The sequence below is a fragment of the Salarias fasciatus genome, chromosome 5, assembly GCF_902148845.1.
Source record: "Salarias fasciatus chromosome 5, fSalaFa1.1, whole genome shotgun sequence".
Classification (NCBI taxonomy): domain Eukaryota; kingdom Metazoa; phylum Chordata; class Actinopteri; order Blenniiformes; family Blenniidae; genus Salarias; species Salarias fasciatus.
The window spans coordinates 5,944,095-6,088,273 of NC_043749.1; the positions used below are offsets into that span (position 1 = coordinate 5,944,095).

Genomic DNA, 144,179 nt, shown 5'->3' on the forward strand with positions numbered 1-144,179 from the left:
CGATGTTGAAAGTGTCTGTGTTAAACTTTCATTAATTTCATAAAACCCTGATTGAAATAAAATCGTAACATTAGGTGTGTGTGTGTGTGTGTGTGTGTGTGTGTGTGTGTGTGTGTGTGTGTGTGTGTCTAAAAATAATAAAGCCAGTGTGAAAACTCAACCCCCCCCAACTCCCTACCCTTTCCTCACACACACACCTCTCTGATTTGCATTTGTATTACTCACAGCATTTTTTTTTTCATAGTTTTATTTAGAAATATTGAGAAGATTTCAACATACAACAAAATAACATCATGGTCACATTACAACTATGTGACCAATGAACAATCTTTCTTGTCACGCCCTGTGCCCCTCCAGCCGTGTGGGGGCGTCCTGGGGCAGTTTTGGTTTTGTTTCCCCATTTTTGCATGCCCTGTCTCACCTGCTTCTCTGTTCCTCATGTTCTCCTGCCTAGTCTCCCACCTGTTAGTGCACTAATGTGCCTCACCTGTGTCTACCTTATTTAAAGCCTGAATCCCTCACTTGTCCTTGTTGGTTCGTTGTGGATTGTCTGTGTATTCTGTGTCCCTGCCTGCACCACAGCTCAGCTTGCCCTGTGTTCGTTCCTGTAATAAAGAAGCTCGACTCTGCCTGGCTGCCTGCGCGTGGGTCTTTCCATCATGCACCTGTGACATTTCTATTTTCAACATTTCGTTTTGTTTTTTTTAACCAATAAAGAAATCGAACAGTGAAAAAGGATGCATTATTATACAAAGAAAACACATCGATGATTAAGACACTTTGACATTCTGACCAGGGGGAAAAAACAAAACAAAACACTATTATATTGACATTTTTCCTTTACATTCAGGGTTCCAATAAGTCATATTTGGTAAGTGTAAACATAAAATATCCATTTTGACTACAGCTTTTCAAAATTTCGTCCATTCAACTTTGAACAAAAGAGCATGAACAAAACAAGAACTTCGTACATTCTTCAACACAAGTAAATGAACAAATGGAATTCCTTGTGGAGGGTGCGCTCCCAGAGCAGAGGTTCTAAGTGACTGACCCCTGATGCACACTGGATGCGGAACGGACACCGCAGCTAATCCGTAGTCATTAAAATCAATGCTGTGGTTCACACTGGCCGCGGTCCAGCTCCGGTCCGGCTCCGGAGTCCTTGCAGAGCTCCGGTCTCATTCCACAAGGATCCTATTTTTCCGCATGCCGCAGCCCTACCGCGTCAATTCAGACAGAAGCAAGTCGGGTGCCAGAAGGAAACGCGATACGTGTTCCAAAATAAATGACGTCAAAATAAAATCTGTTTCGTGTTTTTGCCTTAATATTCAATTTTTTTTACTTCTTCTGGAAGAATACAAAACAAACAACGTGATGTAGTCATTATACGCATTAGAAGAATCAACGGTTTTGTACTTCGTGACTGCTAGAAAGTCACATGACACCAAAATGGCTCAAAAGAGCTCTGTGACCAGAGCAGCTCTATGTTGCCAGATTGGGCGGATTTCTGCCAAATCAAGCTTCTTTTTTGAACACGTTGATGAAATGATTATGTGTTTATGACGTGTTTGTTATTATAAAAACATGGTTTTAACTTGCATTTTCAACCGAGATGGCGGTTTGGGCTGCTTTCTATTGAGTTAAACGGGCTTCATATTGTTTACGGGGGATGGCGACAGATCTGGCAACCTCCTCCAGCGGACTGCAGAGACACCGCAGGGGGTGTGAATCACAGTACCGCGGTACACTGGACCGGAGACGGACCGCAGCCAGAACGCAACTGGACCGCATTCAGTGTGCATCAGGGGTCAATCTTTTGTGGGCTTATGGTGTCAGAAGTCCCATCAGGGGAAAACCTGCTCGTTAAGGGCATGGCCCACTGAGATGGCTGTATTGCCTCAGCAATCACAAACAAATCATGTCTGTACCTGACGTGTTAAATTGTCAATATAATCGGGAGTAAAACTGGAATGCAGAACTGAACGGAAAACTGTAGCCGAGTATCTTCGGTGGGTGAAAAGGCTACAGTCTGCGGCGCCGTGTCTTGGTCCCCTCGCCGCTCGCTCTGCTGCCAGGGTGACACCTGCTGCATCTCACGCTGATACGGATCTGTGTGAGGCAGGATGACGGTAACCGGAAATCCACGTGATGACAGAGAAACACTCACATTTTTGCAGGATATGGTGTTTGCAACGTCATTTTTTTTCTCCTTCTTTATTTAGCTGTACTCGGCGCGCTTCTTAAGAATAGCCGGTGGGTAATTGTGATCCACAAAGAATCACTTGTTGTTGTAGAAAAGCTGCGTCTTTTGCCATGCTCTTCTGATTCCCTCTTCTTAACTCTGAAATTGGCAAACTTTGCAATGACGGATGTCGGGCTGTGATGGATCCTTTGGCATCGGTCCAAGCGCTCTGTGGGCTTGTTCAATCTTTCCATCAACCTCACGTGGAATATCCAGGGAGTCTCGCAGCATTTTCTCCAAAAAGGAAATAATGTTGGTGCCCTCGGCTTGCTCTGGGATAGCGTAGATTCTGATGTTATCTCTGCGTGCCCGGGTCTCTTGGTCTTTGAGACTCGTCTCCATGTCATGCTGTCGTTGTACTAGCTTTTCCAGTAATGACGATGCTGCCTGCATAGTTGATTCAACTTCGCCGATACAACATTCTGCTTCATCCATGCAATTATTTGTTCAGTGTAGGCTTTGTTGGCTTCCAACGCTGCACCCCCTAGCAACGCCTGCTGCGCAGACCCTATAACACCGGGGAAGTGAGAGCTGTCCTGAAGAAACATAACATCAGGAAAGCTCCCGGCATCTGTGCCATCACCAGTGAGATGCTCAAAGCCAGCGGTGATGGCATGGTGGAGTAGCTAACCCACCTATTCAATGAGGTGTGGGAAATAGAGCAGCTGCCCACTGATTGGACCAGAGGGGTCATCCTGCCCTTCTGGAAATGCAAGGGTGATCGGCTTGTCTGCGGAAACCATAGAGGCATTACCCTGCTCTCCATCCCTGGCAAGGTCTTCACCAGGATCTTGCTTGATCATGCCCTTCCAGCGATCAGAAGCTGCCGCCGTCCCCACCAGGCTGGCTTTATGCCCAATTGCTCCACAATTGACCACATCTCTGTCGTACGTCTGCTGATAGAGAAGACCCTTGAATTCCGTAAAGACTGCCATCTGTACATCGGATTCATTCAAGTGAAGGCCGCCTTTGACACCGTCTGCCACTCCTCACTGTGGAACATCCTCCAAACCCTCGGAGCACCACCCAAGATCATCGCTCTGTTCAAGTTGCTCTACAGCAGGGGTTGGCAATTAGCGGCCCGCGGGCCAAATGTGGCCCGCCCGACCATCCAATCCGGCCCGCGAGAGGATTCCAACACGCGCGCGCACAAACGCACGCACTACCCCGGGCCCTCGAGCAGATGCACGCACCCCTGTTGGAGTGCGATATCTGTCATTGTGATGCAATAGACAATCTTCGAAGGATGTGTTGTTTAGTTGTGGTTTCCAGTTTGTCACTGAAAAATAAAGAGGAGTGGCACCTCGTCTGATGAACATACAGCGCGAGTGAGTGCGCTGCACCGAGCTCACCGTGTGTAAGTTTGAGCATAACGGTGTGTTTCCACCGGACGCGACGCAAATTTTTCGGGCGATGAGATCACATACAAAGTCAATGTAATGACGCGATTGTTGTTCAACCTTGAGCGGCCGGGGCGAGCGTTTCCAGGGAAAAATCCGCATGCCCGTCGACTTGCACTGCCACTCGCTGCCGCCCGCCACCCGCCGCTCCATCACTCGTTGCTCGAGTTGAAATAATTTAACCTTTCAAACGAATTGGTGCCAGGACAGCCTATCAGCATGGAGGTCTTCACGGACGTGCTGACGTAGGGCAGCAGGGCTCCGACCACGCAGAACAGTTGGCATGATGCCAAGGCGAGCGGCGATCTCACTTGTTCACCGCTTCTGGTGGAAACCGGGCGTCAGCCTGAAGTACCGCTGGAACCGGCCGTCCGGGCGCAGCTCCTGCAGAAGATGGTGGAACTCACCGAGCTCAGACCGCCTCCGGAGGGCAGCATGCAGCCTGAAGCCTCAGACGCAGCCGGAGCTCACTTCCGCATGCCAAATACAGAGCAGTGATGGTGGCAGGCAGAGCATCTCAATCTCGATCTTTATTTGTAAAAGTACTACTCATAGTCATAAAAGTGCTGAACAGTAAAAACAGTCATAAAAACAAAAAGAACAAAACAAGCACCATCGATCAGTTTGCGCCCGCGCGCACACACACACATACACACAGACAGCCGGGTGCACACAGGACTGTGGGACAAACATCAGAAAAATCCTGCCCACTGTGTTTCTGCAGGATGTTCTGTGTTGCATATTTGTACCAGCGTGACGCGTCCCGCGAATGAATTCACACAGCAGCGATAAAACTCGTGCATCTAACGCGGCCCGGTGTCATTTGTCGCGCGAATGCAGTTGCGTTAAACGCGTCTGGTGGACCCGCGTCCGTTGTTTCTTATTGTCTCACCTGAAATCTTTCAGTTCTTTCAATATGCAATCCAAGCTAGCTCTGACTGTTTCGTTATCCTCCAAATCCTCGTGGATGGGAGAGCAGCTCTGTTCTTGCAGTATTTCTTCACCAGCAGGCTCTCTATCTGCGTTCTTCCTCTTTCCTTTACCTCTCCTGGTCACCATTTTCCCAAAACTGTCCATTTTTATATTGCACTGACTTATCAGGAGGGTATTTTGTCAATACAGTTGGAGAGCATTAAAGTTATGCAGCCATCTTTGATGCAACCCGAAGGCGCCCCCCCTGCTCACAGCATTTTCATTGTCACTGGAAAGTCTCCCCCATCTTGGGGTGTGACAGATCACCCTCCCTGGTATTTGGTAGTTTTCGGTGTTGACTACAAGTCACCGTTTAAAGCGGTTAACTTGAAATTTCATTGCCATTTACAATTCCGTTTACTGACGAAAATTACCCTTTTCATGTAGTGACATATTGTCACAGAGTTTCAAAAGCAGCAGGTTTGTACCTCACAGTCGCCCACACTTGGAGCTCTGCCCTGTTGGTCAACAGTCAAGTGAAACACACACATACTTTGTTCCTCCCTCGAGGCAGGGAGCTCGGTTGCTCTGGACTGAAGTCAGTCAGTGTTGACTGGAGGTTTGGTCATGTCTGGACTGTTGGGAGTCCGAGTGCTGCTGCTGTGGAGCTGCTTCTGCCTCTGGTCAGGCCTGGCCTCGGGGGCTCTGGTCATCTCCAGGGACGATGAGGAGCCACAGGTAACTTCACACAGTAACTTTCTTGTATTTTGGGAATTAAATGTTTTTTTTTTTTTTCATACGAATTTAATGTAGGCTAATGTAGGCTCTGGTGTTTCCAAAGAATAAATGAAGAAAAAAAATATCACATGACTTGAGTCAGTGGTAAAACAAACTGACATTTTCATTTGTACAGTAGTTTGAATTTGCTTAATATGTCAAAAAAAAAAAAAAAGAGCGGGAAGTGACCATATATGGTCACTTGATACCTAAAGGGTTTAAAACCCACTGACCTTTCTGATGTATCTGACTTCTAACTTCAATATGTGTAAAAGATTTCGCTTTTATGTTTATTTAGATCATGTATTTTATTTTTTTTATCTCTCGATAATGTTTTGGACATTGATCATAATATTGTACTTTTTCAGGATTCAAGAACATCTGCCAGATCACTGCAGGTAACGCCAGGAGCTTTTTTTTGTTGTTGTTATACTGTAAGCATGTTGTTGGTTTGACTCATTGCTGGAACTTAAAAGTAGGCTGCAGTGTTCACTTTGAGGAAGTGAACTGAGGGACTCACGAGATAAAATAAAGTCAGAATTGAAATGTCTAAAGTTGTTCTGTCTGGCATGTTCAGAGTGTAATGTTTTTTCTTTATTGTTGCAGAAAAGAAGCACCAATGAGATGATGGTGAGTGAAGATATTTATATCTGCACGGATCATTTTTAATCAGAAGAACTAAGTTTGATTAAATAAAAAAGCTGGTGCAGTGGTGACTGTTCAAGCTGAAGGATTCAAATACTGGGCCAGATGTTCTCATGTCTACCGTTATTAACCTTTGGACAGGATCTCTGATCTGAATGATCTTTAACCGTTTGGTACATATTAGTGCTTCAGGAGTGACTCTCACTTCTTTGTTTGTGATAAAACATTTTTGTTAATGTCTTTTAGTTCCAAGTAGCCTCTTAATATAGTGGGAAATTAAGTAGATTGTGACAAAATGGTATCATGTAAATTTTATTCCAATATTTCAATTCTAATTCCATGTAAATGTGTGCATATAACAAAAGAAACATGGCAGCATACACACATAGTAAAGCACAAGATATGTTGAGGCAAAAAAAAAAAAATCTAATTTCTTTGCCTAAATGGCAAAATGATTTATTTACAGGTGTCAATGTTCTTAAGTTACATATTCATTGTTGAAGACAGTGTAGTCATGAGTCATTTTCAGCTACTCCCACATTAAACCAGTCAGCCATCATATTGTGTTGCATCAAATAGCATTACTGTCTTATATTATACCTTACTGCATCATATCATTTCATTATGTTTATTATGTGTAGCCTGGCAAAACAATACTGCACAGGACACAGAAATAAATTTTGGGTTCTTTATTCTGGACAACATTAATTGGGGGTGTCTCAATGGATGGAAAAATAAAATAAAATAAATTCCAAAAGGCTCAAAGCTCTTCACACGAGCTGTACTGTTGCTTTCCAGTTCTTTCTAGTACAGTCACAGATTAATCCAAATAAAATTTCTCTATTACAAAAGACTCGGGACTCAAAAGCTTCAGCAACATGTAAAACAAAACTTCACTCCTACATAAAATAACTGTAGTGGCTCCCCCCTCTAACAGAGCACACACACATAGAAATCTTCAATATTTACACATTTTTGTCATGAACTTTACAAGAAAATAATTTCAGAAAACTTTCATACCAACAACGTGGGCTTCCGCAACACGTTATTTGTCCTGGAAACACCGCAGCTCTCGAGATTCTATAACATTGAATGAATACGTTTTTCTCAGTTCACACATCAGCAGCATATACAGTCATCATTCGTTTTCACATGCATATGGCTGTAGAACACAAAAGAAAAATACACAATGATCATTGTTTTACCTTCTGACACCGGAGAAAACTGTCCCGGACAAACGTGCGTGTTGCGTTCAGGAGGGAAAATGAACTTCCTCATTCGCGATGTCACACGGGATGGCTCAAAAACAGAAAGTGCCCTCTGGTGGTGTTTAATGTCAACTGCATGCACACTGCATTTCCACCCGGTTACATATGTTTACTGTGATTTATACTGCAGCAGATGATTTTGATCTGAGTTGAACTGATGTTTCAACTCACTCAGAAGTCTATTTGTTGAGATCATGGCTGTGGTTTGGTTTGTAGACTGATGTTCAGGGACAGATTACTCAAGACAAACATTGCTGTTCTAGTTTGACAAACAAAGTAGTCTGACAAACAAACAAACAAACTGGATTAGTATTAAAAAAAACAGAACAGAAGAAAGAAAAAAGAATATATAGGCCTACATATAGACACCTGGGATCTGTGTCCAGAAGAGCGCAGTGCTCGGAACAGCTGATATCCTGCACAAAACCCTCAAGCCCCCAGGCCTCTGATAGGACCCGAGCTCAAAGGAGATACCGCCCAGGAAGGGCGAGAACACCGTTTTTGTTTTTTTTTAATATATGTATGTCTATTAATAGCTAAAGAACCAGGTCCCAGCTCTCTCTCCGCTGGCAGATATACAGATAAAGGAGTGCTCTGGAAATATTTGACATATTACAGAGGAATAAACGAGGCAGGACAACAGTTGCTCAAAAGGGTCCCGAGTGACACTGCTGGAGGGTGCTGCCCCCCTGTGTCCATTTGGAGAACAACATGTCATTATGCACTTCAATCGATCTCTCATAGTAATCCATCAGAATAAAGCAATATGGGAGAAACAGAAACAAAACGTAATAATCTCAACAAAACACTTGTTTTGTGAGTACCACACTAACCAACCAAAGCCCAGAAAGAAAAAACCTGAGATTGTTAGAAATGATCAATTATCTATTATTAGACTGGATCTGAACCTTGCTGGATAATGTCAGAGTTGCTTTCTGGCTTTCCTTCCATGCTCAGATGTTTTGTCTCCTCCTCAGGTGGAGGTACACAGTGTGATAGTGGACTGCACTGTGACGTCTCGCTTTGCCCACACCGTCATGACCTCCAAGGCCTTAAACAAAGCAAAAGTGTCCCAGGAAATATTTTTTGAAGTGGAGATGCCGAAGACCGCATTCATCACAAACTTCAGCATGTCAGTCAGTCTCCTCTCTGCTGCTTCTGTCACCAATGTGGTGGAGTTCGTCTCTGCATCTTGTCACATTTCACTGTCCTGTAAAGGACGGCAGTGGTGGTTCACTGTAGGATTTAATTGGTTTTCAGCGAAGATTCTGAATTTCAAACTCATAAACATCAATCGAATGACATGATAACTGTTGTTGCCGATTGAAAAATTTGAACACTTTGCATGTGGATCCTTGAATAATGTCATTGATTTGGTTCTTACTCTCTGAATCTCACAGGGAAATTGAAAATCGGTTCTATGTGGGAGAGATTAAGGAGAAAGAAAAAGCAAAGAAACAGTATGAGAAGGCCGTTTCCTCTGGTCAGACAGCTGGACTGGTTAAGTGAGTCAACGAGAATTAAAAAAATATATCATTAATTAAATCCAGTGTTGCTAGAATCAAGATATTCTCTGTTTTCTGATAGAGCCTCTGGAAGAAAAATGGAGAAGTTTTCAGTGTCTGTCAACATTGCAGCAGAAAGTAACGTGACTTTCATTTTGACGTATGAGGAGCTCCTCCAGAGGAAACTGGGCCTCTATGAGATTCTGACTCGAGTTAAACCCAAGTCTCTCATCCAGGAGTTCAAGGTGATTTCACTGAATTCAGCTGTGTGAGAAAAGTGTTAACGCAGCAGTTTGAGCTCCATCACATCTGGAAGTGCTGCATGAACAGCCATGGATCACTAAAATACATAAAGATGTATTTAATAAAAAAATCCACTATCAATCGCTCCTTTCAATGTATGGGAGAGCGTGGTAATTTGTGCCAAGGGGCAAGTAGTGCCACCCCTATTATTTAGAAAACCATAGTAGTTTTTGGTCATGTGACCACATATTTTTGAAGAGGCGTCCATTCTGCTCATCTTGTAAAAAAGGGAGACACATGGCTTGAGAGGTAAGCACATTTAAGTTCAAAAAACATTTTTTTGCCCTCCAAAGTAAAATTTCCACGGTTAAGGTTTTTTGATTGCTGTGTTTGAACAATTATAGAAAACTTTGAAAACATTTCACACATGTTTTATTGCTTTAGTAAGCTACTTCATGAGTCTATACAGTTAACATGATGCTAGCTCAGAACAGCTGGGGGATGCATTTTTTTCAAAATGGTGGGCCTGGGGTAATTTGTGCCAAAGGACCTGAGTTAAGTTGTGCCAGTGGCACAACTTCCCCAAACTTATGATTATTTACTATATATGACTTTATTGTATTTTACTGTTATTGTACATCTTATTCTTCCATTTGATCACGAAAACTATGTGTCATTCTTAATTTCAGATCTAAATCCATCATGTCACGCAGATACAAAAGGAAGACAGACAGGGCTCCAACTTTTCAAAGTTTCTGAAGCAAAGTTATGAGGCCTGTTGATGGAAAGTCCATCTTCATATTTAGAGAGAATGATGAAGGAGTCATCCCTCGAGGTGATGTGCTTAAAAAATTTCCCACACCATAAAAGCATGGCGATAGAGCCAGAAGGGAGCGCAAGTTCATATCCCACTGCAGCATTGACAAGTGGAATGTCCAGCAGGAGGTCCAATCTGTGAAGATATTCAGATGCAGATGCAGTTAGGTGCTCATTTTGGATTTTTGATTTTGTTCTTAGCATGTGTTCATGTGGCACTGGGCCTTGTTGAAGCAAATTGGCCTTTGATTATGTTAAAACTTTAAATAAGCATTAAACAAGTACTTTTGTATTGAATTTGTTTTGTTTTTATCGAGCATTATCGTTTTTACATAAACTTTATTTCAGACATAGTTGGTCCATATGAAAAATACAAAAAACATTACAAAACACTAAATTTTTTATATTAAAATTATCTTTTTTACTTCAGTTATCAGTGGCACAATTTACCCCAGTGTATTCTGACTAATGGCACAATTTACCCCGCACTTGGGGTAAGTTGTGCCACAAAACCACTTTTTTTTCCAAAGCTTTATTTCTCACACAGTTTATTTAAGATCCAAAGTGATTGCTCCCAGGGATGCACAACATCCTAAACTATATGAACATATTTAAGTTGCAGGCATTCCTGTTATCCCCTTGTGTAAAAGGCACTTTAAGTAAAAATTGGCATTACTTACCCCACTCTCCCCTATATTGTGTATACTAACAGTGCAAACCGATATCTACTTATTTTCCTCTAACATGTTTTAACTGCAGTTTTTACTGAAATTCAACTATTCTCTAATGACCTGACCTATTGTTCCAAACCTGGTGTGTTTGCTTGTGTGAAACAGATTGTAACAAACATATATGAGCCTCAGGGCCTCTCCTCTGTTGATGCCCACGCAACCTTCCTGTCCAATGACTTGCTCCCCCTGGTGGAGAAAACCGTCTCAGACAAAAAGGTAAATGATCCTGCAATGAACCATCCTTTACTCCTGTTTTCACACATCTGTCTCACTTGGTTCTCTTCACATCGAGTCCCATGCAATATTGCATTTTTTTTATTTTTTTTATTCCTTTCCAGGCACACATCTCTTTCTCACCAACAAGAGACCAACAAAGAAAGTGTCCGGGTTGTGACGGGACACTGATTGATGGAGATTTTATCATTAAGTATGATGTGAATCGAGAGAAGAACCTCGGGGACATTCAGGTCAGCTGTCAATAATCACTTTAAACACCTCTTTTTAAATATTTCTTCTATCCATTTTCAATTGTGTCTTTTTAAAGTGAGAAAAATAAACATAAGCCAATTCATTTTTATTTAGTCTTCTTTAAAAAAAAAAAGGACTGAGACAATATAATTCATGCCCCTTCACATTTAATCAAATATAGTCTCAAAGGGACAAAACACAATGATGTTCATGTTGAATGAGAACTGTCCGTTATTTAATCTCTAGAGATATCAGAAGTCTGTCAAAAATTCAGTGTCCTTCATGACATTACTAAACCCAGTGCTATTTCTAAAGATCCCCCGAAAATTTTGCAAACAAGCAAAACATTTTTTTTTTTTTTTTTGGGGTGGGGGGTGTACCACTTTTCATGTGCATAATAGTTGCAATATATGAATGTTTGTTCAAATATGATTCATTTTTTAATTCATTGTAATCGCTATATTTCATCATGAATTTTACCCTGATCTGATCCAGTTAATTTTAATTATATTTAAAATATCTTATTTCAAGATTCAGAGAATTATTGTTGAATAAATTTTTGAAAATGTTTTTGAACAAAATGAAGACAACACATTAAATTTTAACATCACAATTCTAATATAGGCCAGTTGACAGGCCATTTGAATTCCAGTCTGGACCAGGTGGACTTTGGATTCTACTCTGGGCTGGCCAGAAACAGAATGTCAATCTACATAATACTTGAAACATACGGAAACACATGGAAATAAAGTCCAAGACGAACGGCAGTCTGCCTTCAACATTAGTCAGGGGAGGTGATCATCTCGAGCTGCAACCTGAAGCCAATGAAATCACTTCAAAAGATGGATGGAAACAGTCTGTTGGGATCAACTTCAGGCCCCAGTCACCCTCCATCGAATAAAGTGGTGTAGAAATTAGGGGAATTGTAATTGAGATTCATTTACATGTTTACAACATGTTGTATGTTTTTGAAATTGTGGTTGTGCAAAAAATAAAAAGTCTGAATGATGAAAAAAGAAGAAGGATTTTGTTTTGTATTCTGCCATTCTTTCTGATTTACTCCAGTTGTTTCTTACATTTTTCAGATTGTGAACGGATACTTTGTGCACTTCTTTGCTCCACCAGTCCTCCCTAGAGTGCCAAAGAATGTGGTGTTTGTCATTGACAGGAGCGGATCAATGAATGGAATGAAGATGCAACAGGTGAGAGATTTACACATGGATGATGACTCAAAGGCTCAAACACAGATTTTCAGTTTCCAGCAGTTTTTGTGAGTGTGTGTGTGTGTGTGTGTGTGTGTGTGTGTGTGTGTGTGTGTGTGTGTGTGTGTGTGTGTGTGTAGACACGAGAGGCAATGCTGGCCATCCTCAAAGACCTGGACGAAGAGGATCACTTTGCTCTCATCCCGTTCGACAGTGTAACTGAAGTCTGGAAGGAATCACTCACCAAAGCAACCAAGCAAAATGTGTCTGATGCCATGGACTATATCAAGACAATAGATGCCAGGGGATGTTAGTAAATTGAAAAACAACAACAACTCAAAAACATGTACTATTATACATCAAATTACAACAAAGATAATTTCATGCGCGTGCGTTTTCTTTTTAGCAACAGGCATGGCTTCTGGAGTAACAAAAGGAATAGACATGCTGAAAAAGGGCCGACAGGAGAACAGACTCCCTGAGAGAAGCACTGATATGATCATTTTACTGACTGATGGGGTGCCAGATGGTGGTAAGTTGATGGAGTGTGTATGCACTGTTTGATACACACAACATTGATTTTGACAACTTAATCTTACATTTGACATTTTGTGCATCTTTGCTCTGAACTTTACCTATGAAGGATCATCTTATGTGCGGTCGAATGTTGGCTCGGCCATGGGAGAAAAGATGTCACTGTACTGTTTGGGATTTGGAAATGATGTGGATTACAACTTTCTGGATGTGATGAGCAAAGAAAACAGAGGAATGGCTCGTAGGATCTATGAAGCTTCAGATGCAACACTGCAGCTCCAGGTGAAGAGTTGAGAGTCTTTATTAGTTTGTCTTTCCAGATCTGATTTGTTCTATAACATATGTTGACACAAGAGTGTACTTTTGTTTCTTCCAGGGCTTCTATGAAGAAGTGGCCAGTCCTCTGCTTTTAGATGTGGACCTGCGCTATCCTGACAATGCAGTTGACTTCCTGACCACCAACAACTTTGCCCAGTTGTTTAATGGCTCAGAGATCGTGGTGGCCGGGCGGCTGACAGACAACAACCTGGATAACTTCTTAGTAGAAGTGCTCGGCCAGGGGGTGAGGCAATAGAACTGGCAGGAATACAGAGACAGAAGAATCTTGAGAAAGTGAATGCTTGCTCACTGCTCTGCTCCTTCTCTTTTGTTTTCCGGCTGTTAGTTTGAAGGAGACTACAAGGTGGAAGGCCAGGCCAGTGCTCTGGACTGGACAGCAATGTACCCGGATGATGAGTACATCTTCGGAGATTTTACCGAGCGTCTGTGGGCATACCTCACTATCCAACAGTTACTGGAGAAGAGGTCTGTCACATTCATGAAAGTCCAGCATCTTTTGGATAAAATCCTCTTTTCTGGTTTTTTTTTTTCTTTCTGGTCTTTATGATGGCAGATTAAAAAAAAAAAAAAAGACCTTCAGGCTTACAGATGAATAAATAAATTGAAATTTTGCAGTACCTCTGGATTGGCAGACCGGGGTGGTGGGTCCCCTTTTTAAAAAGGGGGACCATAGTGTGTGCTCCAACTATAGGGGGATCAGACTCCTGAGTCTCTCCAGGAAAGTTTATTTCAGGGTACTGGAGAGGAGGATTCGACCGATAAAGGAGGAATAATCTGGTTTTCAACACTGGTCATGGAACACTGGACCAGCTCTATACGCAGGGGTCAGCAACTAGATTTGGCATCGAGCCACTTTTTTTTTTGGCACTTCAATCGTGGGCTGGGGGGTGTGGGGTTTTTGTTTTGTTTCGTTTCGTTTATTGAGAGCCCCATTAGCTCCTGACCTAGCTCAGGAGCTATTCTACCTGGGGTCTCTTTCAAATAATTCACATCATTACATCTATACATAAATTTTGAACATGCATACACACACAACGCGCGTCCATTCGCGGAGCGGGGGGGTGGGGTTGGGGAGGCTGAGGCATACATCCGCGGAGCGTGGGGGCGGGGGCCATCCATTCACGGGGTGTGTGTCCGCTCACGGGCGCTGGAGGGGTTCGCGGTGCGTGCGTGCGTTGGAATCCAGTCACCGGCTGGATTGGACGGTTTGGCAGGCTAAATTTGGCCCGCGGGCCGCCATTTGCCGACCCCTGCTCTAAACCCTCCGTTGGGGGCTTGAGACTTCATGACAGTTCACCCGACCAGTCCACATTTGTTGTGTGAATTTGGAGAAGGTGTTCGACCACGTTCATGTGGTATCTTGTGGGGGGTGCTTTGGGAGTTTGGGGCCCCTTGTTCAAGGAATGCTCCGACAATTTTGGACCCATGCCCTTTCCCTATCATTGACAAAATGAGACAAGCTCATAAATACCTTTCTTGTGTCTCTGCGTCCAGTGGCTGGCTCCCAGCTGTTAGCATCATAGTTAGCTTAGCTCAATTGCTGGAGGTCAATAGGAGTCAGAGCCGGACTGACGAAAGTGGACAAAACACTCCTTACAGTGGTCCAGGGAATGGCGTATTAGCACGTGAAGTAAATCCGAATGGTTATAAAACATTCTGAAAGACGTGTTTTGTCTTCAACCCGTTAAAATACCGTTTTGAGACACACAGACCTGCGCATGTGCAGTGTTCCATGGAAGGATATACCGGCGCACAGCAGTAGCAGCCGGAAGGAACAGAAGAATATAAAAGTGCGCCAGATGAGTTTTGTAAACCAGTTCTGGCTGCTACTGCTGTGCGCCGGAATGATTTGTGAGATGGAGGTGGGATGGAGGACTGGGGGATGGAATTACAGATGAAAATGGCGGCCAGCTGAAGACTTCAGTTAAAATGGCAAGTCAGAGGGATGTGCTTGGCACATGTGCTCGGTAGCAAAGGAGAGCTTGAGAGGGAATGAGGCCTGTTTCCTCTCTCAATTGCAACTTTGTAAAGCCAATTCAAAAAGAGTCTCCATGACCTGTGTTGTCCATCACCTCAGACCAGGTGGAAGATGTTGGATTCACCATGCAATGTTTTTGTGTGATGCTGGAGGCTTAAGCATTACAGTCCAGTACCAAGATTAATTTCCAAACCCGGCGTTGGATGAAGCGAAGTGATCATTAGCTTACAGACTGTTAACTTATCCTCAGTTCATCAAAACCAGAAAACAATTACAATTAAATCCACACATCATGAAAGCAAACAGTTCTATGCTTAGCAAAACCTGTCTATGCTAAAGCCCAGATAGTTCCCAAGTTCCATTGTCTTTGGAGGAAGAGTCGCTCGGTGCTGGCCAGCTGCTTGGTGCTAGCCAGGTGGTGCTCTTTGTCTCCTGTTAGCAGGTCCCTGTTAACATGTCTGTTGCTGTGTAGTGGTGGAAGATGAAGGTGTTGAAGGGTTGAAGAACTGTTCCTGCCGTGGTTCTTCTGCGATGTCCTTGTCATGGACTTGAGGAGTGGATCCTGGGTCCGGGTGGCAGTCAGACGCTGGGGCTGACTGGTGCTTGGCTTGGTCGGTGCAGTCTGCCATGTGCTTATGGCTGTAGGCCGGAGATCCTGCTATAGGCTGAAGGAACTGATCGCTTCCCCTGTGGAAGTCTCAAAGAAAAGTTTGTGAGAGTCGAGGCGGTGCTCCTCTGGCCTGTTCTGGTGGTCCTCGGTGGGGGAGTGCCTGGATGCTGGACGCCAGGGTCCTCTCTGGTTAGGCCCTGGTCTTAGGGCCTACCCTTCCTTTGTTAGCTGTTACCAGTGCTGGCTAGCCGGCTGTGGGACCAGGGAAGGTCCCTTCCTGCCTCCTCGGAGATTGAGCAAGAACCCTCCTGGAGAACCTTCCTTGTCGAAGGTCTGGATCCAACTCTTGAAGTGGGGCCGGAGGAACCGCTGGGCTGGGTGGTTTCTGTGAAACCTGACCAGTCACAGTTCATCACCTCCTCTCAGAGGTGGGCTTTGAAGCTTGGCTGGAATTTCAAATGCTGTTTCTAGTGCATTCTGGACTCTCGCAGCGCTGAGCTTTGAAATCGGTTCTGTTCATAACATTTCTGGACAGAATTTCATGGTCCCGGTAGGGGGTACAGTTTTGTAACCACAGGATTTCATTCTTGCTTGATGCAGATTATGTTGTCGCGCAAGCTTCACTTGAACCTGGACTTATAGCATGTACAATGGTGGTCTGCCCTCTCCAGTTTGACGGAGAGACCCTGGCTTGTGTTGGGGAGAAATAAAATGTTTTTTTTTTTTTTTTTTTTTTTTTTTTTTTTATCATATATGGTGTTCTTATTGTTGGTGACTGATTTGAGCTGTGGCGGAGGTCTGTGCTCTCTGAGTGCCAAATTCCAGTTGATCATTATTTTCATTATTTTTCATGCTTCTTTCTGGCCATTTGTAGCAGCCTATTTTAATCTTGGCATTTTAATTTACGAATATCTTTTCTCCATGTCAAATTTTTTTGGCTTCAAATTACCACTCTTGCTTTCTCTTACAGCAAAACTGGTGACTCAAATATGAAAGCCAATGCCACGGCCAAAGCCCTGGAAATGTCCCTGAAGTACAGCTTCGTAACCCCTCTCACCTCCATGGTGGTCACCAAGCCTGAGACTGAGGACGGAAATGCTGACCCTGTCATCGCTGACAAGCTGACCGAAGGTAATTCAGGTTCAAGATTCATGAAATTTTATTGATCCCCAAAGGGGAAATTCAGTTTAGAGCTGTTCTGCCAACACAGCTCATGGCCGTGTACCAGGTGGCGTGCTGCACTTGAAGGCAAGAAACAGCAGAGTTTGGGGTGGTGGAGTGTGCAGTGGGGTAAATCAACAAAAGGAACGAAATTTATAATCATAGTTCAGATGAAACCATCATTAGAGGTTTGAAAAAAAAAAGGCAAAACCCACAACGAACACAGCCTGTGACATGACTGGGTTAGAGGGGTAGGGGAAAGGGGAAGGGGAGGGGTCATACAGCTTATCTGCTCTCAGGTCATGGGGTGCAGTCAACTATACATCAGAAAATACTATTTTATGGCGCACACGTCTTGTTTTGTTCGGTGACCGCAAAGGACTGCGGGGGGAGGGGTGGAGGAGGGGGTTTGGGGGTGGTAAATGGATAGGCTCAATGTGTGTAGTTGTCCAAGAGTTCGTATGTGCAGGTGAGCCGTGGCTCCCTCTTCACCAGAGAGTCACAACTCAGCTGGGAAAATGGGAATCAGTCCAGCCTTCAGGGTCACAGTGTCGAAGTGGGTAAACAGTGAACGGAGCTTCACCATGCTGGAGTCCGCTGGAGGGAATAAAACAAAACCTGAACAGTAATCTTGAGGCTACAGCAGGAGGGGAGTTGAAATCTGATCTTCGCATTCTTTTAGGCGTAGGAGACAAAACACTTTCATGTTCCTTCCATCGGTCTCTCAATCGTTAGCCAGAGGAGAAATTAACCCATTCTCAGACAGAATCTACCTTACAGTTCAGTTCAACAGTCATTCTGAAGAAAATTGTCCATCTTGCAACTGACTTCATTGTTGATGTTAATCTCTCCTTTGAGCCAATTGTTGATCAAGGTCGCCAGCTGTTGGGCGACATGTTTTTTTTTTTTTTTTTTTCTGCAGTCTTCAATTTCCAGGATCCTGGTCAGGTACATAATCCAATCAGCTGCAGATCCATCATCATAAATCGGAATATGTGGACGTCTCCCACATCTTCAAAGGACAGGGGTGCCAGGCACATGGCCTCTCACTTCTCCCACGTGGCCAGCTGCCAGACTCCCGTCCGAGCAGGGACATTCCCCACATCTCTGCTTCTTGTTGAAATAATCTTGTCAATTGCATTGAGAGACTCATTGATTAGTTTCATTTTGAATTTGAAGTTTCGAAGACCATCAGAGCAGAGGTCCAAAGAGAGACGAAGAAAATAGCTGGAAGTGGGGAAAACATGGCTGAGGGAGAGAAAGATAGGAGAGGAGGAAAAGATGCAATCGCGTCCTTCAAGAGCGAGAGCAGAAAGTCAACCTAAAGCAGAAAGAAATAGAAAAGACTTGAAAATGGATTCTACGCTGTCTTGTCAAACATTACTGTAGGAGCCATTTATCATTTCTTTCGTTGACCACCAGGGGGAGCAGTATGGGAAAAGTATAAATGGAGCACACAGGTGATCAGGGTCAGGTGTGTGAGAGGGTGGTAGCATACAGTCTTTTGACAGTGTCGAATCGGCGTGTGAATGGTGTGTGTGTCCGGCCTATGGATGTGGAACTGTAAGTGTGAGCTCTCCGGCTCCAGCTTGACATGTAACCTGTGGAATTATGGACATGGAAAATAAATGGGTTGCTGCGCCCAAACAACGGAAAATAGTTAATTGATTGATTAATACGCCGTGCAGATACGCGTCCGAAACGGTTCTCCCTCTCCGTCCTCAAAGGAACTCAAAGTGTAGCAGCCCTATAGGGAAAGGGCTCACAATTACCACTGTCAACAATGTTTTCTCTCCCATGCAAAACATTTAAGCTCATACAGATAAAGACATCAGAGGCTATTTGTACCAGGTTTTTATTCTCTCTGACTGTTTTTGTGTTTAACAGCCCAGAGACAAATGGCAGAGAGAATGGGTAAGACTGTTTCCAACAATACTGTACTTCAAAAAAAAAAGAAAAGAAAACAATTTTGACCTGACTTAACTTTTTCTGTGAATAGGTTATCGCTACCAGAGTCCTCCATCATATACAAATTATCGATATTCAGCCCCAGTTTTTGGTGAGTATATTTCGGTTTTGATGGAATCATTGCTCATGTATGTTTCATGCCTCTAATCATGACAACAACAACTTTTCATTTTCCAGCAGGACAGCTGTAATGAATTGGATGTTCACATCCTTCACTACATAGATAGTCCTCAGGTATTCTTGGTGGTTCCTCTGATGGGACCATTGGTGGAGAACATGTGGAAGAACTTTTCATCCATTGATTCATTTATATTTGTATCTTTTTCATCAGTGATGTGAAGGGGAATGTTGAGATTGGCAGCAGACTGGAAAAGTAGCAGCAGTAATTAGCCATCGCCGTTGTTCTTGCTCAGTTTCTTCTTTATTAATATTCTTTGTCCCACGTGAATGCATTTTTGACCCCCTGAATGTGGGGTTTTCGGCCCGGCGAAAAATTCGATAAAATTTATACCTCCACAGTGACAGATCAACACCGGCTCAACAGTGCCACCTACAATCAGACCCCTATGGCCCACAGAGTGGGCATATTTTCACGTAGGAACACGAAATTCACACCAGTGTCAGAGCATGAGGGGACAAACAGAAAACTCTCTTGGCCAAAATCTGTGGGACCAACAGGAAGGCGGCCATCTTGGATACAAAATTAGTCGCCATTTCGCTTTTCATTTTTCAAATGAACTGAACTCTTACTTCCTTTCTTCCAAATGAGCCCAAACTCAGCACACTGAATCTACACACATTGACTTTCAATAATCAGCCAGCTTTTTTTGATACGTCGCTCGGTCTCCTCACAGCACGCCGTCGAAAAACGCCTTCATTTCCTGTTATTTCGACAGCCCCTCATGAGCTCAGGCATTGTCCTAGAACACTCAGATTACATTCAGTTATGTCCTCGTGTAATGCATTATAAAGTTTAATACAACTCAACTCTTTAGCGCCCCCTACCATAGACCTAAAACATTAACATTCTTCCACAGTAACCAAACTGTGCAGTAAAATTCTATGCCTGAAGACAAGCAAAAAATTATATTATCATTTTGATGCATTTATGGCCAGCAGGGGTGCAACGACCCCCCCCCCCCCCCCCCCCCCCTCGAAAAATACATAAAAATTTCTTCCAAGCACATACTCTGTCCAACTGTCTTGAAATTTTGATCAATTATACAAAACATGATGCTGATTATATTGATGTATGAATGACTGTGAATGGCTACAGCGCCACCTATGGGAATGTGCAAAGATTACAATGCAATTTTAAAAAAATACTTTTATCAATCTTTTTCACATTTGACAGAAAATTCCTTTGTGGCCTCCTGATCAGAAAAGTCAATCAGCTCTTTCCTGTAGCTTCCATGGTTTTGACTCCAGAGGCTTCTCAATAACCCATTCATTGTCTATGTGGAAATGTCGTTTGGTTCCAATTATTCAAATGAACTGAACTCCTCGGTGTTTGGACCAAATGAGCCCAAACTCAGCATGCTGCATCTCGACACATTGACCTTCAATAATCAGCCAGCTTTTTTTGATCTGGTGCTCAGTCTCCCCATAACAAGCCCTCAAAAATGCCTTCTTTTCCTGCCACACCAGTCCACTCTGGGCAGCCTGAACTGCAACCCCCCCCCCACCCCCACCCCCCCTTTACCCCTATCCTCAATCTCCTGACTTTTGCATACACACTTCAAACTCTGTACGAAATTCTGGCAGAGGACACTGATCAAAAATGTCTATACTATCTTTGACCAATTCCAATTCATTTCCATCAGGGGCGCAACGACCCCAATAAAATATATATATAAAAATTCCCTACATCCATATACTTTGTCCCACTGACTTGACTTTTTGATCACTTATACAATGCATGGTGCTGGTTACATTGATATATGAATGACTGTGATAGATGCTACAGCGCCACCTATGGGAGCACACAGACAGACATGATAGATTATGACTCCAAAAATTCATGTGATTTTGTGCATGATTGACTGACAGCAAATAAAGTCGGTGGTAAAGTTTTGGAGGCCGCAGTGTGTGGTGTTAATGTCAATTTACCGAGCGCGAGACGTTGACGGCAATAGCAGGGAGTGAAGCACTAACCATCGCCGCGCGCGGCTTTAATGTCAGATTGTTGTTCTTCAGAGCAGTAATCTTACATTGCTGTTTAATTTGGATGAATATTCCCACACTCATATTTGACCATGAACTTTGTGACTGAAGGAATGATATCACAGCTGAGTTCTGGTGTTCTGCTGTCATCCACAGTGGATGGAGATCCTCATTTCATGATAGAGCTTCCTGACAGACATGATGCTTTGTGCTTCAACATCAACGACAAACCAGGAACCATTTTTAACCTCGTCAGTGACCCAGAATCAGGTCAGCCCTCAGTCCAGTTTATAATGAAGACTGTATTAAACTTTGACATGTTTTAACTGCACCATGCTGTTCTTTGAAAGACCAGTCAGTCTGTTGGTGATTTGGTCATTTGAATGATTTGTCACTTTTGGACTTCGAAAAAATCAAATATATCATATCTTGCTGATTATCAGCGAGTGACTGGATCCAACTGTTTCTTCAGGCATTGTGGTCCATGGCCAGATTATTGGAGACAAGAAGATTTCCCCTGACGGGACCATGAATACCTATTTTGGGAGTTTTGGCATCATTCACCAGACTCTGGGGGTCAGACTGGAGGTGAACACTCAAGAAATCTCAGTGTTTCAGGACAACAAGCAAGTCAAGCTGCTGTGGTCTGATACAGCTGCTGTCAAAGGACTCAAGTGCGTGATCACATGTTTTCCTCTCAGATAAAAACTTCTTCCCACTGCGAGACATCCGGAAAACAAATGTTCATTCTGCTTTGTACGTTCTCTCTGCTGCAGCATGGATCTTCTTGTGACCAAAGATTGCAGTCTAACAGTCACACTGAAGGATTCGGTTAAGTTTGTCATTCTGCTGCACAAAGTGTGGGCGAAGCACCCCTACCACAGAGACTACCTGGGTTTCTACACTGTGGACAGTCACCTCCTGTCCCCTTCTGTCCATGGGCTGCTGGGTGAGGAACACAATCATTCAGAAGTATATTGGTCTAGCTGTGATTTGCTCTTCATTCAGTAAGGGTTTGAAGATGTTACTAAATAAGTTTGTACACAATCATGAAAGCATTGCTTGAGAGGGTTGTTTTATTATTAGAATCACAGAGATCAAATGTGGTAAAGCTGAATTTCTTTGTCCCTAATTTGGAAAAACATTATTTGTTGTGATAAATAGGATTTTGACCATCTTGTTTTGAAATGAGGCTCTCGATGATTCGTCATTTAGGTCAGTTCTATCATGGGATTGAGTATGAGGTGACGGGGCTGCGTCCAGGAGAACACCCTGATAAACCAGACGCCACCATGTATGTGAAAGGACATGAGCTCAATGTGACCAGGTATGCCTCAAAAATCTGTAACACCTGTAGTGTGTGTCCTAAATGTACAGATTGTTGAATACGGGTCCACAGGGTAATTTAGTCTTGTTGAATTGTGTTTCTCTGTCCACAGAGGCTGGCAGAGGGACTTCAGCAGAGATGTGAAGAATGGAGAACGTGTTCCCTGTTGGTTCATCCACAGTAATGGGACCGGCCTCATCGATGGAGACGCGTCACACTACATAGTCTCCAGCCTTTTTACAACAGATTGAGACCAATTAACATTCACCGTTCGAACCGTCACAGTCAAATTAAAGCGACACTAAGGAACTTTTCAACCTTAATAAAACATTTTAATATCTTTTGTGATGATACATCAACTTAAAACTAGTTGAATGACCCCTCTGTCACAGGCTGAGGGCGTCAGTATTGCTTTCACTTGGACTGAGCAGCTGTGAGAAGGGTGGTAGGAACCCTGTACACTAAAAAACTACAAAAGTGCGGACTGCTTTACGGCATGCGTCACATCATGATATAACATTGTTTAGCCACCATTAGATTCATTACCTCATCGTCATCCATCCTTCACACAGCCACTGGAAACAAATGCAGGTGAGTTCAATCCGACAGCATGCCACCGGGAGCAGCATTTTACAACGCCGCGCGCTAGTCCTCATGGGAACTGTAGTTTTCTTTCAGGCAAAACACTACCGCTTTTGTCCACTGGCGCCGCCAAAATCAACGAAAACTGAAAGTTCCTTAGTGTTGCTTTAATTCAATAAATCTACACATTCACATGTAATCAAACCACAAATACTCTCAATACTGCCATGACATTGCGGGTGAATTTCTGTGTTGTGTCAACAATTGTCAATGTCAAGTTCATACATTGTGTCATTTTTGGATCAAGGATGGCAAATTGGTCTAAACAAGCCTCATATTTCTCTTCATTTAACCCATCCTGTTCATAATAAGTTTAACTTCTCATGCTGGGAGCAGTGGATTACTTCATGAAGATGAGGGTCAAAGGCCTTGCTCAGGGGTCTACAGTGGTAACATATCAGCAGCGGGATGTGATGATCGTTGTGTGATGAATTTCATGTAACGTGAGGGTTTGATGGGTGGAGGTTGGCTCATATACGGAGTAAACAGAAGGACGGAGATGGTCGTAGCCTTGTCTTTACTTGGTTCCACACTATCTGACTCTGCACACTACACCACTTCCTGATCACGTCTGCTTGTCCTCCATCACATCTAAACTGACCAATGAACAACTAGGAATATTTAAACTCTTCAACACATCTGAAACTTAAGGAGGTGCCGTACTTCTGTAAATATCGTAATTTGTAAATATGTAAACATATCAAAGCACCAATATGGAAATAAAAGTACAAATAGTGTAAACAGATTTTAACAAAATGCATAAACTAATTTGAAAACCTGATATTAGTAATAATATCACAGACTGATGGCAGAGCACATAGATTCAGACTTAAACACCTTAGAGCATTGCTGGACCTTCTGCCACCCGTGGTAAACTGGGAGGGATCCCGAGTGCCGGAGAGCTGAGTTACGATTAATCACGGACTCTGTTTGCAGACCAGTGCACTGGTGGGTGACACACGGCTAGCTTGCTGTTCGCTTGCTGGGCTTTACTGTGATGACATAATGACTGAGAAACAGCTACATGGTTACATCCATTGTATCCCAGACAAGACCCACGACTCAGGAAGGCTAATAAAAAGAATGCTGACCTGTTAGAGGACATTTGCCATTTTTCTGATGACCTCAGGAACAATGATGCTCTGTTGGCCAGGCCTATGAAGGTGGCCCATGAGCAACAATCGATGCAGATTGCTTCCCTCTCTGCGGCTTTCCAGGACTCAACACCTTGGGATCCTTCTGACTGTCTCCACCAGTGATTGATGGCTTCAGATCCATTCAAACATCAACACATTGCCCTGAGCATGATTTCTACAAATGGCTTGGAAACAACATGAGATGAGCTTCTTCTCTTGCTCTGCAAGGAGTGGCTGCATCTTTTCCTCCTCTCTTCTCTTTCTCTCCCTCCGTTGGTCAAACAACCGGCTCAGGTGTTTACGCAGCGGCATTGCCCTCTATTGTATGAGAACCTGCACACACAGGTGATTCAGCACCACCAGCAGTGGACAACTCCAAGGACGTGTTCCTGGTCGAATGGGGAATTTGACGCTCGCGGTCATCATAAGGGTTTTTTTATTTTTATTAACCTTTGTTTGTACAGGTGGGCCCCGTTGAGGCCCAGGGTCTCATCTTCAAGAGGGACCTGTCGGTAGCACAAAGTTTCAAATGAACAATGAAAAAATACCTAAAAACAAACAACATAAAACAATTGATCGAAAACATTAGAATGGTGCAGGTCTTAAGAGCAGGACAAGAGGTAGTTAAGAGCATATCTAAACTGCTATAGATCCTCTCACCATCTGTTGTACCAATCATTTATAGTGTCCAAGAGGAATCAAGGTGTACATCTTCAGTTCTTGCTGAAATGTGTTCCAGGTAGAAGGGGCAGAGCAGGAACAGCCCTTTTTGCCCAGTTCAGTACGGATTGAGGGAAAGGTGAGTGTGATGTAATCCAGGGTGCAGAGGCTGTGATGGGACTGTTTCTGTACCATGTATGTGTACAGATGGGAGGGAGGAGTCCAATAATGGATTTATTGATAAAAATGTACCAATGCACGGTTCTCCGTGCAGACAGAGAAGCCCAGTTTACCAGTGTGCAGTGATGTGTGAGACCAGTTACGGTAACACTTTACTTGAAGCACCCGGTATAACACATTGTAAGTAGTTATTGTTGTGGAATTTTTGGTGATACAGAGCCAAAGATGACGAGTCAAGGTGTTGACGCTGCACAAGGAGAGTTTATTCAGGATTGCAGAGGAAACACACACAGATCAGCTGATTGAGAACGAGGCTGCTGCTCCGAAGAGGATTCAACCTAATTCTGGCATGACTTCCGGGGATGCCAGATTATATCTTATGCGAGAATAAGAAGTGGAGACAAACAGGGCGGCCTTGCACATGTCACTGTGTTCCTGAAACTTTGCAACAAAGCATCATTCCATATCAGTTGTAAACAGTCATAAATGATCACAATGCTTTATAACCCACTAAACAGCATAGGGTTAGGGTTAAGGTTAGGGTTAGGGTTAGGTCCTGATGTTATAAAGCACTGTGATCGTTTATGAGTGTGTGTAATTATAGTTATACAATGCTATAATATACTTATAATGTGTTATACAGGGGTGCTTCAAGTAAAGTGTTACGCCAGTTACAAATCTCAATAAACCATGATACACAGCATCCAAGCGATGCAAGGAATGAGCAGAGGCATTCACATACACAACATCACCGTAATCCAGGAGTGGCAAGAACATGGCCGCAACAATGGCATTACATGAAAAACAGGCTCTATTTCTGAAGAAGAATCTTAGCTTCAGTTTCAGCTTCCTCAGTAACAGGTCATCGTGACTTTTAAAAGAAAGACTGTCATCGACTGTCATGCCTAAGTATTAATCGATGGTCACATACTCAATCAGGGTGCCCTCAGCGGAAAAAATACAGGGCAACGAGACAGGCACTTTCTTTTTGTTAGAAAAAAAGCATAGATTTAGTTTTTCCTGCATCTAAAAGTGCGTCTAAAGCTCAATAGTTGACCTGAATAGTGTTAAAAGCAGACTGCAGGTCTGCAAACACCTGAGCAACTGATATTGCATGACAGTAGATGACTGTGTCATTAGCATAAAGATGCACGGAAGCATGAACATTATGGCCCACATCGTTCATATAAATAGTAACGTAATGTCTCTTGAGTTCAACATTAGTGAGTTAAATGTTGCAGTTGCATCTTTGTTCCTGAGGAAGGCATTGTAACTTTAGATAGATGGCTGGAGCCAGGCTGATGTGTGTTACGTTCACGGACATTTGGAAAGAGCTAGAGTTTGAGAGGTTGGCTTGTGTTACGGCCTTAACAGTAGCCCTGTGTTGCTTCATTTATTGTTTGCTGAAGTGCAATAAAAAGCTGTTTGGAACAACCTGAAGAAGTCTGGTGCTTCACTGATTGCAGCATGTTACAGTAATAAAGGGTGGTTTCTAAAACAGAACCTTATGGTACACCACTTACAATGCTTAGGAACTCAGGCTTGTGTGGCACTATGATATAGTGGTTACATGAAAATAGTCTGGCGGGGCGAGCGCGGCGGGGGAAACGCTGGAGGCATGCTCCGCCCAGCTCCGCCAGGAGGCTGCGGCTGAAGGCTGCTGCTTGTCAGGGAGCCCAGGCGCCGCTGCAAGCGCGCTGCTCACCTCAACACTCCGCTTTATGACACAGCGGAGGGAGGGAGAGAGGGAGATCTGCCGGGCTCGAGATGCTTTGATCGTGCAAGCGCGGAGAGACAAGGAGGACTGTTGCTCTTTAGAGATGTAACGGGCCTGACGGCCTTTAATTGACACATTTTTCACAACAGTAGATGCAGGTTGAGAGCAGACGCTCCTCGGCTTGGGAGCACGGGGCAGTCTTGGCTGGTCGGAACCCCGTGAGGAAGACGGCCGGGGGGCAGCTGAGTGGTTCTGGTCAGGCGTCGCGGTGTCCCAGGGGGCAGACCTCCGTCGTTCTGCAGGCCGTTGGCAGGCTGTAAAAACTTTGCAGTCCCAGGGTACATCGGGTCTCTACACTGTCTCTTTTCTACTGTGAAAGAACAATGGAACAAGTTCCCAGTGTTCAGTGTCTCTGCCATTGCTGTGGAAATGTTTCTGAAATGAAAACACAAAAGCAGTGTGCTGTCATGTGAAGTGTCCTGTGAACAGGGGCCAACAAACATGTATACTTGCAGATGTACTCTGCGATGAATCCATTGAATTTTTAACCACGTGTGCCAAAGTAGCTCAGTTGGGAGAGCATTAGACTGAAGATCTAAAGGTCCCTGGTTTGATCCCGGGTTTCGGCAGACGAGAGGATGTTTTAAACCTAATCTGTTGCCAGTTCAGGGTCAAAGGGCAAATCCCACTGAAATGGCAACATGAGGATCGTGCGCATGGTTTACAGCCCATCAGGCCGAACACAGAGAGGCTCTCACCTAAAGGCAACTAAGAGTTGCTGATTAACCTTAAATGCATGCTTATTGAAAAAGGTGTAATTCTGTATATATTGACCATGTAAACACATTTACCATCCTGCATTAGGCTTCAGGGATTTCATTAGCTCCAGTAATGCCTCATTTCTGCTTAGCAGTATGGTATGGCAAAGCATCACCAGGCACAGATCTGTTACCTGTGTCTACTGTAGAGAGTACAGTTAAAATGTAGACAGAGGACGAAAAAATAGCTTCTCCAAATGTGAAAAAAAAAAATCCCTTATCTTTCCCCTGAAGTTCCGAATAGGAAGCTGTGATTGAGAAGTTAACTTCAGCCTTGCTGATTACGCTCCATGTTGGCGCCTCTCAGTTGAACTGATGTTAAACGAATTCACAGTTTGTGGAATCAATTTATCTTCTCTCCACACATAATATCTGTGACATGTGACTGCATGACATATTTCTGACAGTTGTTACACGACTGACCGCTCGTGAACTCACAATGAAGAAACCGTATTCATAAATGAAAATTGGTATTTGTAATTTTTGAAGTTTTAACTTTTAAAATAATTTTCTGAAACATGCTGCTCGGGGCTGAAGACCGCTGACTACAAAGCTAAACATCAGAACCTGGAACCTGGAAGAGAGGCCTTCAGCTCATGTCACAGACTGAGCCATCCGCTTCATATGGTGTCCCTGTGTACAGATTCACTTAATATGATTGTTTTCAGTCGTATTTAAAAAAAAAAACACTCATGCAAACACCTGCAATCTCATTCATCAAACCCGCAACTGTTGTGCCGTATTTATGCATTTAAATTTAGAAAGTCCAGGCAGCCGGACGACAGACGCAGTGTTACACAGAGGGCTGTGGATGTGACCAGAAATAGGGGTCGCATTAACTGAATATTTTACATCACTGACTGAATTTTTAGATGGATGATGGAGAGATCTGGAGACTTTCTGTCATTATGAGTGAGTAGAAAATGAGGGACACTCCAGTGCGCCTTTCTGCTCATTCAGACGCACACGGAAAGAAAACTCTCTATTCTGCGCTCATAAGACATCGTGTGATGGAGCTGTCAGTGTACCTGTAAGACTGCTCTTCCCAGGAGGTATGTTCAGTGACCAAACTGCGAAACTATGTCATTTTAGATTATATTTCATTGTAATCAGAAAAGGAAAATTAAAAGTCACGACCTTCTCCATCAAAATGACAGACAACAAAAAAAAATTACTTTTAGTGTGTTCATTTGCCTCACTCCATGGATTCAACCTTCATTTTTCATTTTTATGCTAAATCTTCCCTTAAGGGGGGGCTTTCACACCATTTTTGCACATGCACTCAGTAGATCACCAGAGACGCCCACTAATAACATGGAGACCAATGCATGTTAAATTTGGGGTCGCGAATCAAGATGGGAGCCACTGTACTACGGCAGTGGTGCATGCAGTAGCAACATTTCCGATGTCTTCAAGGAGCCTGAACAGGACAGGAGGAGACAGTGCTGTTTGGAATGAAAACGGTTTCCAAAATGTTTCACAGAGAACGGAGGTTCAGGGTTTCACGCCTGAGCAGTGCCGCTGAGGAGCCTCTAGCAGAGATTGAAGGATCACAACAGCCGGAGGGGAGCTCCAAGTTTACCGTCACATAATAATGTCACATACTTGCGTCGTTACGCGGCCGTTCAAAACCCTGCCTCCATTCTAACTGTACCCTCTACAGTAGACACAGGCAACAGATTTGTGCCTTGTTAGGCTTTGCCACACTGTACTGCTAAGTAGAAATGAGTCCTTATTGGCTGTCATGAAATCGCTGAAGCCTAATGCAGGATGGTAAATTTCTATTGCATGATCATGATTCTGTCACATTTCAGGAGAACATGATCAATATATCCAACATTAGTACCTATTTCAAGAAGAACACTGCCCGTATGTGTGAGCCTCTCTGCTTGACCTGCGTCAATCTGATGAACTGTAAACCAATGGCAGTACTCTCAATTTCACTTCAGTGGGATTTGCCCTTTGACCCTGAACAGAGCTGAACGCCAGCAATGGATTAGGTTGAAAAGTTACTCGGGGATGCAACGGGGAGGCAGAACTGAACAGAAAACTGTTGTTTTGAATTAAAGAGTGATTGTAGACCAAACAGTTACTCATTTACAGGAGTCTGCCGTCTGAATTCTTATAGTTTTTCCACAACATGCAGCCCATCAACCCATCTTCGGTGGGCTGATTTGTCCGCCATTACTCCGCCAGATGCTTAGCAGCAACAACTGAGCAGTACTGAGGCTGGAGCTTCCAGAAAGTAAGAAAAGACCGGCTTCTAGCACTGCCACAACTCCAGCACAGACCCCACAAGGCAAAAGAAACTTACATTTTACTCGAGCGCTGCTCAAAGAGCGAGGAAGGAGTTCCCCTCTTCTGTGCACGTACATGGGCACAAGCCACAGACACGAGCTTTTCACTAAGCTACAGTTACGCCTAGGGGCCTGCAGGGGTCGGTGTTTCGCATAACGAGCAAACTGCGCTGTGCTCCTTTAAAAGACACTTCTTTTTGCACCTTCTTTACTTGTCTGTACTCGGCGTGCTTCTTAAGGATAGCCGGTGGGTAATCGTGATCCACAAAGAATCGCTTGTTGTTGCAGAAAACCTGCGTCTTTTGCCATGCTCTTCTGATTCCCTCTTCTTTAACTGAAACTGGCAAACTTTGCAACGATGGAGCGGGGCTTTGATGGATCCTTTGGCATCGGTCCAAGCGCTCTGTGGGCTCGTTCAATCTTTACATCAACCTCATGTGGAATTTCCAGGGAGTCTCGCAGCATTTTATCCAAAAAGGAAATAATGTTGGTGCCCTCGGCTTGCTCTGGGATGGCGTATTCTGATGTTGTCTCTGCGTGCCCGGGCGTCTTGGTCTGTGAGCCTCACCTCCATCTCGTTCTGTCGTTGTACGAGCTGCTCCAGTAACGTTGATGCTGCCTGCATAGACGATTCAACTTCGCGCATACGACAGTCCACTTCATCCATGCGATTATTTGTTAAGTGTAGGTTTTGCTGGATATCCGAGAGTTGTTTCTTATTGTCTTACCTGAAATCTTTCAGTTCTTTCAATATGCTATCCAAGCTAGCTCTTACTGTTTCGTTATCCTCCAAATCCTCGTGGACGAGGGAGCAGCTCCGTTCTTGCCGTATTTCTTCACCAGCAGACTCCGTATCCGCCCTCTCCCTCTTTCCTTTACCTCTCCTGGTCTCCATTTTCCCAAAATTGCCCATTTTTATAATGCGCTGACTTATCAGGAGGGTATTTCGTCAATACAGTCAGAGAGCATTAAAGTTATGCAGCCATCTTTGATGCAACCCGGAAGCGCTCCCCCTGCTCACAGCATTTTCATTGTCACTGGAAAGTCTCCCCCATCTTGGGGGGTGAGAGATCAGCCATCCACGCCAATATTTTGTAGTTTTCGGTGTTGACTGCAAGTCACTGTTTACAGCTGTTAGCTTGAAATTTCATGGCCATTTCCAGTTCTGTTTACTGATGAAAATGACTCTTTTCATGTAGTGACATATTGTCACACAGTTTCAAAAGCAGCAGGTTTGTACCTCACAGTCGCCCACACTTGGAGCTCTGTCCAGTTGGTCAACAGTCAAGTGAAACACACACATAATTTGTTCCTCCCTCGAGGCAGGGAGCTCGGTTGCTCTGGACTGAAGTCAGTCAGTGTTGACTGGAGGTTTGGTCATGTCTGGACTGTTGGGAGTCCGAGTGCTGCTGCTGTGGAGCTGCTTCTGCCTCTGGTCAGGCCTGGCCTCGGGGGCTCTGGTCATCTCCAGGGACGATGAGGAGCCACAGGTAACTTCACACAGTAACTTCCTTGTATTTTGGAAATGAAATGTTTTTTTTCATAAGAATTTAATGTAGGCTATCTATTGTAGTGAGTGGCGACTGCTTTCCTTTACAGCTTTCAGTGCATGCACTGAAAATATTTGGAAATGGTGAATTCCAACGCTCTGGTGTTTTGAAAGAATAAATGAAAACACAATTTCTTCTTCTTCAAAAAAAAAATACATATTTCACATGATTTGAGTCAGTGGTAAAACAAACTGACATTTTCATTTGTACAGTAGTTTGAATTTACTTAATGCTTCAATAAAAAATATGAAGTAGGAAGTGACCATATATGGTCACTTGATACCTAAAGGGTTTAAAACCCACTGACGTTTCTGATGTATCTGACTTCTAACTTCAATATGTGTGAAAGATTTTGCTTTCATGTTTATTTAGATCATGTATTCTTTTTTTTTTTGTCTCTTGATAATGTTTTGGACGTTGATCATAATAGTGTACTTTTTCAGGATTCAAGGACATCTGCCAGATCACTGCAGGTAATGCCAGGAGCTTTTTTTTGTTGTTGTTATACTGTAAGCATGTTATTGGTTTGACTCATTGCTGGAACTTAAAAGTCAGCTGCAGTGTTCACTTTGAGGAAGTGAACTGGGGGACTCACGAGATAAAATAAAGTCAGAATTGAAATGTCTAAAGTTGTTCTGTCTGGCATGTTCAGAGTGTAACGTTTTTTCTTTATTGTTGCAGAAAAGAAGCACTAATGAGATGATGGTGAGTGAAGATATTTATATCTGCACGGATCATTTTTAATCAGAAGAACTAAGTTTGATTAAAAAAAAGCTGGTGCAGTGGTGATTGTTCAAGCTGAAGGATTCAAATACTGAGCCAGATGTTCTCATGTCTACCGTCATAAACCTTTGGACAGGATCTCTGATCTGAATGATCTTTAACCGTTTGGTACATATTAGTGCTTCAGGAGTAGCTCTCACTTCTTTGTTTGTGATAAAACATTTTTGTTAATGTATTTTAGTTCCAAGTAGCCTCTTAATATAGTAGGAAATTAAGTAGATTGTAACAAAATGGTGTCATGTAAATTTTATTCCAATATTTCAATTCTAATTCCATGTAACTCTGTGCATATAACAAAAGAAACATGGCAGCATACATACATAGTGAAGCACAAGATATGTTGAGGTAAAAAAACCCAAAACAATCTAATTTCTTTGCCTAAATGGCAAAATGATTTATTTACAGGTGTCAATGTTCTTAAGTTACATATTCATTGTTGAAGACAATGCAGTCATGAGTCATTTTCAGCTACTCCCACATTAAACCAGTCAGCCATCATATTGTGTTGCATCAAATAGCATTACTGTATTATATTGTACTTTATTGCATCATATCATTTCATTATGTTTATTATGTTTACTGTGATTCCTACTGCAGCAGATGATTTTGATCCGAGTTGAACTGATGTTTCGACTCACTCAGAAGTCTATTTGTTGAGATCATGGCAGTGGTTTGGTTTGTAGACTGGTGTTCAGGGACAGATTGCTCAAGACAAACATTGCTGTTCTAGTTTGACAAACAAACAAACAAACTGGAATAGTGTTCAAGGAAAAATCGGAACAGATGAAAGAAAAAAAGAGAAAAAAAATATAGGCCTACATATAGACACATGAGATCTGTGTCCAGAAGAGCACAGTGCTTGGAACAGCTGATATCCTGCACAAAACCCTCAAGCCCCCAGGCCTCTGATAGAGGACCTGAGAGCTCGAAAGAGATACCACCCAGGAAGGGCGAGAACAGTTTTTTTTTTTTTTTTTTTTTAATATATGTATATCTATTCATGGCTAATGAAAAGAGGTGGAAAAAGTACAAAAAAATTGTAATTGAGTAAAAGTATCTTTACTTTGCTTAAATCCTACTCAAAGTAAAAGTAAAAGTACCCATCTGAAAATTTACTTGAGTAAAAGTACAAAAGTACATCATTTAAAATGTAATTTGAGTAAAAGTTACTTACTCACGCGAACGCAGATAGGTCTTCTAAGTTTGGCCAAGGGTTTTTGAGGTTTTCCTTTCCAGAAGTTGCAGCTTCTTCAGACCCTTTCTCCTCCATTATCTCCAAATTGACTGCAACATCCACTGTACTCGAGGCTTAATACTGTCACTGTTTTTTTCATTTGCAATCGCAGAGTGCACGTCGGTTAAAACGCTCTTAAGTTCCCCCAAGACTTAGTCCAAAGAAAGACACTAAGAGGATATGTCCATTTATGGAGCTTTAATGATGCTCAACAAGCAGTGTACAGGTGTATTGTGTGTTTTCTAAAAATAAACAAAAAGACAATAATCATTATCAACTCACCACACTAATCCATATTTCCAGACCATATGTATGTATAGATAATTTCCATAAAGATAAAACAAGGCCTGACACAGCAATAACACACTGACCACTTACAGAGATCAACCTGAACTAGTGGGAATTGCCCTTTAATGTCGACGTTAGCTTCTATCAATCATTATCATTGCTAATCACACATAGCTGCCGGAGAGAGACCTCGCCACAAACAAGAGGGATACAGCAAACAACAGCCACTGCAACAGGGCGACCTACAAACAGTATAGGGATGTGCGCCGCTCAATTTTGGATCTAAATTTCTCCCGAAGCACTGTTCGGACCAGAAAAGTATTCCGGGTGAGTTCTACTTTATTCTATAAACAACACGAAAGCGGACCAATCACAGCCCTCGACGTTCACGTCACCACGCGTCGAAACGACGCGAAGTCACAATTTTCGGGAGGCGCACGTCAAGCCCCGATGTAGCCCGTCGTAGGGCTACGACGTCTACGTCGTAGGAACGACGTAGCGGCGACGGCACTGAGACAACCCACAGCAATGACGTATAGAATTACGTATAGAATAATTCTATACGTCATTGACCCACAGGCTGACGGCTCCGACTTGTTTTTGATGTCGGACTTCTCCGTGTGCCTTTTACTCTCCGACACGGAGCGGTGCTCAGCAGCCGTGAGCAGCGCCAACACTGCCCCTTAGTGGCTGGCGGTGCAAATAATGTCTCCAGTCTTCAGAACATCCACCTGTCCACGTGGAGATCCAGATCATAAATGAGACAAGAGGAAGGGCGCGTGGTTTTTTCATTATCATAATTGTACTCAGTAACGTGAGGAGGCTCAAATGTAGTAAAGTAAAATGCCTGGGTCAAAATGTAATTGAGTAAAAGTAAAAATTACATATTTCAAAAACTACTTAGAAAATTACAAATGACTCATAAAAAGTACTCAATTACAGTAACGTGAGTAAATGTAATTCATGACTTTCCACCCCTGCTTATGAAGCAGGTCCCAGCTCTGTCTCCGCTGGCAGATATACAGACAAAGGAGTGCTCTGGAAATATAGACATATTACAGAGGAAGAAACGATGCAGGACAACAATTGCTCAAAAGGGTCCCGAGTGCTGGAGGGTGCTGCCCCCCTGTGTCCATTTTGAGAACAACATGTCATTGTGCACTTCAACCGGTCTCTCATTGGTAATCCATCAGAATAAAGCAAAATGGGAGAAACAGAAACAAAACGTAATAATCTCAACAAAACACTTGTTTTGTGAGTATCGCACTAACAACCAAAGCCCAGAAAGGAAGAAACTGAGATTGTTAGACGTGTTCAATTATCTTTTATTGGGTCTGAACCTCGTTGGATAATGTCAGAGTTGCTTTATGGCTTTCCTTCCATGCTCAGATGTTTTGTCTCCTCCTCAGGTGGAGGTACACAGTGTGATAGTGGACTGCACTGTGACGTCTCGCTTTGCCCACACCGTCATGACCTCCAAGGCCTTAAACAAAGCAAACGTGTCCCAGGAAATATTTTTTGAAGTGGAGATGCCGAAGACCGCATTCATCACAAACTTCAGCATGTCAGTCAGTCTCCTCTCTGCTGCTTCTGTCACCAATGTGGTGGAGTTCGTCTCTGCATCTTGTCACATTTCACTGTCCTGTAAAGGACGGCAGTGGTGGTTCACTGTAGGATTTAATTGGTTTTCAGCGAAGATTCTGAATTTCAAACTCATAAACATCAATCGAATGACATGATAACTGTTGTTGCCGATTGAAAAATTTGAACACTTTGCATGTGGATCCTTGAATAATGTCATTGATTTGGTTCTTACTCTCTGAATCTCACAGGGAAATTGAAAATCGGTTCTATGTGGGAGAGATTAAGGAGAAAGAAAAAGCAAAGAAACAATATGAGAAGGCCGTTTCCTCTGGTCAGACAGCTGGACTGGTTAAGTGAGTCAACAAGAATAAAAAAAAACACATCATTAAATAAATCTAGTGTTGCTCGAATCAAGATATTCTGTTTTCTTATAGAGCCTCTGGAAGAAAAATGGAGAAGTTTTCAGTGTCCGTCAACATAGCAGCAGAAAGTAACGTGACTTTCATTTTGACGTATGAGGAGCTCCTCCAGAGGAAACTGGGCCTCTATGAGATTCTGACTCGAGTTAAACCCAAGTCTCTCGTCCAGGAGTTCAAGGTGATTTCACTGAGTTCAGCTGTGTGAGAAAAGTGTTAACGCAGCAATTTAAACTCCATCATATTTGGAAGTGCTGCCTGAACAGCCATGGATCACTAAAATACATAAAGATGTATTTGATGTAAAAATCCACTATCAATCGCTCCTTTCAATGTACATTTACCCTTGTGTATACGAACAGTGAAAACCGATATCTACTTATTTTCCTCTAACATATTTTCAACTGCAGTTTTTTCTGAAATTCAACTATTCTCTAATGACCTGACCTGTTGTCCCAAACCTGGTGTGTTTGCTTGTGTGAAACAGATTGTAACAAACATATATGAGCCTCAGGGCCTCTCCTCTGTTGATGCCCACGCAACCTTCCTGTCCAATGACTTGCTCCCCCTGGTGGAGAAAACTGTCTCAGACAAAAAGGTAAATGATCCTGCAGGGTTTTCTTCTGTTTTTCACACATCTGTCTCACTTGGTTCTCTTTACATCGAGTCCCATGCAATATATTCATTTTTTTTTATTCCTTTCCAGGCACACATCTCTTTCTCACCAACAATAGACCAGCAAAGAAAGTGTCCGGGTTGTGACGGGACACTGATTGATGGAGATTTTATCGTTAAGTATGATGTGAATCGAGAGAAGAACCTCGGGGACATTCAGGTCAGCTGTCAACAAGCACTTCAATCACCTTTTTTAAAATATTTATTCTATCCATTCTCAATGGTGCCTTTTTAAAGTGAGAACAATAAACATAAGCCAATTCATTTTTATTTTGTCTTCTTTAAAAAAAAAAAGACGAGACAATATAATTCATGCCCCTTTCACGTTTAATCAAATATACTCTCAAAGGGACAAAACACAATGATGTTCATGTTGAATGAGAACTGTCCGTTGTTTAATCTCCAGAGATATCAGAAGTCTGTCAAAAATTCAGTGTCATTCATGACATTACGAAACTCACTGCTATTTCTCCAGATCCCCCAACATTTTGCAAACAAGCAAAACATTTCTTTTTTTTTTTTTTTTTTTGGGGGGGGGGGTGTACCACTTTTCATGGCATAATAGTTGCAATATATGAATGTTTGTTCAAATTTGATTCATTATTTAATTCATTGCAATCGCTATATTTCATCATGAATTTTACCCTGATTTGATCCAGTTAATTTTAATTATATTTAAAATATCTTATTTCAAGATTCAGAGAATTATTGTTGAATAAATTTTTGAAAATGTTTTTGAACAAAATGAAAATAGCACATTAAATTTTAACATCACAATTCTAATATAGGCCAGTTGACAGGCCATTTGAATTCCAGTCTGGACCAGGTGGACTTTGGATTCTACTCTGGGCTGGCCAGAAACAGAATGTCAGTCTCCATAATACTTGAAACATATGGAAACACATGGAAATAAAGTCCAAGACGAACGGCAGTCTGCCTTCAACATTAGTCAGGGGAGGTGATCATCTCTAGCTGCAACCTGAAGCCAATGAAATCACTTCAAAAGATGGATGGAAACAGTCTGTTGGGATCAACTTCAGGCCCCAGTCACCCTCCATGGAATAAGGTGGTGTAGCAATTAGGGGAATTGTAATTGAGATTCATTTACATGTTTACAACATGTTGTATGTTTTTGAAATTGTGGTTGTGCAAAAAATAAAAAGTCTGAATGATGAAAAAAGAAGAAGGATTTTGTTTTGTATTCTGCCATTCTTTCTGATTTACTCCAGTTGTTTCTTACATTTTTCAGATTGTGAACGGATACTTTGTGCACTTCTTTGCTCCACCAGTCCTCCCAAGAGTGCCAAAGAATGTGGTGTTTGTCATTGACAGGAGCGGATCAATGACTGGAATGAAGATGCAACAGGTGAGAGATTTACACATGGATGATGACTCAAAGGCTCAAACACAGATTTTCAGTTTCCAGCAGTTTTTGTGAATGTGTGTGTGTGTGTGTGTCTGTGTGTGTGTGTGTGTGTGTGTGTGTGTGTGTGTGTGTGTGTGTGTGTGTAGACACAAGAGGCAATGCTGGCCATCCTCAAAGACCTGGACGAAGAGGATCACTTTGCTCTCGTCCCGTTCGACACTGTAACTGAAGTCTGGAAGGAATCACTCACCAAAGCAACCAAGCAAAATGTGTCTGATGCCATGAACTATATCAAGACAATAGATGCCAGGGGATGTTAGTAAATTAAAAGACAACAACAACAACTCAAAAACATGTACTATTACACTGCAAATTACAACAAAGATAATTTCATGTGCGTGCGTTTTCTTTTTAGCAACACGCATGACTTCTGGAGTAACAAAAGGAATAGACATGCTGAAAAAGGCCCGACAGGAGAACAGACTCCCTGAGAGAAGCACTGATATGATCATTTTACTGACTGATGGGATGCCAGATCATGGTAAGTTAATGGAGTGTGTATGCACTGTTTGATACACACAACATTGATTCTGACAACTTAATCTTCCATTTCACATTATGTTCATCTTTGATCTGAACTTTACCAATGAAGGACTATCTTATGTGCGGTCGAATGTTGCCTCGGCCATGGGAGAAAAGATGTCACTGTACTGTTTGGGATTTGGAAATAATGTGGATTACAACTTTCTGGATGTGATGAGCAAAGAAAACAGAGGAATGGCTCGTAGGATCTATGAAGCTTCAGATGCAACACTGCAGCTCCAGGTGAAGAATCAAGAGTCTTTATTGGTTCATCTTTCAGATCTGATTTGTTCTATAACATGTGTTGAAGAGTGTACTTTTGTTTCTTCCAGGGCTTCTATGAAGAAGTAGCCAGTCCTCTGCTTTTAGATGTGGACCTGCGGTATCCTGACAATGCAGTTGACTTCCTGACCACCAACAACTTTGCCCAGTTGTTTAATGGCTCAGAGATCGTGGTGGCCGGGCGGCTGACAGACAACAACCTGGATAACTTCTTAGTAGAAGTGCTCGGCCAGGGGGTGAGGCAATAGAACTGGCAGGAATACAGAGACAGAAGAATCTTGAGAAAGTGAATGCTTGCTCACTGCTCTGCTCTTTCTCTTCTGTTTTCCGGCTGTTAGTTTGAAGGAGACTACAAGGTGGAAGGCCAGGCCAGTGCTCTGGACTGGACAGCAATGTACCCGGATGATGAGTACATCTTCGGAGATTTTACCGAGCGTCTGTGGGCATACCTCACTATCCAACAGTTACTGGAGAAGAGGTCTGTCACATTCATGAAAGCCCAGCATCTTTTGGAAAAAATCCTCTTTTCTGGGTTTTTTTTTCTTTCTGGTCTTTATGATGGCAGATTAAAAAAAAAAAAGACCTTCAGGCTTACAGATGAATAAATAAATTGAAATTTTGCAGTACCTCCGGATTGGCAGACCGGGGTGGTGGTTCCCCTTTTTAAAAAGGGGAACCATCGTGTGTGCTCCAACTATAGGGGGATCAGACTCCTGAGTCTCTCCAGGAAAGTTTATTTCAGGGTACTGGAGAGGAGGATTCGACCGATAAAGGAGGAATAATCTGGTTTTCAACACTGGTCATGGAACACTGGACCAGCTCTATACGCAGGGGTCAGCAACTAGATTTGGCATCGAGCCACTTTTTTTTTTTGGCACTTCAATCGTGGGCTGGGGGGTGTGGGGTTTTTGTTTTGTTTCATTTCGTTTATTGAGAGCCCCATTAGCTCCTGACCTAGCTCAGGAGCTATTCTCCCTGGGGTCTCTTTCAAATAATTCACATCATTACATCTATACATAAATTTTGAACATGCATACACACACAACGCGCGTCCATTCGCGGAGCGGGGGGGGTGGGGTTGGGGAGGCTGAGGCATACATCCGCGGAGCGTGGGGGCGGGGGCCATCCATTCACGGGGTGTGTGTCCGCTCACGGGCGCTGGAGGGGTTCGCGGTGCGTGCGTGCATTGGAATCCAGTCACCGGCTGGATTGGACAGTTTGGCAGGCCAAATTTGGCCCGCGGGCCGCCAGTTGCCGACCCCTGCTCTAAACCCTCCATTGGGGGCTTGAGACTTCATGACAGTTCACCCGACCAGTCCACATTTGTTGTGTGAATTTGGAGAAGGTGTTCGACCACATTCATGTGGTATCTTGTGGGGGGTGCTTTGGGAGTTTGGGGCCCCTTGTTCAAGGAATGCTCCGACAATTTTGGACCCATGCCCTTTCCCTATCATTGACAAAATGAGACAGTCTCACCTTTCTTGTGTCTCTGCGTCCAGTGGCTGGCTCCCAGCTGTTAGCATCATAGTTAGCTTAGCTCAATTGCTGGAGGTCAATAGGAGTCAGAGCCGGACTGACGAAAGTGGACAAAACACTCCTTACAGTGGTCCAGGGAATGGCGTATTAGCACGTGAAGTAAATCCGAATGGTTATAAAACATTCTGAAAGACGTGTTTTATCTTCAACCCGTTAAAATACCGTTTTGAGACACACAGACCTGCGCATGTGCAGTGTTCCACGGAAGGATATACTGGCGCACAGCAGTAGCAGCCGGAAGGAACAGAAGAATATAAAAGTGCGCCAGATGAGTTTTGTAAACCAGTTCTGGCTGCTACTGCTGTGCGCCGGAATGATTTGTGAGATGGAGGTGGGATGGAGGACTGGGGGATGGAATTACAGATGAAAATGGCGGCCAGCTGAAGACTTCAGTTAAAATGGCAAGTCAGAGGGATGTGCTGGGCACATGTGCTCGGTAGCAAAGGAGAGCTTGAGAGGGAATGAGGCCTGTTTCCTCTCTCAAGTGCAACTTTGTAAAGCCAATTCAAAAAGAGTCTCCATGACCTGTGTTGTCCATCACCTCAGACCAGGTGGAAGATGTTGGATTCACCATGCAATGTTTTGGTGTAATGCTGGAGGCTTAAGCATTACAGTCCAGTATCAAGATTAACTTCCAAACCTGGCGTTGGATGAAGCGAAGTGATCATTAGCTTACAGACTGTTAACTTATCCTCATTTCATCAAAACCAGAAAATAATTACAATTAAATCCACACATCATGAATGCAAACAGTTCTATGCTTAGCAAAACCTGTCTATGCTAAAGCCCAGATAGTTCCCAAGTTCCATTGTCTTTGGAGGAAGAGTCGCTCGGTGCTGGCCAGCTGCTTGGTGCTAGCCAGGTGGTGTTCTTTGTCTCCTGTTAGCAGGTCCCTGTTAGCATGTCTGTTGCTGTGCAGTGGTGGAAGATGAAGGTGTTGAAGGGTTGAAGAACCGTTCCTGCCGTGGTTCTTCCGCGATGTCCTTGTCATGGACTTGAGGAGTGGATCCTGGGTCCGGGTGGCAGTCAGACGCTGGGGCTGACTGGTGCTTGGCTTGGTCAGTGCAGTCTGCCATGTGCTTATGGCTGTAGGCCGGAGATCCTGCTATAGGCTGAAGGAACTGATCGCTTCGCCTGTGGAAGTCTCAAAGAAAAGTTTGTGAGAGTCGAGGCGGTGCTCCTCTGGCCTGTTCTGGTGGTCCTCGGTGGGGGAGTGCCTGGATGCTGGACGCCAGGGTCCTCTCTGGTTAGGCCCTGGTCTTAGGGCCTACCCTTCCTTTGTTAGCTGTTACCAGTGCTGGCTAGCCGGCTGTGGGACCAGGGAAGGTCCCTTCCTGCCTCCTCGGAGATTGAGCAAGAACCCTCCTGGAGAACCTTCCTTGTCGAAGGTCTGGATCCAACTCTTGAAGTGGGGCCGGAGGAACTGCTGGGCTGGGTGGTTTCTGTGAAACCTGACCAATCACAGTTCAACACCTCCTCTCAGAGGTGGGCTTTGAAGCTTGGCTGGAATTTCAAATGCTGTTTCTGGTGCATGCTGGACTCTTGCAGGGCTGAGCTTTGAAATCGGTTCTGTTCATAACATTTCTGGACAGAATTTCATGGTCCCGGTAGGGGGTACAGTTTTGTAACCACAGGATTTCATTCTTGCTTGATGCAGATTATGTTGTCGCGCAAGCTTCACTTGAACCTGGACTTATAGCATGTACAATGGTGGTCTGCCCTCTCCAGTTTGACGGAGAGACCCTGGCTTGTGTTGGGGAGAAATAAAATGTTTTTTTTTTTTTTTTTTTTTATCATATATGGTGTTCTTATTGTTGGTGACTGATTTGAGCTGTGGCGGAGGTCTGTGCTCTCTGAGTGCCAAATTCCAGTTGATCATTATTTTCATTATTTTTCATGCTTCTTTCTGGCCATTTGTAGCAGCCTATTTTAATCTTGGCATTTTAATCTACGAATATCTTTTCTCCATGTCAAATTTTTTTGGCTTCAAATTACCACTCTTGCTTTCTCTTACAGCAAAACTGGTGACTCAAATATGAAAGCCAATGCCACGGCCAAAGCCCTGGAAATGTCCCTGAAGTACAGCTTCGTAACCCCTCTCACCTCCATGGTGGTCACCAAGCCTGAGACTGAGGACGGAAATGCTGACCCTGTCATCGCTGACAAGCTGACCGAAGGTAATTCAGGTTCAAGATTCATGAAATTTTATTGATCCCCAAAGGGGAAATTCAGTTTAGAGCTGTTCTGCCAACACAGCTCATGGCCGTGTACCAGGTGGCGTGCTGCACTTGAAGGCAAGAAACAGCAGAGTTTGGGGTGGTGGAGTGTGCAGTGGGGTAAATCAACAAAAGGAACGAAATTTATAATCATAGTTCAGATGAAACCATCATTAGAGGTTTGAAAAAAAAAAGGCAAAACCCACAACGAACACAGCCTGTGACATGACTGGGTTAGAGGGGTAGGGGAAAAGGGGAAGGGGAGGGGTCATACAGCTTATCTGCTCTCAGGTCATGGGGTGCAGTCAACTATACATCAGAAAATACTATTTTATGGCGCACACGTCTTGTTTTGTTCGGTGACCGCAAAGGACTGCGGGGGGAGGGGTGGAGGAGGGGGTTTGGGGGTGGTAAATGGATAGGCTCAATGTGTGTAGTTGTCCAAGAGTTCGTATGTGCAGGTGAGCCGTGGCTCCCTCTTCACCAGAGAGTCACAACTCAGCTGGGAAAATGGGAATCAGTCCAGCCTTCAGGGTCACAGTGTCGAAGTGGGTAAACAGTGAACGGAGCTTCACCATGCTGGAGTCCGCTGGAGGGAATAAAACAAAACCTGAACAGTAACCTTGAGGCTACAGCAGGAGGGGAGTTGAAATCTGATCTTCGCATTCTTTTAGGCGTAGGAGACAAAACACTTTCATGTTCCTTCCATCGGTCTCTCAATCGTTAGCCAGAGGAGAAATTAACCCATTCTCAGACAGAATCTACCTTACAGTTCAGTTCAACAGTCATTCTGAAGAAAATTGTCCATCTTGCAACTGACTTCATTGTTGATGTTAATCTCTCCTTTGAGCCAATTGTTGATCAAGGTCGCCAGCTGTTGGGCGACATTTTTTTTTTTTTTTTTTTTTCTGCAGTCTTTAATTTCCAGGATCCTGGTCAGGTACATAATCCAATCAGCTGCAGATCCATCATCATAAATCGGAATATGTGGACGTCTCCCACATCTTCAAAGGACAGGGGTGCCAGGCACATGGCCTCTCACTTCTCCCACGTAGCCAGCTGCCAGACTCCCGTCCGAGCAGGGACATTCCCCACATCTCTGCTTCTTGTTGAAATAATCTTGTCAATTGCATTGAGAGACTCATTGATTAGTTTCATTTTGAATTTGAAGTTTCGAAGACCATCAGAGCAGAGGTCCAAAGAGAGACGAAGAAAATAGCTGGAAGTGGGGAAAACATGGCTGAGGGAGAGAAAGATAGGAGAGGAGGAAAAGATGCAATCGCGTCCTTCAAGAGCGAGAGCAGAAAGTCAACCTAAAGCAGAAAGAAATAGAAAAGACTTGAAAATGGATTCTACGCTGTCTTGTCAAACATTACTGTAGGAGCCATTTATCATTTCTTTCGTTGACCACCAGGGGGAGCAGTATGGGAAAAGTATAAATGGAGCACACAGGTGATCAGGGTCAGGTGTGTGAGAGGGTGGTAGCATACAGTCTTTTGACAGTGTCGAATCGGCGTGTGAATGGTGTGTGTGTCCGGCCTATGGATGTGGAACTGTAAGTGTGAGCTCTCCGGCTCCAGCTTGACATGTAACCTGTGGAATTATGGACATGGAAAATAAATGGGTTGCTGCGCCCAAACAACGGAAAATAGTTAATTGATTGATTAATACGCCGTGCAGATACGCGTCCGAAACGGTTCTCCCTCTCCGTCCTCAAAGGAACTCAAAGTGTAGCAGCCCTATAGGGAAAGGGCTCACAATTACCACTGTCAACAATGTTTTCTCTCCCATGCAAAACATTTAAGCTCATACAGATAAAGACATCAGAGGCTATTTGTACCAGGTTTTTATTCTCTCTGACTGTTTTTGTGTTTAACAGCCCAGAGACAAATGGCAGAGAGAATGGGTAAGACTGTTTCCAACAATACTGTACTTCAAAAAAAAAAGAAAAGAAAACAATTTTGACCTGACTTAACTTTTTCTGTGAATAGGTTATCGCTACCAGAGTCCTCCATCATATACAAATTATCGATATTCAGCCCCAGTTTTTGGTGAGTATATTTCGGTTTTGATGGAATCATTGCTCATGTATGTTTCATGCCTCTAATCATGACAACAACAACTTTTCATTTTCCAGCAGGACAGCTGTAATGAATTGGATGTTCACATCCTTCACTACATAGATAGTCCTCAGGTATTCTTGGTGGTTCCTCTGATGGGACCATTGGTGGAGAACATGTGGAAGAACTTTTCATCCATTGATTCATTTATATTTGTATCTTTTTCATCAGTGATGTGAAGGGGAATGTTGAGATTGGCAGCAGACTGGAAAAGTAGCAGCAGTAATTAGCCATCGCCGTTGTTCTTGCTCAGTTTCTTCTTTATTAATATTCTTTGTCCCACGTGAATGCATTTTTGACCCCCTGAACATAGCTGAATGTGGGGTTTTCGGCCCGGCGAAAAATTCGATAAAATTTATACCTCCACAGTGACAGATCAACACCGGCTCAACAGTGCCACCTACAATCAGACCCCTATGGCCCACAGAGTGGGCATATTTTCACGTAGGAACACGAAATTCACACCAGTGACAGAGCATGAGGGGACAAACAGAAAACTCTCTTGGCCAAAATCTGTAGGACCAACAGGAAGGCGGCCATCTTGGATACAAAATTAGTCGCCATTTCGCTTTTCATTTTTCAAATGAACTGAACTCTTACTTCCTTTCTTCCAAATGAGCCCAAACTCAGCACACTGAATCTACACACATTGACTTTCAATAATCAGCCAGCTTTTTTTGATACGTCGCTCGGTCTCCTCACAGCACACCGTCGAAAAATGCCTTCATTTCCTGTTATTTCGACAGCCCCTCACGAGCTCAGGCATTGTCCTAGAACACTCAGATTACAGTGAGTTATGTGCCATAACGGTCCTCATGTAATGCATTATAAAGTTTAATACAACTCAACTCTTTAGCGCCCCCTAAAACATTAACATTCTTCCACAGTAACCAAACTGTGCGGTAAAATTCTATGCCTGAAGACAAGCAAAAAATTATATTACCATTTTGATGCATTTATGGCCAGCAGGGGTGCAAAGACCCCCCCCCCCCCGAAAAATACACAAAAATTTCTTCCAAGCACACTCTGTCCAACTGTCTTGAAATTTTGATCAATTATACAAAACATGATGCTGATTATATCGATGTATGAATGACTGTGATAGATGCGACAGCGCCACCTATGGGAATGTGCAAAGATTACAATGCAATTTTAAAAAAATACTTTTATCAATCTTTTTCACATTGGACAGAAAATTCCTTTGTGGCCTCCTGATCAGAAAAGTCAATCAGCTCTTTCCTGTAGCTTCCATGGTTTTGACTCCAGAGGCTTCTTAAAAACCCATTCATTGTCTATGTGGAAATGTCGTTTGGCTTCCAATTATTCAAATGAACTGAACTCCTCGGTGTTTGGACCAAATGAGCACAGTGTGTGGTGTCAATGTCAATTTAGCGAGCGCGAGACGTCGACGGCAATAGCAGGCAGTGAAGCACTAACCATTGCAGCGTGCGGCTTTAATGTCAGATTGTTGTTCTTCAGAGCAGTAATCTTACTTTGCTGTGTAACTCTGGATGAATATTCCCACACTCATATTTGACCATGAACTTTGTGACTGAAGGAATGATATCACAGCTGAGTTCTGGTGTTCTGCTGTCATCCACAGTGGATGGAGATCCTCATTTCATGATAGAGCTTCCTGACAGACATGATGCTTTGTGCTTCAACATCAATGACAAACCAGGAACCATTTTTAACCTCGTCAGTGATCCAGAATCAGGTCAGCCCTCAGTCCAGTTTATAATGAAGACTGTATGAAACTTTGACATGTTTTAACTGCACCATGCTGTCCTTTGAAAGACCAGTCAGTCTTTTGGTGATTTGGTCATTTGAATGATTTGTCACTTTTGGACTTCGAAAAAAAGAAATATATTATATCTTGCTGATTATCAGCGAGTGACTGGATTCAACTGTTTCTTCAGGTATTGTGGTCCATGGCCAGATTATTGGAGACAAGAAGATTTCCCCTGACGGGACCATGAATACCTATTTTGGGAGTTTTGGCATCATTCACCAGACTCTGGGGGTCAGACTAGAGGTGAACACTCAAGAAATCTCAGTGTTTCAGGACAACAAGCAAGTCAAGCTGCTGTGGTCTGATACAGCTGCTGTCAAAGGACTCAAGTGCGTGATCACATGTTTTCCTCTCAGATAAAAACTTCTTCCCACTGCGAGATATCCGGAAAACAAATGTTCATTCTGCTTTGATCGTTCTCGCTGCTGCAGCATGGATCTTCTTGTGACCAAAGATCGCAGTCTAACAGTCACACTGAAGGATTCGGTTAAGTTTGTCATTCTGCTGCACAAAGTGTGGGCGAAGCACCCCTACCACAGAGACTACCTGGGTTTCTACACTGTGGACAGTCACCTCCTGTCCCCTTCTGTCCATGGGCTGCTGGGTGAGGAACACAATCATTCAGAAGTATATTGGTCTAGCTGTGATTTGCTCCTCATTCAATAAGGGTTTGAAGATGTTACTAAATAAGTTTCTGCACAATAATGAAACCATTGCTTGAGAGGGTTGTTTTATGATTAGAATCACAGAGATCAAATGTGGTAAAGCTGAATTTCTTTGTCCCTAATTTGAAAAAACATTATTTGTTGTGATAAATAGGATTTTGACCATCTTGTTTTAAAATGAGGCTCTCGATGATTCGTCATTTAGGTCAGTTCTATCATGGGATTGAGTATGAGGTGACGGGGCTGCGTCCAGGAGAACACCCTGATAAACCAGACGCCACCATGTATGTGAAAGGACGTGAGCTCAATGTGACCAGGTATGCCTCAAAAATCTGTAACACCTGTAGTGTGTGTCCTAAATGTACAGATTGTTGAATACGGGTCCACAGGGTAATTTAGTCTTGTTGAATTGTGTTTCTCTGTCCACAGAGGCTGGCAGAGGGACTTCAGCAGAGATGTGAAGAATGGAGAACGTGTTTCCTGTTGGTTCATCCACAGTAATGGGACTGGCCTCATCGATGGAGACGCGTCAGACTACATAGTCTCCAGCCTTTTCACAACAGATTGAGACCGATTAACATTCACCATTCAAACCGTCACAGTCAAATTAATTCAATAAATCTACACGTTCACATGTAATCACACCACAAATACTCTCAATACTCCCATGATATTGCAGGTGAATTTCTGTGTTGTGTCAACAATTGTCAATGTCAAGTTCAGACATTGTGTCATTTTTGGATCAAGGATCGCAAATTGGTCTAAACAGGCCTCATATTTCTATTCATTTAACCCATCCTGTTCATAATAAGTTTAACTTCTCATGCTGAGAGCAGTGGATTACTTCATGGAGATGAGGGTCAAGGGTCAGTGGTAACATGTCAGCAGTGGGATGTGATGATCGTTGTCTGATGAATTTCATGTAACGTGAGGGTTCGATGGGTGGAGGTATGGCTCATATACGGAGTAAACAGAAGTACGGAGATGGTCGTAGCCTTGTCTTTACTTGGTTCCACACTTTCTGACTCGGCACACTACACCACTTCCTGATCATGTCTGCTTGTCCTCCATCACATCTAAACTGACCAATGAACAACGTCAGAATATTTAAACTGTTCAACACATCTGAAACTTAAGGAGGTGCCGTACTTCTGTAAATATCGTAATGTGTAAATATGTAAACATATCAGAACACAAATACTTCATATTAGTAATAATATCACAGAGTGATGACAGAACACAAAGGCTACGTTCACACTGCAGGGCTTAATGCTCAATTCGGATTTTTTTGTGAAATCCGATTTTTTTGCGAGTTCGTTCACATTTACAATAAAATGCGACTTGTATGTGATCTCCCGTCTGAACGGAATACCACCCAAAAGTGTCCGGCATGCGCAGAAGAGGACATAACGGACATACATGTCAAACAGGCCTGCTTCCAGAGAAGGGATAATTAAAAATATGTCATAAGACTAAGCATGATACATCATTGTAAAGAACTTGATCAGGGGAGTAATATTATGCCAGACCAGAAGTTTGAATTTGCTCCTGCTCAGAGATATTGACCGTTGAACTTTGACTTTGCTGCTTCTTTTAAAGCTTCTATTTTGACAATGAAAAATGCTATAATCATGGGACCAACTGTTACACAAAGCTCTTGAACTCCACTATCCTGTCAGGTTTGACTTGATATTTTCACCAGCAGGGGGCATCACGATATGTGGTAAAAACTAAATTTCACTTATGTATGTCAGTTTCATTTCAAACAATAATCCAAAGAAGTATGTTCCTCATCACTCTAAACCCCTAAATGTGCATATTTTGTATGTTTCACTCTTCTACTTAGGGATATGTGGTATTTTGAAGATAGAACTACAAATTGTAATGGCGGGAATGATGCAAGTCTATGTGATGACGTCACCGATTTTGTAGTTCCTTATGGGGTTTGAATGTAGGGTTACGTTTATGAGCTTATGAACGCCAATAAACCATATGAACAGCTGAACATGTACTACTGGTAAAGTGTAATGCGTGTCTTATGAATTGAGTGTGAAGAAACACATCGATCTGGATTTATTTCTGTGATTTGCCAGCAACTGTGTGACTGCTAATGTTGCTATTCCCGAGAGATCTGGTGTTCTCGCGATACCGACAATCCCGCTCTCCGGATGAATGGTTTTTGTCCACTGACAGTCTACAAGATGATTTTGGCGCAGGGTCCCGGGCAGATGTGGAAGCACGGATGATCTGGTGCATAAACCTGCCGAACAGATGTGCATATGAGAGGCACGCGGCGGGTCATTGTGCATATCGGACCACCCGTCTTGTTTTTCACTACGATTCCCATGGTGCATTGCGGTTCGGTCACGTGAGCAAACAGAGCTTGTAGCTAAGCTAGCCACTGCAAACAGAACTGCGAACATAAAGCTCCGTGCACATTGTCCACTTCTAATCTGTCAGTCACCATTGTCACACAATTTGTCCTCCAGTCTCCCAACCGGGGAGCCCGGCGCGCGGCTGCACAGCCCATCGCACGCGACGAGTGGAGCAGGGGAGCAGCGGAGCAGCTGAACCGGCTGTCCGCGGCTGAGCTGTCGGCAGCCGGTGAGCAGTCGTAGCTACTTCCTGCGCCACATGTCCGTTCCTCCCCGCTCAAACTCGCTTTGTTATGTCACTTAGCTCACTATTGAACACATTTGAACTGAGAATGTAACCACGTAGATTGCCAGTATGTATTTCCACCATACAGAGAGTGGATAATTTTTTTTCTCCCCTTTTATATTTGAATGGATACTTTCGCGATGTTTCCAGCATGTTCCTGTTCAGCAGTGTGGGTGCACACATCTTTAAAGTTACCTTCAGCGTGGACAGGGCAATAAAACAGGCTATTATTTGAGTGTCTGGATAAAAGAAAGAACAGTTTATGCCTCGTTTAATCGCGAGGGGGCGTGGCCAGGCGACTCTCATTGAAATGTATTAGTTTAAAAAGAGTGACGTGGGACACGAAAAAACTGTGCAAGTCGTGCTCCCAGACACGATGCAATAGATTAATTTAAGTGACTCATAGCACGAATTGCCGTGAGACTGGGTTGGATGACCTCAGTGTACAGCCCATTCCCAATCTGGGCTGATACACTTTGAGTTCCTCTGAAGGTGGAGAGGGAGAACCGTTTCGGAGGCGTGTCCACGGCGAATCAATCAACTCCACACCCTTTCCGTTTGGGTGCGGCTACCAATTTATTTTCCTTTGTGCGTAAATCCACTGTTTACCAAGTGCCGAGCTGGAGCCAGAGAGCTCACACATAAGTTCCATACACGCCGGTCAAACACGATCCCACACACCGATCAGACATGGTACACCTGCAGCAAATCTCCTGTGCCCTCCTAATATACCTTCACCCCTCCTGCTCCCCCTGGTGGTTAAATTAAAAAAATGATAAATGGCTCCTACACTCAGGAACAATGATGCTGTGCTGGCCAGGCCTATGAAGGTGGCCCATTAGCAATCGATACAAATTGCTTCCCTCTTTGCGGCTTTTCAGGACACACCACCGTGGGATCCTTCCTCAAACAAGCCTCTCACTTGCCTGCCAATCACAAACTAGCACAACAACCAATGAAATAAAGCATTGTTATCACGTGAGCTTTTTTCATTGGTTGCTGCTATTTTAGCCCGCTCCTTTCCTTTTTGACTGGCAGGTTAGTGAGAGACTTGCAGACATATTTGAGTCCTCCTGGTTATTTGCCCGTATTTTTTTTTTCAACGTGAGAAATACAATGTGTGGCGTGAGTGCGTGAAAGCCTCAGGTGAGGCTTTGGGCTGAGTTGGTAAGCAGCTTACAGTCAACTTGGCCCCTTGAGATACCCTGCGCGAGTTTGCATGGGGCCGACTTGGCTTGGGGCCGAGTTGGCCCATGAAGGCGGTGGGGAAAAGTGACTATCAATCCTTGTAGTCTATTCATCAAGAAACTGTTATCAGGCAAACCTACAGGCCAATGACTGAGTCAACACATGTCCTTTACTCAGAGTACGAGCAGATGAGATAGGGTCCCCGACCCCAAATTTAACCTTTTTATAAATTCATTCATCCCAACCCGCATCAAATTCCTCAACAATGCAGCTTGAGACTGAAGCAACTGTGCAACTTTGATTTTTATAGTGCTTTTTTTATTATGATGTGTGTGTATGTATACGAGGGGGTACCCAAAAGTTTCCGGAATTTGGTCATAAAATACTAATAATAATGAGTTTCGACTTCTGGCCGTCAGATGTGCTACAGGTAAGCCTCTTGCACATCTGTGAAAAAGCTGAGCTCCTAGAGTTACACTGACGCCTGTCAGGCGCTATTTATTGTAACAGAGTGCAGCAAGGGTCTGCGCTTTTTCCAAAATGGTGACATTGACTGGAAAGCCAGAGCAGCGCGCAAACATTAAGTTCTGCTTTTTGCTGGGAAAAAACAGCAGCAGAAACACTCACCTTGTTGCAGCAAGCCTACAAGGATGATGCTCTGGGGAAGACTCAGGTCCATGAGTGGTTCGGGCGGTTTGAGAAGGGCCAGATGTCGGCGCGTCAAGTCCGCTCAGCAGTGAAAACAATGCTGAGCTGCTTTTTCGCTGTCCAGGGTATCGTCCACAGCAATTATGTCCCTCCAGGTCAAACTGTAAATAAAGACTACTACATCAAAGTCCTCAGACGGCTCTGTGAGAATGTGAGGAAGAAACGGCCCGCGTTGTGGCAGAGTGGAGCCGGTTGATCCACCACCACAGAGCGCCAGCGGACACGGCGCTGTGCGTCACGCAGTTTCTGGCGAAGAATGAGATGAATCTCCTCTCCCATCCGCCTATTCGCTAGATGTAGCCTCGAGTGACTTTTCTTGTTCCCCAGGTTGAAGAAACAGCTGAAGGGACAGCAGTTTGCAGATGTAGAGGAGGTGACAGAAAAAAACGCAGACGGCCCAGAACAACCTTCCTTTGGAAAAGGCCACCCAAACTCTATTGTGCTGCACCTTGTTTCGTCCGCACACCACCTGTAGCCTGGTTTACATCAGCCCAATAGGCCTGCGCATAAGCGTTGCGTCCCCCCCCCCCGCTCCTAGCTTGGCCATTTGTAACAACTTTAAGGGGGGGACGTAACATAGTGGGGGCTCGTCCAGGAAATGATATATTTTGCCCGGAGGCTTGTGTGTGGGTGTACTGTTGCGCCGTGGTTCTGGTGGTGTGGTTGCCTTGTTTTTGGTTTTTGCCATGGCGGAGTCGATTGTGCAACTGTTTATTGATACCCCGTCAGTGGAGCTGTTGGATAGATGCCGTGTAGCAGATTTACAGGCCATTGCAGAGCATTTTTCTGTTCAACTGCCTAAGGGCTTGCTGAAGGCTGAGTTGATGCAGCATGTCGAACAAGAGTTGGTGAAGGCTGGTGTACTTGTGGTGGTGCCTGAGGTGGTGTCTTCTGCTCCTTTCCCTGGGGTGGAGGAAATCTCCCCTGGTAGTGGTAGGCTCCCGCAGCCTGACCTGGAGTTGGAGGCTGATGCGCAGGCTACGCCGGAGGTGATGGTTCCCCCGGTCGTGCCTGTTACTCCCGGCTTGTTGGCTGCCTCGGACGTTTTGGTTGCCCCTCCAGCAATCCCTCAGACCATGCCTCGGTTCAGTCCAGCTCGGTTATCCCCTCCTGAGACGTCTGATAAAGCTCGGTTACATCTCCGTATGGCTTCTCTTGAGTTGAAACACCGTGAGAGAGAGCATAGAGAGAGGGCCGAATATGAGCATAAACTACAGCTCAGGAGGCTGGAACTGGAGGCTAAGGTCCAGAAGAGGCGTGTGGAGATGGAGGAGAAGGTAGCCCTGGCTCATGCCAGAGTGTCAGGCAGTCAGACGCCTGAAGTCTCCAGCCCCTCGGCATTCGCCACAGCCGGCCCACCCGACCAGTTTGATGTGACCAAAAATATTTCTCTTGTTCCTCCCTTCAGAGAGTCTGAAGTAGACTCTTACTTTGGAGTGTTTGAGCGTATAGCAGCAGCTCTTAAGTGGCCTGAGGAGATGTGGCCACTGTTGCTACACTGCAAACTCACCGGTAAAGCTCAAGAGGTTGTCTCTGCATTGTCTTTAGAAGACAGTTTAAGGTATGACAAGGTGAAAGCTACAGTGTTGAGAGCCTATGAACTGGTCCCAGAAGCATACAGACAGACATTTCGTCAGCATAAGAAGGCCCCGAGTCAAACCTTTGTTGAATTTGCCCATGAGAAGGAGCAATTATATGAACATTGGTTACAGGCTAGCAAAGCGACAGACTTCGCTTCCCTTCAAGAACTCAACCTCCTTGAAGAGTTCAAAAGTTGTGTCCCGGAGAATTTTGTGGTATACTGTAATGAACAAAAGGTCACTACATTGTCCCAGGCAGCAGTACTGGCTGATGAGTTTGCTTTGACCCACAAAACTGTGTTCACAGCACCTCGTGTGGATGTGAGGTGTGATACACAAGGGTGCATCTAAGGAACACCAGCTTAAAAATGATTCCACTGTTGAAAGGGAACTACAGCGTAGTTTCAGAGAAATTTATTCTCTAAAGATAACAGCCACAAGCAAAGTAAAAGGAAAAAAAAATAAGTCTTTAAAAGGGGAAGAACACAAACAGATATAACAGTCTTTAAGAAAAAAAGAATTAAAAAAAAAGTCTAAAAAAGTAAAACAAGATTGTCCAGTCAGACGGCCTCGGAGGGTCACGTGGGGCTGTTCCTGTTCCGCGATTCGTCCGCTCCCAATCTGCTGCACTTCCGGGTCGGCGTAGCTCCCTGGACGCGGAGCGTGGAGCTGCTGGGGGAGAGGAGGAGAGGAGAGCACCCTCAAATCTTTTCTACAGAGTCGGGGTGAACCACACACGCACGGCGCTCTCAGCGTTCACGTTCCTTGAACTTATCTTTCACCGAGCGTTGACAGAATCTCTCCTCGCGTCCCGTCGCCGGCCGCGCCCCCCCTCGGATTTCTCACGGGCTGCTCCGTCCGATGCAACTCCTCCGTGGCCAGCCTCCGCTCCTTGGCACCGCGGCTGCTGTTTCGGGCGTTCCTCCTTCCGTCCTCCGCGTCCGCGCTCCCGCACACTGCCCCGTGCGTCCTCTATTGTCTCCCCCTCCACACCTGTCCAAACCTCCCTTTAAACTGCGCACAGTGGCTGAATTATCCAATCGGGACTTGTAGGGAAGGGGGGTGTGTCCAGTCAATTATCTCCTGTCCACAGCATGCATCGTTACTCCCGTTCACACCATGCAAAACACATAAAACCCAATAAAAAGGTCTCAAACCACACTTCATAAAAACTACAATAAATAAGCAGAAAATAAAAGCATGCATATAAACCAAACTATTGCATCAGTGGCTGGGATCTCCCTGACATGGAGACACGGAGAGTTGACCCGCCTCCTGTACAGTCTGGTCCGTCCCAAGTCGCTTCTGGCTTAAAAGGGATTGGTACTCGTGAGTGTTTCTACTGTCATAAAGTGGGACATTTAATTCAAGACTGTAGGAAAAGCTTTCAGGCGGAGAAAAGGTCTCCCTCTTCACCCAACAGTAAAAAGCCTGTGGTGCTGGTCAAAACTAAACCTGTTGCTCATGCACTTGAGGTATCTGGTGGGAGTGCTGACTCTCCAGATCCCAGTTATGCGCCATTTATCTTCCCTGGGTCTGTGTCTCTATGTGACAGTTCTGAGGAAGTGCCCATTCGCATTTTGCGTGACACTAGAGCAGCGCAGTCAGTGATTCTCGCTGACGTGTTGCCCTGGTCAGAGGCTTCTTCCTGTGGGTACAGTGTACTTTTACAGGGAATTGAAATGGGACATGTGCCGGTGCCACTACATTCTGTTAAGTTGCGCTCAAAGTTGATTAGTGGCCAGTTTAAAGTTGCGCTGCAGCACTCTCTCCCTGTGAGAGGAGTGTCATTAATCATGGGAAATGATATCGCCGGTGGGTTGGTGTCACCTGTGATTGAAGTCTTTGCTCCTCCCAATAAACCTGCGTGTTTAGACAGTCTGGGAGAAGATTTCCCATCTGCCTTCCCGGCTTGTGTGTTTACCCGTGCCCAGTCACGGAGGTTTGGGGAAGAAGTATGTGGATTAGAGGATACTGTGCTTTGTCCTTTATTCCAATCTGATGAAAATGTGTCACCTTCCAGCCCTGAGAAGAACCAAGATTTGGTTAAGCAGGTGAAATCATTAACTGATGAGTTAGTGCTCCCAGTGACAGGTGAGACACTGAGAAAAGCTCAAAAGCAGGATCCTAGCTTAGCCAGCTGTGTTTCTGCAGTGGTAAGCTCAGAAGAGGCTTCTAGGAGAAAGGTAGCCTATGTGATAGAGGATGGTCTTTTGTTGCGTACCTGGATGCCTAGGAAGGGTACGGATAGAGTTTTGGATTCTGTGAAGCAGGTTGTTGTCCCAAAGCCGTTCCATGCTCAAGTGTTGGCATTAGCCCATGACAGTCCCTGGTCCGGTCATCTAGGTGTCACAAAAACCTATGACCGCATCCTTAAGCACTTCTTTTGGCCAGGGTTAAAGAACGATGTGGCTGCACATTGTAGGACCTGTCATACCTGCCAGATTGTGGGTAAACCTAACCAGGTTGTTTTCTCCAGCTCCTCTCTGCCCAATACCAGTCATGGCAGAGCCGTTTGAACGCGTCATTGTGGACTGTGTGGGTCCACTGCCTCGGACAAAAGCAGGTAATCAGTTTCTGATAACAATTATGTGTGCCGCGACCCGTTTTCCAGAAGCAATTCCAGTACGTAAAATAACCGCTAAAGTTGTCAGTGCTGTCCTCACGAAATTTTTCTCTACATTCGGCCTACCAAAGATAATCCAGACAGATCAGGGTTCAAATTTCCTGTCAAAGTTGTTTTCCCAGGTTCTCAAAACCCTGAGCATCACTCACAAAGTGTCGAGCGCCTATCATCCTCAGAGTCAGGGGGCGTTGGAAAGATGGCACCAGACTCTAAAGTCCACCCTCCGCAAGTACTGCTTGGACACCAGAAAGGACTGGGATGAAGGTATTCCCTTTGTGTTGTTTGGTCTCCGTGAAACTGTGCAGGAATCCCTCAGGTTTAGTCCTGCAGAGTTAGTCTTTGGACATACTGTGCGAGGCCCGTTGAAAGTTTTGAAAGAGGAAATGATCTCCACAGATCCAGCTCCAAGAAGTGTGCTGGATTATGTCAGCAAAGTGAGAGAGCGATTACATCATGCTTGCGCCTTAGCTAAGGAAGCGTTGTCATCTTCCCAGGAAACCATGAAGACTTGTTATGATAAAACAACTGTTCCACAAGCTCTCCAGCCAGGTGATAAAGTTTTGGTGCTGTTGCCAGTCCCTGGTTCTGCCCTGTCTGCCCGCTTCAGTGGTCCATACATGGTAGAGAAAAAACTCAGTGACACGGACTATGTGATACAGACACCGGACCGGAGACGTCAGTCCAGAGTGTGTCATATTAATATGCTTAAACTGTATCACACTAGAGATGGAGAGCCTTCTAGTGGTGATCCTGTTCCCGTGTTGAATGTCACCGCTCAAGGTGATGCTGATGATGATGGCCTTGACCTGCGGACTCAGCCACAGCAGTGCGCTAGGTTAAGTAACTCAGAGGTGTTAAACTCTCTCCGAGAACATTTGACTCACTTAAGCAAAGTGCAGCGGGATGATGTGGTGAAACTGATTGACTCCTATCCCAGTTTGTTTTCAGATGTGCCCACCCGCACTTCAGTTCTGTCCCACGACATAGATGTCCGTGACGCGCCGCCGATTAAGCAGCATGCCTACCGAGTGAACCAGCGAAAACGAAAGATCATGCAGCAGGAGGTTGCGTACCTAGTACAAAATGGTTTAGCCATTCCCAGTACTAGTCCATGGAGCTCCCCCTGTGTGCTGATTCCGAAGCCTGATGGTACCAGCCGGTTGTGCACAGATTATCGCAAGGTAAATGCAGTCACAGTCCCTGACTCTTTTCCTTTGCCCCGCATCAATGACTCTGTAGACACCATAGGAAACGCTGTTTTTGTCACTAAATTGGATTTATTGAAGGGTTACTGGCAGGTTCCACTAACATCTAGAGCTTCTGACATCTCTGCCTTTGTAACTCCTGACAATTTTCTCCAGTACACAGTGATGGCATTCGGCATATGCAATGCTCCAGCAACCTTCCAGCGTCTCGTTAATACAGTTGTAGGTGATGTCCCAAACTGTACCGCCTACATAGACGACCTGGTCATCCATTCTACTACCTGGACAGAACATCTGACATCGCTGAGGGCAGTTTTCCAGCGGTTGGCTGATGCCCAGTTAACCATCAACTTAGCTAAATGCGAGTTTGGAAAGGCCACAGTCACATACCTCGGGAAGGAGGTAGGCCGCGGTCAGGTGAGACCAATAGCAGCAAAGGTCTCTGCCATTGCTGACTTTCCTGCTCCTGCAACCCGTAGACAGTTGCATAGATTCCTAGGTATGGCCGGCTACTACAGAGGATTCTGTCGTAACTTTGCTACTGTTGCAGCTCCCCTCACTGGTCTGTTGAGTCTCTCTGTGCCATTTCACTGGTCTGGTGAGTGTCAAGCTGCATTTGAAGCCATCAAAACACTGCTGTGTAGCTCTCCTGTTCTGTCTGCCCCAGATTTTGAGCGACTGTTCAAGCTGCATGTGGACGCTAGTTCTGTTGGTGCTGGTGCTGTTCTTGTTCAAGAAGATGCCGAAGGAATCATCCTGTCTGTTTCTTTTCCCGCAAGTTCACCCAGGCCCAGACCAGATATTCCACCAGCAGGAGACGCTAGCTTTACTTCTAGCGCTGCAGTATTTTGAGGTGTATCTTGGCTCCAATCCATTTGAGATTGAGGTCTTTACTGATCATAATCCCCTGGTGTTCCTGAACCGCATGTATAACCATAATCAGCGCCTCATGCGCTGGGCATTAATGGTTCAGGGTGTGCCGCTGGCTGTTCGCCACAAGAAAGGTTCTGAGAATGTGGTTGCGGATGCCCTTTCTCGGGTCTACTCGTAGGTAAGCTATTGAACTTTGCTTATTATATTCATATTTACCTTACATATGTTGTCAAGGTAATGTTTGGTTATAGAGATAACCTAGAGGGGTTCTGGATCCTGTATGTATCACAATCCCACGGGATTGCTCTTAAGGGTGGGGGTGTTACGGCTGCTGCCTCTGTGTGTCTTGGGTTTGATCCTGTTTGTCTCCCCCAGGTGTCCAGGCGTGGTGTTTTTCTTTTTTTCCCCCAACTCTTCACCCATGACCTCACCTGTCCTGCCAGCAATCATCCTGGACACCTGTCTCCAATCAACCCATCAGCCGATCAACCAATCAACCTCCAGTCCGGCCCCTATATATATATTGCTTTGCACCCTGTGTGGAGGGTCTGTCTGTCTGTGAGGGAGAGATCACTTGATCATTTGGAGAACATTTTGACACTTTGGCTGAAGTTTGTGACCTTTTGTTTTTGCCCTCCTCAGCCCAAGCTACTGTTTGAGGACTTATTTTGTTAACCCTGCCTGTCCCCACCTAGTGTGTTTTTGTAGACTCCCCCATTTCTCTGTATTTTCTTCTTCCTTGGAGAAGGGCTCCAGGTAAGACACCCCGGGGTCTACATTCAGCACGTAGGTGACTTTCTGTATATACACACTAGGTAAGTGTGGGTGGCTGCCACGATCTTCTTCGCTCCTAGCTTGGCCATTTGTAACAACTTTAAGGGGGGGACGTAACAACAGCATTTTGAATTTTCAAGTTATTTGAAGCTATTAGAGCTTTCAGAAAATGTACAGTGTTGTAATGCAGATGTGGCAGGTGAGGGGCCGGCACACATGTTCAAGTGGGATCCTGGAGTCAGAGCGGACTGCAGGAAGTTAAGGAGTTAGCCAGTTATATAGCCCCTTCATAATGACAAACTCAGTCCACCAAGGTGTGTGGATCACCGCAGCATTGGACTGCTGTGTGTCATGGTGCTGGGCTGTACGAGAAGCAATTTCTCATTGTAAAAAAAAGAGAAACAATTTGTGGTTGTGTTCTGATATCACATCACATGCAGCTGCCGGCAAGGAGTTCTCATAGTCCTGGCGGATACAGCGTGCGTAAAATCATAGTTGCACAGAGTTGACAGAGGCATGTTGTACATTGCACAGAGACGGTGCTCTGTTTTCATTCAATTTGGTCTGAACTTGTTTACATCTTTCATCGTCATGGACTGTGGGTGGATCGATCGAGTTAGAAAAGGTGATTCTGATTAAATTTATTGTAGATTGCCCCACATAACCGCATATGCATGCGTTAAAACAGTGATAAATGCAGGTGAAACATCATTTCTACCTGTGATTTTGAGGAGGAAGGTCCCTAGACTGTACAATGGATATTTACCTGGAAGAAGTTATTTCACACCATCAAAGAACCACACATCTACTGATTGATAATGACAAAGAATAAACGGATATAGCAGAGAATAAAGTTTGTAACCTGGAGATGACAAGAAGGAGGTTGTTGAGTAATTTGCTTGCATGCCACTGCAAAAGTGCTGTAATGCTTATAATGGTTCCTCATTTATAGTTTTGTTGAGTATCTTCTTTTGTCTTGCAGGTGAGATTGTAGCGTCATGAGGCGTTTTTACAGTCAGACGAGATATTGAGAGATCAGTCCGAGAGCACACAAGTCCGAGATTGTTCGAACTAACGCATTCATCTTTGACTATCTGATGTGGCCTTTTTCCTTTTTCTACGACTGTTTTGACTGTTTGTGTCTCGTATGATTTCGGAGTGACTGCGCAGAGATGATGCAAATTTCGTAGTCCTATCAACTATCGGCCACATGTGGCCGATAGTTTTCAGACTGCCTACGTAAAATCCTGAATCATCCACTCCGCTGCAAAATGTGAAACGTTTCAGAATTTGAACATTGTTATGACAGTCTCGGACAGCTTCGGATGGTCGCGTATTGGTTTCCCATCATCTCACAACACATTTAGAATAGACACAATTTGCCTTCTTCATTGCTGTGAATGGGGGAACAGCTGCACGTAAAAGTGTGCACCTCATCGGAGCAAGTTCATCAGCATGAAAGGGGTATTAGTGTGTGTGCAGTGAGATAGCACACACTGTGTGGCCATGCACCCTGCGTGGTCAGGGTTTCCATGGTCTTTATTCCCTCCGCCAAGGAGGTTATGGAATCACGTCGGTTTGTTGGTTGGTTGGTTTGTTGGATGGTTTGTTAGCAAGATTACGGAAAAAGTTAGGGACAGATTGCAATGAAACTTTGTGGAAAGGTGGGTCTTGGGCTAACTTACAATCCATTAAATTTTGGTGATGATCCAGATCACTGTCTGGATCAAAGAATTTTTTAAAGGATTCTTTATCATTGAGCAATAGGGCAGACATAGTTGGGCAGGCCTGCCGACAGGGGCCTGTGCAGCATGCGTGCGCTGCGCCGCATGCATATTGTTATTTATGTGCTTCGATGTGTGCCTCACCGGGCCAGTGTTGATTGTTGCTTGAGCGTTGTAGCACGTAGTGGGGTAAGAAACCTGGGAGTTGTGGGCGTTCAACGGTGTTAGCATTCGGCTAGCGGCGTTAGCATTCGGCGAGCGGCGCTAATGGCGGCCCGAACCCGTTTGTTGCTATTGCACGGTGACTTACAACATTGGCAGCGGCGTGGTGCATGGTGTCGATCTATTTTCAAGTGTTGCGCTTCAGAGATGACAGTTCATATTCACTTTATGAGTACATAAGGGTTTGTTACGTTTGAGAAGACTTGTGGATGCGGGGCTCAAACTGCGCATACCCAGTAGGCGCAAGGCATTCTGGGAAATGTAGTTTTTGATTGATTTCAGTTACAGTTCTTATTATTTAACCACATCTACGTAAAAGCTAGAATTGAGGTGGTTGATGTTCGATTGTAGCTCGTCCAGCTTGTTACAGAGCGAGCGCACATTAGCTAGGATAATGGAGGGGAGCGGCTGCTGTTTCCATGACTCCCCCTTTATTCTGGCTCTTACTCCACTTTTTTTCTTGCCTCTTCTGGTTACCTTGTACTTGCTGTGAGATGAGTGGTGGAGTATTTCCTCAGGAACTGAGTCTGTGATGGTGGCGGGTGGAAGGTTTAGTCCAAACTGCAGCATGAGTAAGGGAAATTAAATCCGTTCGTGGGGACAAAGTCCCGCAGGAGGAGGAGGAGCAGTAAAAGTGGTGCCCAGAGAAGTCGTCGAGTATCCATGATGAGAATGTTCCGGGAAGAAAGTAGAATCCGTGGTCATAGTGTTAGCAGGACACTAGCTAGCGCTAGCAGGTCTGCCGTGGCATTTTTTCCAGGTGTGAAGATCGGAGACCACAGCGATACTGTGTGCTGCCTACTCCAAGACAAGACGTGCGTGGCAGAACAACATTATGCAAAAACACAGTTTAAACGCCATACAAAACACTGCTCTACGAGCCGGCCAGTCAGCCACAGGAGCAGCGACATTCAAATTACAAGACAAATATAGAGCAAAACACGGTTCAATACAGGAGAACAAATTGTTTGCGCTCACAAGTTCTGAACTGCCACACCGGAAAATCAGGGTTTATTCACCTTTGCAGGGGCTTTTTTGATTTACCTCCAGTAGTCACTGTTTGCTTCCAAATAAACGAGTGGCAGCAGCTCCACAGAACTGTCTTCACTCTGCACACCCTGCGCTTAACATTATTTCTATAAATGGTTTGGGAATGAACATGACATTATAACATGATGCACTCTGTAAAATGAATGCTGTGATTCACAGAATTACAGTGTTGGTGATGATAACCCCCCTCTCATCACTCAAATGTATATGATCATTTTTGTGGGACATCTGTGTACGACTGGCAACCTATCCAGGGTCTACCCCGCCTTCACCCACAGCAGCTGGGATCGGCTCCAGCCACCCGCCACCTCGAAAGGGAGAAGCGGTAGAAAATGAATGAATGAATCTGTGTACGTGCAGCTTTGATTTCAGTCCCACACAATGCATTAGAAGCCAGATATTCGGGCCTGTATACTGACGGAAACGTTTCCAACAGTATACAGGCGTTTCCAGGTTGTGCACTCCACGTATGCCTGTGCCGTATACTGTCAGAAATAGACCAATGCGTGTGCAGGAGAGGGAGGGGGTGAGGGGAAGGGGAAGGGGAAGGGGGGGCCGGAGGAATAAACACTTCAGGCACAGCAGGAGTGTGAAAAAGTGATTTTCATCTCACATACCTGTCTGGGTTCATTCAGCACACCCAATGGTTGGCAGGAGACGAAGAATCAACAAAATACCGTGTCATGATTGGTCGAGAGAACTGTTGTCGACCTCTTCATGAACCCACCCCCCACCTATCCCCACCCCCCACCCCCTCTCCTTCAGTCACGTGCAATAATATTTTTTTATATTTCAATATGTACTGTTAATTATGTATCATATCAATTATGGATTACTATTGCAACAAAACATCATCAGTAGGGTAACTAACCTGTCTCACGACAGTCTAAACCAGCTCACGCCCAGCTCACGTTCCCTATTAGTGGGTGAACAATCCCAACACTTGGTGAATTCTGCTTCACAATGATAGGAAGAGCCGACATCGAAGGATCAAGAAGCGTCCTGCATCCTTGTGCTGAGCTATGCTACAACCAATGACATTACTGTATTGAGAGGGAAACAAAATTTGCAGACATGTTGAAAAATAAGCTTTATTGAACAGTATAAACAGATAAAAGCAAGCTGTTCTTTAAAAATCAACACCGATCTTTTTTTTTATTAAAGGGATACTTCAACATTTTGGCAAATTGGCCCATTTAGCGAAATTCCTTAGTCATTTCGAACAGCATACTTACTTTTTTTGTGAGGGCGAGCTGTTGTTTATTCAGAGGTGAGTCGGGGAAGGTTTTCGGGACGGACACAATGGAAGTGGGCGGTATTTTTACTTCCCCTCGTCAAACTCATCAAATACACAATCCAACAACCCCAAAACACTTTGGTGGACACGTTATAATCCGCACATTCACTACGCTGTGGAACACCAACAAATAATATTGTAGCGTTACGACATTGAAGCAAATACTGGGAACTACTTTTTCTTTTGAAATCACTTCGCCCAGACGCCATGTTTAGTAAGTAGTTCCATCTTAGCAATCTTCGCATAAACAACTCAATCTTGTAATTTTGCATTAATATTTCACAGCGTAGTGAATGTGCGGATTATAACGTGTCCACCAAAGTGTTTTGGGGTTGTTTGATTTTTGCAGGATATGGTATTTGGAATGTCATTTTTTTTCTCCTTAAAGGTCTAATACACGATTTTCTCGAAAAGACGAAGCCCCACGTCTGTTACTCACTTTTTGAACAACGCGCATGCGCCAGACCATCCGCCCGGCTCTCCTGCTTCTCCCAGGAAACGCGGAAGTGTACGAGCGCGATCTCCTCTTCTCCGGCGTGCACAGCTCTGTTTACAGTTTCTGTGATCCGCCTCGCTCATAAATAAAGCTTTTTTTCCGAAACAGTTACAGTTTCATTATGTCAGACTCGCCATCGGTAAGTACTAGCTCAGAAGCTCACCGGCTACATAAACACTCTGAATGCGCATGCGCAAAAGGGAGAAGCTGATTGGGCGCAAGCACGTAGAACCGCCTTACGAAAGCAGCTTGTCAGAATGATTGACAAACAGACCCACCAATTATTTAGGTGATCCACCCGGAAATCAAAGTGTTGTATTACACCTTTAAGCACCTTCTTTACTTGTACTCGGCGTGCTTCTTAAGGATAGTCGGTGGGTAATCGTGATCCACAAAGAATCACTTGTTGTTGGAGAAAACCTGCGTCTTTTGCCATGCTCTTCTGATTCCCTCTTCTTTAACTGAAACTGGCAAACTTTGCAACGATGGAGCGGGGCTTTGATGGATCCTTTGGCATCGGTCCAAGCACTCTGTGGGCTCGTTCAATCTTTACATCAACCTCAGGTGGAATTTCCAGGGAATCTCGCAGCATTTTATCCAAAAAGGAAATAATGTTGGTGCCCTCGGCTTGCTCTGGGATAGCATAGATTCTGATGTTATCTCTGCGTGCCCTGGCCTCTTGGTCTGTGAGACTCGTCTCCATGTCATGCTGTCGTTGTACTAGCTGCTCCAGTAATGATGATGCTGCCTGCATAGACGATTCAACTTCGGCAATACAAAATTCTGCTTCATCCATGCGATTATTTATTGAGAGTAGGTTTTGTTGGATATCCGAGAGTTGTTTCTTATTGTCTTGCCTGAAATCTTTCATTTCCTTCAAGATGCTATTCAAGCGAGCTCTTACTGTTTCGTTATCCTCCAAATCCTCGTGGATGGGAGAGCAGCTCCGTTCTTGCCATATTTCTTCACCAGCAGGCTTCGTATCCGCCCTCTCCCTCTTTCCTTTACCTCTCCTGGTCTCCATTTTCCCAAAATTGCCCATTTTTATAATGCGCTGACTTATCAGGAGGGTATTTCGTCAATACAGTCGGAGAGCATTAAAGTTATGCAGCCATCTTTGATGCAACCCGGAAGCGCTCCCCTGCTCACAGCATTTTCATTGTCACTGGAAAGTCTCCCCCATCTTGGGGGGTGAGAGATCAGCCATCCACGCCAATATTTGGTAGTTTTCGGTGTTGACTGCAAGTCACTGTTTACAGCTGTTAACTTGAAATTTCATGGCCATTTCCAGTTCCGTTTACTGACGAAAATTACTCTTTTCATGTAGTGACATATTGTCACGCATTTTCAAAAGCAGCAGGTTTGTACCTCACAGTCGCCCACACTTGGAGCTCTGTCCAGTTGGTCATCAGTCAAGTGAAACACACACATATTTTGTTCCTCCCTCGAGGCAGGGAGCTCGGTTGCTCTGGACTGAAGTCAGTCAGTGTTGACTGGAGGTTTGGTCATGTCTGGACTGTTGGGAGTCCGAGTGCTGCTGCTGTGGAGCTGCTTCTGCCTCTGGTCAGGCCTGGCCTCGGGGGCTCTGGTCATCTCCAGGGACGATGAGGAGCCACAGGTAACTTCACACCATAACCTTCTTGTATTTAGGGTTAGTATTTAGGGTCACTCGATACCTAAAGGGTTTAAAACCCACTGACCTTTCTGATGTATCTGACTTCTCACTTCAATATGTGTGAAAGATTTCGCTTTCATGTTTATTTATTTAGATCATCAATTGTTTTTTATCTCTCGATAATGTTTTGGACGTTGATCATAATATTGTACTTTTTCAGGATTCAAGAAGATCTGCCAGATCACTGCAGGTAATGCCAGGAGCTGTTTTTTGCTGTTGTTATACTGTAAGCATGTTATTGGTTTGACTCATTGTTGGAAATTAAAAGTAGGCTGCAGTGTTCACTTTGAGGAAGTGAACTGAGGGACTCACGAGATAAAATAAAATCAGAATTGAAATGTCTAAAGTTGTTCTGTCTGGAATGTTCAGAGAGTAATGTTTTTTCTTTATTGTTGCAGAAAAGAAGCACTAATGAGATGATGGTGAGTGAAGATATTTATATCTGCACGGATCATTTTTAATCAGAAGAACTAAGTTTGATTAAAAAAAAAGGTGGTGCAGTGGTGATTGCTCAAGCTGAAGGATTCAAATACTGGGCCAGATGTTCTCATGTCTACTGTTATAAACCTTTGGACAGGATCTCTGATCTGAATGATCTTTAACCGTTTGGTACATATTAGTGCTTCAGGAGTAGCTCTCACTTGTTTGTTTGTGATAAAACATTTTTGTTAATGTCTTTTAGTTCCAAGTAGCCTCTTTATATAGTAGGAAATTAAGTAGATTGTAACAAAATGGTATCATGTAAATTTTATTCCAATATTTCAATTCTAATTCCATGTAAATGTGTGCATATAACAAAAGAAACATGGCAGCATACACACACCGTGAAGTACAAGATATGTTGAGGTAAAAAACAAAACAAAAAAACAATCTAATTGCTTTACCTAAATGGCCAAATGATTTATTTACAGGTGTCAATGTTCTTAAGTCACATATCCATTGTTGAAGACAGTGTAGTAATGAGTAATTTTCAGCCACTCTCACATTAAACCAGTCGGCATTTATAATGCATCAAATAGCATTACTGTATTATATTGTACCTTATTGCATCATATCATTTCATGATGTTTATTATGTTTACTGTGATTCCTACTGCAGCAGATGATTTTGATCCGAGTTGAACTGATGTTTCAACTCACTCAGAAGTCTATTTGTTGAGATCATGGCAGTGGTTTGGTTTGTAGACTGGTGTTCAGGGACATATTACTCAAGACAAACACTGCTGTTCTAGTTTGACAAACAAAGTAGTCTGACAAACAAACTAACAAACTGGATTAGTGTTCAAGGAAAAAAAGGAACAGATGAAAGAAAAAAGAAAAAAATATATAGGCCTACATATAGACACATGAGATCTGTGTCCAGAAGAGCACAGTGCTAGGAACAGCTGATATCCTGCACAAAACCCTCAAGCCCCCAGGCCTCTGATAGAGGACCCGAGAGCTCGAAAGAGATACCACCCAGGAAGGGCGAGAACAGTTTTTTTTTTTTTTTTTTTTTTTTTAATATAAATATATATATATTAATGGCTAATGAACCAGGTCCCAGCTCTGTCTCCGCTGGCAGATATATAGATAAAGGAGTGCTCTGGAAATATTAGACATATTTGCAGGACACCAATCGTTCAAAAGGGTCCCGAGTGACACTGCTGGAGGGTGCTGCCCCCCTGTGTCCATTTGGAGAACAACATGTCATTATGCACTTCAGTCTCTCATTAGTAATCCATCAGAATAAAGCAAAATGGGAGAAACAGAAACAAAACATAATAATCTCATCAAAACACTAGTTTTGTAAGTACCACACTAGCCAACCAAAGCCCAGAAAGAAGAAACCTGAGATTGTTAGACGTGTTCAATGATCTTTTATTGGGTCTGAACCTCGTTGGATAATGTCAGAGTTGCTTTATGGCTTTCCTTCCATGCTCAGATGTTTTGTCTCCTCAGGTGGAGGTACACAGTGTGATAGTGGACTGCACTGTGACGTCTCGCTTTGCCCACACCGTCATGACCTCCAAGGCCTTAAACAAAGCAAACGTGCCCCAGGAAATATTTTTTGAAGTGGAGCTGCCGAAGACCGCATTCATCACAAACTTCAGCATGTCAGTCAGTCTCCTCTCTGCTGCTTCTGTCATCGACATGGTGGAGTTCGTCTCTACTTCTTGTCACATTTCACTGTCCTGTAAAGGACGGCAGTGGTGGTTCACTGTAGGATTTACTTGGTTTTCAGCGAAGATTCTGAATTTCAAAGTCAAACATCAATCGAATGACATGATAACTGTTGTTGCCGATTGAAAAATGTCAATTTGGAACACTTTGCATGTGGAACCTTTAATAATGTCATTGATTTTGTTCTTTCTCTCTGAATCTCACAGGGAAATTGAAAATCGGTTCTATGTGGGAGAGATTAAGGAGAAAGAAAAAGCAAAGAAACAGTATGAGAAGGCCGTTTCCTCTGGTCAGACAGCTGGACTGGTTAAGTGAGTCAACAAGAATTAAAAAATATATCATTAAATAAATCCATTGTCGCTAGAATCAAGATGTTCTCTGTTTTCTTATAGAGCCTCTGGAAGAAAAATGGAGAAGTTTTCAGTGTCCGTCAACATAGCAGCAGAAAGTAACGTGACTTTCATTTTGACGTATGAGGAGCTCCTCCAGAGGAAACTGGGCCTCTATGAGGTTCTGACTCGAGTTAAACCCAAGTCTCTCGTCCAGGAGTTCAAGGTGATTTCACTGAGTTCAGCTTGTGAGAAAAGTGTTAACGCAGCAATATAAACTCCATCACATCTGGAAGTGCTGCATGAACAGCCATGGATCACTAAAATACATCAATACATCAATAAAAGATGTATTCGATGTACAAATCCTCATCAAACAAGTCACAGACATCAGAAACCTGATCGGGAACATTTTCTTGTTTTTCTATAAGTGTGATATAGCCTAAATGTGGATTGTGTCTTTTGGCGTCAGATTTCAGCATGAGGAAATTACATAAAAGCTTGTACTTTTTTCAGATTATGCTCCTATCAATATTTGGCCTTTTCTATTTTGACAGTGAAAACCAATATCTAATTATTTTCGTCAAACATGTTTTCAACTGCAGTTTTTCCTGAAATTCAACTATTCTCTAATGACCTGACCTATTGTCCCAAACCTGGTGTGTTTGCTTGTGTGAAACAGATTGTGACAAACATATATGAGCCTCAGGGCCTCTCCTCTGTTGATGCCCACGCAACCTTCCTGTCCAATGACTTGCTCCCCCTGGTGGAGAAAACCGTCTCAGACAAAAAGGTAAACGATCCTGCATGGTTTTCTCCTGTTTTTCACACATCTGTCTCACTTGGTTCTCTTCACATCGAGTCCCATGCAATACTGCATTTTTTTTTTATTCCTTTCCAGGCACACATCTCTTTCTCACCAACAACAGACCAGCAAAGAAAGTGTCCAGGTTGTGACGGGACACTGATTGATGGAGATTTTATCATTAAGTATGATGTGAACCGAGAGAAGAACCTTGGGGACATTCAGGTCAGCTGTTAATAAGCACTTTAAACACCTCTTTTTAAATATTTCTTCTATTCATTTTCAATGGTGCCTTTTTAAACTCAGAAAAATAAATTTAAGCCCAGTCATTTGTTTTCTTCTTAAAAAAAAAAAAAAAGACTCAGACAATATAATTCATGCCCCTTCACATTTAATCAAATTTGGTCTCAAAGGGACAAAACATAATGATGTTCGTGTTGAATGAGAACTGTCCGTTGTTTAATCTCCAGAAATCTTTCAAAGATTCCACCCACATGACTAAATGTATTGCTATTTGTAAGAATACCAAAAACAATTGTGCAAACATATATATATATAGTGCTGGGCAACGATTAAATTTCTTAATCGTGATTAATCGCATAGTTTTTCTGCGATTAATCGCATTTTGCACATAAAACAATAATGAATTCAAAAGTACTCTGTAATGATCATCCTGCCCCCAGTCGGGGACAGGGACCTTATTTTTTTGCAAATAGCATAATTTAACAACTCATCAAATATGATTTATAGTAACTTAAAAACGTAAAATACCAAGTCTTTACCAAGATTGCCACCCCCGACCCACCCCCCTCCCCAGGGCCGGCCCGGGCTTCAGAGGCGCCCTAGGCGAGCCCGAGACGAGCGCCCCTTGGGAGCGTGTTTTTCGAGCGGTCCCGACATTTGTTGAGCGGGGGGGGGGGGGGGGGGCGGGGGCGGGGGCGCTGAGGAGCGATGCCGAACAATACCGATCAGTGCCGGGCAGCGCCGAGGACGAGGAGCGCGGTGCGTCGGACCGCTGCACAGCGGGGCACACGGAACACAGAGCGTCGTGGCGCCCCTTGTACGACCGCGGTGCCCCCCTCGGGACGTGGCGCCCTAGGCGGCCGCCTAGTTCGCCTATGCCTAGAGCCGGCCCTGTCCCTCCCAACACACACACACACACACACACACACACACACACACACACACACACACACAGTCTCGTATTTCTATCCTTGTGGGGACCTTCCATTGACTCCCATTCATGTCTAGCCCCTAACCCTGACCCTTACCCTAACCCTAACCCACACCACAATAAAGCCTAACCCTAAAGAAATGTTTTTGCACTTTTACTTTTTTCAGTAACAACAACATGGTCAAGAAAACACTGTTTCTCCTACTTAGGACCGGAAAAAGGTCCCCACAAGGCACGTCGTCCCACGTTTTGCTATCCTTGTGGGGACATTTGGCCCCAACAAGGATAGAAATACGAGAACACACACACACACACACACACACACACACACACACACACACACACACACACACACACACACACACACCAGCAGGAGCAGAGGAAAAACGAAGTTTGTTAGGAGCACACACGTCCTCAAACTTCATTCTATTTCTGACATTCAGAAAGAGAAGGCAGGATAAATTCAGTCACTCCGAATTGTGCCTCGTTAATACAGATTGTGTGTTGAATGGAAATTGACTTTATTTTGCGTGTTTTCAGCGCTTGAAGAATGCCCAGCGGCCGAAACGATCTGCCGGCAAAAGACGCGATTTAAGTTTCACTTTCGTTTTTGTCATATTTGCGCTCCTTATTTCATTTTGTGCTTTATACCAGCCTTTTCCTCGTGATTTTTCTGATAATTCGGCTGAGTTCATTATGGCAAATAATGAGGAATGGACCGTGTTTCACCGCAGAAAGCGCAGCAGATGTGTGTGCGTTTTTCACGCTCAGCTGGAGCACAATGTGTGTGTGGGGGGGAGGAGGGGGGGCGTGGGGGGGAGGGGGGGCGTTAACGCCTGATGAAAATATTTGTCGGCGTTAAGGAAGCCGTGCGTTAACGCGTTATTAACGTCCAGCCCTAATTAATATGTATATATATATACACACACACACACAGACACACACACACACACACACACACACACATATATACATATATAAGAGCTTATATATATATATATATATATATATATATATATATATATATATATATAAGAGTTTTTTAATCGCAATTAATCACACCCCAATCCTGGAGTTAATCGCGATTAAAATGGCTCATTCGAAGTCGAACATGTTAATGCAAATCAATGCAAATCAAAGAAAAAGAAAAAAACAAAAAAAACAAAAAAAAACAACAAAAAAAAACAACATAACAGCACAGTTCGAAAAAAGGAGTAGGAAGAAGTAAACACTTTTTAGAGATTCCTACCCCTTTTTAACTATTAACAAGTTTTAAAATCATACATCATAGGACATCACTTAATATATGTATACATATACCGTGCAGATATCCCTATAAATACATAATATATACCCACACATACCATATAGTTATCCCCATAAATATATACTATATAACAGAATAATTATAATATACAATGGGGGAAATAAGTATTGAACGCATTAACTGTTTTGTCATTACATTTATTTCCAAAGATGCAATTCATGTGACATTTCTTCCAGACACTGGTATTAACTCAAATAATCCACACATGAAAAGAAATCACAACATTCAAATCCATAAATAGTGATTATGTGGAATTAAGTGCAATAACACAGGAAAAAAGTATTGAACACACCATGGGAAAGCTGTATAGTTTGTCAAGGAAAGGCACCATACCATCTCACACCTGAAAGTAATTAGTCTTTGTACTTCCTATAAGTGCAAACCAACATCAGCTGGGTTAGTGCTAATTGATGGCCCTATAAACAGGTTGTTTTTTCACCAAGTAGTCAAACAAGACACATCTCATGATGGGTAAAAGCAAGGAGCTCTCTCAAGACCTTCGCAGCCTGCTTGTTGCTCAGCATCAGAATGGAACTGGTTACAGACTTATCTCAAAGAATCTGAGTATTCCAGTAAGCACCGTTGGGGCCATTATCCGCAAGTGGAAGAAGCATCACCTTATCATCAACAGGCCGCGCACAGGAGCTCCTCGCAAGATTTCTGACCAGGGAGTCAGAAAGATGGTCAGAAGAGTTCTCAAAGAGCTAAGGACCACCCGGAAAGCACTCCAGCAAGACATGGAGGCAGCAGGTACAAGTGTTACAGAGAAAACGATAGGCAATGCACTCCACCGCCATGGCCTCTATGGACGCTCAGCCCGCAAGACTCCGTTCCTCAAAAAAAGGCATGTTGAAGCTCGTCTAAAGTTTGCTAAACAGCATCTGGATAAGCCTGTGGAATACTGGGAGAATGTTGTCTGGTCAGATGAGACCAAAATTGAACTTTTTGGCTGTCATACTACACACCATGTTTGGAGGAGAAATGGCACTGCACATCACCCAAATAACACTATACCAACAGTGAAGTTTGGTGGTGGAAACATCATGGCATGGGGTTGTTTCTCATCTCGTGGTACTGGCAGACTTCATATAATTGAAGGAGCAATGAATGGAAACATCTATCGGCAAATTCTTGAGATGAACCTCCTGCCATCCACCAGGATGATGAAGATGAGACGGGGCTGGACCTTTCAACAGGACAACGATCCGAAGCACACGGCAAAGTTGACTCTCGAATGGTTTAAAAAAAAGAAAATCAATGTGTTAGAATGGCCCAGTCAATCACCTGACTTAAATCCGATCGAACATTTGTGGAAAGAACTAAAGATAAGGGTTCACCAGAGGGCACCAAAGAATATTCAGGATTTGAAGACAATCTGTGCGGAGGAATGGGCAAAAATCACACCTGAGCAGTGTGGGCGATTAGTTCATACATACAACAAGCGTCTGGAAGCAGTCATTGCAAACAAAGGTTTCTCCACAAAGTATTAAACGAGTCTCAGATAGTGTGTTCAATACTTTTTTCCTGTGTTATTGCACTTAATTCCACATAATCACTATTTATGGATTTGAATGTTGTGATTTCTTTTCATGTGTGGATTATTTGAGTTAATACCAGTGTCTGGAAGAAATGTCACATGAATTGCATCTTTGGAAATAAATGTAATGACAAAACAGTTAATGCGTTCATTACTTATTTCCCCCATTGTAACTACAGTATAACAGCAATATATCAATTTCCACTATATGTATAATACTCAACACTATTTGTTATCATCATCCAGAGTTCCAGACTTCCTCCTCCATATACTTATTAAGAAATATTTTTTTGTACTTTTTTTTAAACAGATTTATGTTGCTACTTTGTTTTATTTCTGGGTCCAGACTGTTCCACAGAGCCACTCCACAGCTTGACATGCACATACTTTTCAGTGTAGTTCGAACTTTTGGTTTTTTATAATTCAGGTCTCCTCTTAGATTATAACCACCCTCCCTTTCCGCAAACATCCCCTGTATATTTTTTGGCAGTAAATTATTTCTTGCTTTGAACATTCTTTGTGCTGTTTTGAATTTGACTAGATCCATGAATTTCAACAAGTGTGATTTTATGAATAGTGGGTTTGTGTGGTCTCTGTATCCTGCATTGTTTATTATCCTTACTGCTCTTTTCTGTATCGTGCATATCGGCTGTAGAGTGGTTCTGTAGCTGTTTCCCCAGACCTCAACACAATAAGACAGATATGGCAAAAAAAGTGTGCAATATAAGGTGTGAAGTGACTTAATGTCCAGGATATGTTTAGTTTTCCACAGTATTGATGTGCATTTTGCCAGTTTTGCTCGTATGTAACTCACATGAGGTTTCCAGCAGATTTTGTTGTCCAGAATCCAGAATCCAAGAAATTTAATTTCACTTACTCTCTCTATTTTGTTATCATCTATTATAAGTTCTACATTACAATCCATTCTGTGTCTCCCAAACAGCATGATCTTTGTTTTACTTAGATTTAATGATAATTTATTTTTATCAAACCATAGTTTTAATTTATTCATTTCTGTTGTGATGGTCTCCAAAATCTGCTGCAAATTCTCACCGGAACAAAAAATATTTGTGTCATCCGCAAACAGAATAAATTTCAATAATTTAGATACACTACATATGTCATTGATATACATTATGAATAATTTTGGTCCTAATACTGACCCCTGCGGTACCCCACATGTAATATTCATCAGTTTTGATTTATGATTCCCTATCTGTACAAACTGTTGCCTGTTTCTTAAGTAACTCGATATCCAACTCAACCCGACTCCTCTAATACCGTAGTTATCTAATTTCTTTATTAATATATTATGGTCAATGGTATCAAATGCTTTCTTTAAATCCACAAATAGTCCTATTGCTACTTTTTTATTGTCCATACAGTCTGTGATTTCTTCTATTAATTCCATTAATGCCAGAGATGTTGATCGGTCCGTTCTAAAACCATACTGACTGTCCGTTATAAGTTTGTGCTTTTCAATAAATTTATCCAGTCTGTCCTTAAATAGTTTTTCCAGTATTTTGGAGAATTGGGGGAGTAATGAAACAGGCCTGTAGTTTGTGAACTGATGTCGATCTCCGGATTTAAACAGTGGTATTACTTTAGCTATTTTCATTTTGTCTGGGAATGTACCTGATTGAAAAGACAAGTTGCAGATGTAGATGATTGGTTTTGCAATTCCTTCAATAACTGACTTTACTGTGGACATGTCTATATCATTCCAATCTTTAGAGATTTTGTTTTTACAGTTTCTTACAGTCTTAAGTCTGCCGATTCCATTCAGAATGTGTGTGTTACATAAATAATTTTACAATTCATCAAATATGATTTACAATAGCTTAAAGGTCTAATACACAATTTTCTCGAAAAGACGAAGCCCCACGTCTGTTACTCACTTTTTGAACAACGCGCATGCGCCAGACCATCCGCCCGGCTCTCCTGCTTCTCCCAGGAAACGCGGAAGTGTACGAGCGCGATCTCCTCTTCTCCGGCGTGCACGGCTCTGTTTACAGTTTCTGCGATCCGCCTCGCTCATAAATAAAGCTTTTTTTCCAAAACAGTTACAGTTTCATTATGTCAGACTCGCCATCGGTAAGTACTAGCTCAGAAGCTCACCGGCTACATAAACACTCTGAATGCGCATGCGCAAAAGGGAGAAGCTGATTGGGCGCAAGCACGTAGAACCGCCTTACGAAACCAGCTCGTCAGAATGATTGACAAACAGACCCACCAATTATTTAGGTGATCCACCCGGAAATCAAAATGTTGTATTACACCTTTAAAATACCAAGTCTTTACCAAGATTGCCCCCAACACAAACACACACACACACACACACACACACACACAAACCACCACCAATATATTGAAACTTATATTTTTCACCTGCTCTGTTATAACAGAGCAGATGAAAAATAGAAGTTTCTTATGAGCGCTCACTTCCTCAAACTTCATCCTATCTCCAAGACAGCATAAATTCAGTCATGCCGAATTTTGCCTCATATTTACCTTTATTAAACCAGATTGTGTGTTGAAGGGAAATGTAATTTATTTTGCGTGGTTTTACCGCCTGAAAAACGCCCAGCTGGCCGAAACGCTGCACCGACAAAACACGCAATTTAAGTTTCACTTTCATTTTCTTCATATTTGCGCTCCTTATTTATAATATATTATTAATTCAGCCGAGTTCAATATGGCAGATAATGAGGAATGGACCGTATTTTACCGCTGAAAGCGCGCATGTGTGTATTTTTGACGCTCAGCTGGAGCGCGGTGTGACTCTTGGGCTCTGGCACTGGACAGATTAGATTAACGGCGACATTTTTGTTGTGGTGGGATAAAGGCCTCAGTATACTCCCCCGTCGCCGCCACGGCGTTCCTACGCCGGCAACCCTACGCCGCTACTGAACATATCTTGCTCCTGCGTCAAGGGAACGCCCTCCTCTGCCAAGCCGCTAGCAGTCACAACAACAATGCGGCTTCCGTAGCTCCGGCTTTACCTAGACATAGATCTATACACATAGATTTCTAGACATAAGTATCTAGACACGCGTGCATTTACCGAACATATATCTGCATATATGACATATCTGGTGACACCGGTCTGTGGTGGAGGAGAGGCTGAGCAGACCGTGATGAAATATTGGTGAAACTAATGAGCTTTTGGACGATTAAAGCCGTTTTCGGAGCGGCTATACACGTAGCCCCGTCTGCTAACAGTGCTAACACTGCTAACACTGCTAACAGTATGGGGATGTGCGCTGCTCAATTTTGGATCTCAATTTCTCCCGAAGCACTGTTCGGATCAGAAAAGCATTTCGGGTGAGTTCTACTTTATTCTATAAACAACGCGAAAGCGGACCAATCACAGCCCTCGACGTTCACGTCACCACGCGTCGAAACGACGCGAAGTCACAATTTTCGGGAGGCGCACGTCAAGCCCCGACGTAGCCCGACGTAGCCCGTCGTAGGGCTACGACGTCTACGTCGTAGGAACGACGTAGCGGCGACGGGGAAGTATACTGAGGCCTTAAGACTCTCGCAATAACGCAGCACGTTATCGCCGTTAACGGCCCAGCTATAATATAGAGGTGTCCCCAACTAAGAATTTCCATAGTCGAATCTGACTCGTCCGATCCTGCCAATAGTCGACTGACAGTCGAATCTATCATCTTGTCTGGCTGCAGAGCATGCCTACACGGGCGTCGGAGCAGCAGAGCAGTGCGCACACGGAGTGTTGGGGCGCCTATGCCTACAGCCGGCCCTGATTGCACTAATATAATAATAATAATTAAAAAAAAAAAAAAAAAAAAAAACAGCGCAGGCAGGTTAAACAACACTTATTTTTTTTCCCTACACACTGAAACACAGACTGGAACAAAGTGTCGTAACTCTAAACATCAAACAAATGAAGTATAGTTCAAATGACCATAACCAAACCCACTTCTAACAAACGGGCATTTATATCTATTGGCTCTGCAGACAAGCTCAGATTTTTTGGCTAAACAATTTCTCATATTATCTGCTCAAATTAAATGAAATAGGCTTAATTGATCTGTGTCGGTCCGTTTCGCAGCGCAACATCCATGCAAAAACAAACACTAAATTAAATAGAATTAGCCTTTTAGATAAATAAAAATAATAATAAAAAAATCACCTAAAATATTACAATTTAACAAAATAAAAGTCAGCAATAAAAATGAGAATTGAGTAACAGAACCGTCTTTTATTAGCCCAATTATCCGGCTACTTACCAGTTTAAGGTGGAAAGCCATGTTGTGAAGTGATATGAAAGGACATAATTTGCATTTGACTTTTTTTGTATCATCTTTGACTTGGTCTGAAGTTCTGTTTTTTTTTTTTCTTCGACATTTTGAGCCTTTTAAAGTTAAGCCAAATCACCACCGAGATGCTGCTCTGTGATGGAGCTCTGCACAAAATCGGATTGTGCCACTCACCATGGTGGTTCATTCACAAACACTAAATGGATAGAATATTGAATAAAACTACAAGTTAAGTAATTTTTTCCACAGTGTATTTGATAGGCTAACATGTATATCAAATAGGCTTTATATCATGTTTATCTGGAAAAAAAACAAGCAATTCTATGTAAAATCAGCCATTCAGCACCCCCATACAGCTGTAATGGAATGGTCCTCGTTTAATAACCACATTTTTTCGATGCTTCGATTGCGTGATTGGCAGTCGAATCAGGCCCCTTCCAACAATCACTGAATCATCAACTATCTGAGGACACCCCTATATATATATATATATATATATATATATATATATATATATATATATATATATATATATATATATATATGGGGGGGGGGGGGGGGGGGGGGTTGCTGAGCAGCGATGCCGAACGATACCGATCTGTGCCGAGGAGCACCGAGGACCGCTGTGCATCAGACCGCTGCAGAGCTGGGCACACGGAACACGGAGCATCGTAGCGCCCCTTGTACGACCGCGGCGCCCCCCCGGGGACGTAGCGCCCTAGGCGGCCGTCTAGTTCGCCTATGCCTAGAGCCGGCCCTGTATATATATATATATATATATATATATATATATATATATATATATATATATATATATGTATACATATATATGAATGAATGAATTTTATTAAAGTGTCATCCACTCAATGTGCCCAGCTCACATGGGCTTATGAGACACTAAACATATACAGCATTGCATAGTGTGCAATAAAATATACAATACATTTTTTCTCTTTTCCCAAGCTTTACAAATAAAGTTGACTGTATGAAAAACTCCCTTTCTAAAACATATTTTCAGTTTATCGGAATCATTTCAGAAAAAGAAATTATTACAAGACAAACTCATTTTTTCAAAAAACAAGCTCCTGAGTTCATCATAGAGAGGACAATGGAACATGAAATGAATCGCATCCTCAGTTTGTTTTAAGTCACAGAGCAGGCACAATCTCTGTTCCTCAGGTTCACCTCTAAACCTGTCTGTTTGTATGGCCTGAGGTAAAGTACCAAAACGTAACTGGATGCAGAGAGATCTTTAGGTTTTGGATAGATTTTGTTTAACATATTTTTCAACGTCATATTTGTTTTTTTTAAGGCAATAAGTTCTTAATTTGGGTTTATTCCATATTTCTGAAAACCATTTTTCTTTATATTCTTTCAAGAATATATGTTTTAACTCTTTAATATTACAACGTAATCTGTTGTGAAGTACATATGACTGATCACAATTGGAAAACAAAGATCTCACTTCGCTGGCCCAAGGAGATACCTTTGATATTTCCCAGTTGAAAATCTTTTTAGTCTTCCGGACACGTTACTGTTGCATCAGCATCCAGAAAACCGGCACCGCGGGGAAATGTCCACCTCCGGAGACTCAGGTAAAGGGAAGCGGGTCCAGCCTCCCTGGAGTCCTCCAGAGGGAACTGCCGGCCCGCAGCTGCGACTGTACAACAGCCTGACCAGGACCAAGGAACCGTTCGTTCCTCAGAGAGGGAACAAGGTGACGTGGTACTGCTGTGGACCGACGGTGTACGACGCCTCGCACATGGGCCACGCCAGGTCCTACATCTCCTTCGACATCCTGCGGCGGATCCTGAGGGATTACTTCAAGTACGACGTCCTGTACTGCATGAACATCACCGACATCGACGACAAGATCATCAAGCGAGCTCGACAGAACTTCCTGCTGGAGGAGTACAAGAAGAAGAAGCTTCCTGCTGAAAACGTCCTGAAGGACGTCCTGACAGCCAGAGAGCCCTTCCAGGCCGTCCTGTCCTCCACCGCCGACCCCGATAAGAAGCAGATGCTGGAGCGTCTGGACGCCGCCGTCTCCGCCGCCCTGCAGCCGCTGCAGGACGCCCTGGAGCGCCGGGCCGCCGCCGCCGAGGTCCAACCTCTGGCTCAGGCCCTGCTGGACCGCTCCGGGGACCTGCTGGCCGACTGGCTGGACCAGCAGCTCGGCAGCAGCGTGACGGAGAACTCCATCTTCTCCACCCTGCCGAGACACTGGGAGGACGAGTTCCACCGGGACATGGACGCTCTCAACGTCCTCCCTCCAGACGTCCTGACCCGGGTCAGTGAATACGTCCCTGAGATCGTCGACTTCGGTTACGGGTACGAGTCCAACGGCTCGGTCTACTTCGACACGTCCCGGTTCGATTCCAGTCCACTGCACTCCTACGCCAAGCTGGTCCCCGAGGCGGTGGGGGACATCAGGGCCCTGCAGGAGGGAGAGGGCGACCTCAGCGTCTCGGCCGACCGGCTGAGCAAGAAGAAGTCGCAGAACGACTTCGCCCTGTGGAAGGCGTCCAAACCCGGAGAGCTGTCCTGGGACTCGCCCTGGGGCAAGGGCCGTCCCGGCTGGCACATCGAGTGCTCGGCCATGGCCGGGTCCATCCTGGGGGAGTCCATGGACATCCACGGCGGCGGATTCGACCTGCGCTTCCCTCACCACGACACCGAGCTGGCCCAGTCCGAGGCCTTCTTCTAGAACGACCACTGGGTGCGCTACTTCCTGCACACGGGTCACCTGACCATCGCCGGCTGCAAGATGTCCAAGTCCCTCAAGAACTTCATCACCATCAAGGACGCCCTGTCCAAGAACACCGCCCGGCAGCTGCGCCTGGCGTTCCTCATGCACTCCTGGAAAGACACGCTGGACTACTCCTCCAACACCATGGAGTCGGCCGTGCAGTACGAGAGGTTCCTCAACGAGTTCTTCCTGAACGTGAAGGACGTCCTGCGAGCGCCGGCCGACGCCTCGGAGCAGTTCGAGAAGTGGGAGGCGGCCGAGGTGGAGCTGAACGACAGCTTCTCTGACAGGAAGCGCTCCGTGCACAAGGCGCTGTGTGATAACCTGGACACCCAGGCGGCGCTGGAGGAGCTGCGGCTGCTGGTGAGCCAGGCGAACGGCTACATGGCGTCCAGGAAGAGCAGCAGGAGGCCGGCCAATCGGCTGCTGTGGGGGGCGTGGCCAACTACCTGACCAGCATGCTCAAGATCTTCGGAGCGATCGAAGGACCAGCTTGTCTTGTGACCAAATGTAGATATAAGCAGGAATCTATTTCTATTGTATTCCCTCTCTTTCGGAAAAGGTTACTGTTTTTCCTTTATTTTGGTTTAATCTGCAGATGAATTCGATTTTTAGATTAATCAAGTTTTAAGATTGCAGAGTGAATCTCTCTCAGAGAACCAATCATCAATCACATCATAGATTAATCAACCCCGTCGTGATCAGACAGGCTATTAGATTGAAAAATTTGAATATAAATTCAAATCTTGGGTGTCCACAGTAGACTTGAGGTTAAAAATAGTGGAGTAGATTACATGTTCAACAAGCAAATTTGTTGACTCATTGATGGATTCCTTATTTTAAACAGGTAAAAAGCAGGAAACAAAACAAACAGGTTGAAACCTTCCCTTTGGTTAAATCCCTGCTTATTTTTCTTAACTTCCTGTTCTTCCTCCCTGTTCATCAAACTCTTCATCTCTTCACTTCACTCCACCTCTCTGTCTTTCTCTCTCTCTGTCTCTCTCTCTGTTCTGTCTCTCTCACCCTGCCTGTCTCTCTCTCTGTTCTGTCTCTCTCACTCTGTCTCTCTGTTCTGTCTCTCTCTCTTCTGTCTCTCTGTTCTGTCTCTCTCTCTGTCTCTCTCTCTTCTGTCTCTCTCTCTCTATCCTGTCTCTCTCTCTCTGTCTATCTCTCACTCTATCGCTCTCTACCTCTGTCTCTCTCTCTGCCTCTCTCTTTCTTTCTCTCTCTCTTTGCCTGCCTCTCTCTCTTCAGCATTTCTATCCTCACACTTCTCTTCAACAACCGGTTTTGTGGCACGAGTGAGGAGTCGCAATCCGTGTTTTACACAGAACCAGCAAATCAAAACCACCATGCATTAAAGTAAACTTTAATTCTCTCGGTGTTCTCAGATCACTCGGTTGTCTGCGTAACCAGCCAGAAATCATCGCTCGGGCCGTAGATTGTGACTCTTCTAAACATTCCAATATCTTGGTCCTGCCGACCACCCTGACCGGTGTGAACTTATCGAATAGTTGCTGAAAACTTTCAACGGGATCAGACCACGCCGTGCTGTTCTACTTCCTGTCTCTTCTTTTCCTATGCTTAACACTTTGGTGTTTACCAAACGTTTAGCACAAACAATAACTGCACACAAAACAGCAACACAAACAGCAACACATGTCCTCTACAAACCTAAACAACCTCCCAGCATCATGACCTTCTTCTTTATTTACCCCCTTTTCTTTTAACGTGAAAGAGAGAGTCAGAGTCGTGAGGTGTGACCTGCAGAATCACACTCACCACGTTTTCAAAAAGTTTCACCAGTAGAAACTTCCACACGCGACGCCACCCACAGTTGCAACAGTGCAGGTCAGCCCGTTAGGGAAATCATCAACCCTTCTGTTACATGCACCAGGCCCGCCCTGGTGAAGAGGCTATATTAAGATACCCCCCAAGCTCTGCGGTGCGTCAATCTCGGATCGGATCCAATCCGAGTGAAAACAAAGTCGCTTCAGGGACTCAGCCCTTCCACGCCAGTGGCCCCCAGGGCCGTCCAGACTCCAAGTCTAGAAACTCTTCCTAAGCTCTCTCAGCCACAGTTCCAAGTTAGAATTAAATTATTATTACAACCCAATTGTTACTAATCATTAGCAATTGATTGATAAGAATCAATCAAAAATTTAGGGACATCTTTGGCTCTTTATGTTTAGAAATTTGCTTTTACAATTCCAATCAACTATGAAATAGTTCTTTTATCTAGTCAAACATCCCCACAGGTAAGGCATTACTTCCTGAGTTAAATATTTAACAGAGGAAACATTTGCACTCACTTCGTTTATGTTGTATTTAGATCCCGGACGAGCCCCCAAACTGTTGTGGAATTTTTGGTGAATCAGAGCCAAAGATGACAAGTCAAGGTGTTGACCCTGCACAAGGAGGATTTATTGAGGATTGCAGAGGAAGCACACACAAATCAGCTGATTGAGAGCAAGGCTGTTGCTCCGGAGAGAATCCAACCCGACTCTGGCAGGACTTCCGGCCATGCCAGGTCATATAGCTAGATCTCACGAGACTAGCAGACGCTGTTTCCAAGTGACTTCAGACAAAACAGAGCGGCCTTCACACTGTGTTCCTGAGAACTTTGAAAACAAAGCATTATTCCACATCAGTCTGTCCTCTGGCATATTTACCAATATGTTCCAAAGACGCAGCATTTCACATTTATGTCTAACATTTGATGGTTTCCAGCCTATATCTCCTCTGAGATCTGTAGTTCCTATGCTGGACCGTCCAACGGACTGTACTCAACATAGTCCTAGGCTTTACTTTTTATTGTCTCATGCTAGCTGTTGCCAAAGCTGTCCATCCCTGGGAGAGGGATCCCTCCATACTGTGGTTCTCCCCAAGATTTCTTCTTTTCCCACTGGGTTTTTGGAGTTTTTTCTTGCCGGATGTGAGGGTCTAAGGCGGTGGTTGCTTCGTTTTGTCTCGCTACTGTGAATTTGACATATTAATATTATACTTATTCACGGTTTTTATTTTTACCAATCAATGTAACATCTTGAAGCCCTCTGAGGCAACTGTTGTTGTGATACTGGGCTATACAAAAATAAATTTAATTGATTGATTGATTGATTGATCTCCACACATAGCAGCTATTGGAGTGCGTTTATGAACTCTCAAAAAAGAGCGAATCGCTCTGTGTTGAACTGTGTCAGAGTTGGTCAGGGTTGGTCTGTTCTTTAAAACCCCAGACCCTGCTGCATAATCTGAGACATAACAAACCCCAGCTCTGTACAGATAGGTAAATGATTTAAAGCCTAGGTCTCTACAGTACTTATATATATATATGTGTGTGTGTGTGTGATATATGTGTATATATACAGTGGTGGGCACAGCTAACCAAAAAGTTAGCTTCGATAACCGTTCTTCCGCTAACTGAAAAGTTAGCTTCGATAACGCTAAACCGATAAACTGCTAAAAGATTTAGCCGAAGCTAACAATAACCGTAAGCAAGCACGTACGTGAGTCATTCAAATATCCCCGGAATCTTGAGTTCCAGGGCTTTCTAACAGTTTTTGAATCGTTTCAATCGGACAAACGGATCGGGAGTTATATGCATTACAAAATCCATGTTTTTTCGAAACAATTTTCAGCATTTTTTTTAACCGCAGAGAAGAGACTTTTCATTACTTTGCACAGTAATGGAAGCACGTACGAGAGGTGTTCAAGTACCCTCGGAAACCAGAGTCGCTAATGTGTAAATTTAGTCCGCTAATGTTTTTCAAAATTAGCTGAACAGCTAATCCGCTAATGAAAACACTAGCTTCGCTAATTAGTGGTTAGCTGATTAGCGGACTGCGCCCACCACTGTATATATATATATATATATATATATATATATATATATATATATATACATACACACACACACATACATACATATATATATATATATATATATATATATATATATATATATACACACACATATATATGTGTGTGTATAAATATATATATGTGTGTGTGTATGTATATATATATATATATATATATATATATATATATATATATATATATATATATATATATATATATATACATACATACATATAAAACTGCTGTAGCTTCTATAAACTATACGACGAAGGCCACCATGCCCGGAGGTCAAGGTCTCTATTGTTATTCGTCCGTTTATTGTTGTTCTCCTCTATTATACTAACGCCCAAATAAACGCCAATTTGACCCCCTAAACATGTATGAAAACTCACTAAATTTGGCATGCACATCATGACCGGCGAAAAATTTTATAAAATCCAAAAACAACCACAATCAGCTCTCTAGCGCCACCTATATCCCAAAAAACGTCTAAAACAGTCGCTACGGCCCACAGGAATGTCGTACAGAGATCAAACCAACCTTCACGCGTTCGTCTCATCAAGATCTACATTTCAAGTGCTGACACTCCTGACCTAAATCCAACAGGAAGTCCGCGATTTCCCTTTCAAAGTAAAATTTTGGTCAAAATCACTCTTGATGAAAAAATGATCTCCTCCGAGACCGTTTGTCATACAGACGTCAGAGTCACGCATCGTGATAGAGGACAAAATTCTCTACAAAAGTTGTGAACAACTTTCTCAGAAGTCTAACGGTGTGGACTTTATTAGCGTTCAAAGTTTGAAGGCTGAAATCCTGCCTTGCTCCTGCGCTCATCCGTTATAATGGGAAAAAAGGACGAAAATTCGCCTTTTTTCAGCACCTCAAACAAGCGTCGACTGTGGCTAAACCGTCACTCCTATCAACAAATTGAGCACACGAAAAGCGTCACCAGGTCCTTCCGAACAATGATGTCACATAAGTGCGAAAAATATCATGATATATGTACGTTTTCACAGGTATGAAAAGGTGTGCGCTCTGCAGTTTTTTTGCTCTCAGTTATAATGGAGCCGGATGGGAAAAAATCTCGCGCTTCCCACAAACTGAGGCCTCTACAGTCGAAACTAAAAGTCTGACTGCTCTGAAAGCCTCACCAACTGAAAGACAACTAATTTTCCTATCAAACATGATATTTTTTGTTCAGTTTTGCAAAACAGGAAAGGAACAAGGAGCAGTTGTTTCCCAAAGAGAAACTTTAATTTTCTCCTCTCTCCACTCTAACTGACATTACCATATATGGCCGTACAGTGCAGTTACACAGCTGACAGCAGCTGTCAATCAAACTCTGATACTCAGTGCCTTCATTCAGTGACTCTCAAAAGCAGATGGGAGAAGCTAACAGCTCCATTTTAGTGAATTACAGATGCTAACAGCTCCCATGTTAGTGGGTGGACGTCTCAGTCACGGGCCGGCAAGGAGGCTCGGTCCAGACCAATGCCGCTTGCGGCTTTAATTTTAATAATAAAGTGAAACCAATTAAATCAGTTCAAAAGATGGATGAAAACAGTCTGTTGGAATCACCTTCTGCCTCCAGGCACTCTGTGTTGAATAAGGTGGTGTGGAAATTAGGTGAACTGCATTTTCAAATCATTTACATGTTTACAACATATTTCAGCTTTTTGAAATTGTGGTTGTACAAAAAAAAAAGTCTGAATGACAAAAAAAAAAAAGATTTTGTTTCATATTCTGCCATTCTTTCTGATTTACTCCAGCTGTTTCTTACATTTTTCAGATTGTGAACGGATACTTTGTGCACTTCTTTGCTCCACCAGTGCTCCCTAGAGTGCCAAAGAATGTGGTGTTTGTCATTGACAGGAGCGGATCAATGAGTGGAACGAAGATGCAACAGGTGAGAGATTTACACACTGATGATGGCTCAAAGGCTCAAACAAACACAGATTTCAGTTTACTTCGTGTGTGTGTGTGTGTGTGTGTGTGTGTGTGTGTGTGTGTGTGTGTGTGTGTGTGTGTGTGTGTGTGTATAGACACGAGAGGCAATGCTGGCCATCCTCAAAGACCTGGACGAAGAGGACCACTTTGCTCTCGTCCCGTTCGACAGTGTAACTGAAGTCTGGAAGGAATCACTCACCAAAGCAACCAAGCAAAATGTGTCTGATGCCATGAACTATATCAGGACAATAGATGCCAGGGGATGTTAGTAAATTAAAAGACAACAGCAACAACTCAAAAACATGTACTATTATACTACAAATTACAACAAAGATAATTTCATGTGTGTGTGTTTTCTTTTTAGCAACAGGCATGACTTCTGGAGTATTAAGAGGAATAGACATGCTGAAAAAAGGCCGACAGGAGAACAGACTCCCTGAGAGAAGCACTGATATGATCATTTTACTGACTGATGGGATGCCAGATGGTGGTAAGTTGATGGAGTGTGTATGCACTGTTTGATACACACAACATTGATTCTGACAACTTAATCTTCCATTTCACATTATGTTCATCTTTGCTCTGAACTTTACCTATGAAGGATCATCTTATGTGCAGTCGAATGTTGGCTCGGCCATGGGAGAAAAGATGTCACTGTACTGTTTGGGATTTGGAAATGATGTGGATTACAACTTTCTGGATGTGATGAGCAGAGAAAACAGAGGAATGGCTCGTAGGATCTATGAAGCTTCAGATGCAACACTGCAGCTCCAGGTGAAGAATCGAGAGTCTTTATTCGTTCATCTTTCCAGATCTGATTTGTTCTATAACATGTGTTGAAGAGTTTACTTTTGTTTCTTCCAGGGTTTCTATGAAGAAGTGGCCAGTCCTCTGCTTTTAGATGTGGACCTGCGCTATCCTGACAATGCAGTTGACTTCTTGACCACCAACAACTTTGTCCAGTTGTTTAACGGCTCAGAGATTGTGGTGGCTGGGCGGCTGACAGACAACAACCTGGATAACTTCTTAGTAGAAGTGCTCGGCCAGGGGGTGAGGCAACGGCATTGGCGGGAATACAGAGACAGAAGAATCCTGAGAAAGTGAATGCTTGCTCACTGCTCTGCTCTTTCTCTTCTGTTTTCCGGCTGTTAGTCTGAAGGAGACTACAAGGTGAAAGGCCAGGCCAGTGCTCTGGACTGGACAGCAATGTACCCCAATGATGAGTACATCTTTGGAGATTTTATTGAGCGTCTGTGGGCATACCTCACCATCCAACAGTCACTGGAGAAGAGGTCTGTGACGTTCATGATAATCCAGCATCTTTTGGATAAAATCCTCTTTTAAGGTTTTTTTCTGGTCTTTATGATGGTAGATTTAAAAAAAAAAAAAAAAAAAACCCTACAGGCTTACAGATGAATCAAAAATCAACAATCTTTATTACCTCCGCCAAGGAGGTTATGTAATCACGTCGGTTTGTTGGTTTGTTGGTTGGTTTGTTAGCAACATTACGGAAAAAGTTATGGACGTATTGCAATGAAACTTTGTGGAAAGGTGGGTCTTGGGTAAAGGTATATGAAATCTGTTTTATTTTTTCCCCAATTCTGTTTTATTTTTTCCCAAATTCCGTTTTTTCCGTTTTAATATTTCTGAATTTGGTATTTTGTTTTTTATGCTCATTTTTACCATAAAAAAAAGGTGTCTGGTAAGTGGAAATGAATAAATGTCCACAATTTAATAGGATATAACAGTCCATTTAATGTTTAAAGTCCTGCAACAAAGAAATACTTTTCAATTAGTCGCATGTGTCTTTGTGAGTCCAGTCCACAGTACGTTGACAGCATTTACAAAAAAGCTTTTCCCCTGAGGCATAGAAGTCCGTGTACTCTTCTGCTCTGTATTTAGCGCTTAGCGTGGCGTTTCGGAACTTTTTTGAATGTGTGAGAGGGGAGGGAGCAGCTCACCTGGACATCGTGTTGTTGCATCACGTCACGTCGCGGCTGCAACGCGCGTTCACATTTGTTTTCAATTGTATTTTGACGCAACATTGTGGAAAGCATTTAGCGGTGTGAATGCAGCTTTAGCATGTTAGCAGCGCTGTGGAAGTGATGTACACGTTGCAGCAGCTCGGGCGGTCCCCCCGGCATGTTTGCTTTGCACTATAAGGTTCCATTTTCTCCCGAAAACTGAATTTCAGGCCAGATTAGAACGAATTCCGCAACATTCCGCGTTTTATTCTAATTCCATTTTTATTGGTAATTTCTGCGATTCCGTTAACACGGATTTCATATGGCTCTAGTCTTGGGCTCACTTAGAATCCAATAAATTTTGGTGATGATACAGATCACTGTCTGGATCCATGAATTTTCAAAAGGATTCTTTATCATTGAGAGATAGGGCAGTCTTTGACATAGTTGGGCAGGCCCGCCGACAAGGGGGGACAAACGGGTCTGTTGTCCCGGGCCCAGAGTTGGGGGGGGCCCAGAATTACTGTATTTTACGCACTATAAGGCGCACGTAAAAGCCTGTAATTTTCTCAAAATCCAACAGAGCGCCTTATAATTCGATGTGCCTTTTTTGTGGGAATTACGGTAATCACCCTGATCATATGCGCAAACAACCCCTGTTTGCTAAGCTGCTAAGCTAGCTAGTTTAAACAGAATGGAGCACGGCACGCGGCTGCACAGCCAGCCGACGTGGGGAGCAGTTGGACGCTGGGCGGCAGCCTGCCCGCTGCGACTCCGAGAATGGCCGGCAGCCCACCCGCCGGGACGCCGGGAGCAGCTGGCCAGCTGCGGCTGAGCTGTCGGCGGGACACTTCACTCAGGAGACCGCAGCTGGCTGAACCCCGGTGACCAAGCGAGTTAGACCAGTCGTGGCCGCTCTGAGCTGCACATCCGTGAAGAGGAGCGATCCTCAGTCAAACTCGCTTTGATATGACACTTTACTCACACATTTCAACCGAGAATATAACCACCTAGACTGCCAATATGTATTTCTCTCATACTATTCTATACATCCTATGCGCCTTAAAATGTGGTGCGCCCCATGTATGAATTTTTTTTTAATAAAAACCATTCATTGACTGTGCGCCTATTAATCCAGTGAGCCTTTTAGTGTCGAAAATACGGTAAAGGTGGGGGGGCCCATCCAGCACCCTGCTCACGGCTCCCGACGCAGCATGCAGGCACCGTGCTGCTCCGCACCACTCCGCGCCCCCCCCCCCTGGTCCAACACCGTATGCAGGCACCGTGCTGCACCTCTCCGCGCGCCGCACGCCACAGCGCTCCGCTCCGATCAGTCGGGACTGGGCCCAACTAACAGTAAGGCCCAATCCCATTTCTCTTTCTCGCCCTCCCCCTTGGCCCTACCACTTAGCCCTACCCCTATGAAACGCAGTGCTAAGGGGTAGGGCAGAAAGTAAACCCCTCTAAATTGGGACACCCCTCCGACAATCGCGTACGTCATCAGTAGTCGCCGCTGCCGATGACATAGGCAGATGCAACAATTGTTTGCCGAAGAAGAATGTTTTTCTTACATTTTAAAACTTTATTAATTGACAAAATACTGACATTTATGTACTTCTTTCGTTGTGGACGCCGCCATCTTGCCGATCTTAGAAGGTTCTCTGGGAAATCTGTCATCCCGTGGTGGCCGGTGGCGAGGGGGGCTTGTTTTGTTTGCCTGGACCGTGGCTGGCGGCTGGGGTTAGTTCACTTCCGCATTGGCGGCGGCACTCGTTTCCCACCCGCACATTCCAGGCGAGCAGTGTTGAAGAAACCAGTTTATTGAAAACTAGAATTTAGCACTCAGAGAGCGCAGACCTCCGCCACAGTTCAAATCAGTCACCAACAACCATAAGAACACCATATATGATCACACAACATTGTGTTTGGGGGTGTGATCGGAGCGGAGCGCTGCAGCGTGTGGTGCCTCTGTCTGTCGCCCTGTCACCCTCTCTCCCTGTGTGTGTGTGTGTGTGTGTGTGTGTGTGTGTGTGTGCGTGTGTGTGTGTGTGTTAATCTGAAAAGGAAAACCGAAAAGCAACATAATTTATGTTATTTTACTTCATTTTAATTTGAAAATTGACCGGATTCTCTCGTATTTTCCGTTCCTGACTTCCTGTGAGGTGCGATCTGCTCTGTCCAGCTTTACAACTGGCAGTGCACGGTGCTCGCGGAGAAAATAGAGAGGAGCGGAGTGGCCGTGGTCCACGGCGCGAGGTGCTACGCACGGTCCCCCGCGTCTCCTGTATGAACTGTCAAATAGGTTAACAGGGTCCCCGATCTGACAGTCGGTGCGCGGCGCTTCCCACTTCCGCGTCCAAAGCCGCGCATCCTGTGTGAACCAGGCGTTTGTCGCCCCCTGTCGGCGGGCCTGCCCAACCATGTGAAAGACTCCCTATCTCTCAATGATAAAGAATCCTTTAAAAAATTCCTGGATCCAGACAGTGATCTGGATCATCACCAAAATTGAATCAATTCTAAGTTAGCCCAAGACCCACCTTTCCACAAAGTTTCATTGCAATCCGTCAGTTACTTTTTCCGGGATCTTGCTAACAAACCAACCAACAAACCAACAAACCGACATGATTCCATAACCTCCTGGCGGAGGTAATAATAATTGGCTATCTGTTGTCTTTGGAGTGCGCCTGGAATGCGCAGGTGTAGAAATGATCGCTCCCGCCAATGCAGAAGTGAATTAACTCCGCCCGCCAGTCATGGTCTAGGCTGACAGAACAAGCGCCCCTTGCCCCACTGGATCATACCCCTCCGTTTGAAGTGTGCCTCTCGAGAATCTCCTTTTGAAGGGGTGACTGGCCCTCCTTCTTGGCCCTACCCCTACGTCATAATGACAATTGAGACACTCCTACCCCTCCACGTGAACGCGCAAAACGAGGGGAAGGGCCAAGGGGGAGTGCTAATGGGTGAAATGGGATTCAGCCTAAGTTGTCCCGGGCCCAGGCAAAGCTGTCAGTGGGCCTGTAGTTGGGCATAACTCAACAATAAATGACAAGGGGGCTTAGCAAAAAATTACAGTCTAAGTTCTTCAATGACTCTAAGAGATATCAGCAGCTGATCCAGATCACGGAAGTATTCCGGATACCAGGATCCAGAACAGACAAAAATAGGGGAATTCCGGAGTGTCAGTCACTGTGAGGCAACACATTGAGATATGAACATGCAACAGACAGCTTTCTCCCATACATTGTTTGTGTTGGGGAGAAATAAAATGGTGTTTTATTATATATGGTGTTCTTATTGTTGTTGGTGACTGATTTGAGCTGTGGCGGTCTGCGCTCTCTGAGTGCCAAATTCTAGTTGTCATTGTGTAGAGTGCAACAAAATTTTGATCAGCAGCTCTTGCAAAACACATAACATACAGTAAAAAGACAACTAGAGACAGTGACTAGTGCACAGTGAAATTAAATCTTCAAGGTGACTGGCTTAGATATGTTGCAAATATAGATCTCTGTGAGTGTGTCTAGGGGTGGGGGGGAGGATGGGGTGATGGACTTCACAGCTCTGGGGAAAAAGCTGTGCTTCAGTCTGTTTGTATGGACTCTGATGCTCCTGTACCTCTTTTCCCAGAGGGAAGGGGTACAAACAGTCCATGGCCTGGGTGGGTGGGGTCTGCAGTTATACGACCAGCCCTCCTTCGAACTCGGCTGTCGTGTATTGAGTCCAGAGGATTCCCCACAATCCCTTGTGCTGTTTTCACCACCCTGGCCAACACCTTCTTGTCCTGTGCTGTTTCCGTACTACATTGTTGCACTCAGACAGAGGATGCTCTCAACTGTGGCTCTATAGAAGTTTGTCAGAAGCTGAGGGGAGAGTCCAATCCTTTTCAGCTTCCAGAGGAAGGAGAGCCTTTAGTGGTCCTTCTTCAGCAGGTGAGATGTGTGTGTGGACCAAGTGAGGTCAGATCAGTGGCGATTGCTCTAAGACTGCAAGGGAAGCTCAACTTCCCCTAAAATGTAAAAAAAAAATAAGTGGTCCAATATTTACTGTTGTGTGAACATTTTGATTTTGACTAAATATGCACTACAGCACGTTCGTCTTTTGTTCAGAATCAGCTACTTATCTCAGGTAATTGACTCAACTTTTTTCTCACTCCTCCTCGCAGCGGCATGGCACTTTAAACAGCTTTAAACAGTTGCTGGACGTCCATGCGGAAGCGAGAGTGGGTTGTTCCACTGCAGTGAAACTGGATGCTCATTGGATAAAATGCTGGGCTGGTCCTGCCCATTGGACTACCGGGCTTCAATGGGGGTCTATGGGGCAGTGGGCTGGCCTGGATGCTGAGCTTCTGCGTGCTGATTGATCTGTCTGAAGCTTGATTAACAGCGAAATGAACAAATCAGTGATCTTGAAGTAAAAAAAAAAAAATGCACCAAAGCGCTTCTGAAGTTTTTCATTCTGTTGTTCTGAGTTCATTTGAAGGCTTCACTGATCCTCGGAGACTTTGTGTTTGTGAAAAATGACTAACATTGTGTTTGGAGAGTCATTTAGGTCACTCTGTGCTTTCTGTCCTCGACCAGCAGCTGTGGAGCTTCTCCCCCGTCTCTCACTCTCACACTGGCGCTCACACAGCTCTCTAGCCTTGCGCAGCAGCTCCAGCTGCTCGCCAGCTGCACACAACGGCAGACAGTGTGAATGTTGTGGACCGGATTTTGGCAAAGTCATTTGATAGTCTTCCTTAGGAAGAGAAAATTGGTGCTAAACTGCAGGACAGATCAACTCCTAAGACTGAGCTGTGGTGAAAGGTGAAAGGTGGTGAAAAGTAACAGGTCTTTTCAGCTGTCCTGGTCTGACCAGGTGAGCTGCTGACTGGAAGAGCTGTCACCAATAAAATGTCCTGCTGGCCACGCCTTTGGATGAAACCATCTCGGGGATGTGTTGTCTGGTCAAAGTGGACTTTGGGGATCTGTCTAACTTTGACAGGGTGTACAAAAGGCATGAAAGCTAATAGAAGTTACATACAAAAAACAGACACGTATGCTGAAAATGAACTTCCCCTCTTTGGAAGACCAGCAGCCGCCACTGGGTCAGATGTAATGTGGATGCCCAGGAACTTGATGTTGTCCACCCGCTCCACCTCCTCCCCATGAATGTAGAGAGGGTTCCATCCTCCTGGATCTCCTAAAGTCCACAATGACCTCCTTGGTCATGCTGGTGTTCAGGATGAGGCTGTTGTGTGCACACCATCCGGTCATGTGCTGGATCTCCTCTCTGTAGTGAGTCTCATCATTGTCCGATATGAGACCCACTACGGTGGTGTCATCTGCAAACTTCACAACCATGTTTGTGGGATGAACAGTGTAACAGTCATGAGTTAACAGTGTGAAAAGGCCTGGGCTGAGCACACACCTGTGCAGTGTGCCTGTGCTCAGGAACAGCGTGGACGATGTCTGGTCCCTAATTCTCACCACTTGAGGCCTGTGGGTGAGAAAGTCTTTGATCCAGAGGCACAAAGAGGCTGACAGACCGAGGTTGTGGAGCTTCAGTGTCAGCTTCTCCGTGATTACAGTATTAAAAGCCGAACTGAAGTCCACAAATAGCATCCTAACATAGATGTTGGGACGCTCCAGATGAGTCAGGGCCGTGTGCAGTGCTAATGAGACTGCATTCTCTGTTGACTGGTTCTTCCTGTAGGCAAATTGATATCTGTCCAGAGTAGCAGGGCTGATGTCCTTGATGTAATTTAAGACAATCCTCTGAAAGCACTTCATAATTACCAGGGTCAGAGCAACAGGGCAGTAATCATTGAGGGAGGTGACAGCAGCTTTTTTTAGGCACAGGCACAGTGATGGAGGATTTAAGGCATACAGGTTAAAAATGTCCACAAAAACACCAGCCAGCTGATGTGCAAACAGCTTCAGGACCTGACACCTTATCTGGTCCTACAGCCTTGTTGGTGTTGGTCCTCCTTAGAGTGGTGCTCACTTGAGTTTGCTGCCGGATGATGGGCTGAGGCTGGTCCTCAGATTGTGGAAGGTGAACAGTCGCTGTGCTGCCAGGTGTGTCGAAGCGTGCAAAAAAACTGTTCAAGGTGTCTGGCAGAGTGGGCTTGTGGCTGGTCTGCTGGTTGCTGTTATTGTATTATATTAATGGTTCTGATGCCTCTCCACATTTCCCGTGGGTTGTTGTCAGTAAAGTGCCCCTCAGTACGCTCAGGGCCGGCGATTAGGCTGGGCATCCAGGGCACTTGCCCAGGGCGCCGAGCAATAGGGGGGCGCTTGATGAGGCCGTGAGGCGCACGGCCCAGGATGCGCTGCTGTGACAGCCGTTTGAGCAGCGCACTGCTTGGTTCACTTGCTTGCGTCCATCGACAACTATTGGTGACTGTCGCCCCCCCCTGCTCAACAACTGTCACGGCTAGATGCCCTTCTTCAGTTCTGCTGTAGTGCAGAAGAAGCCTCCTCATTCCATACCTGAACTGTTTTGGTGGTTGGTTTGGTCCTGCAGATCAGAAGTTTATATGGTGGAAACAGTTAAACAAAGATGTGATCTGACATGCCCAGGTGAGGAACTGCTACAGCCTTGTACGTTCCTGGGATCTTTCAGTAAACTTGATCCAATATGTTATTTTGTTTGGTGGGAAAGTGTGCAAACTTGTGGAATTTTGGAAGCACTGCCTTTAGTTCCACATGATTGAAGTCTCCAGCCACAATCACAGCTGCCTCGGGGTTGGTGTTCATCTGTGTGCTAATCAGACAGTAGAGCTCCTCTAGCGCTAGCCTGCGGTGGGATGTAAACAGCGATGATCAGGATGAAGCAGAACTCTCTCACAGTTTTGAATGGTCTGCATTTCACAGCCAGGTATTCCAGATTGGGTTTGCAGTGCGTTCCGATGATGTATGCGGCTGCACACCAGGAGTAGTGGATGTAGACAGCGAGCCCTCCCTCTGTGCATTTAGCAGAGACTGCAGTCCTGTCTGCTCTGAACAGAGAGCATCCCACTAGCGCTGGGTGTGTTGTTATCCAGCCAGGTTTCAATGATGATCGCCATACAACTGTCCCTCCTCTGCGAGATGATCCTCAGCTGCATCTCTTCCATTTTGTTAGTGAGCCATCGCACATTGGCGAGAAAGAGACTGGGAAGAGCTGGCCGGTGCAGGTTAGCATGCAGCCCAGCACACACGCCGCTCTTCTTAACCCGCATTTGTTGACAGTGTCTCCCCCATCTCCTTGGCCACAAAGAAGGCATGGTGAGAGCCGTAGTGGTCTGCTGAGTCTCCGGTGGTATGGAATATGGATCATGGATTGCTTAAAGTTGGCAGTTTCTGCCAATGTTCAATAATTCAGCCCTATCTTATTGAATTCGGGCTTCCAGTAAGTGGAGCAAAAGCAAAACAAACAAAAGCCGAGAGCCCTGAGCCGCCATCTTGTGAATAATTGGAATTGGAATTTTACAGTACCTCTGGATTGGCAGACCAGGGTGGTGGTTCCCCTTTTTAAAAGGTGCTCCAACTATAGGGGGATCAGACTCCTCCGCTTCCTCAGGAAAGTCTATTTCAGGGTATTGGAGAGGAGAATTCGACCAATAGGATCCAGGTGGAACAATCTATTTTTCGTCATGGAACACTGGACCAACTCTGGTCTGCATCACTGTTAGTAAGTTGGACTTGTTCCTGGTGCATACTGGACTCTGACAGGGCTGAGCTTTGACACCGGTTCTGTTCATAATTTTTATGAACAGAATTTCTTGGTGCGGCCAGGTGATGGAGTGGGTCTAGTTTTGAAACCACAGGATTTCATCCTTACTTGATGTGGATTATGTTGTCCCGCTGGCCTCACTTGAACCTGGATCTATAGCGTGTACAATGTTGGTCTGTCCTCTCCAGTTCGGCGGAGAGACCCAAGTGGAGGAGTTTAATTATCTCAGGTTTTTGTTCGGGGGGGCGGTGAAAGGTGAAGCTCTTGATTTACCGGTCAGTCTTCACTCCTAACCTCATCTATGGTCATGAGTTTTGGGTCATGACCAAAAAGAAAATATCCTCCCTGGGGAGGTGTTCAAGCATGTCCCATCAGGAGGAGGCCGCAGGGAAGACTTCGGATACATTGGAGAGACTGTGTCTCTTGGCAGGCCAGGGAACGCTTCGGGATCCTCCTGAAAGACTTGGAGAACGTGTACTGGGGACAGGGAAGTCTGGGCATCCCTGCTGAGACTGCTGGCCCCGCGACCCAGTCCCGGATATGCGGCAGAAACTGAATGGATGGATAGACGGTTGTGTTTATGGCTGGATGTCGATGTTTGTAGTTCTGTGGCAGAGACAGCAGATTGACCTAATTTATAAATGTACTCAGAAAAGCTTGATTAAAAATAAGATTGTTGTTACGTGCCGAGGGCACGATCGGCTGTTGTCAGTGCCGGGTCAGGCGGTTGCGAAAGGAGAGGCAGCGGAGCTGGGTGATGGTGCTCAAAAAGGTAGAGGTTTATTTACAAAGAAAATAATGGTGAGGTATCCAACAAAGGAAAAAGGACCAAAGAAAACAATGAGCAAAGTAACAAACAAGCTGGCTCAGGACGTGACGGTGCAGGAGGCCAGGAGCCACTGGACCCCTCTCTCTACAGGCAGCAGCTTCTTATGCTGCCGGTGATTAGCTGATTGGCTCCACCTGGCATGGCTGTTTCCAACAAGGGAGGTGAGGTGCAGAGCAGGAGAGCACTCAGAACCAAGACGGCTCCAGGGCCGTAACACCCCCCCCCCACTTAAAATCATCACCAACACCTCCCAAAAATAAAATAAAAATGTCCATCAGCACCACCGGTTGACCGCCTTGTTTCCTTCTTGTGATGCATAAGGTCTTTAGCCAATAACGTGGGACATGGGCAGCCATGGCTGCGGCTGTCCGATGGGCTTGATGATCAGGACAGCATGAACGACCGGTCCAGGGCAGAAGGAAGGAACCACCGACGGATACGGACCACCAGGAACCACCACTGGGACGGGACACCTGGACACAGGGAGAAGAGGAGGCGCAGCGAGCAGGGGGGCCAGGATCAGAGGAGCAAACACCCCCTGAGCGGAAGCAGTTACCTCAACACCGATGGGACGTGCCCATCGATGTGCCGAAATATCACGCAGCGGGGCTGTACCAGGCGCAGCACCCGACGCACCAATCCTCTGCTTGGTCCAGTGGTTGTCCAGGTTCATGGCGGCTTTTCCATCAAATCGCTTCTTCTTAGCTTGGGAAGAAGACAGCGCCTTCCGAGCTAATACGGTGCCCTACTGCCGCTGTTTCCTACGCTTTGAAACAAAGTCCGGTGCACCACCTCCAGACAGACTCGGAGACAAAAATCGGCCCTTTAACTCCTTCAGGGGGCCACGAGTTAGAGGTGGGGGAACACCAGGAACACCCTCTGGTTTCTCAGCTCTGGGCTTCACTTTGACACCATTTTCCACAAGGCCAGAAGGGGGCCCACAATCCCCGGGGAAAACGGGACCACAGACAGGGTCACCCAAGTCAACAACACTCTCCTGAGTCACTTTCTTAGCCTGTGCTCGAGACAGGACACTCACGGAGGAAACATCAGGATGTTGACTAGCCAGATCATCATGTGGACCCACGATTGGCTGGGAGCCCACCTCAGGAGAAGGATAGACCTTCCCATCAGCAATGTCATTTCCTAAAATGACATCCACTCCATCAATCGGAAACCGGTCCCTTACAGCCACCGGAAACACTCCACTCACCAGGTCAGACTCAAAATGGATGTTATGCAGAGGGACTGGCACGTAGTCCAACCCAATACCTCTCACGACAGTGCTCACTTTACAATCGGTCTTATGGCCAAGAGGCAGGACACCAGAGAGAATGAATGACTGCGAACCACCTGTGTCACGCAGGACTCTGACTGGAAGCTTGGATTCTCCTGGGACTGAAACGAATGCTTCAAAGATGAATGGCTTGAAGCACTCATCAGGAGAAGTGGCAGGCAGAGGAGACACAGCAGTGGAACCAGCTGGGCAAGTTTTAACCAGAGCAACACCTTTGGGTTTTGGCTCGGTCGACCTGCATCGACGGAGCACATCACAATCTGAAATCAGGTGACCAGTCTTATGACAGTAGAAGCATTGCTTCGGCCTACTTGATTTCGGACTGGTGGATAACTCTGGCTGCACAGGCTCTTCGTCTTGATTGGTGGTTGGCATACGATCACGTCTGAAGACAGATTTGTGAGTAAGGGCAAACTCATCTGCTGAAATGGCAGCCTGCTGGAGCGTACATACTTTCTGCTCATTTAGATAGATGAGTATACGCTCAGGAAGACAGTTCTTGAAATCTTCGAGCAGGACTAACTCACGCAGAGCATCAAAGCTTGTAGTTTTGGTAGCAGAGCACCACCTGTCGAACAACAAGGACTTTTCTCGGGCAAAATCCACAAAACTCTGGGCAAAGGATTTCTTGAGGCCTCTGAATCTCTGCCTGTAAGCTTCCGGGACAAGTTCGTACGCCCTGAGAATAGCGCCTTTTAAGATGTCGTAATTAAGACTGTCCGAGACTGACAGGGATGCACAAGCTTCCAAAGCTTTACCAGCCAGTTTGCACTGTAGCAAAATTGCCCAAACATCCGGTGGCCAGTGCAGCGCGCACGCAATACGCTCGAAGGCCCCGAAGTAAGACTCCACTTCGGCTTCTCCAAATGCAGGGACCAACTGAATATTTTTGGAAACATCGAACGTATCGCGGGACGCAGTAATTGGCTGCTCTGCGCCTCTAACCCGTGCCGCTTGTAGCTCCAGCTGACGTATTTTGAGAGCAGATTCAGCTTCCACTTTCTTGATCTCCACCTCTCTAGCAGTGGCAGCTTCAGCTTCCACTTTCTTGATCTCCACCTCTCTAGCGGTGGCAGCATCCAACTCCAGCCTCTTAAGTTCCAGCTCGCGCCTGAGCTGAAACTCCCGCTCTCTCTCCTTCTCCTCTCTCTTGAGTCGAGCAACTCGGACTCCCACCTCCACCCGGGAAATTCCGGTATGCGGGGAGGAAGAAGAACTGGAGCTCGCAGACGATCGGGCTCCGGGCTTCTCCTCAGCGTCACCCGCTAACTTAGGCTGGGAATCGTCGCGCGCCACGGCCCCCTCCGCAACCACGCCAAGAAGCACCGAGGACGCCCCTGCATCTCCCGGTACCGTCACCGCCTCGTCATACTCAGGCAAAACAAGTACACCCTTGCCAACTAGATCGGACAGCACAGCATCCCTCACCTCATTCACCCGCAGGGCCGAGGGTATCACAATGCCATAATGTCGAGCAATGTCCAGCAAATCACATTTCCGGCAATCATAGAAAACTTCAAAGGTGGGGTTAGCCACAAACGCCTGCAAGTCAAACACCATGACTCACCCCCTAACAGATCACGTCAAGGCCTGAACAAAACCACAGCTGACTGTCATCCACAGTCAGCTCATTAGCACCTGACTCCAATCAAGCCACACACAGCCCACACTCCCAATGGAGAAAGCTAAGGAGTGCAGACAACGACCGACCCGCACACACACGTCACACACAAAAACCCGCCATACACATGAGCCCGCTTGGGGGAGGGGAAGAAAAAAACCAACAAAGCAGTGCACAAAACAAAGCAACACCCAGAATCCTAGCCACCCAAAACTCACCTATTCTGTCTTCTGGGGTTTACCAGGCTCGAGTTTTCACCCCACCCGGGATACACCCCAAAAACAACAAACTAAAAAAACAAACAGGTGCCGATGGAATGGCTGTGTGACAGCCAAGCTGAACACCTCTAGTCTCGTCTGGGTACGCAATGTTTAACAAAAAGTGCAAACTGCAAAAGGAACACCCAACTCACCCAAAAATGCACAGTTCCAAACACACCAGCTCGTGCGACCCACAGCAACAACCATGGATTCCCGGACGAGCCCCCAAATGTTACGTGCCGAGGGCACGATCGGCTGTTGTCAGTGCCGGGTCAGGCGGTTGCGAAAGGAGAGGCAGCGGAGCTGGGTGATGGTGCTCAAAAAGGTAGAGGTTTATTTACAAAGAAAATAATGGTGAGGTATCCAACAAAGGAAAAAGGACCAAAGAAAACAATGAGCAAAGTAACAAACAAGCTGGCTCAGGACGTGACGGTGCAGGAGGCCAGGAGCCACTGGACCCCTCTCTCTACAGGCAGCAGCTTCTTATGCTGCCGGTGATTAGCTGATTGGCTCCACCTGGCATGGCTGTTTCCAACAAGGGAGGTGAGGTGCAGAGCAGGAGAGCACTCAGAACCAAGACGGCTCCAGGGCCGTAACAATTGTCTTATTCACTTTTTTTCATTCTTCCACATCTATTTATTGATCTTTACTTCCAATATTTTTCATTGTTCTTTCTGGCCATTTGTAGCAGCCTATTTTAATCTTGACATTTTAATTTACAGATATCTTGTGGTTTTGTACATGTAAACATTTCTTGGCTTCAAATTGCCTCTTCTGTTTTCTCTTACAGCAAAACTGGTGAATCAGATGTGAAAGCCAATGCCACGGCCAAAGCCCTGGAAATGTCCCTGGATTACCACTTCGTAACCCCTCTCACTTCCATGGTGGTCACCAAGCCTGAGACTGAGAACAAAACGGGAGAGCCTTTAATTGCTAACAAGCTGACTGAAGGTAATTCAGGTTCAAGATTCATGAAACTTTATTGATCCCCAAAGGGGAAATTCAATTTACAGCTGTTCTGCCAACACAGCTCATGGCTGCGCACCAGGTGGCGTGCTGCACTTGAAGGCAAGAAACAGCAGAGTTTGGGGTGGGGGAGTATTCAATGGGGTAAATCAACAAAAGGAACAAAATTTCTAATTGTTGTTCAGATGAAAGCATCATTAGAGGTTTGAACCAAAAAAAGCAAAACCCACAATGAACTCCACCTGTGACATGACTGGGTTAGAGGGGTAGGGAAAAGGGGAAAGGGAGGGGTCATACAGCTTATCTGCTCTCAGATCATGGGGTGCAGTCAACTATACATTGGAAACTACTGTTTTATGGCGAATACGTCTTGTTTTGTTTGATGACTGCAAAGGAGTACAGGGGAGGGGTGGAGAAGGGAGGTTAAGTGGATAGGATCAATGTGTGTAGTAGTTGAAGAGTTCATGTGTGCAGGTGAGCCGTGGCTCCCTCTCATGACCATAGGTGAGGATGTGGACGTAGATTGACCGGTAAATCGAGAGCTTCGCCTTTCGGCTCAGCTCCTTCTTCACCACGACGGACTGATACAATGACCGCATCACTCCAGCCGCTGCACTGATCTGCCTGTCAATCTCCTGCTCCATCCATCCCCCACTCGTGAACAAGACCCCAAGATACTGAAACTGCTTCACTTTGACCAGAGTCTCTCCACCGACCTGGAGGGGGCAAGCCACCTTCTTCCAGTTGAGGACCATGGCCTCGGATTTTTCGGTGCTGATCCTCATCCCTGTTGCTTCACACTCGGCTGCGAACCTCCCCAGTGCATGCTGTAGGTCCAGGTTCAATGGAGCCAACAGGACGACATCATCTGCGAAAAGCAGAGATGAAATCCTGTGGTCCCCAAACCGGACCCCCTCTAGCCCCTGGCTGCACCTAAAAAACAGTCATTCTGAACAAAATTGTCCATCTTGCAACTGACTTCGTTGTTGATGTTAATCTCTCCTTTGAGCCAATTGTTGATCAAGGTTGCAGCTGTTGGGCAATGTTATTGGCTGCTTTCTTCAAATTCCAGCTGCATGGCCAGGTACATAATCCGATCAGCAGCAGACCCTTCATCATACATCAGACATCAGACATCTCCCACATCTTCAAAGAACAGGGGTGCCAGGCACATGGCCTCCCACTTTTCCCATGCATCGGCCACGTAGCCAGCTGCCAGACTCCCATCTGGGCAGGGACATTCCCCCACATCTCTGCTCATTGTTGAAATAATCTTGTCAATTGCATTGAGAGACCCGTTGATCAGTTTCATTTTGAATTTGAAGTTTCGAAGACCAAGCAAAGCAGAGGTCCAAAGAGAGATGAAGGACAAAGCTGCAAGTGGGGAAAACATGATGGAGGGAGAGAAAGATAGGAGAGGAGGAAAACATGCAACCGCCTCCTTTAAGAGCGAGAGCAGAAAGTCAATCTAAAGCAGAAAGAAATGGAGAAGACTAAAATGTATTCTATGCTGTCTTGTCAAACATTGCCACTGTCAACAATCATTCAGAACAATTAAGCAAAATATTTTAGCTCATACAGACAAAGACATCTCAGGCTATTTGTAACTGGTTTTGTTGTCTCTGACTGTTTTTGTTTTTCAACAGCCCAGAGACAAATGGCAGAGAAAATGGGTAAGACTGTCTTCAACAATACTGTACAAAAATAAAAAAACAACAATTTTCACCTGACTTTAACTTTTTTCTTTGAATCCTCCATCAGATTCAAAGTATCTCTATTCAGATCCCATTTTTGGTGAGTATATTTTGGTGTTGATGGAATCATTGCTCAGGTATGTTTAATTCCTCTAATCATTATAATTACAACCTTTCATTTTCCAGCAGGACAGCTGTAATGAATTGAATGTTTACATCCCTCACTACATAGATAGTCCACAGGTATTCTTGGTGGTTCCTCTGATGGGACCTTTGGTGGAGAACATGTGGAAGAACTTTTCATCTATTGATTCATTTATCTTTATATCTTTTTCATCAGTGATGTGAAGGGGAACGTGTGATTGGCTGCAGACGGGAAAAGTGGCAGCAGTAATGTCAGATTGTTGTTCTTCAGAGCAGTCATGTTACTTTGCTGTGTAACCCTGGATGAATATTCCCACACTCATATTTGACCATGAACTTTGTGACTGAAGGAATGATATCACAGCTGAGTTCTGGTGTTCTGCTGTCATCCATAGTGGATGGAGATCCTCATTTCATGATAGAGCTTCCTGACAGACATGATGCTTTGTGCTTCAACATCAACGACAAACCAGGAACCATTTTTAACCTCGTCAGTGACCCAGAATCAGGTAAGCCCTCAGTCCAGTTTATAATGAAGACTGTATTAAACTTTGACATTTTTAAAGGAGGGGTATCATGCAAAATCCACTTTTTTGAGTTTTGTATAATGCCATAGTGTCATTTCCCCATAAAGAAGACGCATGGAGTTGTTTCCTGAACCATTCACGCATTTGAGCAATCCCTGAATTTCCCCCAGGCAGCCATGTTGAGCGTTGAAACGCTCGTTGCTGCACAGCTCCGCCCATAATGCACAGCTCTGCCCCATCTCTGACTAGTCTGCACAGCTCCTCCTGCACAGCTCGTGCTCCCCCATACCTCTACACTGCAAATAGCTGAGATGGACGCTCTGAGGGGGGCATGTCGCTAAGCTGAGGAGATTCCTAAAGAGACCGGGACCCATTTCCAGTCGTTTGAGGCAGCCTGATGCAGAGGCAAATTTGATTTAAGTTTTTTTTGACACATGCAGCTTTCACCATCCAACTTTGGGCAAAGCTGCTGCTGTGTTTTTTACTAAAGGGCTAAAAAACATGTAATACCCCTCCTTTAAACTGCAACATGTTGTTCTTTGACAGACCAGTCAGTCTGTTGGTGATTTGGTCATTTGAATGATTTGTCACTTTTCGACTTCGAAAAAACCAAATATATCTTGCTGATTATCAGCGAGTGACTGGATCCAACTGTTTCTTCAGGTATTGTGGTCCATGGCCAGATTATTGGAGACAAGAAGATTTCCCCTGACGGGACCATGAATACCTATTTTGGGAGTTTTGGCATCATTCACCAGACTCTGGGTGTCAGACTGGAGGTGAACACTCAAGAAATGTCAGTGTTTCAGGACAACAAGCAAGTCAAGCTGCTGTGGTCTGATACAGCTGCTGTCAAAGGACTCAAGTGAGTGATCACATGTTTTCCTCTCAGATAAAAACTTCCTCCTACTGTAAGATATCCAGAAAAGAAATGTTCATTCTGCTTTGTACGTTCTCTCTGCTGCAGCATGGATCTTCTTGTGACCAAAGATCGCAGTCTAACAGTCACACTGAAGGATTCGGTTAAGTTTGTCATTGTGCTGCACAAAGTGTGGGCGAAGCACCCCTACCACAGAGACTACTTGGGCTTCTACACTGTAGACAGTCACCTCCTGTCCCCTTCTGTCCATGGGCTGCTGGGTGAGGAACACAATCATTCAGAAGTATATTGGTCTAGTTGTGATTTGCTCTTCATTCAATAAGGGTTTGAAGATGTTACTCAATATGTTTGTACACAATCATGAAACCATTGCTTGAGAGGGTTGTTTTATTATTAGAATCACAGAGATCAAATGTGGTAAAGCTGAATTTCTTTGTCCCTAATTTGGAAAAATATTATTTGTTGTGATAAATAGGATTTTGATCATCTTGTTTTAAAATGAGGCTCTCGATGATTCGTCATTTAGGTCAGTTCTATCATGGGATTGAGTATGAGGTGACGGGGTTGCGTCCAGGAGAACACCCTGATAAACCAGACGCCACCATGTATGTGAAAGGACGTGAGCTCAATGTGACCAGGTATGCCTCAAAAATCTGTAACACCTGTAGTGTGTGTCCTAAATGTACAGATTGTTGAATACGGGTCCACAGGGTTAATAAGTCTTGTTGAATTGTGTTTCTCTGTCCACAGAGGCTGGCAGAGGGACTTCAGCAGAGACGTGAAGAATGGAGAACGTGTTCCCTGTTGGTTCATCCACAGTAATGGGACCGGCCTCATCGATGGAGACGCGTCAGACTACATAGTCTCCAGCCTTTTCACAACAGATTGATACCAATTAACATTCACCGTTCAAACCGTCACAATCAAATTAATTCAATAAATCTACACGTTCACATGTAATCAAACCACATATAATCACAATACTCTCATGACATTATGTGTCTGAAAGAAATCAAGGATGACTTTGTGTTTGAAATGATCTTTGACCCTCGGGGCGTCATGACTCACGACCCTGTAACCATCAACAATACGCCCATAGAACAAGTGTCTTCATATAAATACTTGGGCTTGATGGTGTCCAACAACCTGAGCTGGAGTGAACATGTTGACTATCTGTGCAGCAGACTAGCTCAAAGACTGCACTTCCTTAGAAGGCTTCGTCTGTTTGGGGTGCGTGCAGAGATCAGGGCGATATTCTACAGTGCAGTTTTTGCGAGCGTTGTAAGATATGGCATGGCAGTGTGGTACGGCTCCCTGACCGTCCAAAGTAAGACCAAGTTACACAGAATTGTAGCAACAGCACTAAAGCTAGTGGAGAACTCAGACTCCCAACCGCTTCAGCTTCTGTATGAGGAGGTTGTGGTCAGGCAAGCCTCCAAAATCTTAGCTGACCCTTCTCACATCCTGTTTTCGGAGTACGACCTGCTGCCCTCAGGGAGGCGCTACAGAGCTAGCAGATGTAAATACAACCGCTTTAAGCTCTCTTTCGTGCCTACCTCCATTACTCTGCTCAACAAACAAATCAGCTCAGCCCAGTCTTCCTCCACTCCTTGTCTAGGGTAGTGGAGAGGCCTCTCAGCTGTGGATCCACTACCCTGACCCCCAACCCTCCCTGTATGGAGAGGGTTCTGGGTCCTGTACATCTCCCCCTGGGTTGCTCCCAGTTTTCGGAGCAGGAGGGAGGCCTTCAGATGTGGATCCCCTGCCCAGCCTCGCCCACTCTTTCTCTTCCCGCAGCTCCCCCGTCCATAATTATTTGCACGCATACACATTTGCACTTTGTACAAGTCTGCACTTTTTCTTACCTTTCATCTATTTTAATTGTATTGTTTTTATTGTATATATCATGTCTCTTCTGTAATGTTGCGTTGTTGTTTTGTGTCACTAAATGTGTGTTTGCAGCTTTGCACTACCATGCCCAAGGCAAATTTCCCCATGTGGGATAATAAAGTTTAATTCATTCATTCATTCATTCATTCATTCATTCATTCATTCATTCATCATTCGTTTTGTCAACAATTTCGAATGTCAAGTTCAAGCATTGTGTCATTTTTGGATCAAGGATGGGAAATACCTTTGAACTTCCGAACAGAATCTTGCTTCTCCAACTGCAAGGTCCCGATTAGTGACTCCAAGCTGTATAGTCTTCTTTGACATCCAACTTTGCAGAGTTTGAAGATATTGCTCCTCTCTACTGTGTGTAGAAAGTAGTTCATACTTTAAAACACACAGTTGACTTTAATAATGTCAAATTGTTCCTTTTCAAATTGTTGTTTGATGAAATTAAATCCTGGTTAATGTGACAGCTTGATATACTTATATCTGACAATCAATCTGTTTGAAAGCAGCACATTCCTAAGAAAAAAGTCTGATGTTCTAAAATTTAGGTCTCCAGATTAGAATGATTCCTGTATAACAAGATACACAAATAAAGGTTACACTGAGTCTAACTACATTCTTCTGGTTTTACAATGACTCGAATTTCTTTGACTACAAAATACAAAATGTAGTTGATATATAGTCGTCAGTTCTCACAACCTCATTCCTGTCCCAGCCTGTGTAGAGAAAATATATGCACCCACGCAGTATAAGTAAATAATGAAAACAACACTAGACAGACAAGTTATTTCATGCCTTCCTTCAGTCCCCAGAACACACCAGTTTACAGGAAACCAAGCACAGTGACTCACATACTATAAAAAAGACGTTGTAGAGGCGGAGGGTCCCTCCTCCTGGGCAGTGATGTGTGGGCGGAGCATCATTTATGGGAAGACTTTACCCCCACATGCCTCAAATTCCCTCCACACTTGTTTTCAACCATGCCAGGGGAAGTACTGTCCCAGTTCCAAGCCATGGCTGCAGTGTGGAGAGTCCTGCTGCTGCTGTGGGTTTGCATCTGGCTCCCAGCTCAGGCCCGGAATGCGGTGGAAATCTCCAGGACAGAGGACTGGACACAGGTATCCTCAACAAACTAGATGTGTAGGATTTGCATGTGTTTTGTTGTCGATGCTTTGTCATGAAAGTTTGTACTTACAGTTGTTAATGATTGAATCTTCCCCACCAGCAACCCTCAGGTGCACAGACCAATATCAGGAACCTCCGATGTTTTTTTTTCCCCTTTTCTGTTTAAGGGTAGGGTTGAAAGGAAAAAGTGAAAAAAAAGATGGCATGCAGTGAGAGTGGTCACAGTCATTTTCAAAAGAAGGAAAAACTGTGCACAATTAAATGCTTTCAAAACGTCAAACAATCATAATATGGTTGCCATTTTAAGGTAAATTTTGCACTTTGCAGCATGATCTGGCACATCTTGGACTAAAAACAAACAAAATGCAACATATACAGTCAGATAGTAATAATGATAATATTGTGATTTCCTGTCTCCCACCATCGTGTCTCTGAAATCAGCGGTTTAATAAAAATATCCTCGTAGTTTTGTGGGTTCCAGCCACAGTGTAGTGAACTGATATGATGTATGGCCAAAATTAACCAAAGTCGAGCATTTTTTTTGTGCTACATCAACACAGTGTGAAGTGGAAAGAAAATGATACTTTTTTTTTCAATTTACTTTTATTACAAATCAAAAAGAAACTGAAAAAAATGTGCCATGCAGAACTACTCAACCCACTTTAATCCTTCTAAATGAAATCCAGTGTAACCGAGAGCCTGTTGTTAAGCAAAGGCCTCAGACATTCTCTGTGAGATACGGTGGTGGCAGCACCATGCTGGAGCGATGCTGTTCTTCAGGAGCGACAGGGAGGCTGCTCAGAGTCGATGGAGTCAGACGTCTGCGAGACTGGGGGCGGAAGTTCACCCTCCAGCAGGACAGTGACTCTCAGCGTACAGCCGCCGTTAGAACAGTCAAGAAAAAAGTGTGTAAAAGTGTGTTCCCGAAATCCCTCCTGAACCGTGTTTGCTTTTGTTTGGGTGCAACATCCTGCTGAAAGACGCATCTCTCAACAGGAAATGCTGTTTCCCCCAAAGAGTGTAAACAGTCAGCAACAGCGCTTAGGCATGCTGAACAAGACACAGTGACGTCCGGATTGTCATGCTCAGAGCATCACAATGCCTCTGCTGCCTTGATTCTTCCCACAGTGCATTATAATGCCGGGTACTGAATGCGTATCCTTACGTCGCTGATATGACCACTAAAACTTGCTGCAGCAAATTGAGCTTCAGACACTGCTAGTGCAAATTCAATGACAATCATTCAAGCAAGGGTTAACTTGTTTCCTGATTTTTTTTTTTCTCTGGTTTGTCCTTTCACAGTTGTAAATCTTTTCCCACGCCTACATGAGACCTTTCTTTGAAACACACCTGTTTTCCCAGATGGGCTGCTTGTTTAATATTCTTGTAAAACCGGCTTTAAAATATAATTAATGAAACAGATAAATGGCAGCTTTACTGGAGATGAATAATCCATGAATCATGTATAATTTGTGAGATGTTAGAGGTGATGATAGATGGTTGTTTTTGCTGTTGTTGTCTTAATAACCTTTCAGTCATTCTATACGGAGGTCGGGAAAACTGGAGATGGACAACACACCCGATCAATGCAGGTAAATAACTTCCAGCCATCACTTAAGAAAAGAGGAACAACACATTTGCTGAATATTATTTCCTTGCTGTGTTTATAAGCAACTCATTCTGTTTTCTGTCTTTTGCAGAAAAGAAGCACAAAGTCTGCCGATGTAAGGAACTATACTTATTTAACTGCAAAGTTTTCGAATCAACTCTGTTAACTGTAAAATCTACAAAATATACATATCAAAAAAGCAAATACAAGTAAGACCAAAATAACTGGTAGCCTTTACCCCTCAGTGGGGGTATTATCAGTTCATTCATTTCTCATATCATTGCTTCCAGATGGCGCTCGTTCGTATTCTCTCTGGTGATCATTGGCACATGTTGTTTTTTACTTTCTCTCTCTCTCTCTCTCTCTCTGTTTGGAGAAAACAAACACACACTGGGAGCAATTCATTCATCTGTGTTTGATTCTCAAAGCATTTTGCCAGGATGAGAAACAGGAAAGAATTCAGCTCAAAGTCATTGCTAAATAGTGACCCCTGCTATGGGACAGAAATCATGAGGAGCATTTCTCATGATGTCCGATCCTGAGTTCACTTACAACGGGATGCTTTGTTCTCTCATTTGCTGTGAAACAGCCCTGATGTTTTAGTATTTGTGTGATACAAAGCTTCTTATTCTGCAAAATGTCTGTTCCTCAAAGGGTGGAACAAAATCATGCAGTGCAAATCGGGGAAATCAGTTACAATTATCGGGAAATAAATTATTTTATTCAGAGCAGAATTATATAAGATATCTGACATGGAAAGTAAAATGTTTTAAAATTTTGTCAATAATAGAAGCTCATTTTCATACAAAATAGCTGGAGGAGTATTGGTCAACCAAACAGGATAGGTTGCAAGCGATTAATAAGATGTGCGTAAGTTTTAGCAATGTGCTAAACATTTCTTTTTCATAAGTTTCATTAAAAAACACCCAACAACAACCAACCAACCAGAAATGTTCCTGCACAAGGCTGAAGGTCAGCACTAGATGCTTTTATCTTCAGGGCCTTGAAGCAGCACTGCACAAATAACAGATAGGATGCTGGACTGGAAACCACTGCATGGGCTCCGGCTTAATATCATCACAACCATATCGATTGATGTTTTCCAAATCAATTTGATCGGATCTACGATTTGTTCCGAGACACAATTCAGTTTTGGTTCAGTCAAATAAGTCTGTTTAAATACCCACATCTTAGAAATAAACAAACTCTCTGGCAGCTAAAACTATAAATACAGTAAGGAAACCTCTGATCAGGTGTGTTAATATAGAAAAAACAACTAGTTACATTAATGACTTCAGTTACATTGCATTCATTGTGAAATGTTCTCAAAGCAATACACTAAATGCAAAAAAAGAATTAGAGAAATAACAAGGAAACAAGGAAAACAAGGAAATTGTTCCACTCCATCGTTTGGGTTGCTGAAGCGTTGCTCACCTTCCATGCTGTCGTCAGGTGGAGGTGTACAGCGTTAAACTCGGCTGCATCGTCACGTCTCGCTTCGCCCACACCATCATGACCTCCAAGGCTCGGAACAAAGCGAACTCCTCCCAGGAAGTCTTCTTCGAAATGGACCTGCCCAAGACCGCCTTTATCACCAACTTCACCATGTCAGTCAAAACTCTGCGCGCTCCCCCAGTGTGTATCGCCTGTGTGTGTTTGACAAATACTCCTGTGTTTCACAGGGAAATCGACGGTCGGAGCTATGTGGGAGAAGTGAAGGAGAAAGAAAAGGCTAAGAAACAGTATGACAAGGCTGTTTCCTCAGGGCAGACTGCTGGACTTGTCAAGTACGTCTGACTAAAGCTTTTGTCGATGTGTTCGTGTGAATTTTAGCACATGAAATAATTTATTGGCATCAACACTGTGAAGTGCTGAAGCTGTGAAAGTGAAATCTGTTTACCATTTACTATTGATTATAGGGCTTCTGGAAGAAAGATGGAGAAGTTTTCAGTTTCCATCAACATTGCTGCCCAGAGCAGTGTGACCTTCATTCTGATCTACGAGGAACTTCTGCAGCGGAAACTGGGGAAATATGAAATCCTGTCCCGACTTAAAAGCGAACAACCGGTTGAGGAGTTTCAGGTTGATCACACACTTTTCTGTAGCTTCATCAGGACTGCGTGGACACATCAGTGAGGGGTTTAAGTCACAGTAATTTGTGTTTATGTGTGTGTGGACACAGATTCAGGCAGACATCTATGAACCACAAGGTATTTCGTTTGTGGAAGCCACAGCAACCTTTCTGACCAACGACCTGCTGCCTTTGGTCCAGAAAACTGTCACAGACACGACGGTGAGGCTTTTCTAAAAGGTTTTCACTGTTTAACTTTCATGTGCCAAGTACCTGTACAGGTGTTCAGTAAATTTAAATTATCTCTTTTTTTTTTCTCACAGGCGCGTATTTATTTCTCTCCGACGGCAGAGCAGCAAAAATGCCTAGGATGTGAAGGCTCAGTCATCAACGGAGACTTCATCATCACGTACGATGTGAAAAGAGACAAGAGACTTGGCGAGATTCAGGTCAGTAAACACGATTACAAGCAACACATGAAAAGCAGTTTAAATAATTACATCGTTAAACTAATATAGTCACAGTTGACAATAACAATTTACTGAGTAACTATACAGAACCACACAGAGTTCATGCAGTTAGTGAAGTTTCATTGCTTGCAGTAGCAGAGTATCCCTTCTCTCTGCTCCGAGAAGTAGCCTCAGTTTTTGTTTACAGGACGAGGAATCCTTCATAACTCAGGAAACAACCCGCTGCTGCAACATCAACATTATAAACACAAGTAGCAGAAATCCACAGCTTTAAATCAACATGATCAGAGCTGATTATAAGGCGTTTGGGCCGTTTGCATGTCAGCGTGTTTTGTTGCTACTTCTACTTGTCATAAATTTCTTGTAAAGGTATTGCGCCTATGATCTCCCAGAAAACTAGTAATTATCAAGTACTGATAATCAGTCGCTTTCCAAACATTGAACATGACAGAATTCACCTTTAATCTCGTTTTCTTTTTTCCCTTCAGGCTGTGAATGGATACTTTGTGCATTTCTTTTACCCCCCTGACCTTCCCAGAGTCCCAAAGAACGTTGTGTTTGTGATTGACGTCAGCGGGTCGATGGGGGGAACAAAGATTAAACAGGTGAACAACTGCCACGCTTGGCCTTAACACACCGAGCGCATCGCTGTGCACGCTTCATCATTCGTGAAATCGTGAATCTTCTCAGACCCGGGAAGCGATGATCGCCATTCTGAATGACCTCCATGAAGAAGACCACTTCGCTATCATCCTGTTTGATGATAAAATAACCACCTGGAAGAAATTCCTCACCAAAGCAAAAAAGAAAAATGTCAATGAGGCGATAGGCTACGTCAAGAAAATAAGAGAAGATGGAGGTATGAGGACATCATTAACATTTGTTCTATTTAATCTGTTCCCTGTTTGGCTTTGTAGAGATTACAATGTTACTATATCATTTGTTATCAATTTTTATTTTAGTGTTTTCTTGAAAGTGTGACATACCATTTTAAGCATGTTAAAATCCAGTAAGGAAAAAAAAACGAAATATTAAAAGTCAAATGTAATTCATGGACAAAAAAAGCTTAGAGTAAAATGAGTTACGTGGAAGAATTGGTCCCACTCAGCTGTTTGTTGGTTGAATTAACTTCAGATAGTATGTGCTTGATCTACAGTGACGCTGCCAGAAAGTAAAAAAAAAAAAAAAAAAGTCATCAGCGCAAGAAAAGTGTATTTTTCTTCAGCACATTGAACGTCATTGTGTGTGTGTTTTTTATTATTATTATTATTATTATTATTATTATTATTATTATTATTATTATTATTGCTTTTCAGCCACCAATATCAATGCTGCAGTACTGTCGGCAGTGAAAATGCTGCAGACAGAGAGAAAAGGTGAAAAGGTTCCTGAAAGGAGTGCAGACATGATCATCTTACTGACCGACGGGATGCCGAACAGCGGTGAGCTGTGATCAAACACTGAATATCAATGGAAGACCTTTTTCCACCAAGTTGCCAGGAATAAGGAGAGATTGAGCGTTGATTTAATTTGTATGTAATTATCATAACCTGCAGTAAGAAACTGCGCAGTGCTCAATGTATTGTTCTGCAGGTGTGTCCAGCCCTACAAAGATCCAGGAGAACGTGCGCTCTGCTATCGGGGGAAACATGTCTCTGTTCAGCCTGGGCTTCGGGAACAATGTGGCTTACTCCTTCCTGGATGTGATGAGCAGGCAGAACAAGGGTCTGGCGCGCAGAATCTTTGAGGCCTCAGATGCAGTCCTGCAGCTCCAGGTGGGGGGGAGAGATCGTCTGCTTGTACTTTCAAAATCGTTTTACAAACAGTGATCACACATTCTGTTCTCTTCTCTTCGCCAGGGTTTTTATGAGGAAGTGTCGAGCCCTCTGCTGCTGGAGGTGGACCTGCGTTATTCTGACAACAAAGTGGGAAACTTGACTAAAAACCACCACAGTCAGCTGTTCAATGGCTCAGAGATTGTGGTGGCCGGTCAGCTGAACAGCAACGACATGGACAACTTTTTGGTCGAAGTGTTTGCCCAAGGGGTAAGAAATAAATCATTTTTTCATTTATAACTTGAACTAAACTGATCGAGCCACGGCGATTAATACAAACTGTAAGATGTCTCAGCACCCCACTGTGAGCTGAGACAGTTTGAGATTATAAAAACAGTACAGCACATTTTCATCAGATTAAAAACAAGAAACATGTTCAATGATCACATAAGATAGCCACACCCTGATCACTGTGGTGCCTGAATCTAATCACACTCATTGATTATGTGGTGGAAAAGTCTGTGAACCATGATAGTGAGCAGGGGCCTCTTTGGTGAAAAATATGACATTTGATGAATTCAACTGATTTAACCACATTACCACTCGCTTTCTGAAGTGTGAAACTTAAACTATGAATACGACAAAGCATGAACTGCAGTGAGGATGATGAAGACCACGGCTCTCTTTCAGTTCTCCGTCTCAGAGAAGGCAACACGCTACCATTTCTCTAATTTTAGCTGGGACAGCCGACGGCCTTATTTTTAATAAATCATGCGAAGAAAAAAAAATCAGAAGAATAGATGGACAAAATACTGTAGGAGCATGTAATGCCACCAACCCTCCAGAAACCTCCAGAAATCACTTCTTATCGCATTGCTTAATACAGACAGAAAGCATGTTAACCAAGTTTGTCTTAGGTTTCTTGATAAAATTCTTTTCATCAAAATATGATTTACCACATTTAGTAAACCTGCCAACAAGTATAGAGCATCATTTACTCTCCCACCTTTCTCCAGCCTCAAGAAGACTTCGTGGTGCAGGGAGAGGCCAGCGTGCCGGACTGGCCCACCATGTACCCACATCTGGAGTATGTATTCGGCGACTTCACTGAGCGTTTGTGGGCGTACCTCACCATCCAGCAGCTTCTGGAAAACAGGTAGCTTCATCTCAAAAGGTTGCTCAGATCATTTTGTGGAACTGATTTCATACTCTCTCAGTACAAAACGTCGAAAGAAACCTTTTCTCCGTTTTCCAGTGACTTCAGCTCCCAGCAGGAAAAAGACACAGCGACCGCCAAGGCCCTGAATATGTCTCTGCAGTACGGCTTCGTCACGCCTCTCACCTCCATGATCGTCACGAAACCTGAAACTGAGGACGGAGGCAGCTCTTTGATTGCAGATAAACTGACTGAGGGTAGCTGACTGCTAATCTTCTCTTTGTAATAATTTAATGAAAAGGTTATCACGCATTTATTTTCAGCACTGAACTTGTTAAACCGGGCTTGTCTTCATGTTGAAACAGATCCCCGAGTTTTAGCAGCCGGTTTAGTTAACAGGTAACGTTGGCAACGTCAATCTAAGTGTGTTTTCGTCTTGTTTTCCTGTTTTTCAGATCAGCGGCAGAAAGCCGAAAGACAGCAAGGTTTGTCCAAATTCAATCAAAATTTGGTCTTATGACACAGAAGACAGATATTGTTTGGATAAAACACCCTGATAGAATTTAGTTTATGTTTCCATGACTTTCCCAGCTTCTCCTCCCAGCTAAAATGGTTGATCAGAGACATTTCAGCTTTCAGCATGTCTGATTGACAGTAGGAGTCATGTTAAATTAATCAAAGTATTTTTTTTTCCAGATCATTTTGAAGCAATGATAACTTACCCTCTTCTGACATATTTTCTGTTTTACAGGCCACGTACGGACATCCCAAAGAGTCCCTTCGTTACAATCAAATCCGATTGGTAGCTCAGGTACTCAAGCCTCAAGGCGTCGTTCCAGCTCCGGTTCCCGTTCAGACGGTAAACCAGACATTATTTATGAATTGAAAGAAGCGCACTATTAAAACACGAAAATCCGATGTAATTAACACTGACCCACTACAGTAAAATCCTCAACTGACTCAAGTACGTCAGTCATTCTTAATATTTTGTTTCTGAAAGGAATGAGTACGTGAAGACTTCAGTTTGGGTCAGGCCTGTAAGTGGGGAATTGACATGTTATCCCTGTGAGCGTGTTGAATTGGACGCATTATTTAAAAAAAAAAGCTGTGGAGTTTGCATGTTCCTCCTGTGCACAGGTTTCCTCCAGGCACTGTGGTTCCTCCTGCTGTTCAGAAAAATGTGTATGAGCTTAGCTGGTAATTGACTTGAATGAAAATTTTCTGGGGCTGTCGAATGATTAAAATTATTAATCAGATTAATCACAGTTTACAAATTAATTAATCATGATTAATCACAAATAATTACAATTTCCAAATATGTGTGAAATATACCCTTTTTTTCCTGTATTGCATTAACAAAAAAAAAAACGACAGGACGTGATTATATATATTTAACACGTGATGTGTTTTTATTTAAGGCTCCAAATAAACTAAATATTCAAAAAACTACAACATGCACACCACAACATAATGTCTGTGTGTGTAATGTATTTGTTCGTGCTTCGCGCGTCACCGCACCGCTTCGCGTGCTGCACGCCGCGCCGCTTGTCATGATGTGCATGAGTTAAACTGCGTTAAAAATTTTAATGAGATTGATTACATAAATTAATTAACGCCATTAACGCGTTATTTTTGACAGCCCTAAAATTTTCATTTTGAAAAGCCAAAACAACATTTATCACAATATTTCAACAACAGACCTTTCTTCTATCTATTCATCCGTTTTCGATACTTTAGTCATTGAGGACTCAGTTTAATGAATTTTTCATGATGAATTGAAGTTACTTGAGCCATGAAGGATCTCGTTGTTTCTGTATATTGTTTTGATTTATATTGTTTTGATTGTCCTCTGGCTCACCCTGCAGTGGACGGAGATCCTCACTTCCTCATCGAGCTCCCTGATAGAGACGACGCTCTGTGCTTCAACATCAATGACGAGCCGGGAACCGTTTTTAACCTGGTCAGAGACCCAGAATCAGGTCGGCCGAGCTTCTTTCACTCTGCTGCTCTCAAATGAAAGCACAAGTTTGTTTTTCTATCGTAATGATCTGAATCTTTAATCATCTTTATTATTTTTAGGCTTTTTGGTTAACGGACAAATTATAGGCAAGAAGAAAGTTGTTCCGGGGGGAAACGTCAACACCTACTTTGGCCGTTTTGTTATCGTCCATCAGAAGCTCGGAGTGAGGCTGGAGGCGAGCACTCGGCACATCTCTGTCTCCCACGGCGGCCAGCAGATTGAGCTGCTGTGGTCCGATACGGGACACTTCAAAAAACCCAAGTGAGTGGCAGCTCTTCCGGAATACTGTTTTTCAGTAATTCTCTCACTGAAAATGCTTTTCGAATTATTTCAACCTAATTCACACCAACACACAGGACTCCTGTGTATTGCAAATCAGTGGTGTTTTCCCATCAGATGCTGATCTGTCTGCCACCGTCTCTCTTCCAGTATGGACCTCAGATTAACTAATAACTGCAGCCTGACGGTGACACTGAAGCACTCGGTTAGATTTATGGTCATCAAACACACAAAGGTTTGGAAGAAGCGACATGACCAACAGGACTACCTGGGCTTCTACACCCTGGACAGCCACCACCTGTCTGCCGCGGTCCACGGCCTGCTAGGTTCACTACAACTCTTCACAACACCACTGCATCACTATTTTATGCTCCAAGACTCCTCATGTGTGAATCTTTTTGACTTCAGGTCAGTTCTACCATGGGGTCGAGTTTGAAGTGGAACGCCGTGAGAACTTGGACGCCATCATGTACGTGAAGGGACAGACACTCAACGTAACCAGGTGTGTTTCTTCTTCAAATTTGGTTTTGGAATGAATTCTTTCTGCCTATATGTACGATTCTATTGTGGATATGTTCCACAGACACTGGCAGAAAGATTTCAGCAGAGATGTGAAGAACGGGGAGAGTACGCCCTGCTGGTTCGTCAGCAACGATGGCGCGGGCCTCATCGACGGAACAGCCTCAGACTACATTGTATCAGACATTAATAAAGCTGAATGAATCTCAGGGAGGCAAACTCACAAGTAATGTTGCTCTAACAGAGGAAACAGTGGCGTGGATCAAAGTGCATGAGCTTTATAAGACCCAGACAGAAAGTAGGGTGTGTTCTCAATCAGCTGATCACAGAAAATGTACAGAGGGATGGATCACCGTGATTGACTGTCACAGAGTTATATCATTCTACATCTATTTCACATTAACTGCTCTCATTTTTCATAATCAAACTATTTTAAAGAAACACTTTGAAGGTGGTTTAACAGAGGTCAATCCGTCCCAGCAGCGTGTTTGAATATCATGGAAATGAACACAATGAGACACGTTTTAGTGGATTTAGGGTTGTGTTCACAGTAAAGATTAAGGGCCAATCCCAATTCTACCCCTAAAGGCCCGTCCATGCTTCACATGTCCGCGTGGGTGCGCGTTGCGCGTTGGTCCGCGTGACGTAAAAATCGTCATGAATTCCTGTCCGCTAGGGTCCGCGCGGACCGATCCGCGGACGTCCGCGCAGCAGCCAGAAATTGAGACCGCGTTGCGCATTGCGCGCAGGTCGCGGAAGAGTGCGCCTGCGCCAGAGCGCCATAGCAAACAAAACATGAGTGTAAAAGTGAAAGTAGACGGAGCTCCAGCCTGATGGCTCCACTTAAAGACACCGAAAGAGTGAAAAACTCGTGGAAAGAGAGAGAGACTGTCTGGAGGGAGGAGAAGGTCTGCAGACAGAAGTGAAAAAGTAACTAATCCCTCCGGCGCCGCCCCCGCGATTCAGAAACAGAAAAAAAAAGGCTAAAGAAACTTTAATACTTAAAGATAATGTACTGACAATGTATATGCTTAATTTTCTCTAAATAATCCGTAATAAAGGAGCAGATAAACAGTCTGTAGAGCCGGAAAAGCTTGTCGAGGCTGCGAGAATCACCGCACCTGCATGAGACGCGCACAGCTGAGCTCAAAATGTAGCATGGTAGAAAGCGCGTCCGCATCGGTGGTGCGCGGACCTTCCAAAGCGGACGCGGAAACGCGTACATGTGAAGCATGGACGGGCCTTTACCCCTACCCCTTACCCCTACCCCTATGATATGCGCGTTCACGAGGCTTAAGGGCTATCCCAATTCTCCTTTTTGAATAGGGGTAGGGGTAAGGGGAAGGGCTATTTCACCCCTTTCAGCGAAGTCTGCATCGATGCTCCCTATTCTCAATAGGGGTAGGCGGAGTTTCACATTGGCCAGAAAAAAAACAACATGGCGCCCACCACGGAGTCGCACAAATGTAAGATTGCTTTCTGTATACTATTTAAAAAGCTATAAAAAAGTGTATTTGCTTCACTGAATTTATAGATAAACTAGCGTGACAGTGTCCCAGTCATGGATTAACGTTTTAGCGCTGTGCAGCACTGTTTCCAATCGTGAATTTGTAACTTCTTTAGAGCAGTAATCACTGAATTAACGTCATCCTTTATCATGTTTTTAACGTAATATGTTAGATACAGGGACCCCCGATGAAACCCGACTGCTGATTCAGTTTAGAGCCGGGTTCCTCAATTAGCGGACCGCGGTCCACGACCGGACCGCGGTCCACGACCGGACCGCGGTCCACGACCGGACCGCGGTCCACGACCGGACCGCGGCACACCTCGTTGCGGCCCCAGGGCAAATGTATGGAAAAAAAAAAAAAGAAAAAAAATCTTTCTTTAAGGGCGCTGAAGTCCCGACCCATGCTTGTATATAAAAAGCAAATGTGGACCATCAAGATTTGTATTTGAGGACCCCTGGTTTAGAGGTTAAAAAGGAAGAAAAGTTTTTGAAATCAAAATACAGCGCCAAAACACATTGGGAGTAAATTATATTATTTGTCTAAGCTATAATATGTCAGTAATAAAACGTGTTTATATAAATATATCTGTATTACTTTAGGAAATTCATAAAAGACAATGGCTTGGAAGGGGAAGTTACAGCCCAGCAAGCTTCAAAAAAGTGGGAGAACCTCAAAAAGAAATATAAGGTAAATAATAATACCATTATTAAAAAATAAAAGTAATTTCTAATGTAATTTCTATCATTTCTAATATCCATAATTTTTTGTTGTTATAGGAGTGCGGCGGGGCTTAAAGGGCCAAGGGGTATCCCAATTCATAGTGCTGCAAAGATAGCCCTAGCCCTCAGCCCTATTCTAAAAGGGGTAGGAGAGTGATAGGGGTAGGGCTAAGGGCTAAGGGGTAGGGGTAGGGGTAAGGGGTAGAATTGGGATTGGCCCTAAACCGTTTTAGATGATCACATGATACGACAAAACGTCCCACGATGACGTATTAGCAGCTGAAAAACCAGGCAGAGTGGAGGACTGAACAGACATTCTTCAGATTAGAAGATAAGGGCGCTGCAGCCACTCTCAGTAGTTCTCACACTCAAAAGTTATTCACATACTGATATCTTTATCATGATTTTCTGAATATACTTTCAACACATCACATATGTTTACACAATCATCTTCAATAAACACGTCCTCATCAAAACATGGCCTGATGTGACTTTATGGAAACTCTCTTTCATGTAAGTGCATTTTTCTGCCTGTTTCATCTTGTCATCCCAGGAACGACACTGATATAACAGAAAGTAATGACAGCTCTGAAGTGTTGAGTATGTGCCACGGTCTCATCACTGCAGCAGCACATCCAACAGCAGAGCTCAGGACTGACTCATCTAAAGGCTGTAAAAAATATCAACCATGCTCTGCCTCAACAGTCCCTCCCTGCTCCCCTGTCAAAAGGAGGAAGTGAAGACTGGTCTGTTTCCACCAGACTGGAGACAAACACATTTTAGTTCAGCGGCTACAGAACATCTCAGTTTCATCTTAAGTGTTAAGAAGTTCAAACTTTTAGGTTTTTCTTTGTCGTGGTGCAGAGTAAGGTGGAAACGTATCTATCTTGGCAGCATCACTGATACCTCGTAGTCTTGTCTGCTATGCATGAGATTTATTTATTTATTTATTTTAAATGTTTTCTTTGAAAAGTTTAAAATTTGGTCTCCATCATTTTGTCCAGCCAAATCTGTTGGGTTTTCCCAGCTGAGACTGAGAGCTGCTCCTTCAGTCCATCCTAAAACCAGCCTCTCTTCATCCTCACTCCAGTCTGTTCTCCGTCCTCTTCATTCCCAGGCCCTTCATGAAGCCACTGTCTTTATAGTCCTTTCATCTTGATCTCCTCCTTTTATCACTTGGGTCAGTCAGCAGGATGTCCTCTGGGGTCCTCTTCACTCCAGGTAGCCGTCTCCATATGGTCCTCTTTACAGTTACATCAAAGCCAGTTCTCAACAAAAGACCATGAGATAGCATGACCTTATCATTCATGAACCTCCTCTCTGCTAAGCAAGGTGTCACATTCACCAAGTCTGCTCAAACTGAAATGTGTGTTTTAATCTTTGATTCAAATAATCTTCTAACAAGGCAAAAAAGCTTTCAGTTCACTAATTAACTTTAAAAAAACACTTGAATTATAAATTAAAAGTATTCAAAATTAATCAGCAAGTGTATCTTTGAGAATTCAAAATCACGTTATGGGTTTATAGCGCTTCTTTTTAAAGTTTCAGCAGTTTAAAGCCTTTTCACACATTCACCCATTTTCCCAAAAGCAACAGTGACCTCTGCTGTGAAACAAAGCTCAGGATCAGAGGCTCCACCAACCGACACACGTGCTCATAGAAGGCAGATGGATGGATGGATGAATGGATGGATCCATTAATCGATCTTGTGGTTCACTGTTTAAAAGAAGAAAAAGCAGTTGTCTGACCTGTGCTAGCCACAGCCATCCTACAGGTAAAACAGCGTGTTTTTTTTAGTTTATTTCTTGTGTGTAGGGTCGCAGGCTTTCCAGTGCGGACTTGTAGGGTCTTTATTTTCTATAATGAGCTCATTGAAACCCGCCAAAGAGAAGAAAGACTGAAATTAGCTGTTAGCATTAGCATGAGTCCACAGAATGAAACCACAGCTTTCTGCTTTCTGCGTCACGTGTTCAGTCAACTTCACGTTTTTATAAACCTTCATTTTTCCCAATTCTAGTTAATGCTAAATCATATTTTACATTAGTTATCAAAACATACATATTATTTCATAACTAATCCAACGCAATATATACAGATTGGATATCAAAAAAAGAGAAAATAGCCAAAAAGTAAATAATTAATAAGCCCAGAAAATAAGATATCAGTGTTATATTATTTTTTCAGAGCATATGTGAGACATGATATTATGTAGAGTGTTAATTTTTGTGGAGACACGACCATTTATGAGATGTATATTGCTTTATGTTTTTCTTATTATCATTCCAATATACTTAACTATATTAAAATTTACATTTCTTTTCTGTGTATGTTTACATATGCAGACAGTGTTCGCATGTTTATTGTTTTTTTTTTTTAATATCTTCTTCATGTATTTATTCTAATATATTGATTCTAAGTACAAGTTCATGTGGGTTCCTGGACAAGATGCTGAACCCAAAAGTGCTCCCTTGCATGGCAGCTGTTCCATTTGTGTGTGAACGGGTGGATTTTAACACTATAAAGCTGTATAGTCAGTGGAAAAGTTATTTTGTCATTATTGAAAAAGAAAGCATGGTGTTTTAACCAGACTGTGATGATTGTGCTGCACTGAAAGTCTTCTTGTTTGGGCAGTTTTCACAACATGAAAATGCAGCAGCATGATCAACAAAAGAAATGTACTCAACAGAAAGACCATCACTGAAATCAGACTGTAATTGCGCAGTAACACGTTTACCTTGAAGAAAATGGTACGAATGATAATAATCAGCTCGCCAAAGAATTAATTTTCTTGTGTTCAGTTGATATTGTGCTGCTATTTAGATCTGAACAGGAATTATTCACTTTTTTTAAGATGTGTGCCTCAAGCATCTGACCGGTGCTCTGCAGAATTACAGCTCAGAGAAGGTCTGCTAACAAAGGGGGAAGCATGTAAACCTTGTAGGCAATATGAAGGCATTCATGTTAAAGTTTGAATCTTCACAGATTCCTCAAACATTTCAGTTTCAACACATTTTTCTCCACTATATGAGTGTAAGGAGGTAAGTGCAATATGGTATTTTGTTGTTGTTGATGAATCTGTAGCCTCACTGACTGCTAAGACCAGATAGCAATCGTGGAGGATCCACAGGTAAAAAGTGGAGCAGAGTTTCAACCATTTGTATTAACACTTGATCTAATTCAGGGTTGCGTGGGGCTGAAGCTGATCCCTGCTGCTACGGGCGACGGCGGCACGCTGCCTGGATGGGTCAGCAGTCCATCAAAGGGTAAAGGCCAAAAGACAGACATCCACACTCTGACATTCACACCAGTGGGCTTTTATAGAGTGACCAGGGAACTCATCCATGTCTTCAACTGCGGGTGGAAGCCAGAACACCAAGAGAAAAAACCTGAACATACAGAGTATCCAATGATCCACACAGAAATGGAGCCGAGTCCTGCTTTTGAATGTCAGGAAATTTAGTTGTTTTATCTGATTTTAACAGAATAACTGGCTCCGTGTAAACCCATGCTGTGATTGACGGGATCTTTCTTTGTACTCCCTGCAGTCTTTTCTTTTTCCCCTTCTTGTGGATCCTCACTTATCCTTGCATTCATGGGTAGTTACGAGAATTCGCTGCCCCTCCACAGTCAGCTGAAAATGTATTTTGTGTCGACGTATAGGTGAATGTGAGAACTCCTCGTACTGTAACAACTCCGGCGGCTCCTATTGCACCGCCGTGGTGTGCTGTGCGCACCGGGGCAGGCGGGTTGACCCCAGTCATGTCGGAAGTTCAGGAGTTGAGAGGGATTTTCTGGAGGGGATCTTTGCAGAAGTGTTTGCCTGTGTGTCTCGCTCTCTTTGTATGTGTGCGTTTGTGTAAGCTCTGCTGATTAGCACCAGATGTGCTCGGCTCAGGGTGTTGGTGAAAGCTTCACAGGGCCCCACTCCTGCTCCGTTCGGCCCTTGTTGCACAAAATGCTGGAATACTTCTTCACACATGGCTGATATTAATATCTTCGCCGTTCATCCCCCAGATCCCTGTGAGGTTGGAAACATCAGGTCAGTCTGTGTCGAGGGAGGACGTGTTGATGTAAGTCTGCCACGGCTCCACTAGAGGGCGAGAGAGTGCTGTGAAACATCTGTACAGTCTCCACACAGTCTGGAGGGCTCACAGGAGCTGACAGCAGTTTAAAAAAATAGCATTGTGCATATAAATATTGTGTTTCTCTGTTTTACTGATGCATGGAAACAGCAGACATGCACTTTATATTTATCCTGATATGTTTACCGGCCAAATCAATTCAAGTTTGGATTTGGATTAAAGGAGTATTTCAAATATTTATGAATTGTCGGATGGCATGTTTGCTTAATCCATTAACCGCAGAATATATAAATATCAAAGCTCAAGCTGACATTCATTCATCCATCTTGTTTTACCCCGTTCGGGGTCGCGGGCCGCTGGAGCCGATTCCAGCGAGCCATGGGCGAAGTGAAGTTCATCTGAGAAAACATCTGAAGGTGCTTAATGGCCGGTGCTGCGTGAGCGTAATCTGGAGGAAAACTTGACACTTAAGGATTGTTGCTGGATTGTTTATTTCTGATTTTTTTGTTTTTTTTGTTTTGTTTTTTTTTTTTAAGTTGAAAGGAGGCGGTTGAATGTCAACAGGCTGAGGTTCTGCAACTTGTGGATTCTCAGCCTCTCTGTAGTGAATCCAAGTAGCTTTCACAAGATCACACCAAGATTTGAACAGTTTTATTCAATTTATTTTGCAACGCAGGCAATCTGTTAGGTTCAGGAGACACGTGTAACATGTAAATACAAATATTCATTCATAGTTTTTTTCAATGAAATCACACCTAGCTGCAGCTTTCTGTTTTTTTGAAGCTCATTAATATAATTTCTGACGGCAGCTCTCTTCATCAGATCAGTTAAGTGGATCTGTAGTAAATAGAACATTTAAATGTGATCAGATTAATTTCTTTTCACTGCTAATTATGATGCTTTTCTTGAACAAGTTTAAGTTAAAAATCGAGAAATACTGAAATAGGAGAAAAAAAGTAATTGACATTTATTCCATAAATGTAACATAAAATACAAATTTTGTTAATATGGCAAAACCGTCTGTGGAAATTTAAGAGCTGTTTTTTTCAGTTAGGAGATTAATTATCCTGAACATACACATTTTACTTGGCAGAAATTAGGATAAAAATGTCTTTTGGCTGTAAAGGTTTCAGACTCCTGTGATACATGTTTACATATTGTCTTCAAATACTCTCAAAGTTAATATTGCATTTAGACGTGCTTTCTCTTGATCCAGAATTTTGTTTAACCAAATAGCGGAATAGTTTTCTTTCTTTCTCACAAAAGATTCTCCGGATAATTTATGTAAAAAAAAAAGTTTGTCACAAGTCATGGTTTAATGTCATTTGCTTGGATTTTGTAGCTCTCCCTCCTCAGGTCTTTGCCCCCCCTGTTGCCCACCCATGTCTCTCTCTCTCTCTCCCTACCTTTTGTCCCTGGGTGAATATTTCACATTGCTGCTGCCGCTGGTGCATGATGCGGGGGACTAAGCGCTCATTGTGCGCACGCGGTGTGGGTGCTGTGGTATGCTGCGTCTCGGCGCGCGGTGTGTCGTGACAGGGCGTGTGGCTGCTGACGCCAGCCGGCCGCCCGCCCGTCTGTCTGTCTGTCGGTCTGGTCACACCTGACCAGCGATGACATGCATGCACCCACACACACACACACACACACACATACACACACACAAACTGAGATGCAATTATGATTTTAAAAGGTGAATTTCAGTTAGTTGATTCACTGTTTCTGTATTCATTGTGCGCATGATGCCACCTTTTGTACTTATTCTTTTGTCAATTAAATCTAAATTTAAAATAAATCCACAGGCTTTCTGGCAAATCTTCATAGCGATGTGATTTTAGTTGTTGAATATGTGTCAAGTGTGTTTAAGATAAGTAGTTTTTAACACCTCGAATTCATTGTTGAGGCTTGTGGTCTGAAAACGTGCCGTTGCAGGTCTGCTCTGAAATGCAGCGGTAGGCCGGGCGGTATTGCCGAGCACCTCGGTGTAATCCTCGGTATTTAGTATGTTCTCTGTGGCTGCCGAGGTGAAAAGTTGAACCTGGTGTTGACCTTCCCTTGAGTGAGGGCTTAGCTCTGAAGTCAGGCGCAGGCCAAAGGCACAGGGAGGATATTCTCAAGTTCCTCTTTCCCTCCCTCGCTCGAGCTGCTCCTCTCCGCCGCCACCCTCCCCTCGCACACGGAAACAATTAGCATCTTTGATAAGATGCTGTACATATTTCCAGCATTTTATCTCGCCCGGCTTTGTTTGTTTGTTTTTCCGTCATGACGAAAGTCTTGTGTCCCCTTGTCACAGCGCCGTTAATCACAATTACATCTCATCTAGGTGCAAAGAGAATCGGAGAAGCAAGGAGGAGGAGAGAGACTGAGAGGGGCCTAATGTTTATCACTGTCGGGAGTTGAATTCCAGATGTTGAGATAATGAACAAAATAAGCAAACAATTATACATAAATAGACAAAGTCAGTGGAGAAAAAGCTCAGGCAGACCGACAGACGACAGGAGTGATGTTTGAAACTGGAAAAGTTTTGATTTGTGCTCCCATGAGGCTGGTTTAAGATTCCCGCGTTGTCAACCAAAAACAGTGTCAGATTGTAGTATCACTGATTTGCTTAAAATACTGAGGAGTCCCTAGAATCAAAATGAAAACAGACCTCAGTATTTCACAGTTTCACATTCATCCCCTCATCAGTCGCTGCTGGCTTCTGTTGTTATTCACTTTCTCAAAACAATCAAGTCCGATGCTGAAATCCTGACCTCAGTCCCTCCATGTTGTCTTTCTTATTGCAAACCGGGTGAAGTTAATCAAAAAGTGAGGTTTATATAAAATAGAAATAAATCTGACTTGTAAATGAACAGTTTTATGTAAGCAGAATTTAAATGAATCAAAACTCTTAATTAATAATGACACTTGATTCACAGTGAAGAAGTGTGTGATCACACCCAAACACTTTCACCTCCATCCAGACTTATCTTCCCATTCATCTGCTTGTGATTGGAGTTACGCAGAACTGGACCGGATCACAGCGGCACTCTGGGGGAGAGATGGCTGTTTAGCGTCGTTCCTCTTCCTGCGCTGCATTTATTCGCTCGACGGGCGAGTTTTAACCTGAGTGAGAGATTCACAGAGATTATCAGGTATCATATGGTATGCCTCGGACCCGCTGATCCACACTTCATTTTGCTAAAGCAACATGACCCAGAATTCAAAACCAAAACTAAGTCTGACATTCTTCCAGTCCAGCTGAGCGGGAGAATACATGGCCTAAAGATAGGAGTCTGACGGTAGATGTTGAGTTGTGCCGCGCTCCGTTCTCCATCTGTTTTAGTTTTGAAGTGGTTGTGATAACCTCAGCCTGACCCCTGATAGGTCTAATCTCTCCTTTATCTTTTCTCACTGGTCAGCTGACCGAGCGGCGTTTTGCGATTGGCCGGTGCGCCGCCGAGGAGGTGGAATTTGTTTAGCATTGTGTTGGGGCAACAGTTCTACAGTGAGAAGTTTAGTCTACTGTCTGAAGCATAGCAAAGCTTCAAAACAAAGAAACTGAAGGAATGTTTACCATGAGAATTCAAGAGTCGCGCATGCTGGCTTTCTCAGGCAGAAGTCAGTCTAATAATCTCCGTGCAGGTTTTTTCTCATTGTGCACAAACTTGACTGCATTTTAAATGAATTTGCTGCATTTTTTATGTGAACATCTGTAACACATTCATTTTGATCACGTGTCTTTAATGTAGGAAAAAAAAAACATCTCGGCCTGCCTCCAGTGTATCGTCTTGTCAGAGTCAGAAAGTTTCATTCTCTTGTTTGCGTTATCTCAGGACGGAGAAATCCTGTAAAATGAAATACCTGTTGTGGCCGTTGCTGCCGGAGACACGCAGAGCGGCTGTCCGGTGCAGTAGCTGCTCCAGGCGGTCTGTTTGGAGGGTTTTGGGGCCAGATTAGATCAGAGGACCACTCTGTTTGTTTGTTTTGATTTGGGAGGGGTCAGGGTCCTGAGGGATGCCTCCCTCCCTCCCTCAACTACCACTCTGCTATGCCTCCCCAGGATTCCCCCTCAGGACACAGTCATCCGGAGCCCCCGTGCCCTCTCCGTCACCCCGCTCCTAACCCATGTTAGCCAAGGCATCCTGGGAACAAAAAAGAAAAGCAAGGGAAGACTCCGGCGTGTCTTTGGCTTCTGACGCACCAAATCACAAACAGACCTGCTCGTCCCTCGGTGTGGATCTCGCCACCCAGGCAGCCCCGTGACCAGATCGGGAAGAGGTTCATCCCAGCGAGATGACCTCTCTTTGATCTGCTGGGGGATCTGAGGTGTCCGCTCACACTCAGTGCACCTTCCAGTTTGGTGAAAGTAGCGATTGGTGGAGGCCGAGACTGCCGGCCGCTCAGTGTTCGTGCTGACTTTGTGACATGGCTCCAAATGATTTTCTTTATCTCAGCCGGAAAAGAATTATATCAGTGCTTGGCGTGCTCGCCACATGATTTCTTTTGGGTCCCATGACTGGCGTCTGGACTCTTTTCTCAGTCCACCTTCACTCACATCCCTCCGCTGACGTTAACCCCCCCCCCCCCCTCGCCTGTCTGTCCCAGCTCGATAATAAGCAACAGCCAAGGGCAAACACCTTCCCATGAACACACCAACACACGCATGAACTAACACCCCACCCCCGCACACACACACACACGCACAGACACACACCTCTACTGACCTCTTCTTCATCTCCCACAAGGCCTTGGGGTTAGGCAGCCTGGCACCAGACAGTTATTCCGGCCCTCAGGCGGCTTCACAACGGGTCAGAGACAGAAACGGCGTGAGAGCAGCTGATTTCTTACTGATTTAAAGATGTCTTATGGAATCAGATGGAGGGGAAGGACTGTCGTTTTGGATAGTATTCCATGATTCGCGTTGTTTGGAGCGCTCACATCCGAATGTCTTCAGAAATATATAAACACAAAATGAAAATGAAAGTCTTCAGAAACTAATTTGCTTCTTTGACTAATTATTACCTTTGTAGATTGGCTCCCGTTCTTCAAACCCATCACTTTAAAACAGAAAATATGTTTTTCAGCCATAAATTAATTTTTTGTTTTTAATATATTTCATTTAATTTTAATCCCATGAAACGCGGAATAAAAGCTTGTGGGGATGCTGTGATTGGATTAAAAGTCGTCTTTGTAAACATTGTGACCCATGTCTTTGACACGCCTCCTTTCTGCTCTTGAAGAAAGTCTCTTCATAGCAGCAACACCAAGAGATGAAGGTCCTTTTTTTTTTCTTTTTTTTTAAAGGGGGACATGGGATGGGGCGGCAGACTTTGGAGTCTTTGTTAGGCGTGTGGGCCTGTGTTTTTGTGTTGGTTTTGTTCTTCTAAATCCTTCTTGGTTTGTGTTTGTCTGCGAGCTCTGCTTTAAGCGATTAGGGCCCAGGGTTTAAACAGCTTGGTTTGAATGAAGACATAATTTCAGGCCTTTATTGTCGCTTTGAATATTCTTCCCTTTATGTCAATAAATGACACTGGTTTGAATATTAGCCATATTGAAGGCTTGTTCTTTAAAGAGATCACAGCTCCGGGTGTTGTCGGACTTTCTCCCGTCACACTGGACGTGCGGCAGGGCGGCTCTTCACGGCATGGCAGCATATTGTATTGGACAAGCGATGTCAGTACACCATGCCACCAGAGATGAGCCATATCACAAAAGGCATCGCTCGAAATCTGAGTTGTGCCATTAGACAGAGAGAAAGGCAGTATCTTGAGAGAGAGAAAAAGGGGAGACACAGAACGGATTGTTCCACAACAGACTGACGGACCTTTTAGCCTTATCTTCCTGAGCTACTCTTACAGAAAACCAAGGAGAAAAGGGGAAAGAATGCCCTGCTCTTTCTCTCCCTCCCAATCCCCATTCTCTCATTTCTCCTGTCTGCTTCTCCCTTCCTTCTTCATTTCTTCTTCCTCTTTTGTCCATCAGTCTTTTTCCAGGCGTTTCTTAAAAATCCTCTTAACCCCTGAACTCCCTCTATTGTCCCGACTCCTCCATATCTTACCGTGATGTTTTAATATCTTGTTTCTCTCCTCATCCACAACTATCTTATCCCTCCTCTGCTCCTTGGAGCGCTGTTAGAGCTCATTGCTCCCGCTGATTGTTAAAAGGTAGATTTTTTTTTTTTCTTCTTTTTTTTTAAACCATCTTAAGCCTTCAGCATTTGGCTGCTAGCGTTACGCTACATCCCTCGCCTCCATCTCTGGCTCAAACCACATACGCGGCAGCTTTTTTGTGAGGGATGTCGTACTTGCGCAGGCCCAGTTACATTTGCAAGAGCGTCTCATTTGCATTTGTTTACATGTGCCACTCTTTGCACGTTTGGAATCTGCAGCGTGTCGCTGTGTTTTGGTGCAGCCTCTTGCCCGTATCCCGACGTACACAGACGCACACACACACACACAAGCACGCAACAGTATTTGGTTGTGATGACACTGTGAGTTGTCCCTCTCCCTCCTCTCTGACAGAATGAAACGGATGGATAATTAGATATCAAAGGAAGGCAGGCTGGGTGTGGCGAGGCGCGCGGGCCCCTACGATGGTAAAGCACTTATTAATGAGATAGGCCTTATCTGCTCTCCTCCCAGGAATTCTGCCTTTGATCGGCCCCGACTCCGGACTTAATACATTTTTGATTGATAGGCCAAGATGACAGGGAAAGGCGGTGTGCATGGATGGGGTGGGTGGGTGGGTGCAGGGGAGTGTGTGAATGTGCATGTAAAAAAAGAGGAGGAGCAACCTCCAGATGCAACTGTAACGACGCCGCTCGCATGATTAAATAACTCATGGCTGTAATGTTTTAACCTCCGCGATGGGGTACATTAAGATGAGCACACGCAACTTAGGAATGTTTACATGATGAATGAACCCCGGTTTCACAGACGTGCGTGTACTATATGAACGCACGCACGGAGCTCCACATTCCTCAGCCCACACAGACATAAATCCACCAAGACAACCCAAACAGACAGGCCTATTCTGTCACCTTAACCCCAACTATAACTCACACACCGGGGCACCAGAAAATCTTTTTCCTAAGACAGAGCAAGCGAGGGGAAGGCCTGAGGAGGGAGGCTGAGATAAGGCCCTATCCCCATCTGGGGATGAGTTATAGCCCACCCAGGAGGATGTGGCTAACGACGACCCACCCGGACATGCTGCTCGGCTCGCTGGGATTGGTGGCGCTGGTGCGCTCCCCGTTAGTGAGGCGGCGGGCATCGACAGAGATAACGGCCCCACTCTCAATAACACCTTGACCAGAGGGAGGGGAGGCAGATACACACACACACACACACACACACACACACACACACACACACACACATCATATGCCTCCCTCCCTCCCTCTGCCCAACCAGAGGTGACTGAGCGTAACCATTACAGCGCTGTGTCACCTTGTTATGAGTCTCTGTCAGTGTGAGGCGCCGGGTAAATTAAAGAAGCCATAACCGCTGCTTCGTCACCTGCTCGTCACCCTCCGTTTATTACCGCGCCGGCAGGACGAGGGGATAAACCCCTCCCCTCCCCCCCCCACCGGGAGGACAGATCGATCAGTGTGACAGGCACATTTCAGCTCCTCAAATCAATCACGCTAACAAAGGCAGGTGAAAGAAGAGGTGTTCGCAGAGGGCCACAGCTGTGTTTCTGGATGAGTCAGGAGAAAAGGCCCAAACAAATCCGTTCACTGTCCTGAGCCAAAGACTCCATTAAACTTTATCTAACTCCCAGTGGCGGGGCTCAGTGTGCGCAGCGCCCTTCTCTCGTAAGTTAGATCATTAGCATGCCAATTATTCAGATCGGCATTGAGGTGTTGGTTTTAGGCTGCACGTTTGTTTCCAGGTTCAGTCTGTTTGGATAATTCTCTATGGGACGGTGCCGTGTCAGTGGTCAAAGAACAACCACAGGCAGGTTTTAAAACCCCCACATCAAAGTTTTTTTATTCAGTAGACGGCCGGGCTTTAATGCCGAGCGCAGCATGAGAGAGTGACTCCATGAGAACCGCGATGAAACGGAAGGCAACGCCGAACAGAAATGGGGTGGGAAGCGAGACAGCGCAAGGAGGAGGTTAGATGATAAGAGTGGGAAGAACTGATAGAGCGGAAAAAAAAAATGTGTAGAGAAAGAAAATGATTAAAAACAGCAATCACCCGTTGGAGACTGATAAACCAACCAGTCGTTAATTGGAAGCGTGCAACTCGTGGGGATACGGTTGGATTAGATTCACTTCTTCCCTTTGCTCGGTTTTACTTTGGCCCGGTCTCTTTCTTCCCTCCTCTCCTCTGTCGACTCAAATATGGGAGACGCATTACATTACATTATCTGCATTTAAAGTGATCCCAATAAATGTGGCATTGATTTACATTCACATTTACGAACCGAAGATAAATAGTCAAAAAAAAAAAAAAAAAAACAGAGTGCTCCTTCTGCTGCTGTCCATCTGAACCAAAACTTGTGGAGAAAGAATGTCATTTGTTATGGAATGAAGTGAAAAAGGAAGAAAGTCAGAGATGGAGAGACAAGAAGCAGCAAGGTAGTTTCTATTTTTTGAGTGATTTTGGTTTTTGGGGCATATTCGTAAGAGATGGGAGATGGGTGGTGGTCCATAAACAAAGGGCTGACAGCCCACCCATCACCCCGGCAGGTCTGGCTTGTGCTGCCTAGATAAAGCAGGGCTGCTGCCTCCTGTATCAACATCATCCATCATCCATCTTCGCCTGCCCGCCCGCCCTCTCAATCGCCCTCACACCAGCCACTTTCACTCCCTACACCTGCCCCGCTGCCAGCTGTACGCCGCCGCTGCCCCACGCACCCACCCACCCGCCCCGCTGGGCCCTTTTAAAACTTTCACCGTGTTGTTTTCTGTTGAACTTCTCCGGTTCATTTTTTTGAAACTTTGCTCTAAATTGATGGTTTAAATGTAGCTTTCAGTCCAAGCTGTAGTGCGGTTTGCCATTTGTCTCCGTTTCTGACATGATTTGGGTGGTGGGAGGGTTCGGAGGGTGGGATTGGTGAGCTGTAGTGGCCTTTAGCGAATTATGCATCTTCAAACTCAACTCTGGAAGGACGAGCATTAATCATTGACATGTCCACCATCCTCCACTCCTTTATCTATTGCTGTTCATTTTTTGTCTTCGTGCAAATTCAGAGGACACTGACAAGTAAAATGAAGGGCATTGTTTGCTTTTTTTTGAAGAACGCTAACGCTTAATGTATTTTCCCCGTCAAATCAGACAAAGCAGAGGGTTGACTGAGCTCTGGCAAAACCGGCGTTCTCCAAAACTGGCCTGACAAAATATTAAACCACAATTTAGGAAATTTTAGCCCCCCATGAAATGACCCTTCAGGCCACCATTGTTCCCTCATCAATTTGGGTTTTTGTATGAACATCTCCTTCCTTTCTTTGTTGCTCACGGGGAATGGAAATTATGCAAATGGAGATGGGCACCCTGAAGGAAAAATGTTGACATCTCCCATCCACGCTGCCCCCTAAACACACACACATCCTGCACACACCATTCAGGGAGCCTTCCTTTTGGCCCAGTTTGGTGGGTCTGTCTCTTTTGGCTGTCTCTCAAGCGCACGTTAACAATTGCGGCCATGCCGCCGCTGCCTCGTCTTTTCTTCCATCCGTCCGTGGCCGTTTGAGTCCGGCTGGACAGGTGGTGCGACACGAAGACAGAACGCTGTCAGCAGTTCCAGCAAACAATACTGGGTCATCTAACTTTGGAAGAAAGGGAACAGAATAAGTTTTAAGTGGTTTTTATGTTTGAAGAATGGCACGCTTTGATTAGCGGCCCTATCGGCCCCACCTCTCCACATGTTCAGACTCAAAACGGAGCAGCAGCGTGTGATGAATGACGTTTTCCTTCGCTTTTCAAGACGTGGACAGTTTAGTGAGGGTTCAGAAAAGTTTCCGGATGCTTTTTAAACACTTCTTTGGCCTTTCATTCAGTTTTCCGCATCAGAGGGGAATTGGGAGATAGAGTGGAGACCGAGCGGAGCCTCGCAGGCCACGGAAACGGCTCCAATACAGGATGTATTAAAATGAATAAAAGCCAAGAAATGGGAAAGCGGACTATCACTGGTGCAGCATAATGAGCTAAGAGCAGATATCACTGTCTCCATGTGCCGAGGGGGCAGAAAGCTGCATGTTCTCACACTAGAAGAACAAACGAGAGTGATCAGAGGCAGAGAGCATAATGATTGTCCATTAGTTTGTCCCGAAACTCAACTTCCTGCCTTTGCTCTGCGGAAGCAGACTTTGTGAGCTGTGGGAACTCATCATGTGACCCCGGTCCACCCTGTGAATACCCCCACAGTGCCCTCAGGGGCTCACACCACTCTGCCTGGGTACTTGGGAGGCAGAGTTATGGTTCATGAAATGGTTTTATTCCTTATCAAACAATTACATTTGATGAATTTTAGCATGTTCTACTATTTCACAAAAATCACCAAGGGAAGTAAGCATCAAACTCAAAATGTCCCACTGAATGTGTGAACATGACTGTGAAACACTGACACCAGTTTTGCTTGTGTCAGGAAAATACTGAAAGCAAGAAAAGTAGCTCAGTTGGTAGAGCGGGTCGTCTTATAACCGGAAGGTTGGCGGTTCGATCCCCGCTCCCGCAGGCGTAAAACTGGCGTTGTGTCCTTGGGCAAGACACTTCACCCACCTTGCCTAGTATGAAAGTTGTGAGAGTGAATGGTTGGTGGTGGTCGGAGGGGCCGATGGCGCAGATTGGCAGCCTCGCTTCCGTCAGTCTGCCCCAGGGCAGCTGTGGCTACAGTCGTAGCTTACCACCACCGAGTATGGTGTGAAAGGGTTGATGTGATATTGCAGTGTGAAGCGCTTTGGGCTCTGTCAAGCAGGGTAAAAAGCGCTATACAAGTGTAGTCCATTTACCATTTACCAAGAAAAGACCAATCTTTTTACAGTTAAAACTAGCGGCTGGCGGCTTTAATAGCTAATCATTACATCAACTCCTCCTAATTCATAAAAATAAGTTTGAATTTCAGTTTTTCCAAACACTGCTTTTAGAAGTAAATGGTGTATGATGTTGTGTTTTGTTACAAACTTCAACAAAAAGTTGAAGAAGAAAACTTGAACTGAAGCTTCTCACCTTGCGTTTCATATAAAATTTCCTATAGGTAAAAGTTTGACAATAAAATTTACTACATGGTGGATGAACCGAGAAGAAATGTTCAGTTTTAATTCACAACAAATAATTGTACTTAAAGATAAAATGTGTTTTTTGTGTATTAGACAAAAAGAGTGCAATTTGAAGATGTTTAACTTAAAAAAAAACTTTATTTACCCTTGAGTGATTAACCCCGTAATGAATTAGTCACATATCTGCAGTGTGAAAGTATGATTTTACTGCATGTTAATATTTGTTGACACTGTTGATGTGGTAATAATTTCACATTCTGGTTGTTGTGGAGGGCAGAGGGTGGTTGTGTAGTTCTGCGCCTCCTGTGTATGTGGCATGATGATGGGGTGACTAAAATACTACAGGAATATAGATCATTTAAAATCTCAGGCAAAGTATTAATATGAAGTGAAATTCATGGGGGAAAAAAATCACATTAAATAAAAAGAACAATCCTCATGAAATACCTGGGGGTTTTTTTGCAACAATATTATTAAGAGGTAGTGAGCAAACATTTTTTATATTTATATATGTTTAAAAAATGCAGTTGCATATCTTCTTTATACATTTATTCAATGTTTAATGATGAATATTACAAAGTGCTGTGACTTGTATCAAAAAAAATCCACTTAGCTGGGCAAACCGTAAACAGAAGTTGGTTGGATTTATGTAAGGCTCGCTGGTAGAATGTGTTTTCAGGACAATGGTTCGATCCATCGCGTGTTAGTCTCCTCAGACAAGACGCTGACTTCCAAGATGCTGCTGATGGTGTGCCAGCAACTTGCCTGGCAGTGTGCGTGTGATTATGAGGCTAAAGGGTTTTGATGATCATAAAAATCAAATTGAAACTTTCTTCCTTTAGTCTGTGTTGTGATCTGTATTAGATTTAACATGTATGGACGTGTTAATTCTATTCAGTCATCAATCTTTGATTATCCCAATGTTTGATTACCTGAACAAAACACTGGTGTTTCATTACATTTTCCAGTTCTCAGCTCTAATCTGTCAGAGCATACATTGTTATCTAGGAACACAGAAAACAGACAACAGCGTTGGAGTTTAATTCCAGAACCTGACAGTTTTCCGGAGGGAATGAGTTATTCCCCCTCGCAGACATGACAAATGAGCGTCATCATGGCTTCATGATGAGCTCATAGCCACATACCCTCGGCCCTAATGATGATGATCCTCAGTCACGCGTGTCCCAAGAAAGAGCCCGCCGCGTCCGAGCCCCCTGCGCCGGCGGCCGGCTCCATTAACCCCCCGTGACTCAGCCGCTGACGCCCATCCCGCCCTCGCCGATCGTTCACACGTCGCCGTCTCTGCGGCTGGACTGACACCATCGGGTGTGGGCGGACGGCCGCGTTCGCCTCTGATGATATTAGAGCAAAGGAATGTGACGTGTTTGAGGTCGTGTGAAACACGCCGCTGACACGACACGACCCGGAAGTAGTCAGGTCACAAGTCAGGCCAGAAGGCTCCGCTCTGTTGACAGCACGCTTTCCAGTCTATATACAACTCTCACTCCTCAACTTCCTGGGAACCGTACTCCCCGGTAGCTCGGCGCAGAGCTCATTCTGCACAGGAACTGAGCTGAATGCTGAATATAGAGAGCCATTGTTGTCCGTGTGGATATCAGGCAGTCTTTCTTCACGAGTGTGAGCGGAGGGGGAAACTTCCCCCAGGAAGTGCTGCGGTGGACCGATCGGCACCACGTCAGGGTGGATCTCTCCAATCTGATCCACTTCCATTTAAACTTTAGAGAAAGACAGAGAAAGGTGTTCCCTGCAACAAATGAGTGGAGCAGTGATCGGGGTCTGGGAGGAGAAGGGGACAGACGGGGGGGTGGGGGGAGGAAGGGGCTGACGTAAAAGTCACAGAGTTCAAGTTGCATGTTAAACAAACAGCCAGGCTTTTTGAACGGCCCGAGCCCGGGGTTTGCGCAAGTTAAGTCAATTAGTGTAAATTTGCAGAAGTAACCTAATTTTCAGAGAAAACAAATGGGGGAATTTTAATTGAGCGCAATAGTGGTCAAGTCGGCAGGCAGAACGAGGGAAAATGAAGCGAGACTGATGGAAAGACTAATGGTTTGTGTAGGCTCCTGCCACAGTAATTATCACCGGCCGTTACTTTGTTACAGAGGCCAGAGCAAGCTCAGTGAAAGGATTACATGAATATTATATTTAAATACGCCAGATATTATTAATGGATCTGGAACTGTGATCATGTTCGGGAGAAGAAATAATTGGCTCTTGATGACAAAAAACTGTAATCCAAAGAGAAATATTGATTCTTGATCATGAGTTACATAATTTATGTTATCACAGTTTCTGAGACAGTTTATGTTTCACAAATAAGATCCAAGTTGATTAAAAAAAAGTCGTGATTTTAAGTCAAACTTACCAACTAAAGCTAAGAGACCTAATGTGAATGAAAAAAAAAATTCTTTTAATCTGCAGTTGAAATATGTTTAAGTAAATCGTTCTGTCCTTATTGGTTATTAAACCGATCAGATTAAGTCAGCATCGGTCTAAAGTACAGCTTAACTTCAAATCTAGAAATACTAATTAGCTCTGGATAGAATAAGATCAAAAAGAAGTTGCATTCAAGCTGCAGTCCAGGGGTTTACAGTTTCATGGCTCTGAGGTGTCGTGATTGTTTGTATAATTTGGGAATTTCCTCTCAAGTCACAACACATCCTATAACTAGTGTAAAACCCAACGTGTGTGTCATGGATGTTCGCTTATTTTTTGCACTGAACACACTGCAACAAGCTGAAGCCTTGTGGAAACAGACACCGCCGCTGGCTGGTTGCTCCGCTCCTCGGTGAGCCGGGAGCAGCTCGGCTCATCAGCATGCACACGTCTGCGTGCAGCATTAGCGCGCGCGCAGGCATTCTGATGTGTGCTTTAATTTTTTAACATATGCAACCCTTTATAAACAGTGTTCTATGCAAACAGTGGCGGCGCTCCCATCAGATAAGAGTCCAGGACGGGAGAGGGAGACTGCAGCGAGGCGGGGAGGAGGGGGCGGCGGGGGCGGCGGCGAAGGGCTGGAATGAACGAGGGGTGAAAACGAAGGCAGAACGTGCAAAATGAGCACACAACAACACGGTGGAAGAGGAAATCTGTTTTGAACATTTTAAGACTTCCAATCGAACAGCAGCCGATTCGTTTGAGGAACTTTTTATTTAACCTGTCAGCATTTTAGCAATTTTTTATTTTTTTTTGCCTTGTTTCAGCTGATAAAAAAAATTAAAAAAAACTTCAACAACTGAATTCAAGCTTATATAAAGTCATGCCAGCGCTATTAAGCTGCAGCCCTTCTCGCCACTCTGGAGGAATCATACATTTTTCCCCTGCGTGTTCCCGGGTCGGGGTGATATCGGCTGTCCGCCGCAGTCCAGAGTGTATCTGGGGTTTTAGCTGTTTTTCGTTGTAATCTGTGGTGTTGTGTGTATCTGATGGCGAGACACGGCATGGCATAGGTCCCTTTATCATTGCTAATGTAATCTCCTGCTCCCCTCCACTTCCTCTCCCAACACAACATAAAAGAGCCGCTGCCTGATAGAGAAAAATACAACACAACAACTTGGCCCGGTCACCCAAGCCATCTTTCTCCCTATCTCCTATCTCTCTGTCTCTCTTTTGCTCCCTCGCTCGCTCGCTCGCTCTCTCTTTTTTTTTTAACTTACTAGCAGCAGACAGAGAAATGCCTCCTGTCCTCCTCTGAGTTTTGATGTGCGTCTTTCCCTCCATTTTAACCTCCTCAGCATTTCTGATTCTCCTCTGTTTTTGAAGATTGCAGAAGCGCTGCGGTGTTGACTGAGCCACCACTCTGCCCCAGATCAGCTAAATCTCTCATTTTGTGCACCCCCCGCCAATTTCTGTCACTCCAGGAGACAAATGTGCATCGCCGAGTTCATTCCCCCCTCTCCCCGTGCCCACCGGCTCCCTGAAACTCAGTTCCTTTCTCCTTTGAAGTGCTGCGTGCAGAATGGAGATTCTTTGCATGGTAAATTCGCCCAGTTGCCCGCAGCGTATCCATTACACAAGTTTAAAGAATGCTTCGGAGTCGTTTTGGAGGGACCCTTTTTTCTCACTTCATAACCAATTTCTCTGTGTTTTGAACTTCGGTAGTCATGAGCCATGTAATCTGTAAATTGGGCCCTTTCTTCCGAGCCCGCGCTCCTCCATCGAGCAGCGTTTGATGTGCAATTATTTTGCTCATTACATGTTAATTTTATTGTTATAGTTTGCAAATGTTTCTCGGGGTCATGATGTTAAAAGTTTGTGAAGAAGTCGGGAAGAAGAGGGGGGAATGAGCGAGCGGAGCGGAGACGTGGCAGAGCTTGTTCGAGATGCCGTGGCTGGCTATCTCTCCGCTCTCTTTCAAGCCTTTTTAGAAACGACCTGCTGGGTGGTTTGAATAGCTAAGGAGAAGTTGATCTGGGATTTAGCGTGGAAAAGGGATCCGAGGCCCTTTATCTGCTGTAAAAGGTTGGGAAAATGGAGATTTGTCGTGTTTGTTAGAACGAAACCATAATCTCCCCCACAAAGAAATCATTGCAGTATGGGAATCGTGCGTCCCGTTTATTTAGCCTTTTGTCCCCATTCTTCTCTCCACGCGCATGTCGGCAAACTGGCGTGATTATTTATGTTTGCTGACACACACTTGATGGAAACAAGGAGTAGAGAAATAGTGTCCTTTTTTTCACACATAGGGATTTGAGTGGTTTACTAATTTTATTTAGAAGAGGATCAGCACATTAATTGCTTCTGGCTCGTGAACAAAGCGTGTGCTGGAGCTGGTAAATGTCATTGTTAGAGCTTGGCAGAACAAGTCTGAACATCACATAAGCATGCTGCGAAGCATTAAATCCATGTCGCTGTATAATGCCGCCATGCTTTTCTCATTTGATTTCAATAACTGCTAAATCCATTGATGGAAATAAGATTGGATTTTACAGCGACAATTCACTTCTTTCATTTCGTGATAACCCAAATCATTTGGTAAAACACTTCATTGTTTTGCCTTCCTTGGCTTAAATTAAGACAGCTGGTTCAGTTTGAACGCTGTTTTATGTTTGATCCCGTCGCCGCAACTCAAATACGTTCATAATTAGCCTTCAGCTTTGGGACAGAAGAAGTAACACACACGTGGCCAATTGTTTGTAGACTGTCCTTTTCATCTGAGGAGCAGATAGCGCTCTGCGCTTTCTTTCCTTTCTTTTTTCACCCCTCTTTCATTTCTCCCCGTCTAATGGCAAAGGCAAATTCTGTTGGACGGTGTTCTTTAATACCATCGGCGCTGAATAAACTTTGTTGACAACAATAGCTGCTGGCAAAGTGCCTTCACAAACAAAGGGGAGCCAACAGGTTCAAAGGCAATGCATCACTCTGTTTCTGACTCTTCATTATTCATCCTACTGTCTTTACCTTTCATTCCCCATTCTCCTCTGCGTGTGTGTGTGTGTGTGTGTGCGCGTGTGAGTGTGTGTGTGTCTTTGTGACTCTTTGTCTGCTAAACTGCTACATGGTCTGGATACTGAGGCTTATTAGCTGTTGAGTTTAATTAAAAAAGGCCATTCATATGAAAATGGGAGTCCGATAGCGATTGCTGTCCCCAGCAGCTTCCTTCTGTTACTTTTAATTAGACACCCGCTTGATTGACATCAAGCCTACTGGCGGCTAAAGTCCTGGGTGCGTGCGTGCACGTGCACGTGCACGGCACTAGCATGTGTCCCGAGCGTCTACGTGTCGAGCATGTGCAGGCATCTTGTGCACAAGCGTGCAGAAATACCGGCTCTAAGGTCATTAAAGCATTACGGCGGAGGACTGTACATCAAAGTTCACTTTGTCGTCATGAGGTAATTATCCTCGCGGCGGCGCAGCGCCCGGCTGCCCACCTTGTCACTCACGTCCACAGGGTCACGCCGAACAATGAACAGTAACCTTGTGATTATGAACAGAGTGTGCAGTGAAACTGTGCACTCTCACACCGGCGCCACCCGCCACGCTGATGGAAAAGGTGATGAGCTACTTTTCCCTTTCTGTTTGTCCTCTGTTTCTTCATTCTCTACCCCCTCCTCCCCTCTCTCTCTCTCTCCCTCTCTCTCTCTCTCTCTCCATCCCTTTCTCACTCTCTCTCCCTCTCTGGAGGGAAGCGTCTCTCTTTATCTGTTTTCAGTGCACGCTCCAGCTCTCGCTACCTTATTATTATACTGTCAGCGGCACGTGCCCGGCTGATAGATGTTCCTCTCAACTGTTTACTACAAGCAGATGATTTAACTAAGGCTCTCCGTTCAACTTGACCTCTCCTCTTTCCTTCTTCTAAAACAAGATGACTTCATTTGTTGTTTACAACGACTCCATTTTATAGGCGGAGGTGGAGCGACGAGCCGTGTGGCCGATCGCCGTGTTTTAAAGATGAGGTGTTGGCGTGTGTGTGTGTTTGTCTGCACACATGTATGTGTGCATTGTATTTTTATTTGTTTTTTTTAACCCACTGTTTGCGTGCATGAAAGGCTTCCTTTTGATTTTTTTTTTTTTTTTTTTGCGCAGGTTTTATTTGCAAACACAACAGCTCGCATGTTGGAGTAACTGATACCTTGAATGGTTCCAGCTCGGCGTCGCCCAGAGTAGCGGCCTGTTTCACGTTAAGGGCTCAGAGCGGCCCACCTCTGCTCAGACTCCAGTCTCCAGCAGAAATGGCCCATCAGAAGTCAGTGCTCTGTAAAGTTGTACTTCTTTTCCCCGTGTTTTGTTTTGATTTACTGGACGTTTGGGAATGATTTAGGAGACGGGGCCCGATGGCGGCATGGATATCGGAATGAGACGTGCATGGTGGATCTGAAACGTTGTTCCAATTACCGCCTTCGTTATGAGTTTGTCATCTGCTGTTTGGAAGCACGGCGGGCTGCATTTCATGGTGTGTCAGGAGAGTCTGCTTGTTGTTTTTCTCCATTTAGCCCCGAATCCGCCCGAGGCTAGGGCAGCCCGATGTGGAGACAGTGGCCAACAGGGGGCACTTTAAGTGAAAACATGAATAGAAATAACATGGCTTTGATAGAGATGTTGATTTTAGTTCAGCCCTTCAAGGCATAATGTTTGAAATTAAAATTCAGTTTACATTACGTGATCATTTTTTCTCTCCATTTCATCCGTGAATTAAAAATAACTTAAAGTTTTCCCGTGAAATCGCCGCTTGCCTCTTTGTGTCGCTGCTTTCTCCCAGCTTTCTCTGCTTCCGCTCGGACAGATTGAATCACTTGTGTTGCTCGGAAATGCTCCGAGCAATAAGACAGGATGCAGCGCGCTCAGAGCAGCCCTGACGTGGTTTGAAGGATGGAGACGGAGGGGAGTGCGCTAATGCTGCGCGTCGCTGTGTCAGCTCCCCCGAGTTAACGCCATTAGCTCAGACTCGAGGGCGCAGCTGCCCGCCGGAGCCGCGGAGGTGGGTTACCTGGGCTGACTTACCTGGCCTCGCCGTGGCCCCCAGGATACAGTGTTTCAAGCAGGCCTTGTGTCCTCCCCTCTCCACAGCACTTAGCAGTGATTAACCCCGGATTCAGCCGGCCCACCTGCCATCTGACTACCATTACAGCCCCGCTTATCTGCCTCTCCATCTCCCTACAATAGGGTCTGGGCCAGGCTGGAGGATCGGGCTGGAGGAGGCTGCCTGCCCTGTTTAATAATAAATCATTAGCTAAATACTTTTGTCCATTTGTGTCATGTTACATGTACTTCAATTTTCTGCTCTGTCTCTGTCCATCACCCCCCCTTCTTTTTTTTCTCTCTCTCTCTCTTTCTTGTCACCACCGTCGTCTGCAGCCACCGTTTACCCTCACTTCACCCAGGCTTCTCGTTCTCCTGTGTGTTTTTCCTCTTTTTCTCTCACACACCGGCCTCATGAACACCACTCATTAATAACGTATGGCGGCTGCGAGAGACGTTTTGAAAATCTCAAAGAAGACATAAAATCAATTTCCCCACCTGTGGTTGATAATTTCATTATGCTGGATGGAAATCGGTGCCTGTTTCTCAGAGTGGACACTTACTGAATGGCACCGTTTCTGTTTTGGCTGCTACTGTGTCCAAACCGTCCATTCAGACATATCACTAACTTTCATGCTCTACTGTTCCTTCTTTCTCTTTTTTTTTAATTTTTTTTTATTCTAGCTTACCGCAGAAGGACACTGTTGAGGCCAACACACACACACACACACACACACACACACACACATAAGCCCGACACAGTGTAGGCAATCTGGACAGCGAGGAGGAGATAAGTCTTTTTGTTCATCTAACTTGTATAAAGTGATTATGGACATACTGAGCCCTCCATATTTAGACTTCTTGACGCCCCCACCTCAGTCACCCCCCCTGGTCCCACTGTTGTAATCTAATTTTACGCTGACAGAGGCCGTGGAGATCCTTGGGTCACGGTGCAAGCCTCTCCGGCCCACCCCTCCTCGCCCTGCCCAGCGCCCTCACGCTCTAACTAAGAAGTCGCCATGCAGGAGACAGCACACATTAGATCTGTCTACCGCTACGTCAGCCGGCTCGCCACATCCCCGCCGCGTCTCTGCCTCGGTAATCAGACCGAGATTAGAAAGGGAGAAAAAAGACGTCAGAAAGGAATTACATTTATCCTCGTATCCGCTTTTTGTTGTTCCTATCGTTGCCCAGCACCTTACAATACCTGTCAGTGTGAACGATGAACTGTATATTATGCATAATTTTAAACCTGTCAGATATCATTTTTTTTTAAGAGAACACCAAAAAAAGAGATTAAAGAAAGTGTGGAAGGTGCCTGTTGTGTCGCGGCGGAGACGTTGGACCACACCTGGAGAGGCCTTGCTCCTCATTGACCTTTTCCCGTGACGCCGGGGGGCTCGCGTGCCGTTTGACGATACATCACTCCACCTGCCAACACTCGCCCGTGACCTCTGCCGTCGCCGCTATCGCCTGCATTTTACATGCCGGAGACATAGTTTTGTGGACAGAGCGCGGTCAGGCGGTTGAGTTTGATTTGCTCGCTGAAGGATTTATTGTGAAGGGGTTTTTTTTTTTGTTTTTTTTTTTTTGTTTAGTCGCAGTAAAATACTGTCTGCATCCAAACGATACAATTTACCCAGATGACCTTCTCTACTCCGGCCCTGGAAGTCAGCCTGGGGGTTTGTCTTTAAATAATTCTTTCTTAAACTAATTCACAAAGTTGAAGCTGTCTTTGTAGTGCAGCACCTTCTGTTGTACTCCTCTTTTCCCTCTCTCTCTCTCTCTCTCTGCCTCCCTTGTTCTCTCCCTCCCTCTCTTTCCTCCGGGCCGTAGCATAGCTACTAGCTGATAGGCATCTCCTCTGGAGTCTGCTGTAGTCTGCCCCGGCTTCAGACAAAGTGCCTCCATCAGACCAGTGAGGCTCCCTGGGAACCCAGCAGCAGACCCCCTGGCCCCACTACCAGTCTGCGTGTGTGTGTGTGTGTGTGTACGTACACACACAGTATATGTATGTGAATGTGTGTGGATGGATAACAAGGGCTCAGACTGGAACCTTTGTGTTCCAGTCCCAGTATTGTAAATGGGTTTTTGCAAACTGGGAGATGTGGAGATGTGTTCGCGTCTGCGATATGTAGGCCACAGCATGAATGCCTGGTTTATTCTGAGTGTTCATCTGGAAGCCGCACGCCGTAACGTTACTGACTACTCATTATATATGTTTGTATTCATGCGGTTGCGTTGTAGCCCATGTGAAGGAGCCATATCAAGATTGACTGTTTCTTAAAGCCCCGAGACAGTGAAGCGCTCTCATACAGCCGTGCAAAAAACAAGGAAAGTACATAACACACACACACACACACACACACACACACACACACACACACACACTTCAGGAGTTGTGCTCAGGCTTCAAATCTGGATTTGGCATCGGCGAACTTGGGAACGCTTGACTTTTTGACTTTCATCATAACTAGAAAGAGACGGACCAAATGGACAAAAACAAAAACCAAAGAGGAAATCAGAATAAGGGCTTTTATCGGGGGCCCAGCGCTCAGGGCCTGACACACACACACACACACACACACACACACAATCAGACGCACACACACACACTGAGCCTTCCTGTACCTGACCCCCATGTGACCCCCATAACTTTCCAACATTTAAAAACGCAGTCAAGACGGCGATCCTCCCACTGGAGTCTGTCTGTGGGTGTGTGTGCGTGGATCCGTGTGTGTGTGTGTGTGTGTGTGTGTGTGTGTGTGTGTGTGCGCGTGCGTGCGTGTGTGCGTGTGTGCGTGTGTGTGTGCGCGCGCGCGTGTGCATGCGTGCGCTCATACGTGCATTCCTCCTAGGCTATCGCTACCATCACTTGACAAGAATTATATAATTGCAGTCTGTGATCTCATTTCCCTCAAAGAGCATTTTGAAGTTTCCTTTCCTCTTTTGCTCTCTCGGTTTCCTCTGTCTCACTCCACTTTTAATGTTAAAATTACTCACATTAAGTTGCCCAAATCCCCCGGCCCGTGACGTCCTGCATCTCATCAGCCCTCTGCTCACCGCTTGTGGAAACGATTGGCGGTTTGGAGAGTAAATTCACCTCGTAGCATTACGGCTGTGCATTACTTATGTAAGTAAAGCGAAGAAGTTGAGTTGACTCCGTCCACCGTTTAGTTACTCTTCAGCAGTTCTGATGAAAAAACACGAACAATGGAAGAAATTTGTTCATTCAATTCATTATTAAAAGAAATATTAAAAAGTTGCTACTTTTATTCTTTTAAAGATTGAAAGTTGAACTGGT

At 44.4% G+C, this 144,179-nt stretch overlaps 4 protein-coding genes, 1 non-coding gene and 1 pseudogene across 5 annotated transcripts; all 6 read left to right on the plus strand.

Annotated features, from left to right (window-relative positions):
* The first annotated feature begins 5,181 nt into the window (after positions 1-5,181).
* On the plus strand, positions 5,182-22,540 carry LOC115387980 (inter-alpha-trypsin inhibitor heavy chain H3-like). Its single transcript, XM_030090888.1, has 22 exons — positions 5,182-5,292; positions 5,700-5,729; positions 5,938-5,961; positions 8,222-8,376; positions 8,645-8,749; positions 8,832-8,994; positions 10,645-10,755; positions 10,878-11,006; positions 12,093-12,209; positions 12,350-12,518; positions 12,616-12,741; positions 12,853-13,025; positions 13,120-13,305; positions 13,408-13,547; positions 16,641-16,801; positions 18,719-18,745; positions 18,831-18,890; positions 21,119-21,232; positions 21,435-21,636; positions 21,739-21,911; positions 22,178-22,289; positions 22,402-22,540. The coding sequence occupies exons 1-22, from the start codon at positions 5,182-5,184 to the stop codon at positions 22,538-22,540; spliced, it is 2,727 nt and encodes a 908-aa protein (XP_029946748.1).
* Positions 22,541-27,180: 4,640 nt separating this feature from the next.
* Positions 27,181-27,253, plus strand: trnaf-gaa (transfer RNA phenylalanine (anticodon GAA)). Its single transcript has one exon. It is a non-coding gene; the product is annotated as a tRNA-Phe (tRNA).
* A 3,865-nt stretch (positions 27,254-31,118) lies between these two features.
* Positions 31,119-47,396, plus strand: LOC115387981 (inter-alpha-trypsin inhibitor heavy chain H3-like). Its single transcript, XM_030090890.1, has 22 exons — positions 31,119-31,229; positions 31,733-31,762; positions 31,971-31,994; positions 35,004-35,158; positions 35,427-35,531; positions 35,613-35,775; positions 36,082-36,192; positions 36,301-36,429; positions 37,519-37,635; positions 37,782-37,950; positions 38,051-38,176; positions 38,288-38,460; positions 38,550-38,735; positions 38,838-38,977; positions 42,052-42,212; positions 44,131-44,157; positions 44,243-44,302; positions 45,930-46,088; positions 46,291-46,492; positions 46,595-46,767; positions 47,034-47,145; positions 47,258-47,396. Exons 1-22 carry the CDS (start codon positions 31,119-31,121, stop codon positions 47,394-47,396), a joined length of 2,772 nt encoding a protein of 923 aa, XP_029946750.1.
* Positions 47,397-64,723: 17,327 nt separating this feature from the next.
* LOC115387982 (inter-alpha-trypsin inhibitor heavy chain H3-like) lies at positions 64,724-103,847 on the plus strand. The gene is made up of 21 exons (XM_030090891.1): positions 64,724-64,850; positions 65,068-65,097; positions 65,306-65,329; positions 66,848-67,002; positions 67,276-67,380; positions 67,462-67,624; positions 68,081-68,191; positions 68,300-68,428; positions 84,927-85,043; positions 85,180-85,348; positions 85,449-85,574; positions 85,686-85,858; positions 85,949-86,134; positions 86,237-86,376; positions 99,538-99,698; positions 101,360-101,386; positions 101,902-102,060; positions 102,742-102,943; positions 103,046-103,218; positions 103,485-103,596; positions 103,709-103,847. Exons 1-21 carry the CDS (start codon positions 64,740-64,742, stop codon positions 103,845-103,847), a joined length of 2,712 nt encoding a protein of 903 aa, XP_029946751.1. The 5' UTR covers positions 64,724-64,739.
* On the plus strand, positions 78,053-80,045 carry LOC115388893 (cysteine--tRNA ligase, cytoplasmic pseudogene; annotated as a pseudogene).
* Positions 103,848-105,838: 1,991 nt separating the features above from the next.
* LOC115388722 (inter-alpha-trypsin inhibitor heavy chain H3-like) lies at positions 105,839-116,563 on the plus strand. Its single transcript, XM_030091988.1, has 22 exons — positions 105,839-105,975; positions 107,518-107,574; positions 107,683-107,706; positions 109,044-109,198; positions 109,274-109,378; positions 109,511-109,673; positions 109,774-109,884; positions 109,986-110,111; positions 110,621-110,737; positions 110,823-110,991; positions 111,449-111,574; positions 111,726-111,907; positions 111,992-112,177; positions 112,924-113,063; positions 113,163-113,320; positions 113,519-113,548; positions 113,815-113,922; positions 114,929-115,042; positions 115,143-115,344; positions 115,513-115,688; positions 115,771-115,864; positions 115,946-116,563. Exons 1-22 carry the CDS (start codon positions 105,871-105,873, stop codon positions 116,082-116,084), a joined length of 2,787 nt encoding a protein of 928 aa, XP_029947848.1. The 5' UTR covers positions 105,839-105,870; the 3' UTR covers positions 116,085-116,563.
* Positions 116,564-144,179: the final 27,616 nt, after the last annotated feature.

Excerpts from the sequence above, each read along its gene's own strand:
- LOC115387980 (XM_030090888.1), top strand. The coding sequence starts at position 5,182 with ATGTCTGGACTGTTGGGAGTCCGAGTGCTGCTGCTGTGGAGCTGCTTC. Across the intron at positions 8,377-8,644 it reads TTCATCACAAACTTCAGCAT|GGAAATTGAAAATCGGTTCT; the intron begins GTCAGTCAGTCT and ends TGAATCTCACAG. Across the intron at positions 13,306-13,407 it reads TAGAAGTGCTCGGCCAGGGG|TTTGAAGGAGACTACAAGGT; the intron begins GTGAGGCAATAG and ends TCCGGCTGTTAG.
- LOC115387981 (XM_030090890.1), top strand. The coding sequence starts at position 31,119 with ATGTCTGGACTGTTGGGAGTCCGAGTGCTGCTGCTGTGGAGCTGCTTC. Across the intron at positions 38,461-38,549 it reads ATGCAACACTGCAGCTCCAG|GGCTTCTATGAAGAAGTAGC; the intron begins GTGAAGAATCAA and ends TGTTTCTTCCAG. Across the intron at positions 47,146-47,257 it reads CGTGAGCTCAATGTGACCAG|AGGCTGGCAGAGGGACTTCA; the intron begins GTATGCCTCAAA and ends CTCTGTCCACAG.
- LOC115387982 (XM_030090891.1), top strand. The coding sequence starts at position 64,740 with ATGTCTGGACTGTTGGGAGTCCGAGTGCTGCTGCTGTGGAGCTGCTTC. Across the intron at positions 101,387-101,901 it reads ACAAATGGCAGAGAAAATGG|GAATGATATCACAGCTGAGT; the intron begins GTAAGACTGTCT and ends TTGTGACTGAAG. Across the intron at positions 102,944-103,045 it reads GCTGCTGTCAAAGGACTCAA|CATGGATCTTCTTGTGACCA; the intron begins GTGAGTGATCAC and ends TCTCTGCTGCAG.
- LOC115388722 (XM_030091988.1), top strand. The coding sequence starts at position 105,871 with ATGGCTGCAGTGTGGAGAGTCCTGCTGCTGCTGTGGGTTTGCATCTGG. Across the intron at positions 110,992-111,448 it reads GAAAATAAGAGAAGATGGAG|CCACCAATATCAATGCTGCA; the intron begins GTATGAGGACAT and ends ATTGCTTTTCAG. Across the intron at positions 111,908-111,991 it reads ATGCAGTCCTGCAGCTCCAG|GGTTTTTATGAGGAAGTGTC; the intron begins GTGGGGGGGAGA and ends TCTCTTCGCCAG.